This window comes from Tachyglossus aculeatus, chromosome 23 (genome assembly GCF_015852505.1).
Source record: "Tachyglossus aculeatus isolate mTacAcu1 chromosome 23, mTacAcu1.pri, whole genome shotgun sequence".
In the NCBI taxonomy this organism is placed as follows: Eukaryota; Metazoa; Chordata; class Mammalia; order Monotremata; family Tachyglossidae; genus Tachyglossus; species Tachyglossus aculeatus.
The window spans coordinates 4,750,925-4,895,103 of NC_052088.1; the positions used below are offsets into that span (position 1 = coordinate 4,750,925).

The 144,179-nt window shown below is 48.7% G+C and overlaps 2 protein-coding genes across 4 annotated transcripts in view; both read left to right on the forward strand.

The window, feature by feature from the left end:
- Positions 1–1,305: 1,305 nt before the first annotated feature.
- Positions 1,306–65,939, forward strand: TMEM229B (transmembrane protein 229B). Of its 3 annotated transcripts, none has more exons than XM_038765932.1 (4): positions 1,306–1,449; positions 53,949–54,153; positions 55,469–55,533; positions 65,330–65,939. In XM_038765932.1, the coding sequence occupies exons 2-4, from the start codon at positions 54,027–54,029 to the stop codon at positions 65,858–65,860; spliced, it is 723 nt and encodes a 240-aa protein (XP_038621860.1). In that variant the 5' UTR covers positions 1,306–1,449; positions 53,949–54,026; the 3' UTR covers positions 65,861–65,939. The 3 variants fall into 3 exon arrangements, with proteins under 3 accessions (XP_038621860.1, XP_038621861.1, XP_038621862.1); XM_038765933.1 differs by having other exon boundaries at positions 55,475–55,533; XM_038765934.1 differs by lacking the exons at positions 1,306–1,449; positions 55,469–55,533 and having other exon boundaries at positions 54,076–54,153.
- Positions 65,940–124,465: 58,526 nt separating this feature from the next.
- PLEK2 (pleckstrin 2) overlaps positions 124,466–144,179 on the forward strand; it is a 36,239-nt gene continuing 16,525 nt past the window's right edge. The window contains exons 1-4 of the mRNA XM_038765930.1: positions 124,466–124,560; positions 137,633–137,797; positions 140,055–140,236; positions 141,853–141,944. Coding sequence (XP_038621858.1) covers positions 124,513–124,560; positions 137,633–137,797; positions 140,055–140,236; positions 141,853–141,944 — 487 coding nt within the window. The 5' untranslated portion in view covers positions 124,466–124,512. The remainder of the gene's footprint in view (positions 124,561–137,632; positions 137,798–140,054; positions 140,237–141,852; positions 141,945–144,179) is intronic.

Consider the following 144,179-nt stretch of genomic DNA (forward strand, 5'->3'; position numbering starts at 1 on the left):
GGCCAGAGCGTTTCTGGACAAAGATAATCCGGGCAGCAGCATGAAGTATGGATTGAAGTGGAGAGAGACACGAGGATGGGAGATCAGAGAGAAGGCTGATGCAGTAGTCCAGACGGGATAGGATGAGAGCTTGAATGAGCAGGGTAGCGGTTGGGATGGAGAGGAAAGGGCGGATCTTGGCAATGTTGCGGAGCTGAGACCGGCAGGTTTTGGTGACGGCTTGGATGTGAGGGGTGAATGAGAGAGCGGAGTCGAGGATGACACCAAGGTTGCGGGCTTGTGAGACGGGAAGGATGGTAGTGCCGTCAACAGAGATGGGAAAGTCAGGGAGAGGGCAAGGTTTGGGAGGGAAGACAAGGAGTTCAGTCTTCGACATGTTGAGCTTTAGGTGGCGGGCGGACATCCAGATGGAGATGTCCTGAAGGCAGGAGGAGATGCGAGCCTGGAGAGAGGGGGAGAGAGCAGGGGCAGAGATGTAGATCTGGGTGTCAGGCCGTAATAATAATAATAATAATAATAATAATAATAATGGCATTCATTAAGCGCTTACTATGTGCCAAGCACTGTTCTACGCGCTGGGGAGGTTCCAAGGTGATCATGTTGTCCCACGGGGAGGGGCTCACAGCCTTAATCCCCATTTTCCAGATGAGGTAACTGAGGCCCAGAGAAGTGAAGTGACTTGCCCAAAGTCACACAGCTGACAAGCGGCAGGGCCGTAGCGGCCCCGTCCGTCCCCGGCCCCCGACGCGGGCTCGGCTCCGCCCCCTGGCGGCCGTAGCGGGCCCATCCCCGCCCCCCGACGCGGGCTCGGCTCCGCCCCCTGGCGGCCGTACTACTACTACTAATAATAATGATGGCATTATTAAGCGCTTACTCTGTGCCAAGCACTGTTCTAAGCGCTGGGGAGGTTCCAAGGTGATCATGTTGTCCCACGTGCGGGGGGGGCTCACAGCCTTAATCCCCATTTTCCAGATGAGGGAACTGAGGCCCAGAGAAGTGAAGTGACTAGGGCCGTAGCGGCCCCGGCCCCGGCCCCCGACGCGTGCTCGGCTCCGCCCCCTGGCGGCCGTAGCGGGGGCCCATCCCGCCCCCTGAGGCGGGCTCGGCTCCGCCCCCTGGCGGCCGTGGCGGGCCCATCCCGCCCCCCGAGGCGGGCTCGGCTCCGCCCCCTGGCGGCCGTAGCGGGCCCATCCCGCCCCCCGAGGTGTGCTCGGCTCCGCCCCCTGGCGGCCGTGGCGGGCCCACCCCCGCCCCCCGAGGCGTGCTCGGCTCCGCCCCCTGGCGGCCGGAGGCCGGTCCTGGGCGGGGCCCGGCTGCTTAGCCCGGCGCCCGCCGGCGGGATCGGGATTGGGAGCGGGATTGGGATCTGGAGCGGGATCGGGATCGGGATCGGCGGTGTCCGGGGTCTTCCTCTGAGTCCGCCGCCTCCGTCTTCGGCGCCGCCGGCCGGTAGGTCCGGGGGGAGGGGGGGAGAGGCGGCCCCTCCGGGATGCGCACCGCCCGCCCCGAAGAAGGGGCGGCAGGGCCGCACATACAGTCTGTCCTATGTACTGAGCGCCCACTGGGCGCACACCCTCCATCCCCTCGGGGAGCGTTTTGGGCGCCGACACATCTCTGCGTCTGCAGGTGCACAGAGCCGGGGGCCACGGGAGAAGGAAGGCCCGGGGCCTGCGGAAACCCCCTGCCCTGGCATCATCATCATCAATCGCATTTATTGAGCGCTTACTATGTGCAGAGCACTGTACTAAGCGCTTGGGAAGCACGAATTGGCAACATGTTGGAATGCCCTCCAATCCTAACCATCATGATGGCATTTATTAAGCGCTTACTACGGAGCCTAATGGTCAGAGCATGTCAGAGGGGTCTGACCCTGCCTCTTCCACTAAGGGTGATGGCATTTGTTATTAGGCGCTTACTATGGGCCAGGCACTGTTCTGAGCGCCGGGGAGGTTCCAAGGTGATCAGGTTGTCCCACGGGGGGCTATAGTCATGATGGCATTTATTAAGCGCTTACTATGTGCCAAGCACTGTTCTAAGCGCTGGGGAGGTTACAAGGTGATCAGGTTGTCCCACTGGGGGCTATAGTCATGATGGCATTTATTAAGCGCTTACTATGTGCCAGGCACTGTTCTAAGCGCTGGGGAGGTTCCAAGGTGATCAGGTGGTCCCACGGGGGGCTATAGTAATGATGGCATTTAATAAGCGCTTACTATGTGCAAAGCACTGTTCTAAGCGCTGGGGAGGTTCCAAGGTGATCAGGTTGTCCCACGGGGGCTATAGTCATGATGGCATTTATTAAGTGCTTACTATGTGCCAGGCACTGTTCTAAGCGCTGGGGAGGTTCCAAGGTGATCAGGTGGTCCCACGGGGGGCTATAGTAATGATGGCATTTAATAAGCGCTTACTATGTGCAAAGCACTGTTCTAAGCGCTGGGGAGGTTCCAAGGTGATCAGGTTGTCCCCCGGGGGGACCACAGTCCTCATCCCCATTTAGCAGACGAGGGAACTGAGGCCCAGATAATCATTAGTGATGGCATTTATTAAGTGCTTACTGTGTGCCAAGCACTGTCCTAAGCGCTGGGGAGGTTGCTAGGTGATGAGGTTGTCCCACAGGGGGCTCATAGTCTTCATCCCCATTTAACAGATGAGGGAACTGAGGCCCAGATAATAATAGTAGTGATGGCATTTAAGCGCTTACTATGTGCCAAGCACTGTTCTAAGCGCTGGGGAGGTTCCAAGGTGATCAGGTTGTCCCCCGGGGGGATCACAGTCCTCATCCCCATTTAGTAGATGAGGGAACTGAGACCCAGATAATAATAGTAGTGATGGCATTTATTAAGCGCTTACTATGTGCCAAGAACTGTTCTAAGCGCTGGGGAGGTTCCAAGGTGATCAGGTTGTCCCACAGGGGGCTCATAGTCTTCATCCCCATTTAACAGATGAGGGAACTGAGGCCCAGATAATAATAGTAGTCATGGCATTTATTAAGCGCGTACTATTTGCAAAGCACTGTTCTAAGCGCTGGGGCGGTTACAAGGTGATGAGGTTGAAAATAATAGTAGTGATGGCATTTATTAAGCGCTTACTATGTGCCAAGCACAGTTCTAAGCGCCGGGGAGGTTACAAGGTGATCAGGTTGTCCCACGGGGTGGGCTCACAGTCTTCATCCCCATTTTACCGATGAGGGAACTGAGGCCCAGAGAATAATAATAATAATGACATTTATTAAGCGCTTACTGTGTGCAAAGCACTGTTCTAAGCGCCGGGGAGGTTACAAGGTGATCAGGTTGTCCCCCGGGGGGCTCACAGTCTTCATCCCCATTTTACAGATGAGGGAACTGAGGCCCAGAGAAGTGAAGTGACTCGCCCAAGGTCACCCAGCTGACAGTTGGCGGAGCCGGGATTCGAACCCGTGACCTCTGACTCCAAAGCCACACTGCTTTTTTAAGCAGCCAAGCTAGCTCTCTTCCTCCCTTCAAAGCCCTCCTGAGAGCTCACCACCTCCAGGAGGCCTTCCTGGACTGAGCCCCCTCCTTCCTCTCCCCCTCCCCATCCCCCCCGCCTCACCTCCTTCCGCTCCCCACGGCAACTCTATTTATGTTTGTGCATAAATACAAACATATTCCGCTTTGGAGAAGCAGCGTGGCTCGGTGGAAAGAGCCCGGGCTTTGGAGTCAGAGGTCACGGGTTCAAATTCCGGCTCCGCCACTTGTCAGCTGGGTGACTTTGGGCAAGTCATTTCACTTCTCTGGGCCTCAGTTCCCTCGTCTGGAAAATGGGGCTGAAGACTGTGAGCCCCCCGTGGGACAACTTGATTACCTTGTAACCTCCCCAGCGCTTAGAACGGTGCTTTGCACATAGTAAGCGCTTAATAAATGCCATTATTATTATTATTATTATTACAGATTTATGACTATTTTACTTGTACATATTCTATTTATTTTGTGTGGTTTATATGTTTTGTTGTCCGTCCATCTCCCACTTCTAGACTGTGAGCCCGCTGTTGGGTCAGGACCATCTCTAAATGTTGCCGACGTGTACTTCCCAAGCGCTTAGTACAGTGCTCTGCAGACAGTAAGCGCTCAATAAATACGGTTGAATGAATGAATGAATGTGGAGGAAGGGGCCTGGGGGCACGGACGACCTCCCCTCAGCCCAGAGGTCACCCTGACCCCTTCCCCAGAGGTCGGGCCTGGCCCGCTTTAGGCGTCCAGCTCATAGGCAGGGAGCTGGGGGCAGCCAACTGGATGGGAGCGGTGGCCCTGGGGGGGATCACAGTCCTCATCCCCATTTAACAGATGAGGGAACTGAGGCTCAGACAATAAGAGTAGTGATGGCATTTATTAAGCCCTTACTATGTGCCAAGCACTGTTCTAAGCGCTGGGGAGGTTCCAAGGTGATCAGGTTGTCCCCCGGGGGGATCACAGTAATGTGTACTTTTTGTTTCCCTTTTGTGAACCCCATCTTTTAGAGAAGCAGCGTGGCTCAGCGGGAAAGAGCCCGGGCTTTGGAGTCAGAGGTCATGGGTTCAAATCCCGGCTCCGCCAGTTAGCTGCGTGACTTTGGGCCAGTCACTTCACTTCTCTGGGCCTCAGTTTCCTCATCTGTGAAATGGGGATGAAGACTGTGAGCCCCCCTGTGGGACAACCTGATCATCTTGTAAGCGCTTAGTACAGTGCTCTACACACAGTAAGCGCTCGATAAATACAATTGATGATGATCTTGTAACCTCTCCAGCGCTTAGAACAGTGCTCTGCACATAGTAAGCACTTAATAAATGCCATTATTATTATTATTATTATTATCCCCATTTAACAGATGAGGGAACTGAGGCCCAGATAATAAGATCTGGCAGGCAGGACAGGACAGGACAGGCCAGGACGGGAAGACAACACAGTGCTTCCTCCAGGAGGCCTTCCCAGATTGAGCCCCTTCCTTCCTCTCCCCCTCGTCCCCCTCTCCATCCCCCCCGTCTTACCTCCTTCCCTTCCCCACAGCACCTGTATATATGTATATATGTTTGTACATATTTATTACTCTATTCATTTATTTATTTTACTTGTCCATATCTATTCTATTTATTTTATTTTGTTAGTATGTTTGGTTTTGTTCTCTGTAGTACAGTGCTCTGCACATAGTAAGCGCTCAATAAATACGGTTGAATGAATGAACCCTTTTAGACTGTGAGCCCACTGTTGGGTAGGGACTGTCTCTATATGTTGCCAATTTGTACTTCCCAAGCGCTTAGTACAGTGCTCTGCACACAGTAAGCGCTCAATAAATGCGATTGATGATGATGATGATGCTTTGCACATAGTAAGCACTTAATCAATGCCATTATTATTAATATTATCCTCACCTCCGCCGGGGTACCGGCGTCCACCCTGGAATCCAGCTGGGCAGTGGAGTCGGAAGCCTCCGGAGTCCACCCAGGGCTGACCTCTGGATCCCAACATTCCCGCCCCAGTTGCCGCCCGTCCTTCCACCCCGCGGGCATCACAACAAAAATATGTTTGTACATATTTATTACTCTATTTATTTTACTTGTACATATCTATTCTATTTATTTTATTTTGTTAGTATGTTTGGTTTTGTTCTCTGCCTGCCCCTTTTAGACTGGGAGCCCACTGTTGGGTAGGGACTGTCTCTATATGTTGCCAATTTGTACTTCCCAAGAGCTTAGTACAGTGCTCTGCACGTAGTAAGCGCTCAATAAATACGATTGATGATGATGATGATGATGACTGTCTCTATATGTTGCCAATTTGTACTTCCCAAGCACTTAGTACAGTGCTCTGCACATAGTAAGCGCTCAATAAATACGATTGATGATGATGATGATGACGTTCTGCCGGTATAGGACGGAGCGTGCGAGGCTCCTTGCGGCGGGCGGAGAGTGGCCAGATCCAGCGGGAGCCCATGGGGCCCTCAGTCTCCCCGTGAGTCGAATGACCCTCTGGGAGGTAATAATAATCTTGGTGTTTGTTCTAAGCGCCGCGGAGGATACGAGGTGATCGGGTTGTCGCCTGTGGGGCTCGCGGTCTTAACCCCCATTCTACAGATGAGGCCCAGAGAAGTGACTTGCCCAGAGCTGACAAGCGGCCCAGCCGGGATTTGAACCCGTGACCTCTGACTCCCGAGCCCGGGCTCTTCCCACTGAGCCACGCGGTGAGGGAAGTTGGCCGGCCGAGGATGGACGCGCCGCTTGGCTCGAGCCGGCGCCGATCCCGGGAAGGGAGACGGGGCTTCCGGCCGGACGGGCGAGGGAGCGGCGATCTGCTTGTCCGCACCCGCCGCTCGCCAGCACTCAATCAATCAATCAATCAATCAATCAGCCCGCGGTGGGAGAGTGGCTCGAACCAGGCAGCCACAGGACAACCCCCCGTGAGCCCCTCTGCCGCAGCCCAGGGTGGCCCACTCCCAGGCTCCGGTCGGGTCACCCACGTTGGGCCACGGAGGACCGGGGCCACGTAGAGCTGAGGATCAGGCCGCCGAAGCTGGGGTTTGGGTTCCGGGGCAGAGAGGGGACATCTGACATGTGTGCGTTTGCAGGTGCACAGAGCGGGGGGCCACGGGATAAGGAAGGCCCGGGGCCTGCGGAAACCCCCTGCCTTGGAATGCCCTCCAATAATAACCATCATGATGGCATTTATTAAGCGCTTACTACGAAGCCTAATGGTCAGAGCATGTAAAAGAGGTCTGACCCTGCCTCTTCCACTTATAATAAGGGTGATGGCATTTGTTATTAAGCGCTTACTATGTGCCAGGCACTGTTCTAAGCGCCGGGGAGGTTCCAAGGTGATCAGGTTGTCCCACGGGGGGCTATAGTCATGATGGCATTTATTAAGCGCTTACTATGTGCCAGGCACTGTTCTAAGCGCCGGGGAGGTTCCAAGGTGATCAGGTTGTCCCACGGGGGGCTATAGTCATGATGGCATTTATTAAGCACTTACTATGTGCCAAGCACTGTTCTAAGCGCCGGGGAGGTTCCGAGGTGATCAGGTTGTCCCACGGGGAGCTATAGTCATGATGGCATTTATTAAGCGCTTACTATGTGCCAGGCACTGTTCTAAGCGCCGGGGAGGTTCCGAGGTGATCAGGTTGTCCCACGGGGGGCTATAGTCATGATGGCATTTATTAAGCGCTTACTATGTGCCAGGCACTGTTCTAAGCACTGGGGAGGTTACAAGGTGATCAGGTTGTCCCATGGGGAGCTATAGTCATGATGGCATTTATTAAGCGCTTACTATGTGCCAGGCACTGTTCTAAGTGCTGGGGAGGTTCCAAGGTGATCAGGTTGTCCCCCGGGGGGATCACAGTCCTCATCCCCATTTAACAGGTGAGGGAACTTACGGATTTTTCCCGGGGCCCACAACTGAGATGCCAGCTCCTGGGCTCGGCTGTGGCAAGGGAAGGAGTCAAATCAGTCCCCCCTAAATCCAGGCTGCCGTCCTGTTCCGAGCGGAAACGGTACGTCAGGGTAGCTGCCACTGGGGTGAATGACTGTTATTATTAATTATCATAATTCTGGTGGCTGTGCTGTATTGCTGCTTTTTTTTTATTGGAGAGAAATGTGTCATTTGCCCGGAATGGTAGGCTTTGCATAAGGGGGTTGTCAGTGTTGGCTTTGAAAGTGCAATCCTCATCCCTTCTCTGCAGCCGATGAAGCCATTCCTTCTTGCTCCACCTCCTTGCTTCATGGCAGTTGGGGATCTGGTTTTCCTTGGCTTCCAGGGTGTCGTCCGGCCAGGCCCCCCGTCGGAGGGGGGATTCCGTCCCGCCTCGGAGATGAGAGACTCGGTTGCCCTCTTCGCCCTCGCTGGAGAGCCTCGGTTGGTGGTTGTTGGCGCAGCGTCCTAGCGTCGAAGGGGATCTGGCCGAGGGCTTATTTATCAGCAGATCCCATCTGCCGTGGATGTCCTGGAGAGAGAAGGACTTCCACTCGCCCACCCCAGCATGGGGGTGGGGGCCGGATTTTCGGATTTGTCCGCCCCCGGTGAGGTTGAATGGTTTTCATTCCCGTCGGGCTCCTCCGTGGGGTTGGCAAGCCCTCAGATGAGCTCGGTGGTAACACCTGACTGGATGTGGAGCACTTTGAGATCCTCCTGCAGGGTTGGAGCAGAAAGAACCGCGGGCTTTGCTAAGCGCCTACTCTGCACAAAGCACTCTTCTAGGCGCCGGCGTAGGGACAAGGCAGGAACACTTCCCTGGTCGTTTGGAAAGCGGTCTCCCATTCCACCGTGGCGTCCAAACAGCAGCTCTCACTGTCAGCGGTCCGGTCCCCGCTGTGGCCTTGCTTGTATTGTACTCTCCCAAACGCTCAGTACGGTGCTCTGCACCCAGTAAGCGCTCGGTGAACACGATTGACCCTCATTCTCTGAACGTGTGTCCGCTGCGAAGCGTTGATTCCGGGGGCCCAGGACGCAGGAGAAGCAGCGTGGGTCGGTGGAAAGAGCCCGGGCTTTGGAGTCAGAGGTCATGGGTTCAAATCCCGGCTCCGCCGCTTGTCAGCTGGGTGACTGGGGGCAAGTCACTTCACTTCTCTGTGCCTCAGTTACCTCATCTGGAAAATGGGGATGAAGACTGTGAGCCCCCCCCTGTGGGACAACCTGATCGCCTTGTAACCTCCCCAGCGCTTCGAACGGTGCTTTGCACGTAGTAAGCGCTTAATAAATGCCATTATTATTAGAGAGGAGGGCGTGCTCGGTTCTCGGCTGGTGGAAAGAGGAAGCGGGACTGAGCAGAGAGAAATAACTGGCTGGGGTGAGCAATGAAAGCGGTTTTCTCTCTTTATCTCCCTCCCTTCCTTCCTCCCTCTTCCCCGCCCCCTCTCCTCCGCCTTGATTTCCTGAACCCTCGTGTGCTGCTCTGCCTCTCCCCCCAGCTCACTTCTTCCCCGAGAAGGCGGCCCGTCCGGGAGAAGGAAGCCGGGCAAGTCGAAAAATCCAGTGGTTTGCCCGTGCGGCTGCAATGATACATCGATCGGCACGCTTTATAGTAATAGTAATGGCATTTATTAAGCGCTTACTGTGTACAAAGCACTGTTCTAAACACTGGGGAGGTTACAGGGTGATCAGGTCGTCCCACGGGGGGGCTCCCAGTCTTCATCCCCATTTTCCAGATGAGGTAACTGAGGCCCAGAGAAGTGAAGTGACTTGCCCAAAGTCACACAGCTGACAATTGGCCCCCCTCCCCATCCCCCCCGCCTTACCTCCTTCACCTCCCCACAGCACCTGTATAAATGTGTATATATTTGTACGTATTTATTACTCTATTTTATTTGTATATATTTATTCTATTTATTTTATTTTGTTAATACGTTTTGTTTTGTTCTCTGTCTCCCCCTTCTAGACTGTGAGCCCACTGTTGAGTAGGGACTATCTCTATATGTTGCCAACTTGTACTTCCCAAGCGCTTAGTACTGTGCTCTGCACACAGTAAGCGCTCAATAAATATGATTGATTATTTGTACATGTTTATTCTGTTTATTTTATTCTGTTAATACATTTTGTTTTGTTGGTCTGTCTCCCCCTTCTAGACTGTGAGCCCACTGTTGGGTAGGGACCGTCTCTATATGTTGCCAACTTGTACTTCCCAAGCGCTTAGTACAGTGCTCTGCACACAGTAAGCGCTCAATCAATATGATTGATTATTTGTACATGTTTATTCTGTTTATTTTATTCTGTTAATACATTTTGTTTTGTTCTCTGTCTCCCCCTTCTAGACTGTGAGCCCACTGTTGGGTAGGGACCGTCTCTTTATGTTGCCAACTTGTACTTCCCAAGCGCTTAGTACAGTGCTCTGCACACAGTAAGCACTCAATAAATACGATTGAATGAATGAATTGGCAGAGCCGGGATTTGAACCCATGACTCCAAAGCCCGGGCTCTTTCCACCGAGCCACGCTGCTTCTCCAGGGCTTCAGCTGGCAGAGAAACGGTAACTTGGTGTTACCACGAAGGAAGGAGAGGTGGGACGCGCAAAATCTCTCGAGTTCTTTGGGTATCGGAGGTTGCGATACTTCCCCTCGAGGGCCAGCGGACAGTCCGCACCACCCTAGCAATCGTCCTGTTTCCCTTACAGAAGGATTTTGATGAAGTAGAAGGAGTCCGGGCCTGGGGATCAGAGGACCTGGCTTCTAATCCCGGCTCTGCCACTTCCCTGCTGGGTGACCTGGGGCAAGTCGCTTCACTTCTCCCTGCCTCCGTTTCCTCATCTGTTAAAACGGGGATTCAGTACTTACCCTCCCCACCCCTTAGACTGTGAACCTCACATGGGGCAGGGGCGGCGTCTGAACCGATTATCCCGTTTCGACCCCAGCATTTAACGCAGTGCGACGTTAGCGTAGTTAAGCGGCTAACAGATACCTCGATTATCATTATTATTATTATTATTGCTGTTAGAGTGCGACGTTAACGTAGTTAAGCGGCCAACAGATACCTCGATTATCATCATTATTATTATTATTATTGCTGTTAGAGCTCCGCCTTTGCATTTGAAGATGGGATAATTGATGGGAATCCCATCTGTGCCTGAAGTTATGTCTGGAGGCTCCTGTATACAGTGGACAATCCATGGGAAAACTTGCCCGTTGCTGGCCGAGCTGATGCATTTCCCACTTGCAGTGTTTTCTCCTGTGTCTTTCCTGTCCCATTTTTCTCTGAGTCCCCGCTGAGAGGGCGGCGCCCCATTGACTGCCACCGAAGGGGCATCCTCTTCTTCGATCATCATCATCATCATCATCAATCGTATTTATTGAGCGCTTACTATGTGCAGAGCACTGTACTAAGTGTTTGGGAAGTACAAATTGGCAACATATAGAGACAGTCCCTACCCAACATTGGGCTCACAGTCTAAAAGGGGGAATCGGTTGGTAATAATAGCAATGTTGGTATTTGTTAAGCGCTTACTATGTGCCAAGCACCGTTCTAAGCGCTGGGGTAGATACAGGGTCATCGGATTGTCCCACGTGGGGCTCACAGTCTTATTTCCCATTTTACAGATGAGGGAACTGAGGCCCGGAGAAGTCAAGTGACTTACCCAAAGTGCCCAAGACCTTACTGTGCGTTTTCTCGGGAGGGTGCCCCAGAGTTAATAGCTACAGCCCCTGCCTTCAAGATGCTTACGGTCTAGCAGGGGAGACGGACACTAATTTAATCACAGTTAAGGGGAAGCAACAGAATAAAAGCCATGGATTGAGTCTGCCAACTCTGTTGCACTGTACTCCCCCAGAAAATTAGCACTGGGCTCAGTAAATATCACCGGTCCCCAGAGAACAAAGATGTGTACGTAAGCACTAGGGTTGGCAGAGAGGTGAGTACCTACTTAGATTATGAGTACCCCAAGGGACAGGGACTGTTTTCTTTCCCAGCACTTAGTGCACACAATAAGCGCTTAATAAATATAAAGAGAAGCCGGGTGGCCTAGCAGATAAAGCACACTTCTGAGAGAAGGGCCTGGTTCTAAAGCCAGCTCCGCCACTTGTCTGTTGTGTGACCTTGGGTAAGTCACTTCACTTCTCTGTGCCTCAGTTCCCTCTTCTGTAAAATGGGGATGAAGACTGTGAGCCCCAAGTGGGACAACCTGATTAGCTTGTATCTACTCCAGAGCTTAGAACAGTGCTTGGCACATACCGCTTAACAAATACCATCATTATTATTATTAGTAGTATTATTGCCAACTTGTACTTCCCAAGCACTTAGTACAGTGCTCTGCACACAGTAAGTGCTCAATAAATACGATTGATTGATTGATTGATTAGATGATGTTGGAGTGCTGAAGTGGCAGTAATGGGGAAAATAGGGCGGGAACACAATAGATTAATCAGGGAAGCTCTCCAAGGGGAGATGTCCGTGTCCCCTCTTGACTGGAAGCTTAGTAGGGGCAGGGAACGTGCCGCTGATTCTGTTGCTTTGTACTCTCCCAAGCGCTTAGTGCAGTGCTGCGCACATCGTAAGTGCTCAGTAAATACCCCTGATTGATTGATGTGATTTTAGAAGGGCTTTGGAGACAGGGAGAGGAGCGGTTTGTCAGATGAGGAGGGGGAAGGACTTCCAGGCGGGAGGGAGGGTGACCGCAAGAAGTCGACATGGACGCAGTGAGACTAGCGAAGAGGTTGGCTTGAGGGGATTCAACTTGAGCTTCAACTACAGCTTCCTCTCGAGCGTCTTTGTTGTGGTTGATTCTTTCCCACTCTCGGCTACTTGTCTGATATGATGCTAAAGAAACTGGACTCTCCCTTTCCGCCGCCCAGTTGCACTGAAGCTCAGCATTTAAGAAGAGCCGTAGTCTTTACGTATGAACTAAGAGTGAACCAAATGACAGCGCATCTTCGACGACTTCTCTCCCAACAGAACCCTTAGCCATTCCAGCAGCAAGAGAGACCTGTGCTGTGCCGGATAACTTCTGAGCGGGTTCATTCTTTCTCGTCTTAAACCCAAACCCCCTCCTCCCACTGATTTTCCCATCACTGTAGACAGCACCGCTGTCTAGAAGCAGCGTGGCTCAGTGGAAAGAGCACGGGTTTTGGAGTCAGAGGTCATGGATTCAAATCCCGGCTCTGCCAATTGTCAGCTGTGTGACTTTGGGCAAGTCACTTCACTTCTCTGTGCCTCAGTTACCTCATCTGTAAAATGGGGATTAAGACTGTGAGCCCCCCGTGAGACAACCTGATCAACTTGTAACCTCCCCAGTGCTTAGAACAGTGCTTTGCACACAGTAAGCGCTTAACAAATACCATCATCACCGCCTTTCTTCCTGTCTCACCATCCTTCCTCATTCAACCCACATATTCACTGTCACCGAATCCTGTCAACTTTCACAACATCGTGAAAATCCTTCCAGTCCTCTCCGTCCAAACTGCTGCCATGTTAATCCAGGCACTTATCCCGCCTTGATTACCATATCAGCCTCCCGGATGACCTCCCTGCCTCCTATCTCTCCCTACTCCAGTCCATACTTCAGTCTGCTTCCCGGATCATTTTTCTACAAAAACGTTCAGGCCATGTTTCCCCACTCCTCAAGAACCTCCACTGGTTTCCCATCCGTCTCTGCATCAAACAGAAACTCCTTATCGTTGGCTTTAAATAACTCAGTCACCTTGCCCCTTCTTACCTCACCTCTCTGCTCTCCTACTACAACCCACTGAAGTATACCGCACCTCAATCTCGTCTGTCTCCCCACATCCTGCTTCTGGCCTGGGACGCCCTCCCTTTTCATAGCCAACAGACGATTACTCTCCCCACCCTCAAAGCCGTATGGGAGGCCCATCTCTTCCAAGAGGCCTGCCCTGACTAAGCCCTCACTTCCTCTTCTCCCACTCCCTTCTTTGTCACCTTAATTTGCTCCCTTTATTCACCCCCCTCAGCACTTAGGTACATATCCATAACTCACTTACATTAATGTCCGTCTCCCCTTCTAGACCGTAAGCTCATTGTTGGCAGGGGGTCACGTCTACCAACCCCATCATATTGTTATAGCGTATTCTCCCAAGCTGTCGATACAGTGCTCTGAACACGGTAAGCATTCAAGAAAAACGATGAATTCGTCAACCGCCTCTCCTTTGGTCTGAAGGTAAAAAGCTTATTGCGTCAGGTTCTTCCAGGGACAAATTCTCACTTGTTCTGGGATTGCAACACGGTCTTGGATCTTTCAGTACGTGGCCCCGTGGATTTTAGGCTCGCTAGCCAAGAAAAGGGATTGTGGGCCACAAAGAAAGGATTCTCTTCTATGCTTTCTAGGGGGTGATTAACTCTCCAAAATAAAATGGATTTCCCAGGAGCCTTACCCTTTCGGAAATGCAATGTGCATGCTTACTGCTCGCCTGGGCTCTGTGGGGGTGCTGGGAGCCCCCATTACTGGCTGTATCTCCTTCTTGGAAGGATTTTAGGGGATCGGTTTGACGTCATCCACAATTCCTCCCAAGCTGCTTTTCGTTTGCTCCCCGGCTTCATCCCTCCCGCTTTTCAAAAAGCCACTTCAAAGCCAGGAGGAGGAGCGGGATCAGGTGGTAGAGACATTTTCCTCTCTCTCCTTTGCCAAAACAAACATAAATGTGGATCGCCCACTATACCACGTTAATCAATCAACGGTACTTATCGAGCATGTTAATCAATCAGAGTACTGTATTGAGCGCTTGGGAGAGTACAGTAGAACAGAGTTGGTAGAAACGTTCCCTGCCCACGACAAGCTACCCACCAAAAGAGTCTCTCCAGCTTGTGACTACCTTTGGTGATGATAGGATCCCCCCGATGAGACTTGTAAGCCTGTAATATTTTTTTATGTGCTTGTTCATTTTTTTTAATGGTATTTGTTAAGCGCTATGTGCCGCGCATTATTCCAAGCGCTTAATACATCCCTTGCCTCCAAAATTTCCAACTCCACCATTGCTTCACATATAAAAGGAAGACCTCCTGACCATCAGCTGTCTCCCTCTTGCCCATCTGAGCTCTTCTCCCAGTCCACCCCAGCTCCTACTCATCACTTCTCCCAAACAGACCTCCTCAACTGCCCCTCGCTCGCTCTGACGAGCTTCCACCTCCCTCCCCACCCTCTTGCCGGGAATTCCCTCTCTCCTTCCAGTCTCCACAAGCCCTCCTTCAGAGTGCTCTTAAAAAGCCAAGCCCTCCTCAGTCCTTCCCACTTCTTGGGACAATGCCATTCCACCTACCACTTCAGGAGGTATGGGTTTGCTTAGTAACTGTGGTATTTAAGGGCTTACTATGCGTCAGGCACTTGATCAGGTTGAACCCGTGGGACTCGCAGTCTTTATCCCCATTTTACAGATGAGGCCCAGAGAAGTGAAGCGACTTGCCCAAGGTCACCCAGCAGACAAGTGGTGGAGCCGAGATTAGAACCCAGATGCTTCTGATTCCCAGGCCAGTGCTCCGCTCGTTCATCCTCACTGCCCTCCCCGAATGGAGCAAATCCAGAGAAACGTGTATGAGCCAGCAAGTGATGACGTTCCTCGGGAGCTTAGGATCTCGGGACCCATTTGGGACTCGGGTCTGGGAAAGGAGACCGGAGATGACGGTTCCGTACCCTTGGCAGACCGTGACCTTAGGTGTCTCACTTCACCTTTCGGAGCTGTAGGCAGACGTCGAAACCGGGACAAACTGGACTGAACCCGCTCTCGGGAGGACCGTGGTGGAGGGTGAGGAAGATCAAAGTCGGGGAAAACCCTGGAATTTCCCAAATAAATGCATATGAAACCATATTGAACGGTCAGCCCAGCATAGTCGGCCTAATATTTGGTTTCCACCGGTGGCAAAGGATGAGTAGAAGAACCATGCGATGGTTTCCCGCCTTCTAACAAAGTCACGGTTAAGGATGGATTCTGTTCCCCCTCTAGAAACCCATCGTGGACTTCTCATCCGTGGCTTTCCACAACCCCTTCTCCGTCACTTCCTGTAGAAGTGAATTTTCTCGCCTACCAGCGCTTAGAACAGTGCTTGGCACATAGCGCTTCACCAAAACTGTCATTATTATTACCACCTGCCTGGTGGAAGGCTTTCAGTCCTCTGCCTTCGAGCTCCAATGGGTGGCCCTGACGCCGGCGGGGGAGGATAGGGTGGTGGGAATTACCCAGCCCTCATCATCCATGATGGGAAATATTGAGTGCCGACCGTGTGAAGAGCACTGTACTGAGCGCTTGGGAGGGTACTGTTTAATAGAGTCGGTAGATGTGATTCCTGCCCTCAAGGAGCTTACAGCGCAGATGGGGAGGCAAACATTAAAGTAAGTCACAGATGGGGGAAATGGGAGAGTATAAAGACATGTATTTTCCTACAATCCTCTGTGGATGAGGTGATTATCAAAGCGCTTAAGGGGCCAAGACCCTAGGCAACGCGGAAGAAGACAGTTGGGGAGATGAAGACTTAGGGAAAGGCCTCCCAGAGGAGCTGTGATTTTAGGACGGCTCCGAAGATGGGGACAGTGGTGGTCTGTGAGAACTAGCATGGCTTAGTGGAAAGAACACGGGCTTGGGAGCCAGAGGATGTGGGTTCTAATCCCGGCTCCACCGCTTATCAACTGGGTGACTTTGTGCCAGTCACTTAACTTCTCTGTACCTCAGTTACCTCATCTGTAAATTGGGGATTAAGACCAGGAGCCCTACGTGCGACAACCCGATTACCTTGAATCTATCTGGGACAACTTGATCACCTTGTGACCTCCCCAGCGCTTAGAACAGTGCTTTGCACATAGTAAGCGCTTAATAAATGCTATCATTATTCTTATTATTATAAATGCTGTCATTATTATTATTATTATTAACCCAGCGTTTAGAACAGTGCTTGGCACATAGCGCTTAACAAATGCCATTATTAGTATTTGAAGGGAGAGGGAGTACCAGAAAAGAGGGAGGACGTGGAAAGCGAGACAGATGAGATCGAGGTTCAGTGAGTAGTTTGACATTAGAGGAGCAAAATGTGTAGGCTGGGTTGTAGTGGGAGAGGAGGCAAGGTTAAGTAGGAGTTGCTGCTATTCCCTTCGGCGCTTCATCTTTCCAGACTGGTCTTTTCCAAAAGTGATGTCTTCAGAGGAAGTTACCCTCCTCCAACCCAGTCATTTTAGTTGCCTTGGGTTGGTCTAGGCACTGACTGAGGCTGGAAGGTTTTGTCCCAGTCCCAGATCCTCTTTAATTTTGAGGTCCTTTCCTCTCACTTTAGTCTTTTCCTCCCAGGCATACCACTGATAACTGATGGTTCGGCGCACCCCCCCCTTCCTTTTTTTTTTTTTGGAGTGTTTCTTCTAAACCCTTCTGCTAATCCTCCGGCTTCATTCTAATCCCGGCCCTTCCTCCTTCCTGGCTGCGAGGACTGGCCCTGAGGCTGTCCCATAATTTACCGAAGCTGGGATTGTGTCCTTGCTTGCCCATTTGGGAAGCGCTGCAGTAGACCGTCCTGTCTTTCTAGGAAAGTATTTATGGAGAGACAGCCTCGGTTCGTCGTTGCCTGACAGGTTCTTTAGCAGTAGCGTGGCCTATTGGGTAGAGCACGGGCCTGTTGGGTAGGGACCATCTCTATATGTTGCCAACTTGTACTTCCCAAGCGCTTAGTACAGTGCTGTGCATACAGTAAGTGCTCAATAAATACGATTGATTAGTACAGTGCTCTGCACACAGTAAGTGCTCAATAAATACGATTGATTAGTGCAGTGCTCTGCACACAGTAAGCGCTCAATAAATGCGATTGAATGAATGAATGAAAGGATCCGGGTTCTAGTCCCGGCTTCGCCACTTGTCGGCTGTGTGACCTTGGGCAAGTCACTTCACTTCTCTGTGCCTCAGCCACCTCATCCGTAAAATGGGGATTAAGATCGAGAGCCCCATGTGGGACACGCAGCGTGGCTCAGTGGAAAGAGCCTGGGCTTTGAAGTCAGAGGTCATGGGTTCAAATCCCGACTCTGCCACTTGTCAGCTGTGTGACTTTGGGCAAGTCACTTCACTTCTCTGGGCCTCAGTTACCTCCTCTGTAAAATGGGGATTAAGACTGTGAGCCCCACGTGGGATAACCTGATCACCTTGTAAATTCCCCAGCGCTTAGAACAGTGCTTTGCACATGGTAAGTGCTTAATAAATGCCATCATTATTATTATTATTACCTACTTAGCTTGTATCTACCCCAGCATTTAGTACAGTGCCTGGCACATAGTAAGCACTTAACAAATACCATAAAAAATAAATACGATTGATTGATTGATTCCCCCCGTCCCCCTCTCCATCCCCCCGTCTTACCTCCTTCCCTTCCCCACAGCACCTGTATATATGTATATATGTTTGTACAGATTTATTACTCTATTTATTTTACTTGTACATATCTATTCTATTTATTTTATTTTGTTAGTATGTTTGGTTTTGTTCTCTGTCTCCCCCTTCTAGACTCTGAGCCCACTGTTGGGTAGGGACTGTCTCTATATGTCGCCAACTTGTACTTCCCAAGTGCTTAGTACAGTGCTCTGCACACAATAAGCGCTCAATAAATACGATTGATTGATTGATAAAAAAAGTATAACCTCCATTCTTCTCTCTCCCTCTCTCTCTCTCTCTCTCTCTCTCTCTCTCTCTCTCTCTCTCTCTCTCTCCTTTTCTCTCTCTCTGCTCAGGATGAGGATAGAAAAGCAAGAGGCCTTGAAAGAGTGTGTTTTAATTCTTAGTTTTAATTCTGGCTCCACTACTCACCTGCTCTGGGACCTTGTCAGTTCATTTCTCCATGCTTCAGTTTCCTCATCTATAAAGTATGATTCAGTCAATACCTGTTCTTCCTCCTACATAGACTGTGAGCCCCATGTGCTTCTTGTATCTACCCCAGCACTTAGTATAGTGCTTGGCACATAAAAATCATAAGAATCCTGATATTTGGTAAGCACTTACTCTGTGCCGGACACTGTACTAAGCGCTGGGGTGGATACAAGCAAATTGGGTTGGATACAGTCCCTGTCCCACATTCCTAATAATAATAATAATAATAATGATGGTATTTGTTAAGCGCTTACTATGTGCAAAGCACTGTTCTAAGTGCTGGGGGGATATACGGTGATCAGGTTGTCCCATGTGGGGCTCACAGTCTTCATCCCCATTTTACAGATGAGGTAACTGAGGTACAGAGAAGTGAAGTGACTTGCCCAAGATCACACAGCTGACAAGTGGCGGAGCTGGGATTAGAACCCATTACCTTCTGATTCCCGGGCCCATGCTCTATTCTCTGTGCCACACTGTATCACTAGTAGTAGCTGTTGTAGTAGTGGTGGTAGTAGCAGCGTGGCTCAATGGAAAGAGCCCGGGCTTAGGAGTCAGAGGTCATGGGTTCAAATCCCGACTCGGCCAATTGTCAGCTGTGTGACCTCGGGCAAGTCACTTAACTTCTCTGGGCCTCAGTTACCTCATCTGTAAAATGGGGATTAAGATTGTGTGCCCCACGTGGGACAACCTGATCACCTTGTTTAGAACAGTGCTTTGCACATTGTAAGCGCTTAACTGATGCCATCATTATTAGTAGTAGTAGCACGTTATTTTGGGAAAAAGTCGGTTTAAAATCTCTGCCGATTCAGGAAGGGAATTTCAGGAGTTATAATAATAACTGTGGTATTTAAGTATTTACTATGTGCCGGGCACTGCACCAAGTGCTGGGGTGGATGCAAGTAAATTGGGTCAGACACAGTCCCTGTCCCATATAATACTACTACTAATAATGGCATTTATTAAGCACTTACTAAGTGCGAAGTACTGTTCTAAGCGCCGGGGAGGTTACAAGGTGATCAGGTTGTCCCTCGGGGGGGGCTCACAGTCTTAATCCCCATTTTACAGATTCATTCAATCGTATTTATTGAGCGCTTACTGTGTGCTGTGTACAGATGACACAGACTAGACTAGACTGTGAGCCCACTGTTGGGTAGGGACCGTCTCTATATGTTGCCAACTTGGACTTCCCAAGCACTTAGTACAGTGCTCTGCACACAGTAAGCGCTCAATAAATACGATTGATTGATTGATGAGGTAACTGAGGCACAGAGAAGTTAAGTGACTTGCCCAAAGTCACATAGTTGACAACAGGCAGAGCTGGGGTTTGGGGCTCGCAAGTCTCAATCCCCATTTTACAGATGAGGTAACTGAGGCACAGAGAAGGTAAGTGACTTACCCAAAGTCACACAGCTGACAACTGGCGGAGCTGGGGTTTGGGGCTCACAAGTCTCAATCCCCGTTTTACAGGTGAGGTAACCGAAGCACAGAGAAGTGAAGTGACTTACCCAAAGTCACACAGCTGACAACTGGCGGAGCTGGGGTTTGGGGCTCACAAGTCTCAATCCCTGTTTTACAGATGAGGTAACTGAGGCACAGAGAAGTGAAGTGACTTGTCCAGGGTCAAACTGCGGACAAGTGGAGGAACCAAGGGTAGAACCCGTGACCTTCTGACTGTCCGGCCTGTGCTCCGTCCACTAGGCCATGCTTCTTGGAGCAGATGATGATGATGATGATGATGGCATTTGTTAAGCGCTTACTATGTGCAAAGCACTGTTCTAAGCGCTGGGGGGGATACAGTGTGATCAAGTTGTCCCACGTGGGGCTCACAGCCTTAATCCCCATTTTTACAGATGAGGTCACTGAGGCTCAGAGAAGTGAAGTGATTTGCCCAAGGTCACACAGCAGACTTGTGGTGGAGCCGGGATTCGAACCCATGACCTCTGACTCCAAAGCCCGTGCTCTTTCCACTGAGCCACGGAGATGGCGGCTTCTCTGTGAAAGGGGGGAAACTCGACGAGTTTAAGTTGGAATCGTTTGAAGCCAGAGCTGAGGAAATTGGCGGGACAGTGGGTTGTCGAGAAAGGGAGGGCAGCCAAATTGGAAAGAGAACGGTTCCACAGAGGTGGTTTCAGATTTGGAGCTAATTCATTCATTTCATTCATTCAGTCGTACTTATTGAGCGCTTCCTGGGTGCAGAGGACTGGACTAAGCGCTTGGGAAGTACAAGTTGGCAACATCGAGAGACGGTCCCTACCCAGCAGTGGGCTCAAGGTCTAGAAGGGGGAGGCAGAGAACAAAACAAAACATATTAACAAAATGAAATAAATATGTACAAGTAAAATAAATAAATAAATAGAATAATAAATATGTACAAATAAATATACATATATGCAAGTGCTGTGGGGAAGGGAAGGAGGTAAGGCGGGGGGATGGAGAGGGGGTGTCAGGAGGTGGACAGCCCTCTCTCCTAGAGGCAGGAAACAACCTCCCTTCCCCTCCCCGTCCGAATCCTCCCCTCCCCATGAGAGACCTCTCCCTGGCCCCCTCGCCTAGTAATGATGATGATGATGGCATTTATTAAGCGCTTACTACGTGCAAAGCACTGTTCTAAGCGCTGGGGAGGCTACAAGGAGATCAGGTTGCCCCACGGGGGGCTCACAGTCTTAATCCTCATTTCACAGAGGAGGCAGCCGAGGCACGGAGAAGCCAAGCGTCTTGTCCAAAGTCACACAGCTGACAAGCGGCAGAGTTGGGATTTGAACCCCTGACCTATCATAATAATAATGATGATGGCATTTATTAAGCGCTCCCTATGAGCAAAGCACTGTTCTAAGTGCTGGGGAGGCTACAAGGAGATCTGGTTGTCCCACGTGGGGCTCACGGTCTTAATCCCCATTTTACAGATGAGGGAACTGAGGCACAGAGAAGTTAAGCGACTTGTCTGGTAGATCTCTGGAGGGCTTTCCTCAAGTCCGTCAACAAAGAACCAGCGTGGCCTGATGGATAGACCACAGGCCCGGGAGTCAGAAGGGCCTGGGTTCTAGTCCCTGCTCCGTCACTTATCTGCTGTGTGACCTTGGGCCAGTCACTTCTCTTCTTCTTCTCTTCTTCCCTTCTAGACTGTGAGCCCGCTGTTGGGTAGGGACCGTCTCTATGTGTTGCCAACTTGTACTTCCCAAGCGCTTAGTACAGTGCTCTGCACACGGTAAGCACTCAATAAATGCGATTGATTCTGTGGGCCTCGGTTACCTCATCTGTAAAATGGGGATTAAGACTCTGAGCCCCATGTGGGACAGGGACTGTGCCCAACCCAATTATCTTGTATCTACCCCAGCGCTTGGAGCAGTGCCCGGCACATCATAAGCACATGACAAATACCACAATTATTATTACTTCATACAGCGTTTGGCACGTAGTAAGCATTTAACAAGTACCACAATTACTACACTTACTATTATTATCGTTATTATTATGGCAACTTAAAAAAACAGAAAAACAGAGCCCCGCAAAAGGCTGGAAACCTACCTGTTTCAGGCCGAGCCTGCGACTGACCTTTAAATCGTCGTAAAATAATCTTTCAATTACCTTTCAATTCTGTATAATCATTATAATTACATGTTATGCCACATACATTATACTGTTATATATTATAAAGTACTTATTTATTCATATTGATGTCTGTCTCCCCCTCTAGACTGTAATCTCGTTATGGGCAGGGAACGTGTCGGCTGATTTTTTTGTGTTGCATTCTCCCAAGCGCTTAGTCCAGTGCTCTGCACGTAGTAAATACTCATTACTTGTGCATATCTATTCTATTTATTTTATTTTGTTAGTATGTTTGGTTTTGTTCTCTGTCTCCCCCTTTTAGACTGTGAGCCCACTGTTGGGTAGGGACTGTCTCTATATGTTGCCAATTTGTACTTCCCAAGCGCTTAGTACAGTGCTCTGCACATAGTAAGCGCTCAATAAATACGATTGGTGATCATGAAAACATGAGCCCATCTTCTAGACTGTGAGCCCGTTGTAGGGTAGGGACCGTCTCTATTTGTTGCCAACTTGTACTTCCCAAGCGCTTAGTACAGTGCTCTGCACACAGTAAGCGCTCAATAAATACAATTGAGTGAATGAATGAGTGAACAAATATGATTGATCGGGCTGACTTGGCGAGACTGTGGAGGTGGCGGGTGGGGGTGTGTGTGTGTCCCCCAAGAAGTTGCATTTTCTTGGACCTGTAGGAGAAAAGAGGGGTCCCCAAGAGTTGATCATGAGACAGAGGAATGTGCTTATCCATTTTCGAAACAGAGCTCCTTATCTTCCCATCCAGACCCTGTCCTCCCTGTGATTTTCCTGTCACTGTAGACAGCACCGCCATTCTTCCTTCACCCAAGCCTGGATTTTACTTGTACATATTTACTATTCTATTTATTTTATTTTGTTAATATGTGTTGTTTTGTTGTCTGTCTCTCCCTTCTAGACTGTGAGCCCGCTGTTGGGTAGGGACCGTCTCTATATGTTGCCAACTTGGACTTCCCAAGCGCTTAGTACAGTGCTCTGCACACAGTAAGTGCTCAATAAATATGATTGATTGATTGATTGATGTCCAAAACAGAGCTCCTTATCTTCCCATCCAGACCCTGTTCTCCCTGTGATTTTCCTGTCACCGTAGACAGCACCGCCATTCTTCCTTCGCCCAAGCCTGGATTTTACTTGTACATATTTACTACTCTATTTATTGTATTTTGTTAATATGTGTTGTTTTGTTGTCTGTCTCCCCCTTCTAGACTGTGAGCCCACTGTTGGGTAGGGACCGTCTCTTTATGTTGCCAACTTGGACTTTCCAAGAGCTTAGTACAGTGCTCTGCACACAGTAAGTGCTCAATAAATATGATTGATTGATTGATTGATGTCCAAAACAGAGCTCCTTATCTTCCCATCCAGACCCTGTTCTCCCTGTGATTTTCCTGTCACCGTAGACAGCACCGCCATTCTTCCTTCGCCCAAGCCTGGATTTTACTTGTACATATTTACTACTCTATTTATTGTATTTTGTTAATATGTGTTGTTTTGTTGTCTGTCTCCCCCTTCTAGACTGTGAGCCCACTGTTGGGTAGGGACCGTCTCTTTATGTTGCCAACTTGGACTTTCCAAGAGCTTAGTACAGTGCTCTGCACACAGTAAGTGCTCAATAAATATGATCGATTGATTGATTGATTGATTGATGTCGAAAACAGAGCTCCTTATCTTCCCATCCAGACCCTGTCCTCCCTGTGATTTTCCTGTCACTGTAGACAGCACCGCCATTCTTCCTTCACCCAAGCCTGGATTTTACTTGTACATATTTACTACTCTATTTATTTTATTTTGTTAATATGTGTTGTTTTGTTGTCTGTCTCTCCCTTCTAGACTGTGAGCCCGCTGTTGGGTAGGGACCGTCTCTATATGTTGCCAACTTGGACTTCCCAAGCGCTTAGTACAGTGCTCTGCACCCAGTAAGCACTCAATAAATATGATTGATTGATTGCTTGATTGATTGATATCCAAAACAGAGCTCCTTATCTGTTAGGGACTGTCTCTATATGTTGCCAACTTGTACTTCCCAAGTGCTTAGTACAGTGCTCTGCACACAGTAAGTGCTCAATAAGTATGATTGATTGATTGATTGATTTTCTGTCACTGTCCCACTACCAGAAGTTCAGTTGGTGACCAGAGTGGGTATCCCACTGTACCAGCTCAGGGAACCATGTGGCCAAGGATAATTCTTCACCGTGACCATGCTGATGGGCCTGTATCGGTGGGACTTTTGCCACCTTGTATGGTGCCAACTTGTACTTCCCAAGCGCTTAGTACAGTGCTCTGCACACAGTAAGCGCTCAATAAATACGATTGATTGATTGATTGACTTTTGGCCTGCGGTCACAAAATTCACAAAGTGACTACTGGCCTATATGATGATCAAGCTTCATTGAGACCCGTGCAGAAGCGGTGTGAACGGAAGCACCGTGGCCTGGTGGCCAGAGCGTGGGCCTCGGAGCCAGAAGGACCTGGGTTCTAATCCCAGCTCCGCTACTTTGTCTTCTGCGTGATCTTGGGCAAGTCACTTCATTTCTCTATACCTCAGTTACCCCAACTGTAAAATAGGGATTAACATGGTGAGCCCCACGTGGTACGGGGACTGTGTTCAACCTGAGTACCTTGTATCTACCCAAGTGCTTAGTAGAGTGTCTGGCACATAGTAAGCGCTTAACAAATACTATAAAAAAAATTGTAAGTCCTCACATTATTCAAGAGGTCTTGTGGAGGATTGGCAAGGGAATTGTAGAGAAGGACAGGAGAAACTACATTTCCCAGGAGCAAAGGGCTGATTTTAGACTGTGAGCCCACTGTTGGGTAGGGACTGTCTCTATATGTTGCCAACTTGTACTTCCCAAGCGCTTAGTACAGTGCTCTGCACACAGTAAGTGCTCAATAAATACGATTGATGATGATGATTACTTATAATAATGATAATAATAATAGTTGTGGTATTTGTTAAGCATTTAGTGTGTGCCAGGCACTGTACTAAGCACTGGGGTGGATATCAGCAAATCGGGTTGGACACGGTCCCCGTCCCTCGTGAGGCTCCCAGGCTCAATCCCCATTTTACAGATGAGGTGATGGAGGCACAGAGAAGTGAAGTGACTTGCCCAAGGTCACACAGCAGACAAGGCGGAGCCAGGATTAGAACCCACGACCTCCTGACTCTCAGGCCTGTGCTCTGTGTCCAAAGTAAGGGGTGGTCTTGGGCAGAGAGAGAGAGAGAGAGAGAGAGAGAGTGCTTTCTTTCTCTCCCCCTTTCTTTCCTGTTCCTGGTCAAGAGTTTTCTTCTAACTCTACAGAGCTGGATCCAAGAGAATTAGTCCATTTTCCTAATTAAACCAAGGGGGAGGTAGGCCAGGGAAATGTTGGAGTTTTCCTGGTGTCACTCTTAGTTTGTGGTTTAAAACCTCTTGCATTGTTGGCAATTCTACCTCCCGGTAAATATTATTTGTGAGCAGATTCGCGTAATCAGAGTTTTATAGTTCTTCAAAACACCCAGGCAATCAATCAATCAATCATATTTATTGAGCGCTTACTGTGTGCAGAGCACTGTACTAAGCGGAAGTACAAGTTGGCAACATATAGAGACAGTCCCTACCCCACAGTGGGCTCACAGTCTAAAAGGGGGAGACAGAGAACAAAACCAAACATTCTAACAAAATAAAATAAATAGAATAGATATGTACAGGTAAAATAAATAAATAAGTGAATAGAGTAATAAATATGTACAAACATATATACATATATAAAGGTGCTGTGGGGAAGAGGTTCTCTTTCAGATTCTGATTCAGGCAGAGTTCTCTTTCAGATTCTGGTCACATCCCACGTCTCTTTTGTTCTTTTTTGAATGCCCGGTTTGGCCCAGGGCTTCTCAGACTTTTCATTCTAGGGTTTTTTTGCCAGGTGGCTCCTTCTTGACAATGGTTAGGGAAGGATGGAGCTACTCAATATGTCTAATTGTCCTGTAAATTCCCCAGAGTCACGAATGGTGACTACCAATTCTACTGTGCTCTCTGCCCGCAGTAAGCACTAAATAAATATAATTGATTGATTCCTAACAGTGCACTGCACACAGTACTTACTCAACAAATGCCATTAATTGATTGAATTTATAGCTCATTCAATCGTATTTATTGAGCGCTTACTGTGTGCAGAGTACTGTACTAAGCTGTCTATACTAATAGTTCTAGCTGTCTGTGCAGGGTTTTAGAGATCTGCGCTTAGTACAGTGCCTGTCACAACGCAAGTGCTTAACAAGTACCCTTAAAAGAAACCGAACTTGGTCCAGAACTGTGGGGGTGTTACAAAGGAAGAAAAATACTCAGTCTTTGCCCTTGAAGCTTATAATAGGATGTGGAAGGCACAAAAAAAGCCAAAAAGAGAAGCCTAGAAACCTGAAGGGAGCACAATAGCCCGAACGCCGGAAGCATAAATAAATTGCAAAGAGAGATCCGTAGCAGTAGCTTTGTTACATCACTGATAAGGGAGTTCCCCATTTGACCTGTATATATGTGTATATGTTTGTACGTATTTATTACTCTATTTATTTATTTTACTTGTACATATCTATTCTATTTTATGTTGTTAGTATGTTTGGTTTTGTTCTCTGTCTCCCCCTTTTAGACTGTGAGCCCACTGTTGGGTAGGGACTGTCTCTATATGTTGCCAACTTGTACTTCCCAAGCGCTTAGTACAGTGCCCTGCACACAGTAAGCTCTCAATAAATACGATTGATGATGATGTATATATGTTTGTATGTATTTATTACTCTATTTATTTATTTTGCTTGTACATATCTATTCTATTTTATGTTAGTATGTTTGGTTTTGTTGTCTGTCTCCCCCTTTTAGACTGTGAGCCCACTGTTGGGTAGGGACTGTCTATATGTTGCCAACTTGTACTTCCCAAGCGCTTAGTACAGTGCTCTGCACACAGTAAGCGCTCAATAAATACGATTGATGATGATGATGTTGATGATGATGGTGACCCGCGAGTTGAGTTTTGTGGCAGGTGGATGTTTCCTAGCAGCCAGCGGCTCATCGGCCTGTGAAACGGGTCTCCGGGAACTCTGCCTGGAATCTAGACAGTCCGCGGAACCAGAATTTTTTCCTGCCTTTCCTCAATTTATGACGTGATGGCTGTCGAGCAGTACAATCAGTTGTTTCCTCCCTTTGCTGCCACCCTTTAATCTCACCCCCGATGAGGAAACTGAAGTCCAGAGAAATGAGGTGTCCCCGGTCAGGTGTCAAGCCAGTTCAGCCAGGATTAGAACTTCATCCATTCATTCATTCAATCCTATTTATTGAGCGCTTACTGTGTGCAGAGCACTGGACTGAGCGCTTGGGAAGTACAAGTTGGCAACATCTGGAGACGGTCCCTACCCAATGGTGGGCTCACGGTCTAGAAGGGGGAGACAGAGAACAAAACAAAACATATTAGCAAAATAATATGAATAGAATAAATATGTACAAATAAAATAAATAGAGTAATAAATACATACAAACACATATACATATATACAGGTGCTGTGGGGAGGGGAAGGAGGTAAGGCGGGGGGATGGAGAAGGGGAGGCCCCCCTGCTTTTCTCCCTTCCACTTCGGTCCTTTGGAAGGTGATCGCTTTTCGGCGCCCCCTCCCTCCCCTCTACCGGGGGTGTTATTTCTATTTTTCAAGCTTTTTGAACTTTCTGGAGCCTAAATCTTGCCTTTTTAAGCACGCTACAGCCCCCATCTTGATCCCTCTCTGGGTAGCATCGTCTGCCAGTTTTTCCCTCAGCGTCCTCCTGCCCAGCCATTAATGAAAATGGTGCCCAGACCCATTCATTCGTTCAGTTCATTCAGTCGTATTTATTGAGCACTGACTGTGTGCCGAGCACTGTACTAAGAGCTTGAGAGAGTACAATAAAACAATAAACATTCCCTGCCCACAACGAGCTTACAGTCCAGTTTACAGACCCAACCCAGGAGTGATCCCTTTGGCTTCCTCACTAAACCCACCTTGGCTCCCAGGGACCTAGCCATTTATCCATGAAAAAATCCTATTTATTGAGCGCTGACTGACCGAGCACTGTACTAAGCACTTGAGAGAGTACAATAAAACAATAAACATTCCCTGCCCACAACGAGCTTACAGTCCAGTTTACAGACCCAAACCAGGAGTGATCCCTTCGGCTTCCCCACTAAACCCACCTTGGCTCCCAGGGACCTAGCCATTTATCCATGAAACAATCCTATTTATTGAGTGCTGATTGTACCGAGCACTGTACTAAGTGCTTGAGAGAGTACAATGCAACAATAAACATTCCCTGCCCACAACAAGCTTACAGTCCAGTTTACAGACCCAACCCAGGAGTGATCCCTTTGGCTTCCTCACTAAACCCACCTTGGCTCCCAGGGACCTAGCCATTTATCCATGAAAAAATCCTATTTATTGAGCACTGACTGTACCGAGCACTGTACTAAGTACTTGAGAGAGTACAATACAACAATAAACATTCTCTGCCCACAACGAGCTTACAGTCTAGTTTACAGACCCAACCCAGCAGTGATCCCTTTGGCTTCCCAACTAAACCCACCTTGGCTCCCAGGGACCTAGCCATTTATCCATGAAGCAATCGTATTTATTGAGCGCTGACTGTGTGCCGAGCACTGTACTAAGCGCTTGGGAGAGTACAATACAACAATAAATGCTCCCTGCCCACAACAAGCTTACAGTCTAGTTTACAGACCCAACCCAGCAGTGATCCCTTCGACTTCTCACTAAACGCACCTTAGCTCCTAGGGACCCTCCCTACCTCCTTCCCCTCCCCACAGCACCTGTATGTATATTTGTACATATTTATTACTCTATATTACTTGTACATATTTACTATTTTGTTAATGATGTGCATCTAGCTTTAATTCTATTTGTTCTGATGATTTTAACACCTGTCCACATGTTTTGTTTGTTGTCCATCACCCTCTTCTAGACTGTGAGCCCGTCGTTGGGTAGGGACCGTCTCTATATGTTACCGACTTGGACTTCCCAAGCGCTCAGTACAGTGCTCTGTAAATAAATACGATTGAATGAATGAATGAATGGATTTATCCATGAAACAATCGTATTTATAGAGTGCTCACTGTGTGAAGAGCACTGGACTTGCCCCACAGACCTTCAGCCAGTTCCCCGGGGAAGCCAAGTTCCCAGCTGACTCTCCATCAGTCGGGTGAGGGAAATTTCACGAGTTGCTGTAGACACTGATTTTCCCGGAGTTTTCCTGAGAGATGAGCCACTTGGCCGGCCCGCCTGCTCTCCGCTGGTTTCATGTCTGAATCAGGAAGGCGCCCTTGGGTTCAGGGGGCAGGAGTCGTTTGTGATGCTCCCTGGCTACTGCCGGCCATGGCATGTTCCCTGTTGCCCTCCAGGGTGGGGATTGGAAGCGCTTAGTACAGTGCTCTGCACACAGTAAGCGCTCAGTATCATCATCATCATCAATTGTATTAATTGAGCGCTTACTGTGTGCAGAGCGCTGTACTAAGCGCTTGGGAAGAACAAGTTGGCAACGTATAGAGACAGTCCCTACCCAACAGTGGGCTCACAGTCTAGAAGGGGGAGACAGAGAACAAAACCAAACATACTAACAAAATAAAATAAATAGAATAGATATGTACAAGTAAAATAAATAAATAAATAGAGTAATAAATATGTACAAACATATAGACATATATACAGGCGCTGTGGGGAAGGGAAGGAGGTAAGATGGGGGAAGAAGAAGTTTCAGATCACTCCTGGGAAGATTGCCATAATTTCCATTTCTTTTGTGACCTGTAATACCAACCTTTGTTGTCTTTAGGTGCTGATTTGCACATGTACTTCTCCTCTGCTGCTGCTTTCCTCTGTCTGTAATAATAATAATAATAATGATAATAACGGCATTTAATAAGCGCTTACTTTGTGCAGAGCACTGTTCTAAGCACTGGGGAGGTTACAAGGTGATCAGGTTGTCCTACGGGGGGCTCACAGTGTTAATCCCCATTTTACAGATGAGGTCATTGATGCACAGAGAAGTGAAGTGACTTGCCCAAAGTCACCCAGCTGACAATTGGCGGAGCCGGGATACGAACCCATGACCTCTGACTCCAAAGCCCGGGTTCTTTCCATTGAGTCACGCTGCTTCTCTGTAATTTCTTTCAACATCTGCCTCCACCATTAGATGATAAGCTTCTTGAAGGTGGGGATTGTGTCTTCCGTATTTTTACCGAGAAAACTCTACGGATGCTCTGCCAGAACGATTGCAGATGGGAAGCGGGTCGTTCTGGGAGAGATGTGTCGGTGGGGTCTCTATGAGTCAGAAATGACTCAATGGCTTGAGACAAGACAAGACACCAGGCCTGCCGGAGAGGGTGTGGGGGGGCCTACACCCCAGCCATCATCCGCACTCCTTAGAGGCTTTATCCTCCTTCCAGCTGAACCAGACCCACCCTGGATTCGAACCTCTGACCTCACCGGCCAGTTTGGCTTCCCAAGAGGACCTTGCTAGAAGCAGCGTGGCTTCAGTCAATCAATCAATCAATCAGTCGTATTTATTGAGCACTTACTGTGTGCAGAGCACTGTACTAAGCACTTGGGAAGTACAAGTTGGCAACATATAGAGACAGGCCCTACCCAACCGTGGGCTCGCAGTCTAGAAGGGGGAGACAGAGAACAAAACCAAACATACTAATAAAATAAATAGAATCATCATCATCATCATCAATCGTATTTATTGAGCGCTTACTGTGTGCAGAGCACTGCACTAAGCGCTTGGGAAGTACAAGTTGGCAACATATAGAGACAGTCCCTACCCAACAGTGGGCTCACAGTCTAGAAGGGGGAGACAGAGAACAAAACCAAACATACTAACAACATAAAATAAATAGAATAGATATGTACAAGTAAAATAAATAGAGTAATAAATATGTACAAACATATATGCATGTATACAGGTGCTGTGGGGAAGGGAAGGAGGTAAGATGGGGGAATGGAGAGGGGGGTGAGGGGGAGAGGAAGGAAGGGGCTCAGTCCGGGAAGGCCTCCTGGAGGAGGTGAGCTCTCAGTAGGGCCTTGAAGGGAGGAAGAGAGCTAGCTTGGCGGATGGGCAGAGGGAGGGCATTCCAGGTCCGAGCAGTGTGGCTTAATGGTTGGGGCACGGGCCTAAGAGTCAGAAGGACCTGGGTCCCAATCCCGGCTCCGCCACCTGTTTGCTTGTGTGACCTCGGGCAAGTCACTTCACTTCTCTGGGCCTCAGTTACCTCATCTGTAAAATGGGGAGCCCCCCGTGGGACAACCTGATTACCCCAGCGTTTAGAACAGTGCTTGGCCAATAGTAAGTGCTAAACAAGTACCATAATTATTATTATTATTAAGGTTGTCCCTCTAGACCTTAACCTTGTTATAGTCAGGGAGTGTGTCTACCAACTCTATTGTAATAATAATAAATCATGATAATGATGGTATTTGTTAAGTGCTTACTATGTTCTAAGTGCTGGGGGGATACAAGGTGATCAGGTTGTCCCACAGGGGGCTCACAGTCTTAATCCCCATTTTACAGATGAGTTAACTGAGGCACAGAGAAGGTAAGTGACTTGCCCAAGGTCACACAGCTGACAAGTGGCGGAGCCGGGATATGAACCCATGACCTCTGACTCCCAAGCCCGTGCTCTTTCCACTGACCCACGCTGCTTCTCTATTGTAATAATAATAATAATGGCATTTATTAAGTGCTTACTATGTGCAAAGCACGGTTCTAAGCGCTGGGGAGGTTACAAGGTGATCAGGTTGTCCCACGGGGGGCTCACAGCCTTAATCCCCATTTTACAGATGAGGGAACTGAGGCCCAGAGAAGTGAAGCGAGTTGCCCAAAGTCACCCAGCTGACAATTGGTGGAGCCGGGATTTGAACCCATGACCTCTGACTCCAAAGCCCGGGCTCTTTCCACTGAGCCATGCTCCAAGCGCTTAGTACAGTGCTCTGCCCACAGTAATTGCCCAATAAATCCGATGGATTGATTGATTGATTGACTAGCCCTGGATCCTCCCTTTCTGTTTTTTTCCGTCTCTTGCTTGGCGCTGTCCTAATGAGCCTAGTGCCTGTTTTCTTTGTCAAAAGGAATGTTAATTATTTTCCTCAGACTAATTACCCTACGAAGGAGAGGCTGTTCTGCAATAACATACCCTTTAATTACTCTTGCCTAAGTGCCCTTCCCAGCCATATTGCAAACACGTCCATCGAGCCGCCACGAGGACGAGATTCGGGCTTTGGGGAGACTTGGCTACCTCGGCCTGGAGTCACCTTTGCCAAGAAGTCGCCCAAACCGTTGCGGTCTCTCCCCAGATCCCCCCGTGTTGCCGCTTTAAAGTGAGGAGTAATAATAATAATAATGATGGCATTTATTAAGCGCTTACTATGTGCAAAGCACTGTACTAAGCGCTGGGGAGGTTACAAGGTGATCAGGTTGTCCCGTGGGGGAGCTCACAGTCTTCATCCCCATTTTACAGATGAGGTAACTGAGGCCCAGAGAAGTGAAGTGACTTGCCCAAAGTCACACAGCTGACAATTGGCGGAGCCAGGATTTGAACCCATAGCCTCTGACTCCAAAGCCCGAGCTCTTTCCACTGAGCCACGCTGCTTCCCTTAGGAGTAGACGGGCTGGAGCCAAGAAAATTCAGATTAAAGGTCCACGCTTACGAGCGAAAGACCGTAAACAAGCCATTATTGGGTGAGACCAGCGGTCCATCTCTATATGTTGCCAACTCGTACTTCCCAAGCGCTTAGTCCAGTGCTCTGCACACAGTAAGTGCTCAATAAATACGATTGAATGAATGAATTTGGCCCAGGACTTTATCCGGCAGGGGCACGGGGCTGGTTGAGGTAACCGTGCGGCGGCTATACCTTCCTGTACTAATCACGTAGCAAATACCGTGATAATCATTAATATTTTGGGCAGGGAATGTGTTTGTTTGTTGTTATATTAATAACAATAATAATAATAATAATGATGGTATTTGTTAAGCGCTTACTATGTGCAAAGCACTGTTCTAAGCACTGGTGAGGTTACAAGGTGATCAGGTTGTCCCACTGGGGGCTCACAGTCGATCCCCATTTTACAGAGGTGGTAACTGAGGGACAGAGAAGTTAAGCGACATGCCCAAAGTCACACAGCTGACAGTTGGCGGAGCTGGGATTTGAACCCATGACCTCTGACTCCAAAGCCCATGCTCTTTCCACTGAGCCACGCTGCTTCTCATAGTGTACTCTCCCAGGCACTTAGTCCCCCTTCTAGACTGTGAGCCCACTGTTGGGTAGGGACCGTCTCTAGATGTTGCCAGCTTGTACTTCCCAAGCGCTTAGTACAGTGCTCTGCACACAGTAAGCGCTCAATAAATACGATTGATTGATTGATTAAGTACACTGCTGTGTACACAGTGAGCGCTTAATAAATATGATTGAACGAATACTGTTATTATTATTACAAGACCGTCCTGTCTTGTGACGCCGCGTTTACCTTAAGCTCTTGGGGTTTATGTGCTCCTTGTCTCACAACTGATCCTGTCTAGATTGCAGTGTTTCACGCCGATCTTTCGGCGACAGTTGACCCCAGTTTTCCGCTGAGATATCCCATTCATTCAATCGTATTTATTGAGCGCTTACTGCGTGCAGAGCACTGTACTAGGCGCTTGGGAAGTACAAGGTGGCAGCATATAGAGACGGTCCCTACCTAACAACAGGCTCACTTTGTCTGGAGCTCTGTTTTATCCTTCAAACGTCTCCGCCGTCCTCCTTGCCATAGGCCGTGAGTTCTAATCCCGGCTCCACCACGTGTCTGCTGTGTGACCTCGGCCAAGTCACTTCACTTCTCCGGGCCTCAGTTACCTCATCTGTAAAACAGAGATTAAGACTGTGAGCCCTAGGTGGGACAGGGACTGTGTCCAGTGCTCTGCACATAGTAAGCGCTTAGGAAATGCCATCATCATTATTATTATTATCTACGCCAGTGCTTAGAACAGTGCTTGGCATATAGTAAGCACTTAACACGTACCATAATTATTATTATTATTTGCCATCCGTTTCCTAGTTCCAGCTCACCACACACAGCCATTTGGGTGTCCTCCCTCCTAGGCTCTTCACGTGTCCCACCCAGTGCCGCTGGGTTGAGGTGATTTTAGCCGAGAGTCCGACGTCAGCGTTTGGCTTCTGTCTTGCCTGTTGATGTACAGTGTGGCTCGTTAAGTCACGCTGATGTAGCTGTAAACGGGAGAGACGCGAGGAAGTCTGTTGCCCCGATAGGGTCGGCAGGAACCAAGGCGTCGGAGCTGTTGGCGGAGCTGAGGCAGACCCCACCTCTCCGAACCAGGAAAGAACCAAAAGGGGAGACAAGGTGGCAGCTTCGCCAGCGGAGGAGGAGATTGCTGCTGCCTTCAGCCTCTTATCGGCTCCAAGGGGTGAGAAACAGCCTGGCCTAATGGATGTTGGAGTCAGAAAGTTCTGGGTTCTAATCCTGGCTCCGCCACATGTGTGCTGTGTGACCTTGGGCAAGTCAGGTAACTTGTCTGTGCCTCAGTTCCTTCATCTACAAAATGGGGGTGAAGACTGTGAGCCCCATTTGAGACGGGGACTTTGTCCAGCCTGATCCTTCTCCAGCCCAGCCCGCACCCTCCGCTCCTCTGCCGCTCACCTCCTCACCGGGCCTCGTTCTCGCCTGTCCCGCCGTCGACCCCCGGCCCACGTCCTCCCCCTGGCCTGGAATTCCCTCCCTCCACACCAAAGCCTCTCTTCCTCCCTTCAAAGCCCTATTGAGAGCTCACCTCCTCCGGGAGGCCTTCCCAGACTGAGCCCCCTCCTTCCCCTCCCCACAGCACCTGTATATATGCTTGTACAGATGTATTACTCTATTTATTTTACTTGTACATATTTACTATTCTATTGATTTTATTCTGTTAATATATTTTGTTTTGTGGTCTGTCTCCCCCTTCTAGACTGCGAGCCCGTTGTTGGGTAGGGACCGTCTCTGTATGTTGCCAACTTGTACTTCCCAAGCGCTTAGTACAGTGCTCTGCACACAGTAAGTGCTCAATAAATACGATTGAATGAATGAATTAATCTACCCCACTGCTTAGTACGGTGCTTGGCACATAGTAAGCGCTTAAAAAATGCCATAAAAGAAAAATGGTGGGGTGGGTCTGTCCCAGAACTCTGGTGTGGAAGCCAGTAACTTCTCTCCGTGGTTCGTGCTGACAGGATTGGGGGTAGTGACAATGTTATTCATTCATTTTTAGACTGTGAGCCCACTGTTGGGTAGGGACTGTCTCTATATGTTGCCAACTTGTACTTCCCAAGCGCTTAGTACAGTGCTCTGCACACAGTAAGCGCTCAATAAATACGATTGATTGATTCAATCGTATTTATTGAGCGCTTACTGTGTGCAGAGCACTAGACTAAATGTTACGAGACCAGGACAGGGTTTAGCTCTGCGCTATTGTTACAAAGTTTTAGTTGTGTGTGTATCACTTTCCTGGCAAGCTGATAGATACATCACCTTGGTTTTCTTTAGACTTCTAGGGCTGGCGATGGGGAATGAATTGGGCAGGACACCCTTCTCTCTGTCATGGCTAGCTGGGCCGCCGCCATCATCATCAGGGGAAGCAATGTAGTTTAGTGGATTGTCTGAGAGTCAGAAGGTCATGGGTTCTGATCTGCTGTGTGACCTTGGGCAAGTCACTTACCTCATCTTTAAAATGGGGATTAAGACTGCAAGCCCTATGTGGGACATGTGGCTCCCAGTCCCCTGCTTATTTTGTTAGTATGTTTGGTTTTGTTCTCTGTCTCCCCCTTTTAGACTGTGAGCCCACTGTTGGGTAGGGACTGTCTCTATATGTTGCCAACTTGGACTTCCCAAGCGCTTAGTACAGTGCTCTGCACACAGTAAGCGCTCAATAAATACGATTGATGATGATGATGATGATGATGATGACAGGGGCTGTTTCCAACCTATCTTGTGTTTAGAACAGTGCTTGGCACATAGTAAGTGCTTAACTATTACCATTATTAACAAGTACTGTTATTAATCATCAACAGTGGTATTTATTGAGTGCTTACCGTGTGCAGAGCACTGTACTAAGCACTTGGGAGGGTACGCTACCGCAGCGTTGGGAGACACATTCCCGCGCATAGCAGACAAATAATAATAATAATAATAATTGGCATTTGTTAAGCACTTACTATGTGCAAAGCACTGTTCTAAGCACTGGGGAGGATACAGGGTGATCAGGTTGTCCCACGTGGGGCTCACAGCCTTAATCCCCATTTTACAGATGAGGAGGGAACTGAGGCCCAGAGGAGTTAAGTGACCTGCCCAAGATCACACAGCTGACATGTGGCGGAGTCAGGATTCGAACCCATGACCTCTGACTCCAAAGCCCGGGCTCTTTCCACTAGGCCACACCGCTTCAGTTCTCCATTAGCCGATCCAAGAGTATCCTGGATTGGGGCCTTGCCGTAGGTGGGGAACGACTTGATAATAGTCGCGCTCCAACCTTTCACCTCTCTTTTTGAAGATGGCGACGGTAGGGAAGCAGCGTGGCCTAGTGGAAAGAGCCCGGGCTTGGGAGTCAGAGGTCATGGGTTCGAATCCCAGACTGAGCCTCCTCCTTCCTCTCCCCCTCCTCCCCCTCTCCATCCCCCCGCCTTACCTCCTTCCCTTCCCCACAGCACCTGTATATATGTTTGCACGTATTTATTACTCTATTTATTTTACTTGTACATATTTATTCTATTTATTTTATTCTGTTAGTATGTTTGGTTTTGTTCTCTGTCTCCCCCTTCTAGACTGTGAGCCCACTGTTGGGTAGGGACCGTCTCTATATGTTGCCAAATTGTACTTGATTCATTCATTCAATCGTATTTATTGAGCGCTTACTGTGTGCAGAGCACTGTACTAAGCGCTTGGGAAGTACAAGTTGGCAACATTATAGAAATGGTCCCTACCCAACAGTGGGCTCACAGTCTAGAAGCGGGCTCACAGTCTACGTGTTTTGTTGTCTGTCTTCCCTTTCTAGACTGTGAGCCCGTTGTTGGGTAGGGACCGTCTCTATATGTTGCCAAATTGTACTTCCCAAGCGCTTAGTACAGTGCTCTGCACACAGTAAGCGCTCAATAAATACGATTGAATGAATGAATCCTGGCTCCGCCACTTGCTGCTGTGTGACTTTGGGCAAGTCACTTCACTTCTCTGTGCCTCAGTTACCTCATCTGTAAAATGGGGATCAATCAATCAATCATATTTATTGAGCGCTTACTGTGTGCAGAGCACTGTACTAAGCGCTTGGGAAGTACAAGTTGGCGACATATAGAGACAGTCCCCACCCGACAGTGGGCTCACAGTCTAGAAGGGGGAGACAGAGAACAAAACCAAACATATTAACAAAATAAAATAAATAGAATAGATTAAAACTGTAAGCCCCCCATGGGACAACCTGATCACCTTGTAACCTCCCCAGCGCTTAGAACAGTGCTCTGCACATAGTAAGCGCTTAACAAATACCATCTTTATTATTATTATTATTATTCTCTGGGCCTCAGTTACCTCATCTATAAAATGGGGGTGAAGACTGTGAGCCCCACGTGGGACAATCTGATTATCTTGTATCGACACCAGCGCTTAGAACAGTGCTTGGCACATAGTAAGCGCTTAACAAAGGCCATCACCATCATCTCTGAGATCCTGTGGCATTTCCTCAGAATTCCTTCTGTCGAGGAAGAGTTTGCATAAGCTGGGCATTTAGTCCGTGCTTGTAGATCTCAGCGGGTACATGTCATCAAGCCTTGAGTGCTTTGCCAGTTTTTTCATGACTCTGCTGCGGTGACTTCCTCAATAATCACTGAGGTATTTGTTGAGAGTTGACAAACCGCTGGCGTAGGTAAAATACAATCAGATCCCGCACGGCGCACACAGTCTAAATAGGAGGGAGAACAGGTATTGAATCCCCATTTAGCAGATGAGAAAATTGAGGGACGGAGAAATTAAGTGTGACTTTGCCCAAGGTCACGCAGCGGACAGGTGGCGGGGCCGGGATTAGGATACAGGTCCTCCTACTCCCAGGCCTGGGCTCTACCCATTAGGCCATACTGCTTCTTGATGTAAAGTGCACTGTGTGTATGTTGGAAGGTTTTCTGTTGGAAGGGTGTCGAGGCGAATATTGAAATGTCGTTGCCGTCGCTTCAGGATCCCCTGTCGGCCTGTGGTCATTTTCCAACCCGTCATTCGTATTTATTGAGCGCTTACTGTGGGCAGAGCACTGTGCTAAGCCTGTGGGACAGGGATTATGCCCAATCTGATTAACCTGTATTTACTCCGAAGTTTAGAACAGCGCTTGGCACATAGTAAGCACGAGCTCGGAGCGTTCGTCAATCTGGCAGCCGGCTCCAGGCGCAGCTGCTGGGATGTGTAATAATAATAATAATAATGATAATAATAATGATGATGATGATGATAATAATAATAATAATAATAATTTTGGTATTTGCAAAGCGCTTACTATGTGCAAATTACTATGTACTAAGCGCTTGGGAGAGTACAGTACAACAGAATTGGTAGACTTTTCCTTGCCCACATCAAGCCTTACAGTCTAGGGTTTTCCAGGGCCACAGACCACAACGATCAGCGCTCCGAACATCTTAGAATGTCAGTTCAATGAATGAATGGTCCCATTTTAGACTGTGAGCCCACTGTTGGGTAGGGACTGTCTCTATATGTTGCCAACTTGTACTTCCCAAGCGCTTAGCACAGTGCTCTGCACACAGTAAGCGCTCAATAAATACTATTGATTGATTGATTGAATGGTCCCAACTAGTGAGAAGCTGGAAAGTGACGTGTGCTTCGGTATGGCAGCGTTAAGCGTGACTGGGATTACTGGAAGAATGACTTCTCAGGGATGCACGGATAGAGCTCGGGCCTGGGACCTGGGTTCTAATCCTGGCTCCGACACTTGTCCGTGGTGGGACCCTGGGCAAGCCACTTCACTTCTGGGTGCCTCAGTTACCTCGTCTGTATAATGGGGATTAAGACGGAGCCCCCATGTGGGACTGTATCCACCCTGATCAGCTTGTATCTACCCCTGCTTGACACATAGTAAGCGCTTAACAAATGCCATCTTCATGATGAGAAGCAGCGTGGCTCAGTGGAAAGAACACGGGCTTGGGAGTCGGAGATCATGGGTTCAAATCCCGGCTCCACCGCTTGCCAGCTGTGTGACTTTGGGCAAGTCACTTCACTTCTCTGTGCCTCAGTTACCTCATCTGTAAAACGGGGATTAAGATTGTGAGCCCCACGTGGGACAACCTGATCACCTTGTATCCTCCCCAGCGCTTAGAACAGTGCTTTGCACATAGTAAGCGCTTTACAAATACCAAAATTATTGTTATTATTACACATCTCAGCAGCTGTGCCTGGAGGCGGCTGCCAGATGGACCACTGACGAACGCTCCGAGCTCATGCGTACTATGTGCCAAGCGCTGTTCTAAACTTTGGAGTAAATACAGCTTAATTAGATTGGCCATAATTCCCGTCCCCCAGTCTTAAGTAGGAGGGAGAACAGGTATCAAATCCCCATTTCGCAGGTGAGGAAACTGTCACAGAGAAGTTAGGTGACTTGCCTAACAACAGGCAGTCTGATTCGAACCCAGATCCACCACATCATGCCCTTTTCGCTCGGTACGCTGCCTCTCAATGTACAAACATTGCATCAAGAAATAGCTTCCAAGTGGTCCAGGAGCTAAACGTTTAGCTCTCGACTGTAAGCTCACCGTAGGCAGGGACTGTGTCTACCAACTCTGTTGTATTGTACTCTCCTAAGAGCTTAGTCCAGTGCCCTGAACACAGAAAGCACTCAGTAAATAGCGTTGAGTGACTTATTATGCCAGTCCTTTGCCCCGTGGCTCTGTTTCCTTCTTCAGAGAGAAGACTGGGGACGGTACAGATCTGGGCTGCGTCTTTTCTGGAGCGACTGGGATCAGGCCGAGGGCAATGCCGTGCTGCCAGGGAGACGGGGAAGGGCAGAGAGAAGAGGGGAGAGTGGAGAGGGCCCCTGCTGGGCTGGGATTTTGTCCTCAGAGGACCGTGTGGAGTCACTAGAAGGAATGGCTGACCTCCTTGGCTATTGTGTCCTTGGCTTTTGTCTCCTTGTTTCCTCATCTCTAACTCTCAGCTGCTCTCTTTGTTTTGGAGAGTGTCTGCGGGGGTGTGTGAGACGGGGAATATGTATGGGGGTGGTCAGTGGAGGCTGACCGGGGCCAGCCGGAGGAAGCGTGTAAGCCCTTCTGGTGGCTATTGTTTCTTAAATCTCACACCATGAGTGGAGGTCTCAGGAGGAAGCACCGGGGAGTAGGGGTTGAGGTTGAGGAGGTCGTTATCCGACAATCGGAAGACCAGAGTGTGTTCCCGGTCCGGGACAGCCGATGATGCCGGGAGGGAAACCGCAGTTTTCGATTCAGGGCCGTCCAGCTTTGGCTTGGTTTTCTGCATTTCGCTCGACCGTGAAGGGACAGGGAGGTATAGAACACGGGCTTTTAGACTGTGAGCCCACTGTTGGGTAGGGACTGTCTCTATATGGTGCCAATTTGTACTTCCCAAGCGCTTAGTACAGTGCTGTGCACATAGTAAGTGCTCAATAAAAACGATTGATGATGATGAGTCAGAAGGTCTGGGGGTCCAATCCTGGCTCTGCCACGTGACTGTTATGTGACCTTGGGCAAGACACTTCACTTCTCTATGCCTCAGTTACCGCATCTGTAAAATGGGGATTGAGACTGTGAGCCCTATGTGGGACGGGGACTGTATCCAGCCTGATTTGCCTGTATCCACCCCAGCATTTAGAACAGTGCTTGGCACATAATAATAATAATGGCATTTGTTAAGCGCTTACTATGTATGTGCCAAGCACTGTTCTAAGCGCTGGGGAGGTTACAAGGTGATCAGGTTGTCCCACGGGGGGCTCACAGTCTTAATCCCCATTTTACAGATGAGGTAGCTCAGGCCCAGAGAAGTTAAGTGGCTTGCCCAAAGTCACACAGCTCACAACTGACAGAGCCGGGGTTTGAACCCACAACCTCTGACTCCCAAAGCCCGGGCTCTTTCCATTGAGCCAACCCAACACCATAATTATTATTATTATTAGGAAGTTTTGCTTTTTTATGGTATTTGTTAAGCACTTACTATGTGCCGGGCACTGCATTAATTGCTGCGGTAGGAGCAAAATAATCAGGTTGGACACAGTCCATTTCCCACATGGGGCTCTCAGTCTTAATCCCCATTTTATAGATGAGGAAACTGAGGGACAGAGAAGTGAAGTGACTTGCCTAAGATGACAGCTTCCGAGTTCTCAGGTAGTTTGGTCCGGGTCCCTATAATGAGACATCTCAGAGCATCCCCTGCCCACTCCAGAGGCCAGGAGTTTGGTGGCCTGGGATGGATCCCCACTGGGGAGTGGGGAGGATTGATGCCAACTGCAGGGCAACCAAAGTCTTCTCCCCTCCTGGAAGACCCAGGGTGGTCAGGCTTAGAGAGGAAAGCGACATCGCTTCAGGAGGGCCGTTGGCATGGGTCAGCAGGTTTCCCCATCCCTGCCACAATCAACCCGTTGCTCGCAGGCCACTGGCATGGTTTGCCCCGGGCATTGGTTGTCCCGGGCATTGGTTGCCCTGGACATTGGTTGCCCTTGGGTGTTTAGTACTGATGCTCAGGGCAAAGCACGCATTTCTTCAAAGCTGGAATCCACCTTCAGGGCTGAAGCATTAACCCGGCCGGTGACCTGATGCGTAGACAATGTTGAGACACTTCCTGTTCCTTCAGACCTGATGTGATCCCCGCCCGGGAAGGTCAGCTTCTGCCCGGGTGACCTGGATGCCGCGGGGCACGTACGTGACTGGTGACTGGTGCCAGGCCACAGGCAAGCGTGGAGCATGAGTGGGCAGATTCCCAAGGTCGGAGGCCTGTGCCTCAATATGGGAGCTGACCAGGAGCCTTAGTAGGGCTCAGCTCACTCCTGGGGGACAGACCTCTGATCCTTTGACCCCCCCTACAGCCATCCTACCCCATTTGGTCTCCATACCCAAATTACTTTCTCCTGACGCACAAATCGACACCCCCCTCGCCATTGAACTGAACTCCCTCGCTCCCTGTTCCTCTGCCGGTCTCTTACCACTAAACCCGCAACCCTCGATCCACCCCCGCAGTCCGCCTCCTCCGCTCCTGTGTCCGAGCTGAGAAGCGCCTTTGGAGGAATTCCAGGCATCTCTCTGACCTTGTCCACCTCAAATTCATTCTTATCTGTTGCAATTCAGTCCTCTCCACTGCTTGACAACAATACATCGCCTTCCTAAGGCATTTAACTCCCTTCTCCAACCTCCTTTCCCCTTCCCCCTTTAGGTGTGAGCTCCCTATAATCTCCCCTAATCCTCTCCAATCCACCCCTTCCTCCTCCACCCTCTTCGACTCTCCCCGTATTTCCCCGCAGATGAAATTCAAGATTAAATCTCTTGACTCCTCTCTAAATCTACCCCCTCCACCTCATCCCTTTTTAGAACACTCGCTCACTCCCTTCTTGACCGCCACCTTCAAATTTTCACTCTCCAACAGCTTTTTCCCAACTGCTTTCAAACATGCTTATGAATCCCCTATCCTAAAAAATCCCTCCCTTGACCCTTCGGCTCCCTTTGTTAATCATCCCATCTCCCTCCTACCATTTCTGTCCGAACTTCTTGAGAGGGTTGTTTCCACCTGCTGTCTCCACTTCGTATCCTCTAATTCTCTCCTAGATCCCCTCCAGTCTAGCTTCCGCCCCCTTCACTCCACAGAAACAGCCCTCTCTAAAGTAACCAGTGATGTTCTTCTTGCGAAATCCAACGGCCGCTACTCCATCCTGATGCTCGTAGACCTCTCAGCCGCCTTTGACACTGTCGACTGCCCCCTTCTCCTTGAAACTTTATCCACCCTTGGATTCACTGATGCTGCCCTGTGGGTTCTCCTCCTATCTCTCTGACCTCTCTTTCTCAGTCTCTTTTGGTGGCTCCTCTTCTGCCTCCCACCCTCTGACAGTAGGGTCCCATAAGGATCAGTTCTAGCTTCCCTTCTAATCTACCTTTATACCCCCTCTCTTGGAGAACCCTTTTGCTCCCATGGCTTCAATTATCATCTCTATGCAGAGGATTCCCAAATCTACCTCTTCAGCCCTGACCTCTCTCCTTCCCTGCAACCTCACATTTCATTCATTCAACCATATTTATTGAGCGCTTACTGTGTGCAGAGCACTGTACTAAGCGCTTGGAAAGTACAATTTGGCAACAGACGGAGACAATCCCTACCCAACAACGGGCTCACAGTCTAGAAGGGGGAGGCGGACAACAAAACAATAACATCAATAACATCAAAATTGATAAGTAGAATTTCCTCCTGCCTTCAGTAATAATAATAATAATAATAATAATGGTATTTATTAAGTGCTTACTATGTACAAAGCACTGTTCTAAGCGCTGGAGAGGTTACAAGGTGATCACGTTGTCCCACTGGGGGCTCACAGTCTTAATCCCCATTTTACAGATGAGGTAACTGAGGCACAGAGAAGTGAAGTGACTTGCCCAGAGTCACACAGCTGACAATTCACGGAGACGGGATTTGAACCCACGACCTCTGACTCCAAAGCCCAGGCACTTTCCACAGAGCCACGCTGCTTCTCGTGACATATCTACTTGATTGTCCCGCCGACACCTCAAATTAAGCATGTCCAAAACTAAACACCTTATCTTTCTACCCAAACCCTGTCTTCCCCCATTTTTTCCATCACCGCTATCTTTCCTGTCTCACAAGCCCCTAACCTTGACGCTCTCCTTGACTCGTCTTTCTCATTCCACCCACATATTCAGTCTGTCACCAGATGCTTTTGGTTCTCTCTTCACGATGTTGCTGAAGTCCGCCCTTTCCTGTCCATCCAAACTGCTACCATGCCGATCCAAACACTTATCCTATCCTGCCTTGACTACAACACGCGCCTCTTTGCTGATCTCCCGACCTCCTGTCTCTCCCCACTCCAATCCACACTTCGCTCTGCTTCATGTATCAACAGAAACATTCAGGCCACGTCTCCCCACTCCTCAAGAACCTCCAATGGCTGCCCATCCACCTCCGTATCAATCAATCAGTCAATCAATTGTATTTATTGAGCACTTACTGTGTGCAGAGCACTGTACTAAGCACTTGGGAAGTACAAGTTGCCAACATATAGAGACAGTCCCTACCCAACAGTGGGCTCACAGTCTAAAAGGGGGAGACAGAGAAAAAAACCAGACATACTAACAAAATAAAATAAATAGAATAGATATGTACAAGTTAAATAAATAAATAAATAAATAGAGTAATAAATATGTACAAACATATATACATATATACAGGTATACAGGTTTCCGTATCAAACGGAAACCCCTTACCATCGGCTTTAAAGCACTCAATCAGCTCACCCCATCCTACCGCACCTCACTACTCTCTTACTACAGCCCAGCCCGTACACTCCTCTAGCTCCAGTTTACTCACTGTGCCCCAATCTCGTCTATCTCGCTGCTTTCCCATTCATTCAGTGGTATTTATTGAGCGCTTACTGTGTGCAGAGCACTGTACTAAGCGTCCCACGTCCTCCCCCTAGCCTCGAACTCTCTCCCCCTCTGTATACGCCAGAACACCACTCTCTCCACCTTCAAAGTATTATTGAGGTCCCATCTCCTCCAAGAGGCCTTCCCCAATTAAGCCCTCTTTTCCCCAGCTCGCTCGCCCTTCTGCGTTGCGTACGCACTCGGATCTGTGACCTTTGGACCTCGGATATTCGCCCCCACCCCACGGCACTTACATACATATCTTTAAATTTTATATTATAAATTACTTATATTAATGTCTGTCTTCCCCTCTAGACCCTAAGCTCATTATGGGCAGGGAACGTGTCTGCTAATTCTGTTGTGCTCTCCCAGGCAGTTAGTACAATGCTCTGCGTATAGTGAGTGCTTAATAAATACCACTGATTGATTAACAGCTGGTGGGGTCCCATCCGCTACCCAGGCAGGGACAGGAGCCTTCTGGGAGAGGGCTAGGGCAGGGCTGCCGTAGCAGATGTAAGGGAATGGGGTAGGAAAAGGTCTAGCCACCTCCGATCCTTTCAACCCGAAGAAGACAGTCGTTCGGCTCCTTGGGGTTGAGGGCAGGAGCGGCGGGGGCACTGGTGTTTCATGTGGAAATTTAGCAGGGCTGCGGCAGGGTGGGGGGCTGGGAATCAATCCATGAAGGGCATTTATTGAGCACTTACTGAGTGCAGAGCACTTGGGAGAGCAACAGAGGTGGAAGGTACTTGCCCTGCCCATAGGGAGCTTACAGTCTAGAGGGAGAGCCAGACATTAATATAAATAAATCAATAAATTATGGAGATAACAATGATGGCATTTGTTAAGCGCTTACCATGTGCCAAGCACTGTTCTAAGCGCTGGGGGAGGGGATACAAGGTAATCGGATTGTCCCACATGGGGCTCACAGTCTTCATCCCCATTTTACAGATGAGGGAACTGAGGCCCAGAGAAGTGAAGTGACTTGCCCAAAGTCACACAGCTGACAAGTGGCGGAGCCGGGATTAGAACCCATGACTCCCAAGCCCGGGCTCTTTCCACTAGTCCATGCTGCTTCTCCGGTGATCTTGTATCTACTCTGGTGCTCAGATACGGACACAAACACTGAGAGTAGGGTGAGTCCCAAGTGCTTAAAGGGTATTCATTCATTCAGTTGTATTTATTGAGCGCTTACTATGTGCAGAGCACTGTTCTAAGCATTTGGGAGAGTCCACTCTGATAATACACAGACACATTCCCTGCCACCAGTGAGCTTACAGTGTAGAGGACTGTATTTCTTAAGTGCTTATGATGTGCCAGGCACTGTACTAAGCACTGGGGTGAATATAAACAAATTGGGTTGGACGTAGGTTACAGATCCAAGGGCACAGATGATGCGTAAGGGAGAGGGAATCAAGGAAGAGAGGGAATCAGGGAAAAGAGGGCTCAATTAGGGAAGGCCTCTTGGGAAGGGGCTCAAGGACCTGTTTAGGGCTAGGAACCTAATTAATTATGGTATTTGTTAAGTGCTGACTATGGGCCAAACACTGTTCTAAGCTAGATAAAAGGTTATCATTTCGGACACAGTCCCTGTTCTGCGTGGGATTCACAGTTTAGTTAGGAAGGAGTAGGATTTAATCCCTGTTTCCTAGGTGAGGAAACCGAGGCACAGAGAAGTGACGTGATTTGCCCAAGGTCACGCAGCAGACAAGTGATGGAGCCGGATTAGAACCCAGATCCTCCAACTCCTAGGCCCGTGCCTTTTCCACAAGTCCGTGCTGCTTCTCCACTGATCTTGTATCTACTCTGGCGCTCAGTACAGTGCTTGGCACAAAGCCTGCGCTCAACAAATACCACAGGAGCTTCTAGACTGTGAGCCCACTGTCGGGTAGGCACTGTCTCTATATGTTGCCAACTTGTACTTCCCAAGCGCTTAGTACAGTGCTCTGCACACAGTAAGTGCTCAATAAATATGATTGATTGATTGATTGATTGATTTCCTAGGAAGCCACCACCTCTTCCTCTCTGGGGAGGCGCCAGGGCTCAGGACAGGCGGTCGGGGAAGTCTGTGTCTCACGCGAAGAGGGATGTTTGGGATGGCCCAGCTGCTACCTAATGGACTCTCCGCACAGGAGATTATTGACGGACGGAGGGAGCCACTCTTACCGAAGAGCACGTGTCTCGCTCTCCGGGACTGCAGCCAGGGACCTAATTAGGGAGCATGGCAGCTGCCCAGCCTTTCAGCAACAGAACAGCTCCATGTCCCCTACTGAGGGCTGGGGGGACAGGGCTTCAGGCCCTGGGTCAGTGGGAGGGTGGGATGGGGCGGTGAGGAAGAGGGAGGTGTCAAGGTGGGGAAGCTTGTAGGTGAGCGACAGGCGGGCTGGAGCGGGAGGAGAAGGGACCGGCCGAGCCGGCCCTGTGAGACCAATTCCGAGACGAACGATGGAGCAGGTTTGTGCTAAGACGGGCAGGGCCCGGTGCCAGAGAACCTGCAGGGAAAGAGGAGCTGGCAGCAGCAAGAAGTCAGCGTGGAGAGCCTGACTCCGGCCTCGTCTCTTCCTGTCAACCTGTCATTCCTGGCTCCTCCGCTCCTCTCTCTCTCACTGTCCCTCCACACTAGGCTCCTCTAATGCCAACCTTCCCACTACCTCCATCTCGTCTATTTCTCTGCCGACCTCTTGTCCACAACCTGCCTCTAGCCTGAGACGCCCTCCCTCCTCAAACCCGACAGTTACTCTCACCCCTTCAAATCCATATTGAATGTGCATCTCCTCCAAGAGGCCTTCCCTGACAAAGCCCTCCTTTCCTCCTCTCCCACTTGCTCCCTTTATTCTTCCTCCCTCCCAGCCCCACAGCACTTATGTGCACGTCCATTATTTATTTGTAGTAATGTCTGCCTCCCCTTGCCGCCGTAGACTGTAATAATAATAACTGTGGTATTTAAGTGCTTACTCTGTGCCAGGCACTGTTCTAAGCACTGGGGTATACACAAGATAATTGGGTTCGACACAGTTCCATCCCACATAAGGCTTACAGTCTTAATCCCCCTTTCGCAGATGAGGGAACTGAAGCTCAGGCTCGGTGAAGTGACTTGCCCAAGGGCACATAGCAGACAAGTGGTGGAGCCGGGATTAGAACCCATGACTTGTAAGCAGGGACTGTGTCTCTTTATTGTTGTATTGCACTCCCAAGCACTTAGTACAGTGCTCTGTGCACAGTAAGTGCTCAATAAAATACGATTGAATGAATGAATCTCCAACCAGGCCTCCATGCCTCCTCTATAATGGGAGAGCTGAGGGGAATCCCGCTCCCTCTGGAATCAGAAGACTCTGATTGGTGCTGGGATGACGGGGGGTCTGGTGGAGGGGTGGATTTTGTTTTTAGGGATAAATCGGATGAGCAGAGGGAATTAATTTCCCAGACTGGCTTATATTAGATATTTAGAGGGGCAGAGAAGGGCGAGGGTGGGGGAGTTTCCTGCCAGCAGGTTGATTAAACCTCCTCAGGGTAATGATGCTTACTGCACGATTCCCGGATGTGCCTATGGACCGCAGATGCTCACGGTACAGTTATGGCCCGGCCCCTTCGATTTCCGGATTCGAACCTGAGCCTGGCGGCCCTTCGCCGGTCTCGCCTGGCCTACATCCCAGAAATCCAGGTGTCCCGAGGAGCCAGACTCAGCCTCTGGGCTGAGGGTCATGTCCCAGTTTGCCTATTCATTCATTCAGTCGTATTTATTGAGCGCTCACTGTGTGCAGAGCACTGTACTAAGCGCTTGGGAAGTACAAGTTGGCAACATGTAGAGATGGTCCCTACCCAACAGTGGGCTCACAGTCTAGAAGGGGGAGAATGACAACAAAACAAAACATCATCATCATCATCATAATACCGATGGTATTCGTTACACGCTTACTATATGCCAATCAATCAGTCAATCATATTTATTGAGTGCTTACTGTGTGCAGAGCACTGTACTAAGCGCTTGGGAAGTACAAGTTGGCAACATATAGAGACGGTCCCTACCCAACAGTGGGCTCACAGTCTAGAAGTCTAGAAGTCTGCCAAGCCCTGTTCTAAGCACTGGGGTAGATACAAGGTCATCAGGTTGCCCCATGTGAAGCTCATAGTCTTCATACCCATTTTACAGATGAGGTCACTCAGGCACAGAAAATGATGATGATGATGGTATTTATTAAGCGCATACTACATGCCAAGCACTGTTCTAAGCGCTGAGGTAGATACAAGGTCATCAGGTTGTCCCATGTGGGGCTCACAGTCCCCATCTTATTTTACGGATGAGGTAACTGAAGCCTAGTGAAGTGACTTGTCCCAAGTCACACACCTGATAAGTGGCGTAGCCGGGATTAGAACCCAAGCCCGGGCTCTTTCCACTAAGCCACAATGCTTCATCTGCATCATCATCATCATAATGATATTTGTTAAGGGCCTAGCCATGGCTTCATCCCCGTGGGCCCCTCCAGGCCAGGCCGGAGATTGTGATGGGGGAAAATGGAGAGACGGGTGGCTTGCCGGCCGAGACCCCCCCGCCCATCAACGGTCTCGGCACGCGTGGCTAGTGATGGGCAGGTGGGGTGGTCCACCAGGCCCAGGTAGTTACAGCGCTTGGAGAGGGAGCCTTCCCTGCCCTCCGGATGTGAACAAAATGGAGAGGACTCAAGGAAGACCAGTAAAGACCCCATTTAAAGGAAGAGGTTTGGACGTGACACACAAACACAGAGGGAATCCATGAATAACTTTGCAGTATAATGGGCACCCCTCCCCAAGAGTGGCAGTCTCACGGGGGACAGCGGGAGAGTTGATTAAATCAGCCTCCATGCTGGCCTCCTGGCTTCCTATCTCTCCCCACTCCAGTCCATACTTCACCTTGCTGGCTGGATCATTTTTCTACAAAAATGTTCAGGCTAGGTGTCCCTTCTCCTTAAGCACCTCCAGCGGTTGCCCATCCACCTCCTCATCGAACGGAAACTCTTCGTCATTGGCTTTAAATCAGTCAATCCCCTTGCCCCCTCCTACTTCACCGTGCTACTCTCCTTCTTCAACCCAGCCTGAAATGATCTCATCTCATCTCGTCGCCGACCTCTCGCCCACGTCCTGCCTCTGGCCTGAAATTCCCCCCCTCCTCATATCCGACAGGCAAAGCCTAACTGAAGGCGTATTTCCTCCAAGAAGCCTTCCCTGACTAAGCCCCCCTTTCCTCTTCTCCCACGTCACCCTGACTTGCTCCATTCATTCATCCCCACAGCACTTACGTACATACCTGTAATTTATTTATTTGTGTACATTCATGTTTATCTCCTCCTCTAGGCCGTAAGCTCATTGTCTTGTATATTATTGTACTCTTCCAAGTGCTTAGTACAGTGCTGTGCACACAGTAAGAGCTCAATAAATATAATTGACTTGTTTCCCGCCCCCACATCGGTGCTTTTTCACAAAAACCCTCAAAGACCAAGTCCCACTGGCATCCAGGGTCTAAGCAGGCAGTCTTAGCTGTGCCCCCGGGGCCCGGACTGCAGGTGAAGCAGGGGGAGCCTATGTTTTCTTCCTTGTCTCTGTCCCATCCCTATCCCCCCTAACCCAGCTGCAGGGGATTCTCTAGTTCAGTCCATCCAGCCATGTGGGGCTCACTGTGGGCAGGGAGTGTATCTGTTATAATAATAATAATTATTATTATTAGTGTTATTTCTCCTTTCTAGAATGTAACCCCGGTGTGGGCAGGGATTGTCTCTATTGCTGAGGTGTACTTTCCAAGCACTTAATACAGTGCTGTGCACACAGTAAGCGCTCAATAAATATGATTGAATTTGAATTGAATTTCATTCAGTCATATTTAGTGAGTGTTTACTGTGTGCAGAGCACTGTATTAAGCGCTTGAGAAGTACAACTTGGCAACATATACAGTCCCTACCCAACAGTGGGCTCACAGTTTAGAAGCGGGAGACAGACAACAAAACAAAACATGTGGACGGGTGTCTAGTCGTCAGAACAAATAGAATTAAAGCTAAATGCACATCATTAACAGAATAAATAGAATAGTAAATATGTTGGTATGGTACTTGTTAAGCACTTACTATGTGCCAGGCACTGTACTAAGCGCAGGGGTGGAGACAAGCAAATTAGGTTGGACACGATCCCTGTCCCTTGTGGGGCTCACAGTCTCAATCCCCATTTTACAGACGAGGGAACTGAGGCCCAAAGAAATGAAGTGATTTGCCCAAGGTCACACAGCAGACAGGTGGCAGAGCTGGGATATTGTTATATTGCACTCTCTCAAGTGCTTAGTACAGTGCTCTGCATACCGTAAGAGCTCGATAAATACGATTGATTGATTGAGTCCTGGCTATATAAGGTGTCCTGCAGCTGAGGATCCTGGCCCTGAGGGGGATTCTGCATCTGTGGGCTCTGGCCGCGTGGGGAATCCGGCTGCGTGGGGGAATCTCGCACCCGTGGACTCTGGACACGCTGGGGATCTTGCACCATGGGGTATGGCCGTGTGGGGAATCCTGCACCCGTGACGTCTGGCTGTGGGGGGGAATCTTGCATCTATGGCGAAGGAGATGCTGCATCCTTGGGGTCTGGGCATGTGGGGGTTCCTGCACCCCTGGGTTCTGCCTGCCTGGGGGAATCCTGCACCCGTGGGGACTGGGCACGTGGGGAATCCCACACCCGTGGGCTTCGGCCACGTGGGGGACCGGGCAGCCGTCCAGGACTGACGACTTGGGCCTGGTCCTCGTCCTCCCCCTCCTCCTCCTCGCCCTCCACCTCCCCTGACTTGTTAGCCACTCCGGCGGATCCACTTTCACTTCAGCGGTTGCTCCGGCGGGCCGGGGTCAGGTGGGCATGGAGGTCTGGGGTCGGGGTCCCCCCAGCTGCCAGGGATCCGGGGACCGCATCCACCGTCCCCAGGAAGCAAGCAGCCCCCCAGCCAGAGAGGTAGGAGCTGGCCCTGACCTCGGCCTGACCCAGACACACGGACACATGGCCGGACTTTGGCAGGGGATGGGGAGAGGTCGGGGTTGGACCGGGGGGCTCTAGGGACGAATGGGTGGACGGAGCCGGGCTGAGCGGGTTCCTCTCTGCAGCTCCTCCTCCTCCTCCTGCTCCTCTCCCTCCTCCTTTCACTCCTCTGCTCCTCTTCCTGCCCCCCTCTTGCTCCTGCTCCTCCTCCTCCTCCCACTCCCGCTCCTCCTCCACCTGGTCCGGTCCTCCTCCTCCTCCTTCTCTCCCCCCCTTCCTGTCCACTTGCCCTACTCTTGCTCTTCCCCATCCTGTTCCTCGGCCCCCCGGAACCCCATCTGCATCCTGCTGCCGGACTTTCCCTTCCTCCTCCTCTCTCCCCCTGCCACTTCGGGGACAGACTGACAGCTGGACGGACAAATCCCCCACCTCCACCCGCAATGTGGTGGGGCCTCCTGGGTTGCTTTGGAAGTCTGTCTCCACTCGTGGCTAGAACCCGTGGGTGCGGGATTCCCCCGTGCTCCCAGAGCCCACAGTTGCGGGATCCCCCATGCTCCCAGAGCCCACGGGTGTGGGATCCCCCTCACGGCCAGAGGTCACGGGTGTGGAATCCCCCTCACATCCAGAGCCCATGGGTGCATGCCCATCCCTCACTGCCAGGGGCCCACAGGTGTGGGATCCCATACATCGTCAGATCCCACGGGGGTGAGATCCCTCAGACGGCCAGGGCCTCAGGTGCAGGATCCCCCGGACGCACATCTGTTTTCTGGCTTCCCATCCCTTTTCTTCATCTCTCCCCCCGGGAGCCAGGGGGATCGGAGGCCTGGCTGGCGGCCCCAAGGGAATTCAGAGCGGTCCGAAGTCTCGAGCGGTAGCCCATCATCTTGGGCGGGCCCTCTCCTGCCCAGATGGCCGCCTCTCTCGCCTCCCTCGCTGACCTCCCTGCCTCCAACCGCTCCCCTCTCCAGTCCGTATTTTGTTCAGTATTTTTTTAATCGTACTTATTAAGCGCTTTCTATGTGCCAGGCACTCTACTAACCACTGGGGTAGATACAGCATAATCAGATGTGGCCCAGATGGGGGTGTCAGTCTAAATCAGAACAGGTATTTAAGCCTCATTTTACCAGGGAGGAAACTGAGGCCCAGGGGAGTTCAGTGATACGTCCAGGATCACATAGCAGGGAAGTAGTGGATCTGGGATTAGAACCCCAGACCGCTGACTCTAAGGCCTGTGCTTTTTCCACGAGGCCACGCTGCCTCATTCTGTAGCCCGGACTTTTTTTTTTTTTAAATGTTTTTGGGTGTGTGTCTCCACTCCTCAAAAACCTCCCGTGATTGCCCGTCCGTTTCTGCAGCAGAGAGTCCCGACCATCTGCTTTGAGGTACTCAGCTCTCCCCTCTCCTACCTCACTCTTCTCCTACTGCTGTACATCATTGTACCTCGAACTTGTGGGCTTCCAAGAGGGAGCTACCCCATGGCGGGGCCCATTTTGGGCCACTGTGCAGGGGGATTGGTGGTCTGTGGTCCGGGGAAGCTTTCAGGCCTGGAGCAGGATGCCTCTGGGGACAGCCTGCCAGGTGGGGAAGGAGGGAGACAGGAATTAGGTCCCAGGAGAGTGCTGTGATGCCAGCTTCCCAGAGGGAAGGCTCGTTCTGCAAAGAGTCGGGGAGAGCAGTTAGAGGGGAGCCAGGTTGGGTCGGTAACAAGCTACCAGAAGGCTGGATATCTGGGGAGGTGGATGGAGGCATGCCTTCGGCCTCACCACAGCTGGGAAGAGAGGGTCTCCCCCTGGGCTCTGGGTGAAGCTGAATACCTAGGGGTCTGTGGTGGGGGCTTGGAATCAATCAATCAATCAATAGTATTTATTGAGCGCTTACCGTGTGCAGAGCACCGTACTAAGCACTTGGGAAGTACAAGTTGGCAACATATAGAGAGGGTCCCTACCCAACAGTGGGCCAGGTGTCCCAAGTCAGTGCATTCGGGATTTCCCTCAGCCTCCCCCCAATATCATCAGGGGCTCGGGAGGCCAAGATGGGAGACGGTGGGCTGGTGTGAGGGGGGCATTCTTGGAGAAGAGCAGTAAGAAGCAGCAGGATCTGGGTTCTAATCTTGACTCCACCACTTGCCTGCTGTGTGACCTTGGGCAAATCCTTTTCCTTTTCTGGGCCTCAGTTTCCTCATCTGGAAAATGGGGATTCAGTACCTATTCTCCCTTCCCCTTAGGTTGTGAGCCCCATGAGGGACAAGGACTGTAGCTGACCCTCTTCTCTTGTACTTAGCCCCAGCCCTTAGTACAATGCGCGGCACGCAACAAGAGCGTAACACAGAACCCAAAGTTTATTATCGTTAGGGGAGGGGAAGTGGATTTGGCTTGGGAGCTCTGGGATATTAGAGTTGGGGGCATGGGTGGGCGTGAACAGGGAGGGGTCGCCTCAACCCTTTAAGTGCTCTGATACACAGGCGGGGACGATCCAAACACTAATCAGCGTCTCTGCTTCTGCCCGCAGGGACCCATGGAACACGCACGCACACTCACTCCCACGCGTGTGCCCGCAGCACCGAGGATCTCGTAGGCGCTCAGGCTGATGCCTACCCGCAGGCGTGAGGATGGCAGCGGGCCCCGGCACTGTGCCAGGAAGGAGGCCGGCCTGGGCCTCTTCTGGACCTCGAGCCTGATGTCTGAACTCCGCAGAGCATCCACGGGTGTGACAAGTGAGTCTGGGGCCTCCAAGCTCTGACCTCTGCCCCCAGCCCCACCTCCCTGCCCAGGTTTAGCAGCCATCGGCCGTTGCCCTGGAGTCCGGCCTCGTTCTGGACGAGCCCCAGGAAGGCTTTATTTATTTTATTTCTACATATTTATTCTATTTATTTTATTTTGTTAATATGTTTTGTTTGGTTCTCCGTCTCCCCCTTCCAGACTGTGAGCCCACTGTTGGGTAGGGACCCTCTCTAATGTTGCCAACTTGTACTTCCCAAGTGCTTAGTACAGTGCTCTGCACACAATAGGCACTCAATAAATACGATTGAATGAATGAATGAATGAAAGGGGCCAGGAGACCAGCCGGTCAGGTTGGAGCTGGCTCAGGGGTGGCCGCAGAAATATTGGGCCAAATCAGATTCCTCCTGGACTGAGCCTCCAGAGCCGGCGCGTGAAACGGGATCTCTTTCTTGGGGTGAGGCAGCCTGTTCTGGTTCCGCGGCACTGGAATAGCAGCTGTGGCAGCCTGGGACTTCTTTGGACCTCGGTGCTTTAGTTTCTCCATCTGCGAAGTGGGGAGAGTCATGCCAATCCATCTCATCAGGGGCCGTTCGTGACAGCCCCAGATAATGTAGGCCGGTGGGTGGGCCCTGGAAGACATCCCCTGCTGCCTGAGAGTCTTTACAGAGGGGAACTGGGAGGGATCGCTTAGTACAGTGCTCTGCACACTGCAAGCACTCAGTAAAGGTTGATTGCTTGCGAGAAGGACCCCTGGAGCTCCGAGAGAAAAGTCTAGCATGATTTGGAGAAATGATCTCCTGGTTCTGCTCACCGTTTCCCCGCTGCCCCTCCCCTATCCAAGAGTAATTCTGTCGGGGTAGGAGGAGGCAGCGAATTTATTGAGCACTTACTCCAGATAGAGCACTGTACTAAGCGCTTCAAAGAGTATGATAGAGTTAGTAGGCTTGATCCGTGCCCTCAGGGACCTTGCAGTCTAGCTCTGGCCCTCGTTTTCGGTGGAACTTCTTCCCGTCCAGAGAGGTAGCCTTTTCAAGCCCCTGAGCCCTGCCCACCCTGGAAAGCTGAGAGCCTGCTGGTGCCTAGGGCCCTGCCACTCGTCTGCTGTGTGACATTGGGCAAGCCACTTAAATTCTCTGGCCTCAGTTTCCTCAACTGTAAAATGGCTCGCCTTGGACGAGTGTCCTCGCTGCTGAGGGCCAGGAACAAACTCGGAAAGAGAATCCCCACGGGGGAAGAGAGGAAGGATAAAAAGTGGTCTCGGTGGTTCCTCTGGGGCCTGTTTTCAGGAACTGGGGTTTTGTCCCCCAGGTGCAGTGGACTTTATATCATCCCGGGGGCCGACTGATGTTAGAAGAGACCCAACTCCTGCCCAGGTATCTCCCTGCCCTGGGAAAACGAGGTTCGCACGGGCATAGGAAGGCACGTTCCGGTTCTGATTTCCTCCCAGCCCTAGCTCCGACACCGCCTTGAGGACCGAGGGACCTTGGGCTGGTGGTGGTGGTGGTAGGGAGGCAACTTCAGGGTGGCTGGAGTGGTTCCTGATGGCCAGATCCAGAGCCTGTGGCCACAGCTCGGTTCTCGAGCAGAGACGGTGCTCCTCGCGTGGCTGACCAGCTCCCAGCCCGCTCCAGGAAGGCGGAGGAGGAGAGGGGCCGACATCCAGGCTTCGGGGAATGCAGGGAAGGAGTTGGGCATCTCTCCCACTCCCTAGGTGTTCCCAAAGGCTCGCGGGAGCACAGCTTCTGCCCTGCGGGAACCTCACGTGGACACCTGCCTACCCCGGAACCTGAGAAGCAGGGGAAGAAAAAGCGGGAGAGTTTGGTGGAGGGAAGGCCTGCCTGTTGTGCGACCTTGGGCAAGTCACTGAACGTCTTTGGGCCTCATTTGTAAAATGGGGATTCAGTACCTGCTCTCCCTCTTACTTAGACCATGATCCCTGTGTGACTCAGGGATTGTGTCCGACCTCAGCACTTAGTACAGTGCTTGATTTGTAGTAAGTGCTGAACAGATACCCTAAAAATGATAACTGCTTGGGGAGGGAGACTTCCCGCTGCTTTTTAAGCTGGGGGTGGGCCGATCCTGCTCTCTTCCCTCTCTCCACAACCCCTCCTCCAGTCCTCCCCGAAGCCCCCAACTACCTATCTGCCTGGCAGGCTGTTCATTCCATGTTTGGCCTCCCTCCCCGATTCTGGGCTTCTCCTCCTTCCATCCCTCAGTGTTTTATGCTATTTCGTCTTAATAGTCAGGGTGGTATCTGTTGAACACGGACTGTGAGCCAAGCACTGTGTTAAGTTCCGGGGTAGATACGAGTTAATCAGGATGGGCGGTCCCCGTCCCACAAGGGGCTTGCGGTCCAAGGTGAGCCATTTTACAGATCAGGAAACCGAGGCCAGAAAACTTAAGCGACTTGCCCAGTGTCACAGAGTAGGCGAGTGGCAGAGCTGGGATTAAAATGGAGTTTAAATCAATCAATCAATCAATCAATCAATCGTAGTGAGCGCTTACTGTGTGCAGAGCACTGTACTAAGCGCTTGGGAAGTACAAATTGGCAACATATAGAGACGGTCCCTACCCAACAGTGGGCTCATAGTCTAGAAGGGGGAGACAGAGAACAAAACCAAACATACTAACAAAATAAAATCAATACAATAGCTATGTACAAGTAAGATAAATAAATAAATAGAGTAATAAATCCGTACAAACATATATGCATATATACAGGTGCTGTGGAGAGGGGAAGGAGGTAAGGCGGGGGGGATGGGGAGGGGGGCCAATTGTCAGCTGTGTGACTTTGGGCAAGTCACTTTCATTCATTCATTCATTCATTCATTCATTCATTCAATCATATTTATTGAGCGCTTACTGTGTGCAGAGCACTGTACTAAGCGCTTGGGAAGTACAAATTGGCAACATATAGAGACGGTCCCTACCCAACAACGGGCTCACAGTCCATATGGGACAAGGACAGTGTCCGATCTGATCATATTGTATTTACACCAGTGCTTAACACAGCACTTGGTACCGAGTAAGCGTTTAATGAATTCCACGTATTATTTTTCAGGAGAAATGCTGAGCTTGCCCAAGGTTTTTCATCTCAGAGACTGTCCCAGAGCCATGGGTCCGGGGTTCTCATGCCCAGGCTGTTAAGGGGGTACCCCTGCTGCGTGACCAGCTGGGCAATAAGCAGATATCCCCCTCGTGACCTTGAACAGTAGGGCGGCTTAGCTTTCCCACCGACAGAACGGGACTGTTTCCTTGGCTGGCTTTTTAACGAGGATGATGAGCTGGTGTTATGAGGATAAGTCCCCCTCTCCATCCCCCCATCTCACCTCCTTCCCTTCCCCACAGCACCTGTATATATGTATATATGTTTGTACATATTTATTACTCTATTTATTTATTCATTTATTTTACTTGTACATATCTATTCTATTTATTTTATTTTGTTAGTGTGTTTGGTTTTGTTCTCTGTCTCCCCCTTTTAGACTGTGAGCCCACTGCTGGGTAGGGACTGTCTCTATTTGTTACCAACTTGTATTTCCCAAGCGCTTAGTACAGTGCTCTGCACACAGTAAGCGCTCAATAAATACAATTGATGATGATGATGATGATGATAAGGAAGTTACCGTCCAGATATGTATGTAAGCACCTAGGAGTAACTGAATTTTTCAGGGGATTTGGGAGGGGGGGCAGGAGACGTGGTCTGGTGGTAAACCCCGTGAGTACGGTGTCATTGCCTCTTAGTGAAGCAATCAACCCATCAGTGATATTTTTTGAGCACTTACTGTGTGCAGAGCACTGTACCAAGGGCTTGGGAGAGTTTAATGTGTGTGACTTTGGGCAAGTCACTTAACTTCTCTGTGCCTCAGTTACCTCATCTGTAAAATGGGGATGAAGACTGTGAACCCCCCGTGGGACAACCTGATCAACTTGTAACCTCCCCAGCGCTTAGAACAGTGCTTTGCACATAGTAAGCACCTAATAAATGCCGTTATTACTATTAGAGAAGCAGCGTGGCTCAATGGAAAGAGCACATACTTTGGAGTCAGAGGTCATGGGTTCAACTCGCGGCTCCGCCACTTGTCAGCTGTGTGACTTTGGGCAAGTCACTTAACTTCTCTGGCCCTCAGTTACCTCATCTGGAAAATGGGGATTAAGACTGTGAGCCCCCCCATGGGACAACCTGATCACCTTGTAACCTCCCCAGCACTTAGAACAGTGCTTTGCACATAGTAAGCACTTAATAAATGCCATTATTATTATTACTATTATTATTATATAACAGAATTGGTAGACACAGTCCCTGCCCACAAAGAAGCAGCATGGCCTAGTGTCAAGAGCCCGGGCTTAGGAATCAGAGGATGTGGGTTCTAATCCCGGCTCTGCCACTTGTCTGCTGTGAGACCTTGGGCAAGTCACTTCACTTCTCTGTGCCTCAGTTACCTCCTCTGTAAAATGGGGACTAAGACCATGAGTCCCTCGTGGGGCAGGGAATGTAGCCAACCTGATTACCTTGTTTCTGCCCCAGCACTTTGGGGTTCCTCGGAGCCGGATCGGGGGGTCCAGATGAGGAGGTTTCCGGCTGCTCCTGAGGCAGACGGGGCTCGGCGGACGCACCCCGGGGGACGCGACGGGGGGCGTGAGGAGGTCCTTGCTCTCGGGGCCCCGAGGAGACGTCTTGCTGCTGATCTAGACTGTGAGCCCACTGTTGGGTAGGGACCGTCTCTATATGTTGCCAACTTGTACTTCCCAAGCGCTTAGTACAGTGCTCTGCACACGGTAAGCGCTCAATAAATACGATTGGATGAATGAATCGAGGAAATGGTGGCTCCCGTCTCTGAGGATGGCAGCGGCCATGGCTAAAAGCATCGTCCGTTGGAGTGATGGAAATTCCAATTTTACATTCTCCTTGATTGCATTGTCAGCCTCCAGCCTATAGCTTTAAATAAAGAGCCCCCTCCTTCCTCTCCCCCTCCTCCCCCTCTCCATCCCCCCCCGCCTTACCTACTTCCCCTCCCCACAGCACATGTATGTATGGATAGATGTTTGTACAGATTTATTACTCTATTTATTTATTTATTTTACTTGTACATATTTATTCTATTTATTTTATTTTGTTAATATGTTTTGTTTTGTTGTCTGTCTTCCCCCTTCTAGACTGTGAGCCCGCTGTTGGGTAGGGACTGTCTCTATATGTTGCCAACTTGTACTTCCCAAGCGCTTAGTCCAGTGCTCTGCACACAGTAAGCGCTCAATAAATACGACTGATTGATTGATTGATTGTCTCCCCCTTCTAGACCGTGAGCCCGCTGTTGGGTAGGGACCGTCTCTAGATGTTGCCAACTTGTACTTCCCAAGCGCTTAGTCCAGTGCTCTGCACACTGTAAGCGCTCAATAAATACAATTGATGATGATGATGATGTTGGGTACGGACCGTCTCTAGATGTTGCCAACTTGTTCTTCCCAAGCGCTTAGTCCAGTGCTCTGCACACAGTAAGCTCTCGATAAATATAAGATTGAATGAATGAATGAATAGTAAGAGCTTAACAAATACCATAGGGACTGTCTCTATATGTTGCCAACTTGGACTTCCCAAGCGCTTAGTACAGTATTCTGCACACAGTAAGTGCTCAATAAATATGATTGATGATGATGATAATTACGGTTATTATCATTGTCATTATCAAGGAACTTACCATCTAGATATGTACATTAAGTGCTGTGGGGCTGAGGGCCGGGGGAAGCAGAAAGGAGCGAGTCTTGTTTTTTCTCGCTTGAGGAGTCCCTTCACTTTGATTCCTGCCCCTGCCAGGCTGGGATGTAGAAATGGAGGACAATTGGTCCTTCTTGATTATCTGCCAGGGTATCCGGGGGCTTCCCCGAGAGCTCCTTAAAACTCCCACAGCTCTGGCTAATCCCAAACACCAGCTCATTATCCTCGTTAAGAAGCCAGCCGAGCAAACAGTCCCGTTCTGTCGGTGGGAAAGCTAAGCCACCCAGAGGTCGGGGGAGTAGTCCAAGGTCACGAGGGGGAACGTGGCCTTTCCAATTCTGGGTTCCTCACTCCCAGGCTCCTTCCATCACTTTTTGGCTGCCCTTCTAGATTCTGACTGTACCTTCTCTCCCCACACCGGATGCAGCCCGCGTCTCTCCGGCGTTTCTTTGGATCCGTGTCCGTTGCTCCCTCAGGCTCTGGATCCAGAGGTCGTGGATTCTGATCCCACCTCCGCCCCTTGTCAGCTGGGTGACTCTGGGCAAGTCCCTTCCCTTCTCTTTTAGACTGTGGGCCCACTGTTGGGTAGGGACTATCTCTATATGTTGCCAACTTGTACTTCCCAAGCGCTTAGTACAGTGCTCTGCACACAGTAAGCGCTCAATAAATACAATTGATTGATTGATTGATTGATTCTCTGGGCCTCAGTGACCTCATCTGTAAAATGGGGATGAAGACTGTGAGCCCCCCGTGGGACAACCTGATCACCTTGTACCTACCCCAGCACTTAGAACAGTCCTAGGCACATAGTAAGCGCTTAACAAATAGCATCATTACTACCCCTGACTCTCCCCGCGACCTACTCCGGGGAGCAAGCGTCTGTCTGCTTCTGGGTGGGAAATCATCAATCGTATTTATTGAGCGCTTACTGTGTGCAGAGCACTGTACTAAGCGCTTTGTGCCCGCGCCCAGCCGCAGCTAAATCCTGCAAGGCTGCCTCGTGGCCTCCGCCTGTTTCCTTCTTCCCCATTTTCGGAGGAAGCCGGCAGGAATACTCCATTCATTCATTCATTCGATTGTATTTATTGAGCACTTACTGTGTACTAAGCGCTTGGGAGAGCACAATAGAACAACAAAGAGACACATTCCCTTCCCACAATATTCAGTCCTCCTCCCTGGTTTCCACCTCCCCAGCTGGAATACAGAGTCTCTTGTTCTCCCACATCAGCCCTCTCTTCCCAAGCCCCGCCGGGAAGGTGGCCGGAGAGCCACTACTATTATTTGAGAAGCAGCATGGCGTGGTGGCCAGAGCACGGGCCTGGGAATCAGAAGGTCATGGGTTCTCATCCGGGCTTGGCCACTCATCTGCTCTGTGACCTTGGGCAAGTCACTTCACTTCTCTGTGCCTCAGTTACCTCATCTGTAAAATGGGGAGCGAGACCAACCCCACGTGGAACAGGGACTGCGTCCAACCCGATTTGCTTGTGTACACCCCAGTGCTTAGCACAGTACCTGGCACACAGGGAGTGCCTAACAAATACCGTAATTCTTTAGGGGAAACCCTGCCCCTCGCGATCAGTGCCCTCAGAGCTTCCAGGAATGCTCCGGGAAGCCGGAAAACCAAGCCGCCCCAGTCAGCCACGTTTTGTTTGTTTTTATGGTATTTGTTAAGCGTTTACTATATTCCAGGCCCTGGGGCAGACACAAGGTAATCAGGTCTTAATCCCCATGGGACTCACAGTCTTAATCCCCATTTTACAGATGAGGTAACTGAAGCCCAGAGAAGTTAAATGACTTGCCCGAGGTCATACAGCAAGAAGTGGCGGAGCCGGGACTAGAACCCAGGTGGTTCTGCTCTATCCACTAGGCCATCATCATCATCATCAATCGTATTTATTGAGCGCTTACTATGTGCAGAGCACTGTACTAAGCGCTTGGGAAGTACAAATTGGCTCCAGGCTGAGGGAGCATGGTAAGGGATTGTGCTTCCACTAGGATCCTGTGATTGTCACAGGCCTGTTCACGGAGGGGAACTGTGGAGGCTCTTTACTGTTGTCTTGGGCTGAGGGTGGTACCTTTGGCACCTACAGCTGTGCCGTCTGTGCTGTTTCCCAGGATCGCTGAGCCCGGCCACCCGGATCATTTTGGTCGGTTCTCCAGGGAGAGATGCCACCTTGTTGTTGCCTAGGGTTTCCTGTTGCCACGGGATTCTCCGGCGATCGTCGGGAAGCCCGTCTGAAGTTCGGGGTCCGGTCCCTCTCGGCCAGTACCCCCTGGGGCTTTGCCCAAGGGCCACAGAGGTGACGGAACTGAGGTCGAGTCACCTTGTAGAGGCTCAGTAGATCCACCTGCCCGTCTAGGCTTCCATCCAGCGGAGAACCCCCTGCCGTGTTGTTGCCGGAGTGGGTCCCTCTCTGGCTGTCTGTGAGTGAGTTTTCCACTCACCTGCTGGGTTCTGTTCCCCGGGACTTTGGGCCGAGGGAGAGGAAAAAGTCACATCAGTCAATCAATCAATCAATCAGTCGTTTTTATTGAGCGCTTACTGTGTGCAGAGCACTGTACTAAGCGCTTGGGAAGTACAAGTTGGCAACATATAGAGACGGTCCCTACCCAGCAGTGGGCTCACAGTCTAGAAGGGGGAGACAGAAACAAAACAAAACGTATTAACAAAATAAAATAAATAGAATAGATACGTACAAGTAAAATACGTAAATAGAGTAATAAATACGTACAAACATATATACATATGTACAGGTGCTGTGGGGAAGGGAAGGAGGTAGGGCGGGGGGGGGGGATGGAGAGGGGGAGAGGAAGGAGGGGGCTCAGTGTGGGAAAGCCTCCTGGAGGAGGTGAGCTCTCAGTAGGGCCTTAAAGGGAGGAAGAGAGCTAGCTTGGCGGATGGGCAGAGGGAGGGCATTCCAGGCCCGGGGGATGACGTGGGCCGGGGGTCGACAGCGGGACAGGCGAGAACGAGGCCCGGTGAGGAGATTAGCAGCAGAGGAGCGGAGGGAGCGGGCTGGGCTGGAGAAGGAGAGAAGGGAGGTGAGGGAGGAGGGGGCGAGGGGATGGATGGACAGCCTTGAAGCCCAGGGTGAGGAGTTTCTGCCTGATGCGTAGGTTGATTGGCAGCCACTGGAGATTTTTGAGGAGGGGAGAAACATGCCCAGAGCGTTTCTGGACAAAGACAATCCGGGCAGCGGCGTGAAGTATGGATTGAAGTGGGGAGAGACAAGAGGATGGGAGATCGGAGAGGAGGCTGATATAGTAGTCCAGACAGGATAGGATGAGAGCTTGAACAAGCAGGGTAGCGGTTTGGATGGAGAGGAAAGGGCGGATCTTGGCAATGTTGTGGAGCTGAGACCGGCAGGTTTTGGTGACGGCTTGGATGTGAGGGGTGAACGAGAGAGCGGAGTCGAGGATGACACTGAGGTTGCGGGCTTGTGAGATGGGAAGGATGGTAGTGCCGTCAACAGTGATGGGAAAGTCAGGGAGAGGGCAAGGTTTGGGAGGGAAGACAAGGAGTTCAGTCTTGGACATGTTGAGTTTTAGGTGGCGGGCAGACATCCAGATGGAGATGTCCTGAAGGCAGGAGGAGATGCGAGCCTGGAGGGAGGGGGAGAGAGCAGGGGCAGAGATGTAGATCTGGGTGTCATCAGCGTAGAGATGATAGTTGAAGCCGTGGGAGCGAATGAGGTCACCAAGGGAGTGAGTGTAGATTGAGAACAGAAGGGGACCAAGCACTGAACCTTGGGGAACCCCCACAGTAAGAGGATGGGAGGGGGAGGAGGAGCCTGCAAAAGAGACTGAGAATGAACGACCGGAGAGATAAGAGGAGAACCAGGAGAAGATGGAGTCTGTGAAGCCAAGGTTGGATAGCGTGTTGAAGAGAAGGGGTTGGTCCACAGTGTCGAAGGCAGCTGAGAGGTCGAGGAGGATTAGGATAGAGTATGAGCCATTGGATTTAGCAAGCAGGAGGTCATTGGTGACCTTTGAGAGGGCAGTTTCCGTGGAATGTAGGGGATGGAAGCCAGACTGCAGGGGGTCGAGGAGAGAGTTGGCATTTAGGAATTCGAGGCAGCGCGTGTAGATGACTCGTTCAAGGAGTTTGGAAAAGAATGGTAGGAGGGAGATGGGGCAATCACTAGAAGGTGAGGTGGGGTCAAGAGAGGGTTTTTTTAGGATGGGAGAGACGTGGGCATGTTTGAAGGCAGAGGGGAAGGAACCAGTGGAGAGTGAGTGATTGAAGATGGTAGTTAAGGAGGGGAGGAGGGATGGAGTGAGAGATTTCATGAGATGAGAGGGAATGGGGTCAGAAGCACAGGTGGCCAGAGTAGCACTTGAGAGGAGGGAGGAGAGCTCCTCTGAGGATACTGCTGGGAAGGACGGGAGAGTAGCAGAGAGTGTTGAGAGCCGGGGGGGTTGGAGAAGGGGGGGAGTGACTTTGGGGAGGTCGGACCTGATGGATTCAATTTTATTAATGAAGTAGGAGGCCAGATCGTTGGGGGTGAGGGAAGCAGGATGGGGAGGAACCGGGGGTCTGAGAAGGGAGTTGAATGTATGGAAGAGCTGACGGGGATGATGGGCATGGGTGTCAATAAGGGAGGAGAGATAGTTTTGTCTGGCAGAGGAGAGGGCCGAGTTAAGGCAGGAAAGGATAAACTTGAAGTGAACGAGGCCCGTCGACCCCAGCCAAACTCCACTGAGACACAGACGCTTGATCGGTGATGCTCAGCATGCCGTCCGTGCCCAGGGGATTCTGGGGGAGACGTTGGCGTGGGTGCAGAGGGGTAGGGGTGGCGGCTTGACCAGGCCCAGCCGGTTCTAGATGCCAGACAGTGCACGGGTGGATGACTCAGTCTCCAAATAATCCCAAACCTCTTCTTAGCCAGGGGCTTCCAAGTCCTTCCAGGCCCTTCCCTATGACTTGGAAAATAGGCTGATGGGAATGGTGCCCCTCTTTTTTTAGTTTTGCTCTCTTCCGCCGCAGAGCAGAGAAAGCAGGATCAGAGGGAAAAGAAGTGAGGGGGGGACGGAGGGCCGGGAAAAGGCGCCGTCGGGTGACTCCAACCTCCAACTATTGAGAGTTGGCCAGAATAATAATGATAATAATGATGGTATTTGTTATGTACATACTCCGTGCCAGGCACTCGGCGCTGGGGTAGACACAAGGTAACGAGGTTGGACACAATCCCTGTCCCACACGGGGCTCACAGTCTTAATCCCCATTTTGCAGATGAGGTAACCGAGGCCCAGAGAAGTGAAATGACTTGCCCGAGGTCACACGGCGGAACGGGGCGGAGCCGGGATTAGAACCCGTGACCGTCTGACTCTCTGGCCCCTGCTCTATCCGTCACGCCACACTGCTTCTCGAAGCAGAAAGCGGGAAGGTAGGGAGGTGGCGGGAAGCCCGGGCAACTCGTGTGACCTTCTCCATTCCGCCTCCTTCACACCAACAGGGTCCCGGGCGGGGCCCCGGGGTCGGCATGGCTTCGGCGGAGCCCCTGACCGCTCTCTCCCGCTGGTACCTCTACGCCATCCACGGCTACTTCTGCGAAGTGATGTTCACGGCGGCCTGGGAGTTCGTGGTGAACTGTAACTGGAAGTTCCCGGGCGTCACCAGCGTCTGGGCCCTGTTCATCTACGGCACGTCCATCCTCATCGTGGAGAAGATGTACCTGCGCCTGAGGAGCCGCTGCCCCCTCTTAGTGCGCTGCCTCATCTACACGCTGTGGACCTACCTGTGGGAGTTCACCACGGGCTACATCCTCCGCCAGTTCAACGCCTGCCCGTGGGACTACTCTCAGTTCGACTTCGACTTCATGGGCCTCATCACCCTGGAGTACGCGGTGCCCTGGTTCTGCGGGGCCCTCATCATGGAGCGCTTCATCATCCGCAACACGCTGCGCCTCCGCTTCGACCAGCGCGCCGAGCCGGGCGGCCCCGGGGCCCCGCTGGCCCTGGCCAACGGCCACGTCAAGACAGACTGAGCGGGCCCCGTCCGGGGCCGTGGAGGCTGCCAGGGACTGGGGGGGCCCCCTCCCACCCATTCCTCCTCCCACCCCTCCCCTTCCCGCCCCTCCCCACGGCCCGGGGCCGGGGTTGGCTGGTTTAGTCGGGCGATATTCAGGTGCTTGCTTGCAACCAATACCTCCCGGGGGCCGAGAAGGGGATGCGCTGGGGCTGAGAGTCCAACAGTGATGCGGTGCCCGCCATGGGGGATCAGCCCCTGCCCGTCCCCTGGCCCCTCCGATGATTCCCCGGTGTTGGCTAGGGCACTCTGGTGCTGGATTCTCCCCCAGCCCTTCCCCACGGGGGATGACCGTCCCTTTGGTTTTCGAAGGGCCTTTTCCACTGTTTGAGTTTACCCCGACCTCCTCCTCCACCTCTTCCTTCTCTTCCTGCTGCCCTCCCCAGGCACCAGCCTAGGGGCTGATTGACGAGAAACTTGGCCCGTTCTCCCCCTCCCTGTTCCTCAGGCCGGCACCCGGCCCCGCGGCAGCCTGGACCCGTCCAGAGCCCGTGGACCCCAGTGAGAATCGAAGGAAAAGACCTCAGGGGCTCGCGGCCCCCGAGCGGACCCCCTCGGGGTCTTTGGCTCCCACCGTCACGAGCCCCCCCGTACCAGCCAGCCCTCGCCCACGGCCCGCTGGGAGCCTGATGCCGTGGTTGGCAGGGGTGAGCCCAGATGGGGATGCTTGAGCCCAGGGTGAGGGCCAGGAAAAGGAGACTGGAGAGGCCCGTTTCCCAGAACCTTGGCGGCCCCTTGAATCCTCCGGGAAAACTCCTTTAGGGGTCGGGCCGAGGAAGCGACCGGGCCTCTCGAGAGAGCGAACTGGGGGAGTGAACCAGTCGAGAGCCTTCGGTGGGACGTGGGGAAGGGATGAAGGGGGGGAACGGCTGCCAATCAGAGCAGAAGGGTAGGATTAAAGGAAAGGGCAGCCAGTCGGAGGCTTGGAGCATCCTGCTCGCCTCCTTCCCATCCCAGGAAAAGAAAGGAGAGAAGGACCCAAAGATACCTACAGTTGCCTACAGACCCTTTCCAGCCTGGTTCTTTCAGGGTGGTCCCTCCCAGGAGGGCTGCGATACTCAGCCCTGGACTTCGCTACGACCCCCGCCGGCTCCCAGCTCCCATGTTGCCTTTTCAGGGGTGTCACCCTTCTGGGCTCGCTCCACAGTATTAAACCCTTCCTTCTCCCGTTAGGGTGAGTCCTCATCCCCCTCAGTGCTTCCTGCCCCGCCTCTCTGAGCCATCCGTGCTGGCAATGGATGTGTCGGCCTCCTCCTCTCCCCGTCCCCAAGCGCCCCACCAGCATGAGGATCAATCGGCGCCCTGTGGTACCCAGGTAGAGGCTAGCGTCCCCCTCCCTTTTTTTATAGCTCATTAAAGGATGATGACAACACCTTCTGCGGAGAGAAAGCATCTTCCTTTTCAGCCCCAGAAGTCTCAAGCCCCAGAGCGAGGCGTGGGCGGGGAAATCCAGCGTGGTGATGAAGTTGGGGGTGAAGATTCAGTGGGCTGGGGGTGGTCCCTTGGAGGCTGGTGGGGCTGATTCTTTCCATTTTTATCCCTGAGTGGTTTCAACGCTGCCCTTCCACCCCCAACAGCCCCCTCAGCTCCTGCCCTCAATCAATCGGTGGTATTTATTAGGCTGTTTACTGTATGCCAGGCATTATACTCAGCGCTTGGGAGAGTGCAGTACAGTGGATTGCTGGACATAATCCTTGCTTTCAAGGAGCTTACAGCCCTCAATCAAACTGGTTTATTTTGATCATTTACTGTGTACCGAGCACATGGGAGAATGCAATACAACAGAGCCGGTAGACACAATCCACGCCCTTAAGGAGGTCCAAACCCTCTGTCGATCAATCCTTGATATCTGTTCAGCACTTCCTATATGTGTAACACCGTATTAAGCGCTTGGGAGATGACAGTACAGGTGGTAGACACGACCCCCGCCCCCAAACCCTGTCCTGCTGATGTTTCTTCTGACTCACCGAAAGCCAGATGGGGCGGGGAATCGGTCCTTTCCAATTGAGACCGGCTTCCGGCATTCCCTCCCCTCGAGGTCCCGGTCGAGTGGGAGATGGCTTGCTGGCCACACCAGCCATGGGGATGTCACATCCTTCCCGCCGGCCACTGGAGCGGGGCCCCGGCTGGCCCCTCCAAACTGCTGCACTAGCACCGAGACCCTCGTGGCATCCCCTCAAATGACCTCCCTGTGGACTCACACCCTCTAGTAATAATAATAATTATAGACCACGTTAAGCGCTTACTATGTGCCAAGCACTGTTCTAAGCGCTGGGGGAGATGCAAGGTCATCAGATTGTCCCACTTGGGGCTCACGGTCTTCATCCCCACTTTACAGATGAGGGAACTGAGGCACAGAGAAGTGAAGCGACGTGCCCGAAGTCACACGGCCGACAAGTGCCCGAGCCGGGATGAGAACCCATTCCCTCCTCACTCCCAAGGCTGTGTTCTGTCCACTTTCGCCATGCTGCTTCCCCAACTGGACTGCAAGCTCGTTGTGGGCAGGGAATGCGTCTGTTTATTGTGGTATTGTACTCTCCCAAGCCCTTAGTTCAGTGCTCTGCGCGCAGTAAGCGCTCCATAAATACGATTGAATGACTGACCCGGCCAGCACTGGCCTCCCTCCTCTCCCTAATTCATTCCTGACCTGTTCCCTGTTCCAAATCAATCGATCAATCAATCACTCAATCGTATTTATTGAGCGCTTACTGTGTGCAGAGCACTGTACTAAGCGCTTGGGAAGTACAAGTTAGCAAGACTCCGAAGAGCTCAGACGGAGACTCAGTTGCCAAGGTAAAAGTAGGCAAGGAATCTGGACCTCCCTCCTGGGGGCTGGTCAGCCCTTGAGGGTCCGGGGTTGACAGGCTGCAACTATTGAGTGCTTACTATGTGCAGAACGTTATGCTAAGCACTTGAGAGAGTGCAAGAGAATTAGCATTCACGTTCCCTGCCCAAAACGAGTTTATACAGTCTAGAGGGGGAGACAGACATTGATATCATCATCATCATCATCAATCGTATTTATTGAGCGCTTACTATGTGCAGAGCACTGTACTAAGCACTTGTGAAGTACAAATTGGCAACATATAGAGACAGTCCCTACGCAACAGTGGGCTCACAGTCTAAAAGTGGGAGACAGAGAACAAAACCAAACATACTAACAAAATAAAATAAATAGAATAGATATGTACAAGTAAAATAAATAAATAAATAGAGTAATAAATATGTACAAACATATATACATATATACAGGTGCTGTGGGGAAGGGAAGGAGGTAAGATGGGGGGATGGAGAAGGGGACAAGGGGGAGAGGAAGGAAGGGGCTCAGTCTGATATGAATAAACGAGGAATTTATAATATATAATTTAAAGATATGTAGACAAGTGCTGTGCGACTAGGGGTGGGGTGAATGTCAAATGTCCAGAGGTCACAGATCGAAATGCGCGGACGACGCAGAAGGGAAAGTGAGCGGGGGGGAAAGAGGGCTTAATTGGGAAAGGCCTCTTGGAGAAGATGTGACCTTAGTAATAATAATAATAATGACGGTATTTGTTAAGCGCTTACTATGTGCAAAGCCCTGTTCTAAGCGCTGAATGCTTTGAAGGTAATACTAATGATGGTATTTGTTAAGCGCTTACTCTGTGCCAAGCACTGTTCTAAACGCTGAGCACTGTTCTAAACGCTGAATGCTTTGAAGGTAATAATAATGATGGTGTTTGTTAAGCGCTTACTATGTGCCAAGCACTGTTCTAAGCACTGGGGTAGATACAGTAATCAGGTTGTCCCACGTGAGGCTCACAGTCTTAATCCCCATTACACAGATGAGGTAACTGAGGCCCAGAGAAGTGAAGTGGCTTGCCCAAGGCCATGCAGCAGAGGGGTAGCGGAGCTGTGATTTGAACCCACGTCCTCTGACTCCCAAGCCCTTGCTCTTTCCAGGTCTGGCATATGATGATGATGGCATTTATTAAGCGCTTACTATGTGCAAAGCACTGTTCTAAGCGCTGGGGAGGTTACAAGGTGATCGGGTTGTCCCACGGGGGGCTCACAGTCTTCATCCCCATTTTACAGATGAGGTAACTGAGGCATAGAGAATTGAAGTGACTTGCCCAAAGTCACACAGCTGACAATTGGCAGAGCCAGGATTTGAACCCATGATCTCTGACTCCAAAGCCCGGGCTCTTGCCACTGAGCCACGCTGCTTCTCTATATGGCATATATGGAGTGGGAGAGATTTTCTGACGTCCATCCCCACAATCGCCCTCCCTCCCCGGACAGCAGCCGGCCCTGCTGCACCTTAGACGCTAATCTCCGCTCCAGGCGGGGCTGCAGTTCAGGGCTAAATAATAAATGATAATAATGATGATGGCATTTGTTAAGCGCGTACTATGTGCAAAGCACTGTTCTAAGCGCTGAGCAGCATTCATCCATCCATGTGCTTACTTCTCCAGGAAGCTTAGAGGCCTCTGGAGGCCCGTCCATGGCCTTCCTTTCCAAAGCCATGCGGACCCACTATTCCCGGTGTTTCTCAGCAATAATTGCCCGGTGACACCCCTTTTCCCCCCAGCCATAGTCCAGGGCTGTGTTAGAGCCGCTTACCCTGCCTTTCCTGGGAGGATGGAGCCCGGCGGCCCCAAGCCTGGCTCTCTCTCCCGGGCTCCTCTTCTTCCGCTTCCCATCCTCCAGCTCCCTGGAGTGGATGACCAGGCTCCGGCCTGTGGTGTCCTTGATCCCTGGGGGGGATCTGGCCCAGGTGGGAGCGGTGGAATTGTGCCCTAGGAAGAATACCTAGAGAAGCAGCGTGGCTCAGTGGAAAGAGCCCCGGCTTTGGAGTCAGAGGTCATGGGTTCAAATCCCGGCTCTGCCACGTGTCAGCTGGGTGATTTTGGGCAAGTCACTTCACTTCTCTGGGCCTCATCTGGAAAATGGGGATTAAGACTGTGAGCCCCCCATGGGACAACCTCATCACCTTGTAACCTCCCCAGCGCTTAGAACAGTGCTTTGCACATAGTAAGCGCTTAATAAATGCTATTATTATTATTATTATTAATACCTCTGTCCAGCTCCTTATCCCAAGCTAGACTGGGGGACCCTCCTTTTTTTTTTCAAATGGCATTTATTAAGCGCTTACTATGTGCAAAGCCCTGTTCTAAGCGCTGGGGAGGTTACAAGGTGATCAGGTTGTCCCACGGGGGGCTCACCGTCTTCATCCCCGTTTTACAGGTGAGGGAACTGAGGCACAGAGAAGTGAAATGACTTGCCCAAAGTCACGCAGCTAAGTGGCGGAGCTGGAATTTGAACCCACGACCTGTGACTACAAAGCCCGGGCTCTTTCCACTGAGCCACGCTGCTTCTCAAGAGTACGCCCCTCTCCTCCCCACATGGAAACCCCTTCCCACACAATGGTGCTGCTTTTCCAGGTCCCCTGCCCCCTTCCATGTCTTCTTCAGGACATCTCGGTTACAGCATTCCCCATTCGATCACTCGGTGGATCCGTGGGCTTACCGTAGGCAGAGCACTGTGCTGAGTGCTTCGGGGAATACGGTGACTAAATAGACTCCCTCCCGGCCCGCAAGGGGCTTACGACTTAGCCAGCGTGACAGACGCTGAAATCAACTGCAGATACGGGAAGCTGTGGAGTATTTCTAGACTGTGAGCCCGTTGGTGGGTAGGGATTGTCTCTATTTATTGCTGAATTGTACTTTCCAAGCGCTTAGTACAGTGCTCTGCACCCAGTAAGCGCTCAATAAATATGAATGAATGAATAAGGATATGCAGGGAACGGCACCCGGCGTGGCTTCTGTTTGGGTGGGCTCTGCTTACCCTGGTGAGACCCAACTACCACACACAGTCAAGAGAAATGACTCAAGCTCCTCCTCCTCATCATCATCAATGGTATTTATTGAACGCTTACTGTGTGAAGAGCACTGTACTAAGTGCTAGGGGAGAGTAATTGTGGTACTTGTTAATTAATGATGGCATTTATTAAGCGCTTACTATGTGCAAAGCACTGTTCTAAGTGCTGGGGGGTTACAAGGTGATCAGGTTGTCCCACGGGGGGCTCACAGTCAACCCCCATTTTACAGATGAGGGAACTGAGGCCCAGAGAAGTTAAGTGACTTGCCCAAGGTCACACAGCTGACAATTGGCAGAGCCGGGATTTGAACCCATGACCACTGACTCCAAAGCCCGTGCTGGTTAAGCACGTACTTGTTAAGCGCTTTCTATGTGCCAGACACTGTACTGAGCACTGGGGTAGATAGAAGGTCATCAGGTTGGACACGGTCCCTGTCCCACATGGAGCTCACAATCGTAACCCCCATTTTACGGATGCGGTAACTGAGGGACAGAGAGGTGAAGTGACTTGTCCGAGGTCACACAACGGACAGGTGGCAGAGCTGGGATTCGAACCCAGGTCCTGCTGACTCCCAGGCTGACTCTCTGTTGCTGTCGGAAATAGTAGTAATAGTAATATTTGTGGTATTTGCTAAGGGTTCACTACATGCCAGGCACTGTACTAAACGCTGGGGTAATTACAAGTCTATCAGGTTGGACAGTCCCTGTCCCACATGGGGCTGACAGTTCAATCCCCATTTTACAGGTGAGGTAACTGAGGCCCAGAGAAGTGAAGTGACTTGCCCAAGGTCACATAGCAGACATTAGAAGAAGCGGCGTGGCTCAGTGGAAAGAGCACGGGCTTGGGAGTTAGAGGTCAGGGGTTCAAATCCCGACTCTGCCGCTTGTCAGCTGTGTGACTCTGGACAAGTCGCTTAACTTCTCTGTGCCTCAGTTCCCTCACCTGTAAAATGAGGATTAAGACTGTGAGCCCCACGTGGGACAACCTGATCACCTTGTAGCCTCCCCAGCGCTTAGAACAGTGCTTTGCACGTAGTAAGCGCTTAATAAATGCCATCATCATTATTATTATTATTATAGGTCAGGGGCTCAAATCCCAACTCTGCCGCTTGTCAGCTGTGTGACTTTGAACAAGTCGCTTAACTTCTCTGTGCCTCAGTTACCTCATCTGTAAAATGAGGATTACGACTGTGAGCCCCCCGTGGGACAACCTGATCTCCTTGTAGCCTCCCCAGCACTTAGAGCAGGGCTTTGCACATAGTAAGTGCTTAATAAATGCCATCATCATTATTATTATTATAGGTCAGGGGTTCAAATCCCAACTCTACCGCTTGTCAGCTGTGTGACTTTGGACAAGTCGCTTAACTTCTCTGTGCCTCCGCTCCCTCATCTGTAAAATGAGGATTAAGACCGTGAGCCCTACGTGGGACAACCTGATCTCCTTGTAGCCTCCCCAGCACTTAGAACAGGGCTTTGCACATAGTAAGCGCTTACCAAATGCCATCATTATTATTATTAAGTGGCGGAGCCCGGATTAGAACCCATCGTCTAGTACAACAGCGCTGCCGTCGTGTAATACAACAGAGGTGGCAGGCCTGTTCCCTGCCCATAAGGAGCTTAGAAGGGGGTCGTAGGAGAGGGTGGGCAGGGCCGCTGGGCTAAAGGAAGGGCACCAAGTGCCATCATCATCATCATCATCATCAATCATATTTATTGAGCGCTTACTGTGTGCAGAGCACTGTACTAAGTGCTTGGGAAGTACAAATTGGCAACATATACAGTCCCTACCCAACAGTGGGCTCACAGTCTAAAAGGGGGAGACAAAACCAAACATACCAACAAAATAGAATAAATAGAATAGATATGTACAAGTAAAATAAATAGAGTAATAAATATGTACAAACATTTATACATATATACAGTCCGATGACCCTCTCCATTTCCTCACCATCAGGGCCCAAGCTTTCCGTGGACTCTGACTGTGTGCCAGGAAATCCCAGCGCAGGCCAAAGACCGGGCAATGGGGACCCAAGCCACACAACAAGCTGGGATTAGTGGACAGAAAAGCCGTGCCCATCCCTGCAGCCATCTGGTCAGCCCCTCCCTCCACCTGCTTTCCCGCGGAAGAGGCCTAGTCGGATCGGTGGTCTACAGAGCGCCGCGGACGGCTCACCGAGGGTGGGAGGGAAGCCACTCTTTTTCGGGAAACGTGTTTTGGAGCCGGTCGCCTGGCCGGCGTTCTCCCTGCCTGCCAGTTCAGACCCAGTGGGGTTGTAAATGATGCGTAAATATGTACAAATAAAATAGAGTAATCTGTACAAACATATACAGGTGCTGTGTGGAGGGGAAGGAAGTAGGGCGGGGGGGGGTTGGGGAGGAGGAGAGGAAAAAGGGGGCTCATTTTGGGAAAGCCTCTTGGAGGAGGTGAGCTCTCAGGAGGGCATTGAAGGGAGGAAGAGAGCTAGCTGGGCGGATGTGTGGAGGGAGGGCATTCCAGGCCCGGGGGAGGACGTGGGCCAAGGGTCGACGGCGGGACAGGAGAGAACGAGGTACAGTGAGCACTTAGTATATACAGAGGCTAACCTGTCCTGAAGCAACTCCATCCGAAACGGTGGTTTTAGTGTGGTGGGTTGTAGTGCAAAACAAACACACACATACCCCCCCGCCCCTCGCCCTGGCTGATAGCTTCCATTCTAAGCCCGACACTCAGCACCCCAACGGGCCCCGTGTCCACTCACAGATCTGGTACACACATATGCATACTCAGTGGTCCTGCAGCATCTGTTCTCACTCTGCTCTTCGGACAGGATGTTGTAATTAGGGCTCTTCAGTCTGGCAACATGTGTGCGTCTGTTCAGAACGTGACGTAGTTGTACAACTGGGCAGGGCACTCACCAAGAATGTAACCAAGCTCCCAGACTGAGCCCCCTCCTTCCTCTCCCCCTTCTCTTCCTCCCCATCCCCCCCGCCTTACCTCCTTCCCCTCCCCACAGCACCTGTATATATGTATATATACATATAGGCCTCCCTTCAAGGCCCTACTGAGAGCTCACCTCCTCCAGGAGGCCTTCCCAGACTGAGCCCCTTCCTTCCTCTCCCCCTCGTCCCCCCTCCATCCCCCCCATCTTACCTCCTTCCCTTCCCCACAGCACCTGTATATATGTATATATGTTTGTACATATTTATTACTCTATTTATTTATTTTACTTGTACATATCTATTCTATTTTTTATTTTGTTAGTATGTTTGGTTTTGTTCTCTGTCTCCCCCTTTTAGACTGTGAGCCCACTGCTGGGTAGGGACTGTCTCTATATGTTACCAACTTGTACTTCCCAAGCGCTTAGTACAGTGCTCTGCACACAGTAAGCGCTCAATAAATACGACTGATGATGATGGTGCCTGCCGGAAGAAATGCAAGTGGCCCTCTTCCCCTACATGTGTCTGGGGCAGCCATCATCCTTGTTCTCCCGTTGGCCTACAACTCTGGAGCCAGTAGAGTTAGGCAAGGCTCCAGCTCAGGGTCCCACATGCCCAGAACACCCTCAGAATAATCATAATAGTAATAATAATAATAATAATGGCATTTGTTAAGCGCTTACTATGTGCAAAGCACTGTTCTAAGCGCTGGGGGGGATACAAGGTGATCAGGTTGTCCTATGTGGGGCTCACGGTCTTAATCCCCATTTTACAGATGAGGTAACTGAGGCCCAGAGAGGTTAAGTGACCTGCCCAAACTCAGCTGACAAGTGGCGGATCCGGGATTAGAACCCGTGATCTCTGGCTCCCAAGCCCGTGCTCTTTCCACTGAGCCACGAATAGTGGTATTTGTTAAATGCTTACTATGTACCGGGCACTGTACTAAGCGCTGGGGTGGATGCAACCAAATCGGGTGGGACCAAGTCCCTGTCCCATGTGGGGCTCACAGACATGAGTCCCTGTCCCATGTGGGGCTCTCCATTTTACAGGTGAGGTAACTGAGGCCCAGGGAAGTGAAGTCACTCACCCAAGGTCACACAGCAGACAAGTGGCAGAGCAGGGATTAGAACCCAGGACCTTCCAACTCCCAGGCCCGGGCTCCATCCACTTCTCCAAACACCCTGCAACACGGGCTTCGGTCTCTGAGTTCAGTGTAGATCCAGAAGCTGCTGCCCCGCGGGGGCTTTCTCTCTTCACCCACGTTTCCACCCGCGGTTCCGTCCTGCCCACGGAGGGAGAGAATGCCCAGACTGGGCTGCGTGGGGCTCTCCGGGCCCAGTGGGCATCATCATCATCAATCGTATTTATTGAGCGCTTACTATGTGCAGGGCACTGTACTAAGCACTTGGGAAGCACAAATTGGCAACATATAGAGACAGTCCCTACCCAACAGTGGGCTCACAGTCTAAAAGACTGTGGGCAGGTGTCCTGCCCTCTTTCTCATTCTTGTACAGTGTCTTGACATCCTGCTGGTGCCGACCCAAATGAATAAATTACAAATGAGGTTGCAGTGCTGCTTTCTGAAGGGCTCTGAGGAACTCAAGCACGTGAGGGTGGTAACCCTTTCGGAAAGGGGACGGGGGTGCCGCCATCTTGGTGGGCATAAAGGCCGGCTGGTCCAACACCATCCAGCTCGAAACCCAAACCCAACTCACATCTACGCCTTGGGGACTCGACACACCTCAGCTCTTCATTAGCTACGCTTCTCTTAGATCTGGTCCCCTGCTTCTCACCCTCTCTCTTGCCCCGGTTGCCAACTTGTACTTCCCAAGCGCTTAGTACAGTGCTCTGCACACAGTAAGCGCTCAATAAATACGATTGATGATGATGATGATGATGACGGAAACCCTTCCTACTCTCCAAGAATCGGCCTTCCTGCAGGTGGTGGCTGGGAATCCATCAATCGTATTTATTGAGCACTTACTGCGTGCAGGGCACTGAACTTAATGTTTGGGAGAGTACAATTTAACAGAGTTTCTTTCCCACGAGGCGCTTACAGTGTAGAGGGGGAGACGGACGTCAATATAAATAAGTAAATTATAGATGGGTACGTAAGTGCTGTGGGGCTGAGGGAGGGGAGAAAATCAAAGTGCCAGGGAGATGCAGAAGGGAGTGGGAGAAGAGGAAATGAGGGCCTCATCAGGGAAGACCTCTCGGTGGAGACGTGCCGATAGTAAGACTTGGAATCTCTTCCTCCCTTCAAGGCCCTACTGAGAGCTCACCTCCTCCAGGAGGCCTTCCCAGACTGAGCCCCTTCCCTCCTCTCCCCCTCGTCCCCCTCTTCATCCCCCCATCTTAACTCCTTCCCTTCCCCACAGCACCTGTATATATGTATATATGTTTGTACATATTTATTACTCTATTTATTTATTTATTTATTTTACTTGTACATATCTATTCTATTTATTTTATTTTGTTAGTATGTTTGGTTTTGTTCTCTGTCTCCCCCTTTTAGACTGTGAGCCCACTGTTGGGCAGGGACTGTCTCTATATGCTGCCAGTTTGTACTTCCCAAGTGCTTAGTACAGTGCTCTGCACACAGTAAGCGCTCAATCAATACGATTGATGATGATGATGAATCAAATGGGAATAAAATGGAGCAGGGTCAGCAGTAGCTTGTTCTTACCCTTGCTTCCCCTCCCTCCCAACCTACCTTTTGGATGCCTTGGAATATCCCTGGTGTTTCTGCCATCTGCCCTCTGGTTAGGCGCTCTGAGGCAGCGACACTTGGATGAGTGAATGGGAAGGGAAGGAGATGAAGAAATGGGCAGGGGAAGGAGGAGGATGGTGGCTGAAGCCAGGAAAAGTCGAAACTGGGCCTTGGTCTACTTTTGGAAATGGAGGCGTTTGCTCCCGGCTCCCTTGTTGGTGCGGTGGAGGAGTCAGGGGAACCAGCTTGTGGGCGGTGGGGTGGATCGTATGGGTCCCTTAAGAGGGTTCAGGGATCTGTCTCAGCATTTGATCTGTTGGCTTTTTGGCTGCCAGGACCCCCGATTCGCCGGTCTGCTCCAAGTCAGGGCTCGGCTCGCCTGGATCGTCCAGCACGGCGGTATCCGGGGTTCCCGACCTTCTGTCCCCCCAAAAACACCCCAAGCCCCGAGCCTTGAGCCTGCTTCTCTGCCCACTGCATCCAGACCGGAATAGGGGGGACCCATCCTCTCTGCTGGGGCCTTGGACTCCGAGTTCCAGAAAGTCGATCCCAACCGATCAACCCTCACTCCCAGAGCCCCTGGGGGAATTTGGGAATTTTCCCACTGGGGCGCTCCCCCTGGATGGGAGCCTCGGCCAGCCTCATCAAGATTCCTGGAGCATCTCGTGCAATCAAGCCTGGGGGGGCCCAGTTCACTGGTGCAGAGACGGTGACCGTCTAAAATCAACATCGCCGCTGCTTGGTTCTTCCTTCTGAGTTGGAAGCGAAGGGCTGGAGCCTTCCTCCGCTACTTCTCAGCTGTGTGACCTTGGGCAAGTCACTTTTTCACTTCTCTGGGCCTCAGTTCCCTCATCTTTAAAATGGGGATTAAGACTGTGAGCCCCACGTGGGACAACCTGATCACCTTGTATCTACCCCAGCGATTAGAACAGTGCTTGGCACATAGTAAGCGCTTAACAAATACCATCATCATCATGGTGTAGTGGATAGAACAGGGGCCTGGGAGTTGGAAGGTCATGGGTTCTGATCCCGGCTCCGCCACCTGTCAGCTGCGTGACCTTGGGCAAGTCCCTTCACTTCTCTGCGCCTCAGTTACCTCATCTGTAAAATGGGGATTGAGACTGTGAGCCCAACGTGGGACAGGGTACTGTGTCCAACCTGATTGGCTTGAATCCACCCCAGCGCTTAGTACAGTGCGTGGCACACAGTAAGCACTTAACAAATACCACAGTTATTATCGCTACTATTACCAACTCTACTGTAATGTCCTCTCCCAAGTGCTTAGTTCAGGGCTCTGCATTCCGTATGTGCTTGATAAATACATTGATTGATTGATAGTAAGCAGTCAATAAGTACCACTGATTCGTCTACTGATCAGTCCTCACTTCCCTGGCCTATCATTCATTCATTCATTCATTCAATCGTATTTATCATCATCATCATCAATCGTATTTATTGAGCGCTTACTGTGTTCAGAGCACTGTCCTAAGCGCTTGGGAAGTACAAATTGGCAACATATAGAGACGGTCCCTACCCAACAGTGGGCTCACAGTCTAAAAGGGGGAGACAGAGAACAAAACCAAACATACTAACAAAATAAAATAAATAGAATAGATATGTACAAGTAAAATAAATAAATAAATAGAGTAATAAATATGTACAAACATATATACATATATACAGGTATATACATATATACAGGTATATACATATATACAATAAATATATATTTACAATAAATATATATTTATTGTAAGTACAATAAATATATATTTACAATAAATATATATTTATTGAGCGCTTACTGTGTGCAGAGCACTGTACTAAGCGCTTGGGAAGTACAAGTTGGGAACATATAGAGACAGTCCCTACCCAACAGTGGGCTCACAGTCTAGAAGGGGGAGACAGTCAACAAAACAAAACGTATTAACAAAATAAAATAAATAGAATAAATATGTACAATATTGTATGTAAATATGTATATCTTCCCATTAGCTTTTTTTTAAGCTCTTACTATGTGCAAAGCACTGTTCTAAGCGCTGGGGGGGGGACACAAGGTGATCAGGTTGTCCCACGGGGGGCTCACAGTCTTAATCCCCATTTGACAGATGAGGGAACTGAGGCCCAGAGAAGCTCACAGTCTTAATCCCCATTTGACAGATGAGGTAACTGAGGCCCAGAGAAGTGAAGTGACTTGCCCAAAAATCACACAGCTGACAATTGGCGGAGCTGGGATTTGAACCCATGACCTCTGACTCCAAAGCCCGGGCTCTTTCCACTGAGCCACGCTGCCTCTCAATTAGCTTAATTAGGGGGCAGACTTTTTACGCCCCCCTCAGAGAGGTTTGCACCGACAAATATGTTTGTACATATTTATTACTCTATTTATTTATTTTACTTGTACATATCTATTCTATTTATTTTATTTTGTTAGTATGTTTGGTTTTGTTGTCTGTCTCCCCCTTTTAGACTGTGAGCCCACTGTTGGGTAGGGACTGTCCCTATATGTTGCCAATTTGTACTACCCAAGCGCTTAGTACAGTGCTCTGCACATAGTAAGCGCTCAATAAATACGATTGATGATGATGATGATGACAAGCTGGATGAACAGACTCTTCACTCCACCAGTATCAGGGAACAGAAGAAGCATCTGTTTCTCTCCACCCCCGCCTATCAAGAGAAGCGTTCATTCATTCAATCATATTTGTTGAGCTTTTACTGTGTGCAGAGCACTGTACTAAGCGCTTGGAAAGTCCAATTCAGCAACAGAGACAATCCCTGCCCACACCAGGCCTACAGTCTAGAAGCAGTTTGGCCTAGTGGAAAGAGCAGAGAGTCAGAGGACCTGGGTTCTAATCCCAACTCCACCAATTGCTTGCTGTGTGACATTGGGCAAATCACTTCCCTTCTCTGTTCCTCAGCTTCCTCAACTGTACAGTGGGGATTCAATACCTTTTCTCCCTCCTATTTAGATCGAGAAGCAGCGTGGCTTCTTTAGATTTCGATCTTTAGATTGAGAAGCAGCGTGGCTCAGTGGAAAGAGCATGGGCTTTGGAGTCAAAGGTCATGGGTTCGAATCCTGGCTCCACCACATGTCTGCTGTGTGACCTTGGGCAAGTCACTTAACTTCTCTGAGCCTCAGTTCCCTCATCTGTCAAATGGGGATGAAGACTGTGAGCCCCACGTGGGACAACCTGATCACCTTGTATCCCCTCAGCGCTTAGAACAGTGCTTTGCACGTAGTAAGCGCTTAACAAATGCCATCAGTATTATTATTATTATTATCGTGAGCCCCATGCACGATAAGCTGATGACCTGATCACCTTGTATCTACCCCAGTGCTTAGAACAGTGCTTGGCACATAGTAAGCACTTAACAAATGCCATTATTATTATTATTATTATTATTATTATTATTATCGTGAACCCCATGCACGAAAAAATGATGACCTGATAACCTTGTATCTACCCCAGCGCTTAGAACAGTGCTTGGCACATAGTAAGCGCTTAACAAATACCACCACCATCATGGTGTAGTGGATAGAACAGGGGCTTGGGAGTCAGAAGGTCAAGGGTTCTGATCCCGGCTCCGCCACTTGCCTGCTGTGTGACCTTGGGCAAGTCCCTTCACTTCTCTGTGCCTCAGTTCCCTCATCTGTAACATAGGGATTGAGACTGTGAGCCCCACGTGGGACGGGGACTGTGTCCAACCCGATTGGCTTGAATCCACCCCAGCGCTTAGTACAGTGCCTGGCACATAGTCAGCGCTTAACAAATACCACAATTATTATTACTATTACCAACTCTACTGTATTGTACTCTCCCAAGGGCTTAGTTTCTGACATAATTAACTGGCACCCACCCCAGTGCTTAGAACAGTATTTGACACATAGTAAGCGGTTAACAAATACCATTACAAAAACACCCCGAGAACTCCGGGAGCTTGGCTCATTCATAAGCACGCCTTTCTGTGGTACAAAAAGCTCTCAAGTCAACCCCTTTGCTTCCCAGAAAATAGAGCTTTTCCTCTCCTTCTCTGCAGGTCCCTTGCCAACCTTCAAGAAGGGCCTTAGGATGTTTTGAAAACATACAGCTCTCGCTAAAGACTGACCATAATACAGCATCATTGAATGCAGGACTCGGTGACAGACTAAATCCGGGGGTTGAAAGAGCAAGAGAGAAGCAGCATGGCTCAGTGGAAAGAGCCCGGGCTTTGGAGTCAGAGGTCAATCAATCAATCAATCGTATTTATTGAGCGCTTACTGTGTGCAGAGCACTGTACTAAGCTCTTGGGAAGTACAAGTTGGCAGCATATAGAGACGGTCCCTACCCAACAGTGGGCTCACAGTCTAGAAGGGGGAGACAGAGAACAAAGCAAAACATATTAACAAAATAAAATAAATAGAATAGATATGTACAAGTAAAACAAATAGAGTAATAAATACGTGCAAACATATATACATATATACAGGTACTGTGGGGAAGGGGAGGAGATAAGGCGGGGGGATGAAGAAAGGGATTTGAGGAGGTCATGGGTTCAAATCCTGGCTCCGCCAATTGTCAGCTGTGTGACTTTGGGCAAGTCACTTCACGTCTCTGGGCCTCAGTTACCTCATCTGTAGATGGGGATCATCATCATCATCAATCGTATTTATTGAGCGCTTACTGTGTGCAGAGCACTGTACTAAGCGCTTGGGAAGTACAAATTGGCAACATATAGAGACAGTCCCTACCCAACAGTGGGCTCACAGTCTAAAAGGGGGAGACAAAACCAAACATACTAACAAAATAAAATAGAATAGATATGTACAAGTAAAATAAATAAATAGAGTAATTAATATGTACAAACATAATCACCTTGTAACCTCCGCAGTGCTTAGAACTGTGCTTTGCACATAGCAAGCACTTAATAAGTGCCATTATTAAGGGAGTCAAAGATAATACCAAGGTTACAGGCTTGAGAGATGGGAGGGTGGTGATGCCGCCAACAGTGAGGGGAAAGTTAGGTGGAAGAGAAAAGCTGTGAGGGAAGATGAGGACTCCTCACTCTCAGGACTCTGCCTTTCCGGACACCCCCCTCCCCTGGAGCCCCCCAAGAGTGTTTCCATAGAGAGAACATCTCCATCTCTGAGGCATGTATGTCACAGACAGGAATCCGGCCTGAAGCACTAGGGAGAGTGCTCGCTTTGGGAGAAGATGAGAGTTTGAAGGTTCATGGAATAGCCCCCCTCCTTTGTCCTGTGTAACTGGGCTGCACAATTGCTCTCCTCACTGTTCTTTGTTCACTGCCCGTCCGCTGTCCATCACAGCTCCACAGGCCTGGGAGCGGGGAGTTGGGGGCTCGCCTGCCACCAGCATCAAGAGGGATGGTGAGTTGGAGGACTGGGAAAGAGGTTCCAGCCAAAGAAGCATTTTTCAAGAAATGGAAAACCCGTTGGACCAAATCAGGACCCTGGGGGCGGGCTGGTTGGGTCGGGTATTAGCAGAGCAAAAGGAGATTGTGCACCACATTTATGCTCTGAAAAAAACAGGATCGATTCTTTTGAAACGTGGTATTGGAGAAGACTTTTGCCAATACCATGGGCTGCCCTAAAAACAAACAAATGAATTTTGGAGCAAATTAAACCAAAGGGGTCTTTGGAAAGCCAAATTACTCGACTTAGATTAGCATATTTTGGACATAATCGGGGGGACTAATTCTCTGGAGAAGACACTATTGCTTGGAAAAGTCCAGGAGAAATGTGGAAGAGGCAGACTGGCAGCTAGATGGATAGAGACCTTATGGTCCAATGATAACGGAAGAACCATTAGAAAGGTTGTGGATTACGGCAGAGAACAAGTCGTTCTGGAGAAAGTATATCCGTGGAGTTGCTATGAATCATCATCAATAGTATTTATTGAGCGCTTACTATGTGCAGAGCACTGTACTAAGCGCTTGGGAAGTACAAATTGGCAACATATAGAGACAGTCCCTACCCAACAGTGGGAATCGGAAATGACTCGACGGTACTTAATAATAATAATTTATTCTCTGTTCTGAATTCTTCTGGGTAAGGCCACCAAGGTCCTTGGCATCATTCCCTTAGCTTTCCACTTTCGGGCGGCGTACCTATGAGGCAAAACTGCCCATCTGTCATGCTCTTGACTTCAATTTTAGTACCAGAGGAGAATGAAACATCTCTCCCTGTCACAAACTGTAGCATGGTCACTTTGTACCTTGCTTTTATTTTCCAAAGCTCTTTCACAGTCCTTAACTCATTTTTGTCTTCCCTACTTCTCTCTGTGATAGGGAAAGACCAGTATTATCATCCCTTGTTTTACAGATGAGAAACCAAGGCCCAGAGAGGTTAAGTGACTTGGCCATTTTCACACAGCAGACCGGTGGCAGAGCTGGGACTAGAATCGGGTCTTCTGACTGCCTGACTTGTGTCCTTTCCATTCGATCCTGCTCCGTCTTTATCCGGAATCCCTGGACCTTCCTACCGACTCCCCAGGATCCACTCAAACCTGCTCTTAGTCCAGGCAGGAGGAATCTATTCAGAAGAGCGCCTCTTTTTTCTTTTTAAATGGCATTTGTTAATCAATCAATCAATCAATCAATCAATCGTATTTATTGAGCGCTTACTATGTGCAGAGCACTGTACTAAGCGCTTGGGAAGTACAAATTGGCAACATATAGAGACAGTCCCTACCCAACAGTGGGCTCACAGTCTAAAAGGTGGGCTCACAGTCTAAAAGACTAAAATTTGTTAAGCGCTTACCATGTGCCGGACACTGTTCTAAGCACTGGGGTAGATACAAGGTAATCAGGCTGGACACAGTCCGTGACCCACAGGGGGCTCACAGTCTTAATCCACTTTCTTACAGATGAGGGAACTGAGGCACAGAGAAGTTAAGTGACTTGCCCAACATTAAACAAATGGCAGAGTCCTTCTGACTCTCAGGGCTGGGAACTCTTCAACAGGCCACGCTGTATCTCGGTCCTACTTATTCATTCATTCAATCATGTTTATTGGGCGCTTATTTTGTGCAGAGCACTGTACTAAGCGCTTGGGAAGTACAAACCGGAACATATAGCGCTTAGAACAGTGCTCTGCACATAGTAAGCACTCAACAAATGCCATTATTATTATTATATAAGGACGGTCCCTACCCAACATGAGCCCCATGTCTAATCTGCTTCTAGCTCACCCTCTAGACAGTAAGCTCGTTGTGGGCAGGGAAATGTCTATCACTTCTGTTGCATTGTACTCCGCCAAGCTCTATGTGCAAGGCTCTGCACACAGTAAGCACTCAATAAATCCCACTGAAGATGGTGCTTAGACTGTGAGCTCTCTGTGTGTGTGACCTGATTATCTGTACTTACCCCAGTGTTTAGTACAGTGCTTGGTACATAGTAAGTGCTGGAACAAATCTACCAACTCCGTTATATCGTACTTTCCCAAGTGCTTAGTACGGTGCTCTGCCCCCGGTAAGTGCTCAATAAATACCAGTAAATACCACTATTCTTATTAGAACAAGACTATATATCCCAGGAAGCAAAGCCTACATTCCCCAACAGTCACTGGGGCGTTCTGGGAAGAGCTTGCCTTCACCGCCAAGGATGGAAAATCATCTGTCTGTCTGTCTCCCCCAGTAGATTGTAAACTACTTAAGGGCAGAGATCGCGTCTTCCCACTCCTTTGTACTCTCCCAAGTGTTTAGTACAGTGCTCAACACACAGTAAGCACTCGATAAATAGCAGTGCTCGATCGATTGATGCCATTACATAGCATTGCATAACCAGCAAAACACCCTATTCATTCATTCAATTATATTTATCGAGTGCTTACTGTGTGCAGAGCACTTGAGAAAGTACAATATAACAATAAACAGACAAATTCCCTGCCGGCAACGAGCTTAAATACATCTGTTTCTCCTGGCCCGGCAAAGGGAGTGAAGGTGTATCTGAGAACCATCAATAGATCATATTTTATTGAGCACTTGATGATGATGATGGCATTTGTTAAGCGCTTACTATGTGCAAAGCACTGTTCTAAGCGCTGGGGGAGGTTACAAGGTGATCAAGTTGTCCCACAGGGGGCTCACAGTTTTAATCCCCATTTCACAGATGAGGTAACTGAGGCCCAGAGAAGTGAAGTGACTTGCCCAAAGTCACACAGCTGACAGTTGGCAGAGCCGGGATTTGAACCCATGATCTCTGACTCCAAAGCCCGGGCTCTTTCCACTGAGCCACGCTGCTTCTTCTTACTGTGTGCAGAGCACTGCACTAAGCGCTTGGGAGACTATGATACAAAAGAGTTGATAGACTCTGCCCACAAAGAGTTTACAGTCTAAAGGGGGAAATCGTTCGACTAAATGCCTTCCGTAATCCTGCGGAGCTGGAATTTAATTGCTTGCTGGTGTTCAGGGCTATGCTCAGACCACACCTTAATATACCATTCCACCTTAAAACTCTTCTTCCCCAGTCTACCTGCGCGTAAAGCAACAACAGAAGCATTTTCCTGAAGGAACTGAAGCTTCAAGCCCCCAAAACCTCATGAACCTCCTGCAGCGGGAGATGGTTTCGAGGATGAAGCGAAGGTGCTGGAGGTGTTTGCATTGGCCCGTGCCTCCGCTTGGATTATGGCATCACCAGAGAGCCAACTCGGAGGACGGTGAAAGAGCCAAAACAAACTTCCGTACTGGAATCATTCAAACTGGAATTCGTTCTTTCACCGGTGCCCCTTTCCAACTCACTTCTATCCTTGAGCACAAGCCATGTTCTCTGCTCCCCGGGAGGCTTGTCTTGTCTTATGCTGTTGCGTCATTTCTGCCCCGTAGCGGCCCCATGGACACAACTCTCCCAGAATGCCTCCATCTGCAATCATTTTGGTAGTGTATCCGTTGACTTTTCTAGGTAAAAATTTGGAAGTGGTTTACCATTGCCTTCTTCGACACGGTAAACTTAGATTTCATTCATTTATTGAGCACTTTCTGTATGCACAGCACTGTACTAAGCACTTGAAAAGTCCAGTTCAGCAACAAATAGAGGCAATCCCTGTCCACAGAAGCCTAGAAGGGGGGAGACAGATATCAAAACAGACAGGCATCTAGTTTCCGCCCTTGACTCTCTCCTGTAATAATGATAATGATGGTATTTGTTAAGCGCCTACTATGTGCCAAGCACTGTTCTAAGTGCTGGGGTAGAAACAAAATAATCAGGTTGTCCCACGTGGGGCTCACAGTCTTAATCCCCATTTTCCAGATGAGGTAACGGAGGCACAGAGAAGTGAAGTGACTTGCACAAAGTCACACAGCTGAAAAGTGAAAGAACCAGGATTAGAACCCATGACCTCTGACTCCCAAGCCCGGGCTCTTTCCACTAAGCCACCAGCATAGGTGAGTTTTGCCTTTTAGCAGACTCCCTTCCACTCGCTAGACATACCCGGGCTAGGAATGGACTCGGTATACCTCTGCTTCGCTCTCCCTTCCATAACCGAGACTGGTAGAGTACTGGAAACTCTTCATGTGCGACTCTGAGAGGGGCCCAGGGATTTACAGTCTAATTATTACACACTGAGAAGCAGTGTGGCCTAGTGGTTAGACCATAGGCCTGGAAGTCAAAGGAACTGGATTCTAATCCTTGCTCCGCCACTTGCCTGCTGTGTGACGTGGGGTAAGTACGTCACTTCTCTGTGCCTCAGTTACCTCATCTGGAAAATAGGGATTAAGACCGGGAGCCCTATGTGGGACAGGGACCGGGTCCAACATGATTAACTTGACTGTGAGCCCACTGTTGGGTAGGAACTGTCTCTATATGTTGCCAATTTGTACTTCCCAAGCGCTTAGTACAGTGCTCTGCACACAGTAAGTGCTCAATAAATACGATTGATGATGATGATCTTCTATGAGAAACAGTGTGGAAGGAGCCCAGGCTTTGGAGTCAGAGGTCAGGGGTTCAAATCCCAGCTCCGCCAACTGTCAGCTGTGTGACTTTGGGCCAGTCACTTCACTTCTCTGGGCCTCATCTGTAAAACGGGGATGAAGACCGTGAGCCCCCCCGTGGGACAACTTGATCACCTTGTAACCTCCCCAGCGCTTAGAACAGTGCTTTGTACATAGTAAGTGCTTAATAAATGCCATCATCATGGCATTTTTAGACTTTTAGACTGTGAGCCCACTGTTGGGTAGGGACTGTCTCTATATGTTGCCAACTTGTACTTCCCAAGCGCTTAGTACAGTGCTCTGCACACAGTAAGCGCTCAATAAATATGATAGATGATGATGATGATCATCATCATCTACCCCAGCGCTTACTACAGTGCCTAGCACTTAGGAAGCGCTTAGCAAATACCTTAAAAAAATCGGAAGGCAGACATAAAATACGTAACAGACCTCCTTCTGCCACTGTTATGCTGGCATCCCAGGAATTTTTGTTGCAAGCCTTGACGGCGGCTGTTGTTAAAGGTGGGAATTCACATTCTTTCTGTCAGCAAGAGGAATGAGTTACCCACTAAGTGCAGGATAGACGGCTGCTTTATGTTATCAGAGAAGAAAAACTGTCCCCAGACACTGCCAGCAGCTGAACTCAAGATGGAATCAGGTCCCGAAACCTGGAGGAAACGAGGCCATACTCAAAAAAAGGGTGTTGTGAGCCGATGGGAATTTTAGTCAAGCAAAACATTACAGCATCCGGACCAGACACCACTACCGAAGCTCAGCGCCATCAGATACGGCATAGCTGGGACAACGCCAAGTGTTGGGAGGCCCGGAGAAATGTCCGGACCTGGGGAGAGTGTCTGGGGGCTGCTGGATTTTGAGGCTTATTGCCCGGCTGATTAAATGCCTCTAGTATTTCCTGGTCCACCCCCGTCATTCCATTGTACTCGCCCAAGCGTTTAATGCACACAGTAAGCGCTCAATAAATACCACTGTTGGACTGAATTCCAGGTGGGACAGGAACTGTGTCTGTCCTGATTAACTTGTATTTACACCAGCATTTAGAATAGTGCTTAACATAGGGCAAGTAACACATGTAATAATAATTACAGAAATAATAGTAATTGGCAGGTGTGAGGGAGTTGATCTTGGGAGGAGTGTGAGCTGAGAAGACGGAGAGCTCACCTCCTCCAGGAGGCCTTCCCAGACTGATCCCACCTTTTCCTCTCCTCCTCCCTTCCCATCACCCCCCAACCCTCCCCGCTTCCCCTCCCCATGGCACTTGTATATCATTTGTACATATTTATTACTCCATTAATTTTATTAATGATGTGTATATAGCTATAATTCTATTTATTCTGACGGTATTGACACCTATCTACTTTTTTGTTCTGTTGTCTGTCTCCCCCTTCTAGAGCGTGAGCCCACTGTTAGGTAGGGACCGTCTCTATACGTTGCCGATTTGTACTTCCCAAGTGCACACAGTAAGCGCTCAATAAATACGATTAATTGAATGAATGAATGACAGGTGAAGAGAGTAAGATGTAAGATATATAATAGCTCCACGAGGATTGCTGGTGGAGAGCTTCAAATCCAATTGTGAGGAGTTTTTGCTTGATATAGAGGGAAATGGGTAGCCGCTGGTGTTTTGGGAGACATAGAGAGATATATGAGAGGAAATAAATGTCTCCCTTTCCACTTGGCAAATCCGCTCTCTCTAGATTAATCTTCGAAACCAAATTCCGAGATCTGTCCCATAGGGTTCTTTGCAAATCATCCCTTAACTTTCCTCCAGTGTCCAAAGAGGTCACGGGGGGATTTTCCGTTGCCTCTGTTTCATCATTCTTCAGGTCTCCATTCCAGACCTATTAGGTATTCTGGTGGTGTAAACTTGTGGTGGGTGGGGAACGTATCTGCCAACTTTGGGCAAATCACTTCCCTGTGCCTCAGTTACTCATCTGTAAAATGGGGGTTAAGACTGTGAGCCCCACGTGGGGCAATCTGATGACCTTATATCTACCCCAGTGCTTAGGACAGTGCTTGGCACATAGTAAGTGCTTAATAAATACTATTAAAAAAAATTTACTTTGCATTGTACTCTCCCAAGCTGTCAGTACAGAGCTCCGCTCATCGTCAGCACTCAAATTCCAGTGATGTTGATGTTATTAATAATAGCAATAATGATATTTGTTAGGTGCTTACGATGTGCTGAGCACTGTACTAAGATCTGAGAATGATACAAGTCAATCAGGTCATAGACAGTCTCTTTCCCACATGAGGTTCATAACTACGTGGGAGAGAATGGGTATTCAATAATAATAATAATAATAATGGCATTTATTAAGTGCTTACTATGTGCAAAGCACTGTTCTAAGCGCTGGGGGGGTTACAAGGTAATCAGGTTGTCCCACGGGGGGCTCACAGTCTTCATCCCCATTTTACAGATGAGGTAACAGACACAGAGAATTTAAGTGACTTGCCCAAGATCGCACAGCTGACAAGTGGCAGAGGCGGGATTTGAACCCATGACCTCTGACTCCAAAGCCCGGGCTCACTCCACTGAGCCATGCTGCTTCTCCACAGAGGAAACTGAGGCCCAGAGAAGTGAATAATAATAATAATAATGGTGGTATTTGTTAAGTGCTTATTATGTGCCAGGCACTGTTCTAGTGCTGAGGTAGAAACAATAATAATAATAATAATGGAATGTATTAAGCACTTACTATGTGCAAAGCACTGTTCTAAGCAAACGACATAATCAGGTTGTCCCACGTGGGGCTCACAGTCTTCATCCCCATTTTACAGATGAGGTAACAGACACAAAGAAGTGAATAGACTTGCCCAAGATCACACAGCTGACAAGTGGCAGAGGCGGTATTAGAACCCACGACCTCTGACTCCCAAGCCCGGGCTCTTTCCACTAAGACACTTGTCCAAGGTCATACAGCGGGCAAGTGGCAAAGTGAAGATTAGAACTCGGGTCTTGACATCCAGGCCTCCGTTCTTTCCACTAAGCCATGCAGCAGCAGCAGCAGCAGCAGCAGCAGCAGCAGCAGCAGCAGTAGTATTCCAGTTTTCACCCTTTGGAAAAGGCATCCCAACAGCTCTTTCCTGCCCCCGTCTCTCCTTTCAACCCAGGCAGCCACAAAGTGGGCGACCAGAGTTTTCTGGGACAAGAAGAACATGGCAGACCCTGGCCCTTGGCTCTAGGTTGAAGCAAAACCTAAGAAAAGTGTGTGTCCCCTACCCTGCGTTCCCCGAGGACGGTGGGGCTGACCAGACAGGAGACCTCCCGGGAGGGGACTTTCTTGGAGGTACGGCACCCTCCCCAAAAACCCCTTTGGTTCTGGACCCCTCGGCTGCTTTGGATGGTGATGGCCCAGAAGAAGAGAGGAGAAGAGAGAGGAGGAAATTGGGAAGGTAAGAATGGGTGAGGGAAGTGAAGAAGCAAGGAGAAGACAGGAGAGAGGAGGAGATGGGAAGGAAAGAATGGGTGAGGGACGAGAAGAAAAGAAGAGAGGACAGGAGGAGGAGAGAGAGGAGGAGATGGGCAGGAAAGAATGGGTGAGGGAAGAGAAGAAAAGAATAATAATAATAATAATGGCATTTATTAAGCGCTTATTATGTGCAAAGCACTGTTCTAAGCGCTGGGGAGGTTACAAGGTGATCAGGTTGCCCCACAGGGGGCTCACAGTATTCATCCCCATTTGACAGATGAGGGAACTGAGGCCCAGAGAAGTGAAGTGACTTGCCCAAAGTCACACAGCTGACAATTGGCAGAGCTGGGGTGTAAACCCATGACCTCTGACTCCAAAGCCCGGGCTCTTCTCCACTGAGCCACGAGAGAGGAGGAGATGGGAAGAAAAGAATGGGTGAGGGAAGAGAAGAAGAGGAGAGGAGAGAGGATGAAATGGGAAGGCTAGAATGGGTGAGGGAAGAGAAGAAAGGAGGAGAGGGGAGGAGATGGGAAGGAAAGAATGGGTGAGGGAGGAGAAGAGAGAGGAGGAGATGGGAAGAAAAGAATGGGTGAGGGAAGAGAAGAAGAGGAGAGACGAGGAAATGGGAAGGTAAGAATGAGTGAGGGAAGAGAAAAAGAAAGGAGGAGAGAGGAGAAGATGGGAAGGAAAGAATGGGAGAGAGAGGAGGAGATGGGAAGAAAAGAATGGGTGAGGGAAGAGAAGAAGAGGAGAGGAACACGGCCCAGTGCAGTAGCCCAGCCTAGGCAGCAGCCAGAGAAAAGCGAGTCTCAGCAAAGCCTCAAACTGGGATCCATTTTCAGAGCTAAAGCTGCCCAGCCAATGCCAACTTCCAGATCGCCGTCCTCTTCCCCGCCAACCCCCGCACCTCCCTACCTTGGGTCCGGCGTCCTGCTGTCGGGCCAAAAGGATGTTGTACCAGACCAGGCCAGCATTCCCACACCAAGCCCCAGCGGTGGCTGCTCCCATCCTCATTTGCCCACCCCCTGGCACAAGGTTTATTTTTATTTTTTGCTGATGGCTAAGGCGGCCTCCCCTTGGCTGAGTCCGTGCATTTCAAGGTGGCCAGATCCGGGGCTGACAGGCAGAGGAGCACATGGCTGCCCATAGCCCAAACGGCAGAGAAAATTTCCTCCATCCCAGTGGTTGCCCCTGTCCTGGGGTTTATGCGAAAAAATTTTTAACTCAAGTCGGAATCCTGGAATGAACAAGAACACAGTCTAGCTCTGACTCGGGGGGTAAACATAAATAGTTTTAGTTAAGTGAACTAGACTGTAAAATCCTTGTGGTCAGGGATCATGTCTACCATGGTAATTAAGACTGTGAACCCACCGTGGACAACCTGATCACCTTGTAACCTCCCCAGTGCTTAGAACAGTGCTTTGCACATAGTAAGTGCTTAATGAATGCCATCATTATTGTTATTATTATTACCAACTCTCTTGTTTTCTCCTCATAATTTAGTATGGCGTCATGCACGTGCTCAGCAAATATCATTCGTGGATGAGAAAATAATAATAATCATTAGAACTCAGGTCCTCCGACTCCCACGCCTGTGCTCTACCCAATAGGCCACACTACTTCTCACTTGCTCACCTATCTCCCTCACTGCAACCTGTACCCCAGTGGGAGAACATAACTGGCAGAGATGAAGGTGTAGGAGGGATACTGGGTGAGTCACTAGCACTATAATCAATTCTTCTGTTCACGTTCTCAGCCCTGAAGTCCTGGGACCAAAACTCATCCATTGTTTTTTGATGGGAGACTCTCATCATCATCATCATCATCATCATAATGGCATTTATTAAGCGCTTACTATGTGCAAAGCACTGTTCCAAGCGCTGGGGAGGTTACAAGGTGATCAGGTTGTCCCACGGGGGGCTCACAGTCTTAATCCCCATTTTACAGATGAGGTAACTGAGGCACAGCGAAGTGAGGTGACTTGCCCAAAGTCACACAACTGACAAATGACGGAGCCGGGATTTGAACCCCTGACCTCTGCCTCCAAAGCCCGTGATCTTTCCACTGGGCCATGCTGCTTCCCATCATCATCACGTGTATATTTGTGTGTCGGGGTGTGTGTACCATTGAAGACTGCAGGCTGCAGGGACAACATAGTCCCAGTCCTTGAGAACCTAGCCAAAGACTGGAAGAGGTGACACAGGCTTTCCCATCACTGTAGACAGCACCACCATCCTTCCTTTCTCACAAACGCAGAACCTTGGTGTCATACTTGACTTCTCTCTCTCATTCAACCCATTCAGTCCATCTGCTGGCAAATAGCCTCGCTTGAAATCCATCTTTTCCTCTCCATCGAAACTGCTACCAAATGAATCCTATCAATTATCCTATCCTACCTTGATCACTTTATCAGGATCCTTGCTCACCTTCCCGCCTTCTGTCTCTCCCCACTCCAGACAATACTTCACTCTGCCGCCCAGATCATTTTTCTTCCAAAATGTTCAGTCCACGTGTCCCCAGTCGTCAAGAACCTCCTGTGGTCGCCCATTCACCTCCGGATCAGACAGAAACTCCTCACCATTGACTTTAAAACAACAATCACCTTGTCCCCACTTATCTCACCTCACCACGCTCCTACTACAGCCCTGCCTGGGCACTTCATTCCTCTAATAATAATAATAATAACATTTATTAAGCGTTTACTATGTGCAAAGCACTGTTCTAAGCGCTGGGGAGGTTACAAAGTGATCAGGTTGTCCCACGGGGGGCTCACAGTCTTCATCCCCATTTTACAGATGAGGGAACTGAGGCCCAGAGAAGTGATGTGAGTTGCCCAAAGTCACACAGCTGACAGTTGGCGGAGCCGGGATTTGAACCCGTGAACTCTGACTCCAAAGCCCGGGCTCTTTCCACTGAGCCACGCTGCTTCTCTAATGTCAACCTCATCAATCGTATTTATTGAGCGCTTACTGTGTGCAGAGCACTGTACTAAGCGCTTGACTTACTAAGAGTGACTCACTAAGAGGGAGTCAACCTACTCACTCTATCTCAATCACGTCTATCTTACCATCAACTTTACACCCACATCCCGCCTCTGGCCCCTAATGCTCTCCCTCCTCATATCTGAAAATGACTCTCCCCTCCTTCAAAGCCTTATAGGGCTTGGGAGTCAGAGGACGTGGGTTCTAATCCCGCTCCGCCACCTTGTCTGCTGTGTGACCCTGGGCAAATCACTTAACTCCTCTGGGCCTCAGTTACCTCGTCTGTAAAATGAGGATTAAAAGTGTGAGCCCCATGTGGGACAACCTGATTTCCCTGTATTCACCCCAGTGCTTAGAATAGTGCTTGGCACATAGTAAGCGCTTAACAAATACCATCATTATTATGATAGAAGGCTAATCTCTTAATAATAATAATGATGGCATTTGTTAAGTGCTTACTATGTGCGAAGCACTGCTCTAAGCACTGAGAGGCCTTCATTGACTAAGCTGTCATTTCCTCTTTTCCCACTCCTTTCTGTGTCAGCCTGACTTTCTATTTATATATGTATATATGTTTGTACATATTTATTACTCTATTTATTTATTTTACTTGTACATATCTATTCTATTCATTTTATTTTCTTAGTATGTTTGGTTTTGTTCTCTGTCTCCCCCTTTTAGACTGTGAGCCCACTGTTGGGTAGGGACTGTCTCTATATGTTGCCAACTTGTACTTCCCAAGCGCTTAGTACAGTGCTCTGCACACAGTAAGCGCTCAATAAATACGATTGATTGATTGATTTACTATTCTATTTATTTTATTTTGTTAATATATTTTGTTTTGTTGTCTGTCTCCCCCTTCTGGACTGTGAGCCTGCTGTTGGGTAGGGACCGTCTCTATATGTTGCCAACTTGTACTTCCCAAGCGCTTAGTACAGTGCTCTGCACACAGTAAGTGCTCAATAAATACGATTGATTGATTTACTATTCTATTTATTTTATTTTGTTAATATATTTTGTTTTGTTGTCTGTCTCCCCCTTCTAGACTGTGAGCCCGCTGTTGGGTAGGGACCGTCTCTATATGTTGCCAACTTGTACTTCCCAAGCGCTTAGTACAGTGCTCTGCACACAGTAAGCGCTCAATAAATACGATTGAATGAATGAATGAATTCACCACCACCGCCCCCAGCCCGACAGCACTTATGTACCTAACTGACATTTATTTATTTATATTAATGTCTGTCATTGCCTCTAGACTCTAAGCTCATTGTGGGCAGGGAATGTGTCTGCTATGCAGTTGTGTTGTAGTCTCCCAAGGCTCAGTACAGCGTTCTGCACAGAGTAAGCGCTCAATAAATATGATCGATTGATTGACTAACAAAGGAACAGTTTCTCCATCTACAGGGTCATCTTGAAACTAAGGACAGCAGCATTACTACTTGAAGACACAGTACTGTACAGGCCTACCCACCCAATCAATCGTTTATTGAAGACCTACTGTGTGCAGAACACTGTACTAAGCGCTTGGGAGAGTATAGTATAATAATCCGAAAGGACCTTTCAGTCAAGAGGGGCAGACAGATATTTCTTATGTCACATGGTTTGTTTTTTTTTAATATTATTTAAGTGCTATGTGCCACACACTTTACTGAGCCTTGGATAATTGGGTTGGGCACGGTTCCTGTTCCACATAGCGCTCCCAATCTTAATCTCCATTTTACTGATGAGGAAACTGAGGCACAGAATCTTAATCTCCATTTTACTGATGAGGAAACTGAGGCACAGAGAAGTTAAGTGACTTGCCCAAGGTCACACAATAGACAAGGGGGAAGCAGCGTGGCCCAGTGGAAAGAGCACAGGCTTGGGAGTCGGAGGACCCGGGTTCTAATTCCGACTCCATCACTTGTCTGCTGTGTGACCGAAGTCACTTCACCTCTCCGTGCCTCAGTTTTGTCATCTGCAAAATGGGGATTAAATCCTTCTCCCACCTGCTTAGAATGTGGGACAGGGACTGTGGGACAGGAACTGTGTCCAACCTGATTATCTTGTTTAGAACAATGCATGGCATATAGTAAGCACTTAACAAGTACCATTAGAAAAATAAAGGTGGACCCAAGATTAGAACCCGGTCCTTCTGACTCCCACGCTGTTTCTCGTGGTTCTCAAACTGGGGCCCAAGGAGACTTGATTCGGCACAAGAGCAGATGTTCCCTGGTCAGTTCAATTAATCAGCATTCACTGAGCACCAGCTGTGTGCGAGCACTGAACTAAGCATTTGGGAGAGCATTCATTCATTCAATATTTATTGAGCGCTTACTGTGTGCAGAACACTGTACTAAGCGCTTGGGAAGTCCAAGTTGGCAACATATAGAGACGGTCCCTACCCAACAGCGGGCTCACAGTCTAGAAGGGGGAGACAGAGAACAAAACATATTAACAAAATAAAATAGAATAAACATGTACAAATAAAATAAATAAATAAATAGAAAATAAATCAGGTGTTCACATTTACAAAACGGGCTGTTTATTTGGCTTTGTGAAAAATGCGAGCAGCCTCGTAACCTTGAATCCCCGGGCCCGGCCCCCCGTTTTGGAGCAGAGAGACCCCCCGGTTTGTGCATCGCAAGTCAGTCTCTGGGGGATTGCGAGCCAGTGGGTTTCTACGTGGGGTTTCAGGGCGACTGAGCGCGGAGGATGAGTGGAGAGCACCACAGTAGACCTGATCCCTGCCCTCAAGGAGCTTACAATCTAGCAGGGAGTGGCAAATTCTCAAAGAAATTAAAGATAAGAGGAAACAGTAGGGTCTGAAAATCAGTACCTAAGTACTTAGGAGATGGGATCTAGGTGCGGCAAGTTCCTAAGTTCTTAGGTGATGGAGAAGCGATGAGATGGCAGTTGTTGGAGTGGAATCGGCTGGGGAGATGAAAGATTAATCAGGGAAGACCTCCTGGAGGAAATGTGAGATGTGAATTTGGAAAGGCCTTGAAGATGGGGAGAGCAGTGGGCTCCTAGATATCAAGGGGAAGGGACTGTACCTGTTTATTGCTAAATTGTACTCTCCCAAGCGCTTAGTACACTGCTCTGCACACAGTAAGAGCTCAATAAATACGATCGATTAACTGATTTAGTACTCTATTTATTTTACTTGTACATATTTACTATTCTACTAATTTTGTTAATGATGTGCATCTAGCTTTATTTCTATTTATTCTGATGACTCAACACCTGTCCACATGCTTTGTTTTGTTGTCTGTCTCCCCCTTCTAGACTGTGAGCCCACGGTTGGGTAGGGACCGTCTCTATATGGTGCCAACTTGTACTTCCCAAGCGCTTAGTACAGTGCTCTGCACACAGTAAGCACTCAGTGAATATGACTGACTGAATGAATGAATAGGCTGGGGAGATGGAAGATTAATCAGGGAAGACCTCCTGGAGGAAATATGAGATGTGATTTTGGAAAGACCTTGAAGATGGGGAGAGCAGTGGGCTCCTAGATATTAAGGGGGAGGGACTGTACCTGTTAATTGCTAAACTGTAATAATAATAATAATAATAATGGCATTTATTAAGCGCTGTTCCAAGCACTGGGGAGTTTGCAATGTGATCAGGTTGTCCCACGGAGGGCTCACAGTCTTAATCCCCATTTTACAGATGAGGCAACTGAGGCCCAGAGAAGTTAAATGACTTGCCCAAGGTCACACAGCTGACAAGCGGCGGAGCCGGGATTTGAACCAATGACCTCTGACTCCAAAGCCCGGGCTCTTTCCACTGAGCCATGCTGCTGGGGAGATGAGAGATTAATCAGGGAAGACCTCCTGGAGGAAATGTGAGGTGTGATTTTGGAAAGGCCTTGAAGATGGGGAGAGCAGTGGGCTCCTAGATATCAAGGGGGAGGGACTGTACATGTTTATTGCTAAATTGTACTCTCTCAAACGCTGTGCTCTGTGCTCTGCACACAGTAAGAGCTCAATAAATACGATTGACTGACTGACTGACTGACTTCTAGGCAGAAGGGAGGGTTTGAGCAAGGGATTGATGGCAAATGAGATGAGAACGAAGCCCAGTGAGTGGAAAAAGGGATTGTCTCTATTGCTGTATTGTACCTTCCAAGCGCTTAGTACAGTGCTCTGCACACAGTAAGCCTCAGTAAACATGATTGAATGAATAAACGGAACAGAGCGTGCAGTCTTCTAGACTGTGAGCCCGCTGTTGGGTAGGGACCGTCTCTATGTGTTGCCAACTTGTACTTCCCAAGCGCTTAGTACACAGTAAGCGCTGCACACAGTAAACGCTCAATAAATACGATTGAATGAATGAATGAATGAATGAACACAGTAAGTGCTCAATAAATACGATTGAATGAATGAATGAATGAATGAATGAACACACAGTAAGTGCTCAATAAATACGATTGAATGAATGAATGAATGAAAAGCTGATGGTAGGGAGTTGATGGTTGGAGAATTGGTGGTCTTTTTTTAAATATAGTTTTCATTTGTTAAGTGCTTACTATGTGCCAGGCACTGTTCTAAGCTCTGGAGTAGATAAGATATTCAGGTTGGACACAGTCCCTGTCCCACATGGGGCTCACGGTCTTAATCCCCATTTTACAGATGAGGTAACCGAGGCACAGATAAGTTGTGACTTGACTGGGGTCACACAGCTGACAAGTGGAAAGAGCCCGGGCTTTGGAGTCAGAAGTCATGGGTGCAAATCCTGGTTCCCCCACTTGGCAGCTGTGTGACCTTGGGCAAGTCACTTCACTTCTTTGTGCCTCAGTTCCCTCATCTGTAAAATGGGGATGGAGACCGTGAGCCCCTTTTGTCTCTCCGGCCTGCTGTCTTTCCACTAGGCCATGCTGCTTCTCTAAAGACTCAAACGAACTGGTAGAAAGTGAAGGACTTTTGTACTGTGCTGACATAGCCTGGAGAAAGGAAAAGTCAATCCGTCATATTTATTTAACGCTTATTTATTTATTTAGTATTTATAAATACTATTATATTGGTATTATTGGTATAATATATATAATACTATTATATTAGAGAAGCGGCATGGCTCAGTGGAAAGAGCATGGGCTTTGGAGTCAGAGGTCATGGGTTTGAATCCCGGCTCTTGGCAAGTCACTTAACTTCTCGGAGCCTCAGTTGCCTCATCTGTAAAATGGGGATTAATAATAATAATAATGGCATTTGTTAAGTGCTTACTATGTGCAAAGTACTATTCTAAGCACTGGGGGGATACAAGGTGATCATGTTGTCCCACATGGGGCTCGCAGTCTTAATCCCCATTTTCCAGATGAGGGAACTGAGGCACAGAGAAGTTAAGTGGCTTGCCCAAGGTCACACAGCTGACATGTGGCAGAGCCGGGATTCGAACCCTTGACCTCTGACTCCCAAGCCCGGGCTCTTTCCACTGAGCCACGCTGCTTCTACAACCTGATCACCTTGTATCCCCCCCCAGCGCTTAGAACAGTGCTTTGCACATAGTAAGCACTTAACAAATGCCATCATTATTATTATTATTATGATTAATGGTGTGCCAAGCAATTGGACCCTTAATTCACTCCTCCCTCAGCCCCAGAGCACTTATTTACACAGCCATAATTTATTTATTCATATTAATGTCTGTTTCCTCCTCTAAACTGCAAGCTATAAACTGCAATTTATACAACAATAAACAGACACATTCCCCACTCACAACAACCTCCCGGTCATTTTCCGGAGCCGAGTTTCTGAGGTGAAGGGTAAAAGAGACACACAATCTTGACCGCTGCATCAGGTGAAGTGTTCCTGTTGCGAAAATGGGGTGTGAGCCCCAACACCTAGTCACCCTGCCACCTGTCCCACGTCTCAGGCTGGTCACGGGGTTCTCCTCCTCTTGCGGCCTAACGTGTTCATCATCATCATCATCAATCGTATTTATTGAGCGCTTACTATGTGCAGAGCACTGTACTAAGCGCTTGGGAAGTACAAATTGGCAACATATAGAGACAGTCCCCACCCAACAGTGGGCTCACGGTCTAAAAGGGGGAGACAGAGAACAAAACCAAACATACTAACAAAATAAAATAAATAGGATAGATATGTACAACTAAAATAAATAAATAGAGTAATAAATATGTACAAACATATATACATATATACAGGTGCTGTGGGGAAGGGAAGGAGGTAAGATGGGGGGATGGAGAGGGGGACGAGGGGGAGAGGAAGGAAGGGGCTCAGTCTGGGAAGGCCTCCTGGAGGAGGTGAGCTCTCAGCAGGGCCTTGAAGGGAGGAAGAGAGCTATGAACATCTAGAGAAGGCTTGGATTTAGGGTTGAGCCCAAGGTTTCCCTACACGTCACGTTCAGTCTTGCAAATCCTATTCAGATAATTTTGCTCAGAAATTCTGCAGTGGTTCTGGTGGCACGTTTTTAACGGTATTTGCTCAGCGCTTACTATGTGCCAAGCACCACTGTAAATGCTGGGGTAGATACAAGTTTATCAAATTGGACACAGTCCCTGTCCCACATGACACTCACCGTCTAAACTGGAGGAAGGAGGATTTAATCCCCATTTTACACATGAAGTTGAGTGGCCTGCCCAAGGTCATACAGCAAGCAATTGGTAGGGATGGGATTAGAACCCAGGTCCTCTGGCTCTCGGGCCTGTGCTCTTTCCACTGGGCCACACTGTTTCATAATCGCTAGTTATCCCCACCATACTGTGCCACGCCTTCTCTCACCACACTAAGGAAACAGAAAATATCAGATCTGACCGTAGCAAAATGCAGGGCATTTCCTCATAAACACAAATTCCCACATCTCCCTAGCTTTAATCTTTCCATCTCTAATCTTCCGGAGCTCCGAGACGAGGTCAGTGCACGGATCGAATGGGAAACCAGTGAACTTCATTTACTTAGGTTTTTGAAATATCTGAACAAGTTCCACATCTAGGACTTCAAAAATACTGAATTCAATCCATCATTAGGACTTAAAAAATACTGAATTCAATCAATCAATAGGACTTAAAAAATACTGAATTCAATCAACCAATCATTTAATGAGAGCTTACTCTTTGGGGAATATAGTACTAAGCACTTGGGAGAGCAATAATAATAACAGCTATTGTGCTTCATAATAATAATAATAATAATAATGCTGGCATTTGTTAAGCGCTTACTATGTGCAAAGCACTGTTCTAAGCTCTGGGGGGGATACAAAGTGATCAGGTTGTCCCATGTGGGGCTCAGAGTCTTAATCCCCATTTTACAGATGAGGTAACTGAGGCCCAGAGAAGTTAAGTAACTTGCCCAAGGTCACACAGCAGACTTGTGGCGGAGCTTGTACTTGTACTTGTTAAACACGTGTACTTGTTAAACACTTACTCGACAGAGTTGGTGGGCACATTCCCTGCCCACAAGGAGCTTGCAGTTTAGAGGAGGAAACAGACATTAATATGAATAAATAAATTATGGATGTGTACATAAGTGCTCTGGTGCTGAGGGAGGAGTGAATTAAGGGTGCAAATCCACCTGCAAGGGTGACGGAGAGGGAGTGGGAGAAGAGGAAATGAAGGCTTAGTCAGGGAAGGCCTCAGAAAAGATGTGTTTCAGGGAAGCAGCCCAGCCGAATGGATAAAGCACAGGCCTGGCGGCCGGAGTACCTGGGTTCCAATCCCGGCCTGCTCTGTGACTTTGGGCAAGTCACTCTACTTCTCTGTGCCTCAGTCTTCTCAACTGCAAAATGGGGATTCAATACCTGTTCTCCCTCCTAGACTGTAAACCCTATGTGGGACAGGAACCGTGTCCCACCTGATTACCTCGTTTCCACCCCCAGTACTTAGAACAATGCTTGACACATAGTAAGCACTTGGCAAATACCATTAAAACAAACAAATAATAAGGCCTTGAACGTGAGGAAAGTGGTGGTCTGTTGGATACGAAGCGGGAGGGAGGTCCAGGCCAGTGGCAGGATGTGTGCGAGGGATCGGTGGCAAAACAGACGAGATCGAGGCAGAGAGAGTGGGTTGGTGTTAGAGGAGCAAAGTGTGCGGGCTCGGTGGTAATAATGATGGCATTTATTAAGCGCTTACTATGTGCAAAGCACTGTTCTGAACACTGGGGAGTTTACAAGGTGATCAGGTTGTCCCATGGGGGGCTCACAGTCTTAATCCCCATTTTACAGATGAGGGAACTGAGGCCCAGAGAAGTGAAGTGACTTGCCCAAAATCACACAGCTGATAATTGGCGGAGCCGGGATTTGAACCCATGAACTCTGACTCCAAAGTCCAGGCTCTTTCCAGTGAGCCACGCTGAGCAGGGAGGTGAGTTAGGAGCGGGGTAGGTGATTTAAGGAGTTTAAAGAAGAAACAGTGTGGCTCAGTGAAAAAAAACACGGGCTTTGGAGTCGGAGGTCATGGTTTCAAATCCAGGCTCTGCCAAGTGTCACCTGGGTGACTTTGGGCAAGTCACTTCACTTCTCCGGGCCTCAGTTCCCTCATCTGTAAAATGGGGATGAAGACTGTGGGCCCCCTGTGGGACAATCTGATCACCTTTCAATCATTCATTCATTCAATCGTATTTATTGAGCACTTACTGTGTGCAGAGCACTGTACTAAGCACTTGGGAAGTACAAGTTGGCAACATATAGGGATGGTCCCTACCCAACAGCGGGTTCACAGTCTAGAAGGGGGAGACAGACAACCAAACAATACATATTAACAAAATACAATAAATAGAATAAATATGTACAAGTAAAATAGAGTGATAAATATGTACAAACATATATACATAAACCTTGTAACCTCCCCAGTGCTTAGAACAGTGCTTTGCACATAGTAAGCGCTTAACAAATGCCATCATCATTATTATTATTATTATTAAAGCCAATAGTCAGGAGTTTTCTGTTGGATTCAGAGGTGGATGGGTAGCCACTGGAGGTCTGAAGGATTTACCTCATATAAGGCCCTTCCCTGCTCAAGTCCAGCCCCTCTTCCCACCCACCTCACCCCTTTCTCTTTTGCTCTCCTCTCCCTAGCACCCCATCCTCCCCCCAGCCCAAATTCTCAACGGGGCAGAAGCTGTGAGCCCACTGTTGGGTAGGGACCGTCTCTATATGTTGCCAACTTGTACTTCCCAAGCGCTTAGTACAGTGCTCTGCACACAGTAAGCGCTCAATAAATACAACTGAATGAATGAATGAACCCCCTGGAGCCAGGAGTCGGTTTTCCTTCTCCCTCGCACTTTATACAGCACTTTATACCCCTGGACTTTATACGGTGGTTGGCACATAGTAAGCGCTTAACAAAAACCATTTAAAAAAAAAATCACACCATCATGACAAATGTAAAAATAAACATCTTAATAATAGTAAGGGAGATAGTTTGGATAAATAATAATAATAATGGCATTTGTTAAACACTTACTATGTGCCAAGCACTGTTCTAAGCGCTGGAGTAGATACAAGGTAATCAGGTTGTCCCATGTGGGGTTCACGGTCTTAATCCCCATTTTACAGATGAGGGAACTGCACAGACGATGCAGAAGGGAGAGCGAGCCAAGGAAAAGAGGGTTTAATCGCTCGACCATGGCTAGTCTGCCGCTCGCTCTGTCCTGCCTCTGCCCTGGAACGTCCCTCCCTCTTCATAGAGGACAGATTGGCCTAGTGGATAGAGCACCAGCCTGGGAGTCAGAAGGTCATGAGTTCTAATCCCGGCTCCGCCCCTTGTCTGCTGGGTGGCCTCGGTCAAATCACTTCACTTCTCTGTGCCTCAGTGACCTCATCTGTAAAATGGGGATTGAGACTGTGAGCCCCACGCGGGACAGGGACTGCGTCCAACCCAATTTGCTTGTAGCCACCCCAGCACTTAGTACAGTGCCTGGCACCCATAGTAAGCGCTTCACAAATACCAGAATTATTATTATTATTATAGCCGACAATGACTCTCCCCTCCTTCAAAGCCTTATTGAGGCCTTCCGTGTCTACCCTCTTCTCCCTCTTCTCAGCTCTCTCCTCTCCTTTCTTTCTTTCTTTCAATCCACTGGAAACCACCATGGCCTAGAGGAAAGATCATGGGAGTCAGAGGACCTGGATTCTAACCCCAGCTTTGCAAAATGCGTGCTGTGTGACCTTGGGCAAATCACTTCATTTCTCTGTTCCTCGGTTCTCCTTCCTACTTAGACTGGAGCCCCATGTGAGACAGGGGCTGTGTCCAAACTAATTCATCTGTATCTCCCCTAGCTTTTAGAACAGGGTTAGACACACAGTAAGCGCTTAACAAATACCATCAAAAGCAAAATAAAACGGAGTACCCCCTGAGTGGAAAGCACTGTCTTTTCTCTCCCAACAGATAAATCGTATTTATTGAACGCTTACCGTATGCACTAAGCTCTTGGGAGAGCACATTATAACAGAGTTGGTAGACTTATTCCTTGACCACAGCATATTCACCATATCCCCTCACTTCTCTTCCCTTCTCATCTGGTTCTCCTCCTCTCTGGCCTTGCCTCTCTTCTCCCTCCCCTCATTCCCTCCTCTTCTTTCCCAGGACTGGGGCCTGAAGCCCCAAAGAGAAAACTGGATCCCCGCATTTGTCCTGGATTAAAGTCTGGAAATTATTTCAAAACCGTCTCTCCTTGAGGAGCGACTGCCTTCTACTGGATGGAAGCCTTTCTCCCACCACAGCTACTTGGCAGTGTTGGTGTAACTACATTTTGTTTCTCCCTCGTCGTAATAATAATATAATTTTATTGTGGTATTTGTTAAGCACTTTTAATGCTACGGTAATGATACTTCTTTTAATGGTATTTGAGAAGCTGCGCTTAGAACAGTGCACACAGTAAGCGCTTAATAAACGTCATCATCATCATCATCATCATTCAGTACCTATTTGTAATTTATTTATATTAATGTCCGTCTCCTCCCTCGCTCCCCCCGCAACACCCCGTCTAGACTGGAAGCTCATTATGGGCAGGGAAAGTGTCTGTTATATTGTACCCTCCCAAGCGCTTGGTACATTGCTCTTTACACAGGTAGCTCTCAATAAATGCAGCGTGGCTCAGTGGAAAAGAGCCCGGGCTTTGGAGTCAGAGGTCGTGGGTTCAAATCCCAGCTCTGCCAATTGTCAGCCGTGTGACTTTGGGTAAGTCACTTCACTTCGCTGGGCCTCAGTTACCTCACCTGTAAAATGGGGATTGAGACTGTGAGCCCCACGTGGGACAGGGACTATGTCCAACCCGATTTGCTTGTATCCACCCCAGCGCTTAGTACATACCACAATAATAATTATTATTATTATTATTAACAAATGGCAGTTATTACTATTATTATTCATTCAATCAATCAATCAATTGTATTTACTGAGCGCTTACTGTGTGCAGAGCACTGTACTAAGTGCTTGGGAAGTACAAGTTGGCAACATATTCCCTGGCCACAACAAGCTTATGGTCTGGAGGGGGAGATAGATATTATTGATGGCATTTATTAAGTGCTTACTATGTGCAAAGCACTGTTCGATGCGCTGGGGAGGTTCCAAGGTGATCAGGTTGTCCCACAGGGGGCTCACAGTCTTCATCCCCATTTTCCAGATGAGTTAACTGAGGCCCAGAGAAGTGAAGTGACGTGCCCAAAGTCACACAGCTGACAATTGGCGGAGCCGGGGTTTGAACCCATGACCTCTGACTCCAAAGCGCAGGCTCTTTCCACTGAACCACGCTGCTTTATATTAATATAAATAAATAAACCATTTATACATAATTTATAAAAAAATAACAGGCTGTTAATAAATAAACCATGTATAAATAATTCATAAATAAATAACAAGCTGTTTATAAATAAACCATTTATAAATAATTTATAAATAAATAACAAGCTGTTTATAACGAATTTGTAAATTCATAAATGCGTAAATTATGGGTAAATGTAAATGCGTAAATTATGGGTAGTTACATAACTGCTGCGGTGTTCGCCCTGCTCGTGATTTTGGTTTCTCTCAGTCTGCATCTTTCCAATCTGAAGAGTCTTAACTCTTTCTGCATGGTTTCATGTGGATCAACCCGTCATCCAATTTCTGGAGTACCTACCGTGTACTGGAGTGTCCAAATAGAGTTAGCAGACATGATCCTTGCCCTTAAGGAGTTTCAGTCTAGCAGGGAGACAAACATTAAAATAAATTACAGGTAGGAGAAGATAATCAAGTTGGAAGACACAGATGTAAGTGCTGTGGCATGGGAGGAGGGCATGAGAGCAGACTGCAATAATAATGAAGAGTTATGGTATTTGTTAAGTGCTTACTACGTACCAGGCGCTGTTCCAAGTTCTGGGGTGGTTACAACAGAAGCAGCATGGCTCAGTGGAAAAAGCCTGGGCTTTGGAGTCAGAGATCATGGGTTCAAATCCCGGCTCCGCCAATTGTCAGCTGTTTGGCTTTGGACACTTCACTTCTCTGGGCCTCATTTCCCTCATCTGTAAAATGGGGATTAAGACTGTGAGCCGTGGGACAACCTGATCACCTTGAATACCGTCATCAAAATAAATAATGGGATACACAAACCTATAAATGTACCTGCGAAAGTTCTGGGGTTAGTCGTAAATGAGTAAGTGGAAGAAATGCCTGATGGGTTTATTAAACTTGGAATAATAAGATTAATTCTCCTCCTTAGGGACTCTCATTGTGGGCAAGGAATGTGGCTGTGTCTGCTAGGGAAGCAGCGTGGCTCAGTGGAAAGAGCCCGGGCTTTGGAGTCAGAGGTCAGGGGTTCAAATCCCGGCTCTGCCACTTGTCAGCTCTGTGACTTTGGGCAAGTCACTTCACTTCTCTGGGCCTCAGTTGCTTCATCTATAAAATGGGGATTAAGACTGTGAGCCCACCGTGGGACAACCTGACCACCTTGTAACCTCCCCAGCGCTTAGAACAGTGCTTTGCACATAGTAAGTGCTTAATAAATGCGATCATTAAATTAAATTAATTATATTGCTATATTGTATTCTCCCCAGCGCTTAGAACAGTGCTTTGCACATAGTAAGTGCTTAATAAATGCCATCATTATTATTATACAAGATATTTGGGTTGGACATAGTCGCAGTCCCACACAGGGCTCACAGTCTTAATCCTCATTTTACAGATGAAGAACTGAGGCACAGAGAAGTTAACTGACTTGCCCAAGGTCACACAGCAGACAGATGGCAGAGTGGGATTAGAACCCATGACCTTCTGTGGTCTATCTACTAGGCCACGCTGCCTCCGGCTCTTTGTGGGCAGGTAACATCTCTACCATCTCTATTGGATTGTACTTTCCCAAGTGCTTAGTACACCGCTCTGCACACAGTAGATGCTCAATAAATATTCATTCATTCAATCGTATTTATTAAATCATATTTATTGAGCGCTTACTGTGTGCAGAGCACTGTACTTAGCGCTTATTGATTGAGAGTGTGAATACTCAAGTGCTTAGGTGGCACAGAAGTGCTGAAGTGACAGTAGCAGGGATTTAAGGTGTAAGATTTTCCATTCCCTTGTCATCTTGGCTGCCCTCCTCAGTGTTTTCTCCGTCTCTATTGTAATAATCACGGAATTTGTTCAGCGCTGGAGTAGATTCAAGATAACCAGGTTCCACATTCATTCATTCAATTGTATTTATTGAGCGCTTACTGTGTGCAGAGCATCGTACTAAGCGCTTGGAAAGGACAATTCGGCAACAGAGTCGATCCCTACCCAACAACGGGCTCACTGTCAAGTCTCTGCGTGTCCCCATGATATGCGCAGATTAAATAGGAGGGAGTGTGAGGGAGAACACGTATTGAATCCCCATTTTGCAGATGTGGGAACTGAAGCACAGAGATGTGACTTGCCCAAGGTCACACAGCAGATAAGAGGAGGAGCTGGGATTGGAACCCAGGTCCTCTGATTCCCAGGCCCTTCCGTGGTCTTTCCATTACGCCATGCTGCTATGTCTTCCTTAAGATGCAGTGCCCCAAACCACCCATAATATTTTCTAGACTGTACTTTTGTTATGGGCAGGGAACATGTCTGCTAATTCCGTCGTATAGTATCCCCCAGTGCTTAGCACAGTACTCTGTGCATAATAAGTGCTCAGTAAATATGATTGATAGTATTCCAGCTACAGGACTTTGATGAACAGTAACTTTAAGTTCACCGTGGGCAGGGAATGTGTCTGTTCATTGTTATATTGTACTCTCCCAAGTGCTCAGTGCAGTGCTCTGTACACAGTAAGCACTCAATAAACACAATTAACTGACTGATTTTCTGATTCTTTCCTGATAATGTCCAGCATTTTGTTGCCATTTGGGGTTACTGCCACCCATTAATTGTAGTAGCGATATTATTTATTGAGTTCTCACTTGGTCCTGAAAGTTAAGGAAGTATCAAAGAAGGGATACTTTCCCTGCCCACAAGAATCTTACACTGTAGCAGGGAGACAAACAGAAAATACAGAATACAGTCATCAAAATAATGGGCTATACAAACCTATAAATATACATGCAAAAGTTTTGGGGTTAGTCGTAAATGAGTAAGTGGTAGAAATGCCTGATGGGTTTATTAAATTTGGAATAGTAAGATTAATTCTCCTCCCTAATGACTTTCGTTGTGGGCAGGGAATGTGTCTGCTATATTGTTATTCTTCCAAGCACTTAGTTCAGTGCTCTGCACACGGTAAGTGCTCAATAAATACGATTGAGTGACTGATTCTGATTTCCACTGTCTGCACCAACTATTCCAGACTTTTAACTCCCCAGTACCTCTGCTTTTTCTTACACCTGTGGACGCAGCCAACTATTTGGTCTTTTAGACTGTGAACCCACTGTTGGGTAGGGACCGTCTCTATATGTTGCCAACTTGTACTTCCCAAGGGCTTAGTACAGTGCTCTGCACACAGTAAGCACTCAATAAATATGATGGATTGATTGGGTTGACAAAATGGAAACCATCAGGCGTGAAGGCCCCCAAAACTTCCCCTCAACTCTCCAGTTCCCTCTTTACCCTGTCTTCCACTCTCTCACCATTCCCAGCCATCTTTCAAGAGATTTCCTGCCTGCTTTCTCAATCTACCTCCTCTGTGTGTATCTCCGAATCCACTGCTTCAAACTTTATAAAATCTCCCCGCTGATTCTCCTCCAATTTCCTCCTTGATCCTCTACAATCCAGCTTCTACCCACTCCACTCCTTTGAAACTGTCCTCTCCAAGGTCTGCAGTGACCTCCTCCCTACCAAATCTAATAGACGCTACTCCAACTTAATCCCTCATCACCTCTAAACTGGCTGCCTTTGACACTCTGGATGATCCCCTTCTCCAGGAAACACTATCTAACCTTGGTTTCTCTGTCTCAGTCTCCTCCTGGCTCCTCCTCTGCTTCCCACCCGTTAACTCTGGATAACAATAATGACGGTATTTGTTAAGCACTTACTATGTGCAAAGCACTGCTCTAAGCGCTGTTTATCCCCCAAGGTTCAGTTCTGGGGCCCCTTCTAATTTCCATCTCTCCCCCGTTCTACATCCTCTCTCACAGCTTCAATTACCACCTCTACTCAGATCCTCCAGACTGTAAGTACACTTAGTACAGTGCTAAGTGCTTAGTACAGTGCTCTGCACACAGTAAGTGCTCAATAAATACCATTGAATGAATGAATGAGGTCTTCCCTCCCCGCAGCACTTGTATATATATTTGTGCAGATTTATTACTCTATTTATTTTACTTGTACATATTTACTATTCTATTTATTTTGTTAATGATGTGCATGTAGCTTTAATTGTATTTGTTCTGACGATTTTGACACCCGTCTCCATGTTTTGTTTTGTTGTCTGTCTCCCCCTTCCAGGCCGTTATTGGGTAGAAACCGTCTCTATATGTTGCCGACTTGTACGTCCCAAGCGCTTAGTACAGTGCTCTTCAAACAGTGAGTGCTCAATAAATACGATTGAATGAATGAATGAATGAATGTAAACTCGTCCTCTAGACTGTAAGCTCTTGATGGGTAGGGAACGTTACTGCTAAATCTGTTGTACTGTACTTTCCCAAGCGCTTAGTACAGTGCTCAATAAATGCCTTTGATTGCTGACTCCACAAATCTACCTCATCACTCCTTCATCTGTAATCTCACATCTCGTATCTCCAGGACATCTCTACATATTTATCTTGCTGGCAGCTCAAGTTCAACATGTCCAAAACTGTCTTACCGCCCAAATACTTTCCTCCCTCAATTTTCTCATTACTGTTGACACACCACCACCCTCCCCATCTACCAAGCACACTGGTATGTCCCTGGTACCCCTGTTTCTTCTCTTTCAATTCCTATATTCAGTCAGTCACCAAATCCTTTCAGTCCTTTACTGATAACAACTCCAGAATTGGTCCTTTCCTCTCCATCCGAACTACAACCACAATGGTCCGAGCCTTTGTCATATTCCAATTTGACTATGTATCATAATAATAATAATAATTTTGGTATTTGTTAAGCGCTTACTATGTGCATAGCACTGTTCTAAGCGCTGGGGAGGATACAGAGTGATCAGGTTGTCCCATGTGGGGCTCACAATCTTAATCATCATCATCATCATCAATCGTATTTATTGAGCGCTTACTGTGTGCAGAGCACTGTACTAAGCGCTTGGGAAGTACAAGTTGGCAACATATAGAGACAGTCCCTACCCAACAGTGGGCTCACAGTCTAAAAGGGGAATAATAATGGCATTTATTAAGCACTTACTATGTGCAAAGCACTGTTCTAGGTGCTGGGGAGGTTACAAGGTGATCATGTTGTCCCATGGGGGGCTTACAGTCTTAATCCCCATTTTACAGCTGAGGTAACTGAGGCACAGAGAAGTGACGTGACTTGCCCAAAGTCACACAGCTGATAAGCGGCGGAGCTGCCGTGACCTCCGACTCCCAAGCCCATATTCTTTCCACTGAGCCACGTTGCTTCTCTGAAGTGTATTAGCCTCCTCCCTGACCTTCCTACCTCCAGCCTTTTCTCTCCCCATTCCCCTCTCCTCTGCTGCCCTAACCATTTTTCTGAAAGAGTGTTTTGTGCTCCGCTCACCCCTCCTCAAAAAACGGTTGCCCATCCCTTTCCACCTTAAGCAGAAATAAATATAAAGCATTTGATTAGGTCTCTCCTCACTGCTTTTCCACTAGGCTCCGGTTCCCACACTTTCCTCCTGTTAAGCTAACCTGCACACATGCCTCATTCTCATCTCAGGGTGACCTCTAGCTCCTGCTCTTCCTTCTACCTACGGCTCCCTTTCCGTTCAGGGCTGGAAGACCATTGTTTTCCCCATAATAATAATAATAATGGCATTTATTAAGTGCTTACTATGTGCAAAGCACTGTTCTAAGCGCTGGGGAGGTTACAAGGTGATCAGATTGTCCCACAGGGCTCACAGTCTTAATCCCCATTTTACAGATGAGGTAACTGAGGCCCAGAGAAGTGAAGTGACTTGCCCAAAGTCACACAGCTGACAATTGGCAGAACCAGGATTTGAACCCATGACCTCTGACTCCAGAGCCCTTGCTCTTTCTGAGCTCACCTCCTCCAGTAGGCCTTCCCAGACTGAGCCCCTTCCTTCCTCTCCCCCTCATCCCCCTCTCCATCCCCCCATCTTACCTCCTTCCCTTCCCCACAGCACCTGTATATATGTATATATGTTTGTACATATTTATTACTCTATTTATTTTACTTGTACATATCTATTCTATTTATTTTATTTTGTTAGTATGTTTGGTTTTGTTCTCTGTCTCCCCGTTTTAGACTGTGAGCCCACTGTTGGGTAGGGACCGTCTCTATATGTTGCCAACTTGTACTTCCCAAGCGCTTAGTACAGTGCTGTGCACACAGTAAGCGCTCAATAAATATGATTGATTGATTGATTTCCATTGAGCCACGCTGCTTCTCTTCATCTTCAAAGCCCTTCTAAAATCCTGCATCCTATAGGAGCAGGGTGGTCTATTGGACAGATCACAGGTCTAGGAGTCGGAAGGACCTGGGTTCTAATCTCAGCTCCACCACTTATCTGCTGTGTGTCCTCGGGCAAGTCACTTCACTTCTCTGGGCCTCATTTACCTCACCTGTAAAATGGAAATTAAGACTGTGAGCCCCATGTGGGACATGGGCTGTGTCCAACCCGATTCAAGCGCTTAGTACAGTGCTCTGCACACAGTAAGCGCTCAATAAATCAATCAATCAATCAATCAATCAATCGTATTTATTGAGCGCTTACTATGTGCAGAGCACTGTACTAAGCGCTTGGGAAGTACAAATTGGCATCACATAGAGACAGTCCCTACCCAACAGTGGGCTCACAGTCTAAAAGGGGGAGACAGAGAACAGAACCAAACATACCAACAAAATAAAATAAGTAGGATAGAAATGTACAAGTAAAATAAATAAATAAATAAATAAATAGAGTAATAAATATGTACAACCATATATACATATATACAGGTGCTGTGGGGAAGGGAAGGAGGTAAGACGGGGGGATGGAGAGGGGGACGAGGGGAGAGGAAAGAAGGGGCTCAGTCTGGGAAGGCCTCCTGGAGGAGGTGAGCTCTCAGCAGGGCCTTGAAGGGAGGAAGAGAGCTAGCTTGGCGGAGGGGCAGAGGGAGGGCATTCCAGGCCCGGGGGAGGACGTGGGCCGGGGGTCGATGGCGGGACAGGCGAGAGCGAGGTACGGTGAGGAGATTAGGGGTGGAGGAGCGGAGGGTTCGGGCTGGGCAGTAGAAGGAGAGAAGGGAGGTGAGGTAGGAGGGGGCGAGGTGATGGAGAGCCTTGAAGCCCAGGGTGAGGAGTTTCTGCTTGATGCGCAGATTGATCGGTAGCCATTGGAGGTTTTTGAGGAGGGGAGTAATATGTCCAGAGCGTTTCTGGACAAAGATAATCCGGGCAGCAGCATGAAGTATGGATTGAAGTGGAGAGAGACACGAGGATGGGAGATCAGAGAGAAGGCTAGTGCAGTAGTCCAGACGGGATAGGATGAGAGCTTGAATGAGCAGGGTAGCGGTTTGGATGGAGAGGAAAGGGCGGATCTTGGCAATGTTGCGGAGCTGAGACCGGCAGGTTTTGGTGACGGCTTGGATGTGAGGGGTGAATGAGAGAGCGGAGTCGAGGATGACACCGAGGTTGCGGGCTTGTGAGACGGGAAGGATGGTAGTGCCGTCAACAGAGATGGGAAAGTTAGGGAGAGGACAAGGTTTGGGAGGGAAGACAAGGAGCTCAGTCTTCGACATGTTGAGCTTTAGGTGGCGGGCGGACATCCAGATGGAGATGTCCTGAAGGCAGGAGGAGATGCGAGCCTGGAGGGAGGGGGAGAGAACAGGGGCAGAGATGTAGATCTGGGTGTCATCAGCGTAGAGATGATAGTTGAAGCCATGGGAGCGAATGAGGCCACCAAGGGAGTGAGTGTAGATTGAGAACAGAAGGGGACCAAGCACTGAACCTTGGGGAACCCTCACAGTAAGAGGATGGGAGGGGGAGGAGGAGCCTGCAAAAGAGACTGAGAAAGAACGACCGGAGAGATAAGAGGAGAACCAGGAGAGGACGGAGTCAGTGAAGCCAAGGTCAGATAACGTGTTGAGGAGAAGGGGGTGGTCCACAGTGTCAAAGGCAGCTGATAAATAAATACGATTGAATGAATGAACCCGATTAATTTGTACCTACCCCAGAGTTTAGTATATTACTAGTGCATAGTAAGTGCTAAACAAATACCCTAAGAAAAAAAAGAGGCCTTTCCTAATTAATCTTTCATCTCCCCTCCCTCTTTCCTCAATTTCTGCCACGTCAGTAGTTCTGCATCACCTAAGCACTCAACCCTTCCCAACACTTATCTTCCAACGTTGTCTTAAATTATTCAACCTCTTCCTCTAATTTAATTACCTCTTCTCTCCCCTGCTAGATTATAAGATTTCTGAGAGCAGGAATTGTGTCTCCTAACTGCACAAAGTAAATGTTCAATTAATATTATCGATTGATGCTTAGTACAGGGCTGTACCCAGACTAAATCTTCAAAATTTACTAATGATTGATTGATTGATCAAGGTTTCCTCGACTAGAGCGGCCCCAATAACCCTTCCAAAAGCTGAAGAAGGAGGTACATGTGACGTCACATTTTATCCTGGGAACACAGCCAAACATGCTTCCATTTTCTGGAAGCAAGTGAATTTTGGCGACCTGAAAATGTTTCCCCAGGGGAATTTCTGAACCCGCGTCTTCCTCCGGATCCCTTGCGCACCTCGCTCCAAAAATAAAGAGAGAACATAAAAGTGTCCGGTTCCGTCCCTCGATCTCATCTATCTCGCCACCAACCCTCTAGCCCACACCCTGCCTCTGGCCTGGAATGCCTCATATCCAACAAAGAATTACTCTCTTCCCTGTCAAAGCCTTTTTGAAGGTACATCTCTTCCAAGAGGCTTTCCCCAACTAAACCCTTCTTTCCTCTTCTCCCTCTCCCTTCTGTATTGCCCTGACTTGTTCCCTTGACTCAGTCCCCCTCCCAACCACACAGCACTTATGTACACATCTGTAATTTACTTATTTATATTCATTCATTCATTCAATCGTATTTATTGAGCGCTTACTGTGTGCAGAGCACTGTACTAAGTGCTTGGGAAGTACAAGTTGACAACATATGGAGACGGTCCCTATTCTTAATGTCTTTCTCCACCTCTAGACTGTAAGCTCATTGTCGGCAGGGAACATGTCTGTTTATTTGTTAATATGTTTTGTTCTGTTCTCTGTGTCTCCCTTCTAGACTGTGAGCCCACTGTCGGGTAGGGACCGTCTCTATATGTTGCCAACTTGTACTTCCCAAGCGCTTAGTACAGTGCTCTGCACACAGTAAGCGCTAAATAAGTACAATTGAATGATTTATTACTCTATTTTACTTGTACACATTCTATTTATTTTATTTTGTTAATATGTTTTGTTTTGTTCTCTGTCTTTTGTTCTCTGTACATATTTATTACTCTATTTATTTATTTATTTTACTTGTACCTATCTATTCTATTTATTTTATTTTGTTAGTATGTTTGGTTTTGTTCTCTGTCTTTTGTTCTCTGTTTGTACATATTTATTACTCTATTTATTTATTTTACTTGTACCTATCTATTCTATTTATTTTATTTTGTTAGTATATTTGGTTTTGTTCTCTGTCTCCCCCTTCTAGACTGTGAGCCCACTCTTGGGTAGGGACTGTCTCTATATGTTGCCAGCTTGTACTTCCCAAGCGCTTAGTACAGTGCTCTGCACACAGTAAGCGCTCAATAAATACGATTGATTGATTGATTCTCTGTCTCCCCCTTCTACGCTGTGAGCCCACTGTTGGGTAGGGACCGTCTTTAGATGTTGCCAACTTGTACTTCCCAAGCGCTTAGTACAGTGCTCTGCACACAGTAAGCACTAAATAAACACGATTGAATGAATGAATGATTTATTACTCTATTTGTTTTACTAGTACATATTCTATTTATTTTATTTTGTTAATATATTTTGTTTTGTTCTCTGTCTCCCCCTTCTAGACTGTGAGCCCACTGTTGGGTAGGGACCGTCTCTAGATGTTGCCAACTTGTACTTCCCAAGCACTTTAGTACAGTGCTCTGCACACAGTAAGCGCTTAATAAATACGATTGAATGAATGAATGAGTTATTACTCTATTTTACTTGTACATATTCTATTTATTTTATTTTGTTAATATATTTTGTTTTGTTCTCTGTCTCCCCCTTCTAGCCTGTGAGCCCACTGTTGGGTAGGGACCGTCTCTAGATGTTGCCAACTTGTACTTCCCAAGCGCTTTAGTACAGTGCTCTGCACACAGTAAGCGCTTAATAAATACGATTGAATGAATGAATGAATGAATTGTTGTATGGTACTCTTCCCCACGCTTAGTACAGTGCTAGCACACGGTAAGCATTCACTAAATACAACCGAAGGACCGGCTGGTCGTATCAAATGGAGGAATGGACCAGCAGAACACAGGACTGTTGGCTACAAAGCAGGATGCGTGGTCACCCTATCCTCAGGTCGCTCCTGTATCATCATCAATTGTATTTATTATCATCAATCGTATTTATTGAGCGCTTACTCTGTGCAGAGCACTGTACTAAGCGCTTGGGAAGTACAAATTGGCAACATATATCTATTGTATCTGCTGCTGAAGGTCAAAGTCTTGCTATCTTTCTTTTCTTCTACTAAGAAAGGTGGGGAATCAAAGGAGGTGAGAGGGAGAAGGTGTGTCTCTTGTTGACATGGCAAACGGGGCTCAGCCCAGAGCTGACTCACTGCATCCTGTTCCCTGACCCCAGGGAAGGACAGGCGTGTCTGGGGCATGCAGCGCTGAGTCCCTCGGAGTCAGGATTCCGAGAGGGAAAACCGCTCCTGGCTTTGGATTTTCCCTCTAGACTGCAAGATTGCTATGGGCCGGGAACTCCTGCAGTGAGTTTGTCTAGATCTTTGCAGCGGCGTTCCTCATCTTCATTGCAGTTTGGCATTGTGGGAGCATAAGCGCTTACGCTGGGAGCAAAGTGTTTTTGTTTCAGGGAGAAGGAGCGCTGTGAGGCGGTCACTTATGGGCAGATCTGGGCGGCCTGATATTTAATAATAATAATAATAATGATGGTATTTATTAAGCGTGTACTATGTGCCAAATTGTACTTCCCAAGTGCCTAGTACAGTGCTCTGCACACAGTAAGTGCTCAATAAATACAATTGAATGAATAAATGAATGTGCAAAGCACTGGGGAGGTTACAAGGTGATCAGGTTGTCCCTCGGGGGGATCACAGTCTTAACCCCCATTTTACAGATGAGGTAACTGAGGCCCAGAGAAGTGAAGTGACTTGCCCAAAGTCACACAGCTGACAAGTGGCGGAGGCAGGATTTGAACCCATGACCTCTGACTCCAAAGCCGGTGCTCTTTCCACTGAGCCACGCTGCTTCTCTGATGGCAAATCCAACCCCTAGAAGGATGCGTTCTGAAGAGGGAAGACCTCTCCAAAAGAACCACCCTTCCTGGCTCACAAGCCCATCCCTCTGGCTTTATCCTTGACTCCTCTCACTCGTTCAACCCACGTATTCAATCCGTCACTAAATCCTGTCGATTCCACCTTCGCAGCATTGCCAAAATCCGCCCTTTCCTCCTCCATCCAAACTGCTACCATGTTAACCCAAGCACTTATCCTATCCCGCCTTAATCAGTGCATTAATCTCCCTGCTGACCACCCAGCCTCCTGTCGCTCACCACTATAGTCCATACTTCACTCTGCTGCCTGGATCTTTTTTCTACAAAAACATTCAGGCCACGATTCCCCACTCCTCAAGAATGAATGAATGAATGAATGAATGAATGAATGAATGAATGAATTGTTGTATGGTACTCTTCCCCACGCTTAGTACAGTGCTAGCACACGGTAAGCATTCACTAAATACAACTGAAGGACTGACTGGTTGTATCAAACAGAGGTTCCTCAAGAACCTCCAGTGATTGCCCATCCACCTCTCCAAACAGAAACTCCTCACCATCAGCTTTAAAGCACTCAGTCACCTCACCCCCTCCTACCTCACCTTCCTACTCTCCTACTATAACTCAGCCTTCTCACTGTAACTCAATCTTGTCCATCCCACCGCCGACCGCTCGCTCACCTCCTGCCTCTGGCCTGGAATGTCCTCCCTCCTCGTATCTGACAGACAATTACTCTCTCCCTGTTCAAAGCCTTATTGAAGACGCCCTCACTGTTCCCCCCTCTGACCCCCGGTCCCGTCCTTTCCCGGATGGAGGCCTCTGACCGGGCAGGACTGGTGCCGGCTTCAGAGGGCGATGGGGCCATTGATCGTCCACTTGTGAGGCCGAGGGAATAGAGTCTTGGCCCCCGTGACTGGTTTGGGCTGGACCCCATTTTGGTCGGAGACCCAAGAGCCCCTGAACTGGACGGGAGAGAGCTGAATGTCTGAGAGTCTAGAAAAGACCCCAAGTCCTGTTTCATTCATTCATTCAATCATTTTTATTGAATGCTTACTGTGTGCAGAGCACTGTACCAAGTGCTTGGGAAGTCCAAGTTGGCAACATATAGAGACGGTCCCTACCCAACAGCGGGTTCACAGTCTAGAAGGGGGAGACAGACAACAAAACAAATTTACAAAATAAAATCAATAGAATAGTTTCATCCCCAAGACTCCACCACCCCCAAGTTGCGCCAAAGCGGGCGGTGAGGGTGGCCGAGGTGGGATCACCAGGCCTGCGTCACCGACCAGGAATGGCTCGGCTTCTGAGAGCGGGCCGGCCGGCCCCGTTGGCAGCCCTGCTAGCGTCATCGATGCTGAGGGATAATGCCACAGACAGGCCAGACAACGGGGAAGTGAGACAGACTTTTTTTTTATGGCGCAGCCCCATTCCTCCAGGGTTTCCCCTCAGCTGTGGCTCCCCCAAATCAGTGATGTAACCACCGGCAGATGGCCCGGATGGTGTCTGTGGTGACTCACATCCCCAACCTGTGACTCAGGCGACGGGGACCCCTCCAGAGCCACCCTGGGCTAACTGTGGAGAGAAAGGGGTTGCCCTCCAGCTTGGGCAGCGAGGCCTGAAACCAGTTAAGGGGACTGGCCCAGTTGGGTCTGGTCACATCATCATCAATCGTATTTATTGAGCGCTTACTGTGTGCAGAGCACTGTACTAAGCGCTTGGGAAGTACAAGTTGGCAACATATAGAGACAGTCCCTACCCAGCAGTGGGCTCACAGTCTAAAAGGGGGAGACAGAGAACAAAACCAAACATACTAACAAAATAAAATAAATAGAATAGATATGTACAAGTAAAATAGAGTAATAAATGTGTACAAACATATATACATATATACAGGTCACAGGACCTGGTACCGTGCCCCGGGCACTGCTCCAACCTGGGGTCATCAGTCCATCAGTCGGTGGTATTTATTGAGCGCTTTACTTAGTATGTGCGGACCACTGTACCAAATGCTTGGGAGAGTAGACTATAACAGTATAACAGATATATTCCCTGTCCGCATCGAGCTTACGGTCTAGAGGGGGAGACAGGCATTAGTATAAATAAATTACAGATATGCACTTAAGAGCTAAGGAGCTGGGAGCGGGGGTTTTATGAGCCCGTCGCCAGGGAATTGTCTTCCCTTTAGTATCGGGAGCTCAGTGTAAGAGCCCTTTGCCGGGGAATTTTCCTCCCCTTTAGTATGAGGTGCTCAATAAGCAGCATGGCGTAGTGGACAGAGCAAGGGCCTCGGAGTCCAGAGGTCACGGGTTCTAATCCCCACTCCGCCGCATGTCTGCTGTGTGACCTTGGACAAGTCACTTTACTTCTCTGGGCCTCAGTTACCTCATCGGTAAAATGAGGATTGAGACTGTGAGCTCCACATGGGACAGGAACTGTGTCCAACCTGATTCACCCCAGCGCTTAGTGCAGAGCCTGGGACAGAGTAAGCGCTTAACAAATACCACAATTATTATTATTATTATTAACCCTTCGCCAGGGATTTGACACCCCTTAATATCAGCATGGCTCAGTGGAAAGAGCCTGGGCTTTGGAGTCAGAGTTCATGGTTTTCAAATCCCGGCTCTGCCAATTGTCAGCTGTGTGACTTTGGGCAAGTCACTTCACTTCTCTGTGTCTCAGTTCCCTCATCTGTAAAATGGGGATTAAGACTGTGAGCCCCCCATGGGACAACCTGATCACCTTGTAACCTCCCCAGTGCTTAGAACAGTGCTTTGCACATAGTAAGTGCTTAATAAATGCCATCATTATTATTAGAGAAGCAGCATGGCTCAGTGGAAAGAGCACGGGCTTTGGAGTCAGAGGTCATGGGTTCGAATCCCGGCTCCACCAATTGTCAGCTGTGTGACTTTGGGCAAGTCACTTCACTTCTCTGGGCCTCAGTTACCTCATCTGTAAAATGGGGATCAAGACTGTGAGCCCCCTGTGGGACAACCTGATCACCTTGTAACCTCCCCAGCGCTTAGAACAGTGCTTTGCGCATAGTAAGTGCCTAATAAATGCCATCATTATTATTATTATCAGGCACTCAAGGACAAGTTCAAAGTGGAAGCAAACAACCACTGCATACGGTGGGAAAATATTCCATGCTTAGTCTAACTAAAAAGAGGGGTAGATGTGTACACACATACACACACACACACAAAAAACCCAAACAACTACCCAAACAACTGGTTTTCCCCAAAGTCGTGCAGATGGTCTCCCCTTGGAGGAATTTCAAGGAGTCCGGCCTCCCGCAGCATGTTGTCCTGGTTCAAGTCTTAGGTGGCTTGGCCACGGCTGCAGTTGGCATCTCAGTGCGTATTTCAGATGGTTTTGCCTTGGCCCCCAAGGAACAATTTTTTCCCCCTTTTATCAGTTGTTTGGGGTTGAGGGGCTTTTAGCAGAAAGTTCTAATTTGCTGCTTTGAGTGTCTACGCTCTTCAGCTCATTACCCGAAGAAGTCAGTGGGGGAACGGGCTTACCCTATGCCTATCTTCTTTGGGAAAGCAGCATGGCCTAGTGGATACAGCATAGTCCTGAGCATCAGAAGGACCTGCGTCCTAATCCCGGCTCTGCCATTTGTCTGCTGTGTGACCTTAGGCAAGTCACTTCACTTCCCTGGGCCTCAGTTATCTCGTCTGTAAAATGGGGATTAAGACTGTGAGCCCCACGTGGGACAGAGACTGTGTCCAACCTGAGAAACTTGTAACTACCCTGTGCTGAGTATAGTGCCTGGCACATAGTAAGGGCTTAACAAATACCACTGTTATAATAATAATAATAAATACAATTGAATACAATATAATAATAATAAATACAATGGAATACAATATAATAATAATAAATACAATTGAATACAATATAATAATAATGAATACAATTGAATTAATGAATAGGAGGAGATAGACAGGGTCAACTGATTGCTCAACATAGCACCTAACTAGATGCTTCAGAGCACTGTAGTGAGCTTTTTGAATAGTACAATACAAATTAGGTCCTTCGCCAGCCCAGCCCGCATCCTCCGCTCCTCTACCGCTCACCTCCTCACTGTACCTTGTTCTCGCCCATCCCGTCGTCGACTCCCGGCCCACGTCCTCCCCCTGGCCTGGAATGCCCTCCTTCCCCACATCCGCCAAGCTAGCTCTCTTCCTCCCTTCAAAGCCCTACTGAGAGCTCACCTCCTCCATGAGGCCTTCCTAGACTGAGCCCCCTTTTTCCTCTCCTCCTCCCCATTCCCCCCGCCCTACCTCCTTCCCCTCCCCGCAGCACCTGTATTTATGTTTGCATAGATTTATCACTCTATTTATTTTACTTGTACATATTTACCATTCTATTTATTTTGTTAATGATGTGCATCAAGCTTTAATTCTATTTGTTCTGACGACCTGACACTTGTCCACATGTTTTGTTTTGTTGTCTGTCTCCCCTTTCTAGACTGTGAGCCCGTTATTGGGTAGGGACCGTCTCTATATGGTGCCAACTTGTACTTCCCAAGCGCTGGGTACAGTTCTCTGCACACAGTAAGCACTCAATAAATACGATTAAATGAATGAATAAATAAATAAGTATGATTGAATGAATGAATAAATAATCCCTGTCCTCAAGGAGTTTACAGTCTAGTGGGGGAGACAAATGTTACAATAATTTACAATAGGAGGGAGGCAGAAAGGACAGATGTGTATTTGATTTAGTGCTTAAGTGATGGGGTGTGTCAGATATGTACATAGGTAAGTTCTGTGGAAAGGTGAGACGACTGAGGTGGCACCAAAGTGTTGAAGTGGCAATTGGGGGTGGTATCTGATGGGGCCCCTTTAAATTTGGGATTGATTAATCAATCAATTGAATTTATTGGGTGCTTACTATGTATAAAGCACTGTACCAAGCATTTGGGAGAATACAGTACAACAGAAATAGACAAGGTCCTTGCCCATATTGAGCTTACAATCTAGAGGGGGAGACAGGCATGAGTAACAGGTAATACTGAATATGTAATTTAAAGATAAGTGCTGGGGGGTTGGGGTGGGGAGAATATTCATTCAATCGTATTTATTGAGCGCTTACTGTGTGCAGAGCACTGTACTAAGTGCTTATATGAATAAGAATATGAAGCGTCCAAAGTTTACAGATTGAGGTGTACAGATAATAATAATAATAATAATGGCATTTATTAAGCGCTTACTATGTGCCAAGCACCATTCTAAGCGCTGGGGAAGTTACAAGGTGATCAGGTTGTCCCACCGGGGGCTCACAGTCTCAATCCCCATTTTCCAGATGTAGTAACTGAGGCCCAGAGAAGTGAAGTGACTTGCCCAAAGTCACACAGCTGACAATTGGCAGAGCCAGAATTTGAACCCATGGCCTCGGACTCCAGAGCCTGGGCTCCTTCCACTGAGCCACGCTAACTTAATGTACAGTGCTTTTCCGATCGTGTTGTAAGCCCGTAAATACTTATAAATCTACCTGAAACAAGCACTTAGTACAGTGCTCTGCACACAGTAAGTGCTCAATAAATATGATGGATTGAATGACTGACAATCAACAGTCTGAAGATGTCAGAAGGCATCATAACTCAGGTGCAGGAGGATGGGAGACGGACACATAGGAAGAGAAAGGGAGGAGCCAGAGACTGGAGTTGCAGGAAAATGAGAAGACAGGAGGGACGGCAGTTTGGAAAGCAGTAGATTGTTATTATTATTATTATTATTATTATTAATTGTGATGGCATTTATTAAGTGCTTACTATATGCAAAGCACTGTTCTAAGCACTGGGGAGCTTACAAGACGATCAGGTTGTCCCACGGTGGGGCTCACAGTCTTAATCCCCATTTTCCAAATGAGGGAACTGAGGCCCAGAGAAGTTAAGTGACTTGCTCAAAGTCACACAGCTGACAAGGGGCGGAGCCGGGATTTGAACCCATGACCTCTGACTCCAAAGCCTGGGCTCTTTCCACTGAGCCACGCTGCTTCTCCCCGAGGGATGGAGAGAGGGCTGGAGCATTGTGTGGTAGGACCTGAGTGAAGGAGGCATGAAGTGTGGAAGGTATAAACTTTTTCTTTTTAAATAATAATATTTGTTAATCAATCATGGATATTTACTGAGCGTTTACTATGTGCAGAGCACCGTCCTAAGCACTTGGGAGAGAACAATGTGCCTTGATCTCGCCTGTCTCGCCACCGACCCCTAACCCACGTCCTACCTCTGGCCTGGAATGACCTCCCTCCTCATATCTGCAAATCACTCTTTCCCCCTTCAAAGCAGCGTGGCTCAAAGGAAAGAGCCCGGGCTTTGGAGCCAGAGGTCATGGGTTCAAATCCCGGCTCCGCCAACTGTCAGCTGTGTGACTTTGGGCAAGTCACCTAACTTCTCTGGGCCTCAGTTCCCTCATCTGTAAAATGGGGATTAAAACTGTGATTTCCCCCCATGGGACAACCTGATCACCTTGTAACCTCCCCAGCGCTTAGAACACTGCTTTGCACATAATAAGCACTTAACAAATACCATCATTATTATTACTGAAGGCTCACCTCCTCCATGAGGCCTTCCCAAACTAAGCCCCCTTTTCCTCAGCTCCTCCTCCCTTCCGTGTCACCTCAATCCTCTCCCTTCGCTCTTCCCCCCCAGGCCCGCCACACTTATGTATATATGTATAATTCAATTTACTTATATTGTTGCCTGTTTATTTGTTGTGATGTCTGTCTCCCCGTCTCTAGACTGTAAGCCTGTTGTGGGCAGGGATTGTCTCTCTTTAATAATAATAATGGCATTTATTAAGCGCTTACTATGTGCAAAGCACTGTTCTAAGTGCTGGGGAGGTTACAAGGTGATCAGGTTGTCCCACTGGGGGCTCACAGTCTTAAACCCCATTTTACAGATGAGGGAACTGAGGCACAGAGAATAATAATAATAATGGCATATATTAAGCACTTACTATGTGCAAAGCACTGTTCTAAGTGCTGGGGAGGTTACAAGGTGATCAGGTTGTCCCACTGGGGCTCACAGTCTTAATCCGCATTTTACAGTTGAGGGAACTGAGGCACAGAGAATAATAATAATAATACTAATAGCATTTATTAAGCACTGACTATGTGCAAAGCACTGTTCTAAGTGCTGGGGGGTTACAAGGTGATCAGGTTGTCCCACGGGGGGCTCACAGTCTTAATACGCATTTTACAGATGAGGGAACTGAGGCACAGAGAAGTTAAGTGACTTGCCCAAAGTCACAAAGCTGACAGTTGGCGGAGCTGGGATTTGAACCCATGACCTCTGACTCCAAAGCCCGGGCTCTTGACACTGAGCCACGCTTTTTCTGTATTGTACTTTCCAAGTGCTTAGTACAGTGCTCTGGACACAGTAAGAGCTCAAATAAATATGACTGAATGAACAAACAACAGAATTTGCCGACACATTCGCTGCCCATAATGATCTTACAGCACTTACTCCACGCCAGGCACTGTACTAAGCTCTGGGGTGGATACAAGCTAATCAGGTTGGACACAGTCCCTATCCCACATGGGGTCCCCAGCCTTAATCTCCTTTTCGCAGATGAGGGAACCAAGTTGTGGAGAAGAAGTGACTTGCTCAAGATCACACGGCAGCCAAGCGGCGGAGGCGGTTCAGGAGGTTGGGAGGGAGGAAGAGAGAGGCCTGGGGTGGGGAAGGAGGGCAGGACAGGAAGGAGAGAAAGCCAGAGTGAGGGAGTGGGGAGGTGCTTGCATACCTGAGAAAGGTGCGGCGACAGAGTCCATTCTCAGAGGCGGCAAGAAGCGCAGGAACCACAGCTGCAGACGCCGCAAGTTGTTCCTGGATGCAATGGAGGGTGAAGGTGGCGTGCTCAAAGAAGGCTTCCTGGTGAAGAGGGTGAGTGAGGAATGCTGCCTGCCCTCATGCCTGTGAACCTTTCTCCCAGGGCTGACATCATTTCTGAGCAAGGACTGCCCCTGGCCCCTGCCCGGCAGCCCCTCGGTCTGGGCCCTCGGTTAAAACTCGCTCTGAGTCCCTCGGGGTCCGGCCCTCAGCCAGGATGGGAGTGGGGTCAAGGGTCAGAGACTGGAACTAAGGGCAGGGACCGGGACTGGGACCCGGGAACTACCTTCCAAAGCTGGTGGGACACCTGGATCCCATCTGCACACAGGAAGTGCCCAATAAATACCACTGATTGATTGATTAGTTGGTCGCTCCATTTCAGAGAAGTGGAATGGCCTAGGGAAGACAGCACAGGACTGGGCGGCAGGAGACCTGGGTTCTAATCCCAGCTCCATTAGTGGCCTGCTCTGGATGACCCCACCATTAGCCCTCCTACTCAGTGGGACCAGTATCCCTGTTCCTCTCAAGGCCCTGACTCCTTCCCAGGTGCCACAGGCAGTGAATTCTTCCATGACTCAGCCCTCTTACACTCCTGCTCCAGTGGAGCTGGCTTCCAGACTCATTCCCAGTAGCTTCCAAACTCCCCAGGAAGGGCTCCCCCCGAGGCAGATCTGTTCCTGGAATACTGGAGTTCCAAGAGGTGGGATTCCCTGACGTGGATGGGGACCTGCCTGGAAATGGAGTAGACGGTCCCAGAGGAATCTCCAGGGCCAGAAGAAGGGAGAGAGAAAGGGAAGAAGGAAGGAAGCGGGGGTCGGAGTCAGCTGCCTCTAACCCAGTCCAGACAAGCAAGCAGAACTCCAGGTTGTAATCCAGGGCCCCTCCCAGGCTTTCTGAATTTAAAGGAGACTGAGAGGGAAGAAGATGGGGCTGCTCGTGGACAAGTGGGCACTGAAGCTACCTCGAGAGAGAGGGGAGTCAGGAGCGTGGAGAAAGGTACAGGGAAAAGGGAGAGGGAAGAAGGAATGCAGAGGGAGGAAAAGGGAAGGCATGCAGAATTCATTCTTTCCATTGTATTTATTGAGCACTTACTGTGTGCAGAGCGCTGTATCAAGCGCTTGGGAGAGTACAATACCACAATAAACAGACACATTCCTTGCTCACAGCAAGCTTACAGTCTAGTGGGGGAGACAGACATTGACATAAATATGTTACGGACATGTACATAAGTGATGTGGGGCTGGGATGGGGGGATGAATGAAAGGAGCAGAAGGGAGAGGGAGAAGAGGAAAGGAGGGCTTAAATCAGGGAAGGCCTCTTCATCATCATCATCAATCGTATTTATTAAGCGCTTACTATGTGCAGAGCACTGTACTAAGCGCTTGGGAAGTACAAATTGGCAACATATAGAGACAGTCCCTACCCAACAGTGGGCTCACAGTCTAAAAGGGGGAGACAGAGAACAAACCAAACATACTAACAAAATAAAATAAATAGAATAGATATGTACAAATAAAATAAATAAATAAATAAATAGAGTAATAAATATGTACAAACATATATACATATATACAGGTGCTGTGGGGAAGGGAATGAGGTAAGATGGGGGGGATGGAGAGAGGGACGAGGGGGAGAGGAAGGAAGGGGCTCAATCTGGGAAGGCCTCTTGGAGGAGATGTGCCTTCAGTAAGGCTTTGAAGAGGGAGAGAGTAATTGCCTGTCGGATTTGAGGAGGGAGAGCATTCCAGGCCAGAGGCGGGGGTGTAAGAGGTCGGCAGCGAGATAGATGAGATGGAGATACGGTGAGAAGGTTAGAATGAGAGAAGCAAAGTGTGTGGACTGGGTTCATTCATTCAATCATATTTATTGAGTGCTTATTGTGTGCAGAGCACTGTACTAAGCGCTTGGGTTGTAGTAAGGGAGTAGTAAAGTGAGGTAGGAAGGGGTAAGGGGATTGAGTGCTTTAAAGAATAGACTGCTGCTCCCAGCTGGTCTAAATGGCCCCGTGATTCTCTAGTGTGAATTAGATTGGGTCTAATTCCCACCTGTGAATTCTTTCCCAGTGCTCAGTACAATGCTCTACATGCAGTCAGCACTTAATAAACAATATGGCTACTAGAGAAGCAGCGTGGCTCAGTGGAAAGAGCCCGGGCTTTGGAGTCGGAGGTCATGGGTTCAAATCCCAGCTCCGCCAATTGTCAGCTGTGTGACTTTGGGCAAGTCACTTCCCTTCTCTGGGCCTCAGTTCCCTCATCTGGAAAATGGGGATTAAGACTGTGAGCCCCCCGTGGGACAACCTGATCACCTTGTAACCTCCCCAGCGCTTAGAACAGTGCTTTGCACATAGTAAGCGCTTAATAAATGCCATTATTGTGATTATTATAGTAGTCCTTCAGGACTCAGCCCAAAGTCAGCATCAATACATACCGAGATTGACGGTGGGAGATGGGGAGGAGCCGTGGCTGTAGAGACTAATCCCACATCCCGTCAAGACCCTCGCCCGGGACCGTGGTCACCAGATGAAGCGGGGTCTCACCTACCCTAGAATGGTTGTTCTGGCCCAGTTCATTCAGTCATTCAATTGTATTTATTGAGCACTTAACGGTGTGCAGAGTACTGTATTATTCATTCATTCATTCAATCGTATTTATTGAGCACTTACTGTGTGCAGAGCACTACTATTCATTCATTCCATTGTATTTATTGAGCACTTACTGTGTGCAAAGCACTGTACTAAGTGCTTGGAAAGTACAAGCTGGCAACGTATAGAGACGGTCCCTACCCAACAGCGGGCTCATGGTCTAGAAGGGGGAGACAGACAACAAAACAAAACATATTAACGAAATAAATAGAATAAATATGTACAAGTAAAATAAATAGTAAGTATAAATATAAGTACTAAGTGCTTGGAAACTACAATTCAGTAATTAAGAGAGACAATCCCTGCCCACGCAGGGCTTACAGTCTAGAAGGGGGAAGACAGACATAAAACAAATAAACAGGCATCAATATAAATAAAGAAATTATAGATACGTACACATCAGAAGAAGTATACAGGCACCAATATAAATAAATAGAATTATACATATATACATAAATGCATAAGTGCTGTGTGGTAGGGAGGGGGGGAAGAGCAAAGGGAGTGAGTTGAGGTGATGCGGACGGGATGGGGAGCTGAGGGCTTAGTCTGGGAAGGCCTCTTGGAGGAGGTGAGCCTTCAGTAGGGCTTTGAAAGGGGGGAAGAGTGATCTTTTGGTGGATTTGAGGAGGGAGGGAATTCCAGGACAGAGTTGAACCCTGGGAGACCTGCTTTGGGCCTCCGTGGCAGGTCAGGGGTCAGCCTTCCATCCTCTGGCTTCGGAAAGGGACTCGCCATTAACTTGTCCTCTGTCTTAATAATAATTGTGGTATTTGTTAAGCACTGACTTTGTGCCACAGTACTAAACGCTGGGGAAGATATAAGAGAAGCAGCATGGCTTAGTGGGAAGAGCACAGGCTTGAGAGTCAGAGGCCGTATGTTCTAATCCTGGCCCCGCCACTGAGCTGTGTGATTTGGGCAAGTCACTTCACTTCTGTGTGCCTCAGTGCCCTCATCTGTAAAATGGGGATTAAGACTGTGAGCCCCACGGGGAACAACCTGATCACCTTGTATCTCCCCCAGTGCTTAGAACGGAGCTTGGTACACACTAAGTGCTTAACAAATACTATTATTATTATATCTCCCCCAGCACTTAAAACACTGCTTGGCATATAATAAGTGCTTAACAAATACCATCATTATTATTATTAAGACAGGAGGAGACCTACTTAGCTTATAATAATAATAATAATAATAGTGATGGTACTTTCATTCATTCAATCGTATTTATTGAGTGCTTACTGTGTGCAGAGCACTGTACTAAGCGCTTGGGAAGAACAAGTTGGCAACACATAGAGACGGTCCCTACCCAACAGTGGGCTCACAGTCTAGAAGGGGGAGACAGACAACAAAACAAAACATATTAACAAAATAAAATAAATAGAATAAATATGTACAAGTTAAAGGGCATTTGTTCATTCATTCAATCGTATTTATTGAGCACTCACTGTGTGCAGAGCACTGGACTAAACGCTTGGGAAGTACAAGATGGCACCCTATAGAGAAGTGCATGCCATATGCCAGGTTGTGGGCAGGGATTGTCTCTGTTGCTGAATTGTACTTTCCAAGCACTTAGTACAGTGCTCTGCACACAGTAAGCGCTCAATAAATATGATTGAATGAATGAATGAGTGGGAATAATAATTATAGCATCTGTTAAGTGCCTAGTATGAGCCAAGCACTGTCTTAGCTCTGGGGTGGAGACAAGCAAATCGGGTTGGGTGCAGTCCCTGTCTCACAGTCTCAATCCCCTTTTTACAGATGAGGTAACTGAGGCACAGAGAAGCAAAGTGACTGCCCGAGGTCACCAGTGGAGTAGCCAGGTCCCAGGCCCATGCTCTATCCACTGTGCCATACTGCTTCTCCACAGGTCACCGACCTGATGAGCGCTTAAGGCAGCTGGGGAGGAAATCTGTAGGATCCCCTGAAAAGACAGCGGTGGGACTTGGCGCTCAAAATGTTGCCTGGGTCTTCCCCAGCGTTTGGCTCCTTGGCCAGTACAGTGCTCTGCACACAGTAAGCGCTCAATAAATACGATTGAATGAATGAATGAATGAAAGGACGAATGGCCAGAAGGTGGAAAATCTGAGCAACAGGCAGAGAGCAAGGGACTTAAATGAAAAGGGAAAGGAAGCAGCCAGGCGGAAAGAGCACAGTCCCGGGAGCCAGAGGACCTGGGTTCTAATCCCGGCTCTGCCACCTGCCTGCTGTGTGAGCTTGGGCAAGTCACTTCACTTCTCTGGGCCTCAGTCACCTCATCTGTAAAATGGGGATCGAGAGTGTGAACCTCATGTGGGACAGGGACTGTGTCCAACCTGATTAAATTGTATCCACCTCGGTGCTTAGAACAGTGCTTGGCTCATAGTAGGCGCTTAACAGATACTATAATTATTATAATTATTATTCCCCCTCCCCATTAGACTGTGAGCCCTCTGAGAAACAGAGACTGTGTCTGGCCCTGATTATCATGTAGCTGTGCCAGCACTGGGCACATAGTAATCAATCGATCATTTTTGTTGCCAACTTGTACTTCCCAGCACTTAGTACAGTGCTCTGCCCACAGTAAGTGCTCAATAAGTAGGATTGAATGAATGAATGAATGAATTGAGCACTTACTTTGGGCCGACCAGTGAACTGAGCGTTTGGGAATCAAGCAAAAACTCACTCTCGGCTTCAAGGCTGTCCATCTCCTCGCCCCCTCCTACCTCACCTCCCTTCTCTCCTTCTCCAGCCCAGCCCGCACCCTCCGCTCCTCTGCCGCTAATCTCCTCACCGTGCCTCGTTCTCGCCTGTCCCACCATCGACCCCCGGCCCACGTCATCCCTCTGGCCCGGAATTCCCTCCTTCTGCACATCCGCCAAGCTAGCTCTCTTCCTCCCTTCAAAGCCCTACTGAGAGCTCACCTCCTCCAGGAGGCCTTCCCTGACTGACTCCCCCCTTTTTCCTCTCCTCCTCCCCATCCCTACCTCCTTCCCCTCCCCACAGCACTTGTATATATTTGCACAGATTTATTACTCTATTTATTTTACTTGTACATATTTACTATTCTATTTATTTTGTTAATGGTGTGCCTATAGCTATAATTCTATTTGTTCCGACAGTTTGGACGCCTGTCTACATATTTTGTTGTCTGCTGAATAATAATAATAATAATAATAATAATGGCATTTATTAAGCGCTTACTGTGTGCAAGGCACTGTTCTAAGCACTGGGGAGGTTACAAGGTGATCAGGTTGTCCCACGTGGGGCTCACAGTCTCAATCCCCATTTTCCAGATGAGGGAACTGAGGCACAGAGAAGTGAAGTGACTTGCCCAAAGTCACGCAGCTGACAATTGGCAGAGCTGGGATTCGAACCCATGACCTCTGACTCCAAAGCCCGGGCTCTTTCCGCTGAGCCACGCTGCTTCTCTGTCTCCCCCTTCTAGACTGTGAGCCCGTTGTTGGGTAGGGACCGTCTCTATATGTTGCCGACTTGTACTTCCCAAGCGCTCAGTGCAGTGCCCTGCACACAGTAAGCGCTCAATAAATACGATTGAATGAATGAGAATACAATATAGCAATTTAACAGACAGATTCACTGCCCACAACGAGCTTGCAGTCTAGTAAGCAGCTAACGTGTTGAGGTTGAGGGCTTGTGCTAACTGATACAGTTAGATCAGACTCGTTTCCTCTCCCACATAGGGCTCATGACCAGAGCAGGAGAGAGACCAGGTATTTAATCATCATTTTACAAATGAGGAAACTGAGGCACAGAGATCAGTGACTTGCCCTCTGTCAAACACCAAGCAAAGAGCGGAGGTCTTCTGACTCCGAGGCCCGTGCTCCTTCCACTAGGCCACGCTGGTATTTTTTTAAAGCATTTTGTTAAGCGCTTTCTATGTCCCAGGCACTATACTAAGCGCTGGGGAAGATACAAGCTAATCAGGTTGGACTCAGTCCCTGCCCGACCTGGGACTCACAGTCTTCTCCCCATTTTACAGATGAGGTAATTGAGGTGCAGAGGAGTGAAGTGACTTGCCCCAAAGTCACCCAGCAGACAAGTGGCGGGGCCGGGATTAGAACCCGTGGTTAGAACCCGCTACACCGTGCTGCTTCTGAACAGAGTTGGTAAAGAGATTCCCTGCCCACAGTGAGTTTACAGTCCAGCGGACCTGTAGGGAACGTCATCCACCGTCTCAGAGAGAGTCATTCCTAGATGACTCCGCCTGCAAATGATGGTGAACGGCTTCCCTGACTCATCCGGGAGACTGTGAGCCCACTGTTGGGTAGGGACCGTCTCTATATGTTGCCAACTTGTACTTCCCAAGCGCTTAGTACACAGTAAGCGCTCAATAAATACGATTTGATTGATTGATTGATTCCAAACTGTTGATCAGACACTGCACCCGGGCAGCCGTGTCTCCAGCCATTATTTGTTTTGGCTGCACGGAGCAAAATGTTGAGAAGCAACGTGGCCTAGTGGATATTCATTCATTCAGTCAGTCAGTTGTATTTATTGAGCGCTTACTTTGTGCAAAGCACTGTACTAAGCGCTTGGGAAGTCCAAGCTGGCAACATATAGAGACGGTCCCTACCCAACAGTGGGCTCACAGTCTAGGGACCTGAGTTTTAGTGAGGGTGAGGGTCTAATGAGGGTGGAGACAGGGGCAGAGCCCACATTCCTCTTCCCCTGGAGAGATGGGGAACCATCCCGTCCTGCCGTCTGCCTCTCGGAGTCCATCCTGGAGGGGTGGGCCGGCCAGGACAGCGCTCTGCACATAGCGAGCAGTTCGTTCAGGTTTATTACTCCATTTATTTTACTTGCACATATTTACTATTCTATTTATTTTGTTAATGATGTGCATCTAGCTTTCTTTCTATTTGTCCTGACGACTTGACACCTGTCCATATGTTTCGATTTGTTGTCTGTCTCCCCCTTCTAGACCGTGAGCCCGTTGTTGGGGAGGGACCGTCTCTAAATGTTGCCGACTTGTACTTCCCAAGCGCTTAGTACAGTGCTCTGCGCACAGTAAGCGCTGAATATTTTAATTGAATGAATGAACAGTGCTTCACACACAGTAAGCGCTTAACAAATATCATCATCATTATTATCATTATTATTGACATCAGTCTACTTGTTTTGTTGTTGTCCGTCTCCCCCTTCTAGACTGTGAGCTCGCTGTTGGGTAGGGACCGTCTCTATATGTTGCCGACTTGTACTTCCCAAGCGCTTAGTACAGTGCTCTGTGTACAGTAAGCGCTCAACATTTTGATTGAATGAATGAATGAACAGTGCTTTGCACACAGTAAGCGCTTAACAAATGCCATTATTATTATTATTATTATTATTATTATTGACATCAGTCTACTTGTTTTGTTGTTGTCCGTCTCCCCCTTCTAGACTGTGAGCCTGTTGTTGGGGAGGGACCATCTCTAAATGTTACCGACTTGTACTTCCCAAGCGCTTAGTACAGTGCTCTGTGCACAGTAAGCGCTCAATATTTTGATTGAATGAATGAATGAACAGTGCTTCACACACAGTAAGGGCTTAACAAATGCCATCATTATTATTATTATTATTATTGACATCAGTCTACTTGTTTTGTTGTTGTCCGTCTTCCCCTTCTAGACCGTGAGCCCGCTGTTGGGGAGGGACCGTCTCTATATGTTGCCAACCTGTACTTCCCAAGCGCTTAATACAGTGCTCTGCGCACAGTAAGCGCTCAATAAATACGATTGAATGAATGAATTAACAGCGTAAAGCGACACGACATAATGGATAGAGCACAGGCCTGGAAGCCAGAAGGTTACGGGTTCTAATCCCAGCTCCTCCACTTATCTCATGTGTTACTTTGGACAAGACACTTCTCTGGGCTTCAGTTACCTCATCTGTGAAATGGGGATTCATTCAATCGTGTTTACTGAACGCTTACTGTGTGCAGAGCACTGTACTAAGCGCTTGGGAAGTACAAGTCGGCAACAGAGACAGTCCCTACCCAACAACGGGCTCACAGTCTACAAGGGGAGATTCAGACTGTGAGCACTCCGGGCGGCAGGGATTTTGTCCAAACCGATTTGCTTGTATCCGCCCCAGTGCTTAGTACAGTGCCTGGCACATACTAAGCACTTAATAAATATAATACTACTAATAAAAATAGTCCCACCTCCTCCACTTGTTTGCTATGTGAACTTGGGCAAGTCACTTCTCTGGCCACAGTTACCTCATCTAATGAGTCCCATATGGGGACACGGACTGTGTCCAACCTGATTACCTTGTATCTACCCCAGTGCTTAGAACAGTGCCTGGCACATAGTAAGTGTTTAACAAAGACCATAAAAAGCAACAAAAACCACAGACTCCCTTTATTCGTAGCGGCACACTGACGAACGGTGCAACTGGAGCCAAGGAATTGGAAAGCTAAATCGAGAAGGTGGAGAAATCCTCCCCGGGAGGCCGTCAAACAGAGTGTGGTGGCTGGGTAGTGTTAAATTCCAGACTAAATTATAAATCCTTGGAGTTTTCAACCTCCTTTATGGCTCAAAGACCCAGAATTCAGTTTCCAACATCTGTCCTGGATTCAACATAAAATAGCAAGGTGGGATCACAAACAATGAACAAATAGAAATAATAATGGCATTTGTTAAGTGCTTCCTATATGCCAGGCACTGTAATAATAATAATAATAATGTTGGTATTTGTTAAGCGCTTACTATGTGCAAAGCACTGTTCTAAGCACTGGGGGGAACACAAGGACATGAGGTTGTCCCATGTGGGGCTCACAGTCTCAATCCCCATTTTACAGATGAGGGAACTGAGGCACAGAGAAGCGAAGCGCCTCACCCAAGGTCAAGCAGCAGACATGGGGAGGAGCCGGGATTAGAACCAATTACAGATTTGCAGAGAAATTAAGTCATTTACTCATCATCATCATCAGTCGCATTTATTGAGCGCTTACTGTGTGCAGAGCGGTGTACTAAGCACTTGGGAAGTACAAGTTGGCAACATATAGAGACAGTCCCTACCCAACAGTGGGCTCACAGTCTAAAAGGGGGAGACAAAACCAAACATACTAACAAAATAAAATAAATAGAATAGATATGTACAACTAAAATAAATAAATAAATAGAGTAATAAATATGTACAACCATATATACATATATACAGGTACTGTGGGGAAGGGAAGGAGGTAAGATGGGGGGGATGGAGAGGGGGACGAGGGGGAGAGGAAGGAAAGGGCTCAGTCTGGGAAGGCCTCCTGGAGGAGGTGAGGTCTCAGTAGGGCCTTGAAGGGAGGAAGGGAGCTAGCTTGGTGGATGATACTCAGTCACACAGCAGGCAGTTGGTGGATTTGGGACACGTGCCTACGTGTTTTGTTTTGTTGTCTGTCTCCACCTTCTAGACCGTGAGCCCGTTACTGGGTAGGAACCATCTCTATATGTTGCTGACTTGTCCTTCCCAAGCGCTTAGTACAGTGCTCTGCACACAGTAAGTGCTTAATAAGTGCAATTGAATGAACCTCTGACCTCTAACTCCCAGTCCCGGGCTCTATCCACAAGGCCACGCTGCTTCTCCTGCCATTGAAGCCGTACTCATCTCAAGCCTGGTGGGTCATAGGAGGAGAATGGATGGGAGATCAGAGAAGCAGCGTGGCTCAGTGGAAAGAGCCCGGGCTTGGGAGTCAGAGGTCGTGGGTTCTAATCCCGGCTCCGCCACTTATCAGTTGCGTGACTTTGGGTAAGTCACTTAACTTCCCTGTGCCTCAGTTACCTCATCTGGAAAATGGGGATTAAGACTGTGAGCCCTATGTGGGACAACCTGATCACCTTGTATCTACCCAGTGCTTAGAACAGTGCTTGGCACATAGTAAACGCTTAACAAATACCAAAATTATTATTAGATCAATCAATCAATCAATCGTATTTATTGAGCACTTACTGTGTGCAGAGCACTGTACTAAGCACTTGGGAAGTACAAGCTGGCAACATATAGAGACAGTCCCTACCCAACGGTGGGCTCACAGTCTCAAAGGGGGAGACAGAAAACAAAACCAAACATACTAACAAAATAAAATAAATAGAATAGATATGTACAAGTAAACTAAATAAATAAATAGAGTAATAAATATGTACAAACATTTATACATATACACAGGTGCTGTGGGGATAGCGGGATATATTAGATAGCGGGATACTCAACGGCTGCGCATGTGGAGCTGAAATTGGGAATCCAAGAGCAAGGAGGACAGAAAAAAAATTTTAAGGATACTTTTTAAAAAAAGTAAACTGGTATTTATTAAGTACTTAGTGTGTGCTGGGCACTGGGCTAAGCACTGGGGTAGATGCAAGCTAATGGGGTTGGACACAATTCACGTCCCTTACATGTCTGCTGTGTGACCTTGGGCAAGTCACTTAACTTCTCTGAGCCTCAGTTCCCTCATCTGTAAAACGGGGATTAAGACTGTGAGTCCCACGTGGGACAACCTGATCACCTTGTATCCCCCCCAGTGCTTAGAACAGTGCTTTGCACATAGTAAGCGCTTAACAAATGCCATCATTATTATTATTACGGGGCTTACAGGCTTAATCCCCATTTTACAGATGAGGGAACTGAAGCCCAGAGAAGTGAAGTGGCTTTCCCAAGATCACATAGCAGACATGTGGCGGAGCCGGGATTAGGGCTCAGATCCTAAGGTTCCCAGGCCCTTGCTGTATCCAGATAAACCAGCATGGCGCACTGCACCAAGAAAGGAATGGTTTTCCTCAGGGAGAAGCTCTGTGTGGATCAAGACATAAATAGCTCCGGTGCTTATAGCAATTCCGGTAGCACAACACGGAACAGGGACTTGTGGTGTGGTCTGGATGGTCCTCATGTGGGATGGGTCCTGTGTTGGTCTTTGCACATAGTAAGCGCTTAACAAATGCCATTATTATTATTATTATTATTATTATTTTCAGACACACATGCCCCCACAGGTGAATTTCACCATTAGTGGAATTTTCTTCAAGCACCGGAGGGCAACTATATAAAGGGGCCCAAGTGCTCAGAAGAGCTCTGCACCCGGGAGGTGTCCAGTACTGAACTTGGCACGCAGAAAGTGCCTCATACAGAGCTTGTATAGACACCCACTCATGTCTCAGGGTCACACCTGGAGAGTTTCCAGTCCTCTACCAGTCTTGACTGTGGAAGGGAGAGTCAAGCAGAGGCCCATCCACTTCATTCCTAGCTTGGGCAGCGGCTAGCGAGGGGAAGACCATCTGCTGCAAGTCAAAACTTGGCAGCAGTGGCCTAGGAGAGAGTCGAGGGTGGAGACTCAGGTTCACTGCACGGAAGGAAGCAATGGTAAACCGCTTCTGGATTTTTACCAAGAAAACTCTGTGGATCCACTACCAGAACGGTCGCAGATGGAGAGCGGGGCGTTCTGGGACAGATGTGTCCATGGCGTCGCTATGGGTCGGACACGACTCGACAGCATGACAACAATAGGCATCCTCTAGGTGCTCATTAAATACTAGCGACAGACGCAGACGGGCCTTATGGAAAAAGCAACTTACCCTAGCTCCTCAACTTGCTTGCTGTGTGACCATAGGCAAGTCACTTTATTTCTCCGGGCCTCCTTTTCCTTATCTGTAAAACAGGGATTAGATATCTGTTCTCCTGCACGGAAGGAAAAAGGCAATGGTAAGCCTCTTCCTTATTTTTACCAAGAAAACTCTCTGAATACACTACCGGAACATTTCATTCATTCATTCATTCATTCCCCCGTTTAGACTGTGAGCCCACTGTTGGGTAGGGACTGTCTCTATATGTTGCCAATTTGTACTTCCCAAGCGCTTAGTACAGTGCTCTGCACACAGTAAGCGCTCAATAAATACGATTGATGATGATGATGATTCAATCGTATTTATTAAGCACTTACTGTGTGCAGAGCACTGTACTAAGCGCTTGGGAAGTACATTTGCAGATGGAGGTGGGGGCGTCCTGGGAGAGACGCATCCGTGGAGTCGCTGTGGGTCGGAGACGACTCCGCAGTCTAAGACAAGACAAGACCTGTTCTCCATCCCCCTTGGAATGTGAGTCCATGAGATGACTCGACAACATAGACAAGTACTGGGAGAAAGAAATAAAAGACGCTCAGCAGATGAGCTTAATTTTGTCTGCCTTTCCGGCAGGCACTGCACTAAGCGCTGAGGTAGTTACAAGCTAGTGAGGTTGAACACAGATCCTGTCCCACGTGGTTCTCACACTCTTAATCCCCATTTTACAGTTGAGTGACTGAGGTACAGAGAATAGGATTTTCCTCCTATTGTGGACTTGGGGGAGAGGCAAGGGCTCCTTGCGGCTAAGGTCAGCGGGGTCGCCAGAGGGGAGGATAAAGTCATCATCATCAATCGTATTTATTGAGCGCTTACTATGTGCAGAGCACTGTAGTAAGCGCTTGAAAGTAGTTCTACTGAGCCCATGTGGTGTCTGATCTTTGAAATGACGGACTTTCCTCTCTCCCTTAAGGGTCACCTGGTCCACAACTGGAAGGTGAGATGGTTCGTCCTGAAGCAGAACTCGTTGCTGTACTACAAGCTGGAGGGAGGGAGGAAAGAGGTGCTTCTCAAAGGACAGATCCTTCTGGACGGCTGCACTATCACCTGCCCCTGCCTGGACTATGAGAACAGACCGGTAGGCGAGGGAAGGGGTGGCGGGGCAGCTGGGGTGGGGGGCCCGCAGGAGACCCACCCCCTCTCCTGCTGCGTGCTACTCACACCCACCCCCTGAGGAGTGCAGAGAGACCCCTGTACTAAAGAATGTGCCTGGTGCGGTCTGAATAATAATAATTATGGTATTCATTAAGCGCCTACTGTGTGCCGGGACCTGTACTAAGCACCGGGGGGGATATAATAATAATAATAATAATAATAATAATAATAATGGTATTTGTTAAGCGCTTACTATGTGCCAAGCACTGTTCTAAGAGCTGGGGAAGTTACAAGGTAATCAGGTTGTCCCCTGGGGGGCTCACAGCCTTCGTCCCCATTTGACAGAAGAGGGAACTGAGGCCCAGAGAAGTGAAGTGACTTGCCCAAAGCAAGTCGGCTGGGACACAGTCCCCGTCCCACCTGGGGCTCCCAGTCTCCATCCCGATACTGAGGCCCAGAGAGGTGAAGCGGCTTGCCCGAGGTCACACAGCAGACGAGTGGCGGAGCCGGGATTAGAACCCACGATCCATGCCGTTCTGATTCCCAGGCCCGTGCTCTATCCACTAGGCCGTGCTGCCTCTCTGAGGCCTCCAGATTTTGGATCTGGGGCTTGGACACAGTGTTTTCTGGCAGTGTAGGTAGCTCTCAGCATGTCCGCTCTAGCCCGTTCCTCTTTCCCCACTCTCGTGCTGTGGAGGAGGAAGTCCAGCTGGGGAATGACTCACACCACAGACCACCCCCCCCCATAACTACCCCCAGAGGTCTGGAAAGAGCATTCCTTTCCACCTGGTCCCTGGGGCTCTCAGTTCCCTATTTCACCTCCTCCTCTGCCTCCCACCCCCCATCCCTTTCCCTCCCCTTAACACATCACCTCAAACTTCCCCAGAGTAACCACTGCGGGAGTCTCCCATTTCCCACGAGAAACCACTGACTGAATCCACCACGCTGGCACGTCCTTTGGTGTTGCTCTCCAGCGAACGTGAGTGGAGAAAAACCCTCGATTCCACATATTAGGAAGAAAAAGAGAGCTGCTAGACGATAATAATTGTGTTGCTAAGCGCCTACTGTGGGCCAAGCGCTGGGGCAGTTACAAGACAATCAGACTGTGAACTCATCGTGGGCAGGAACGTGTCGGTTGTTATGCTGTACCCTCCCAAGCACCATACCAAGTGCTTGGAAAAGTACAATATACCAATAAACAGACACATTCCCTGCCCGCAACGAGCTTACAGTCTAGTGAGAAGCAGTGTGGCTTGGTGAAAAGAGCCCGGGCTTTGGAGTCAGAGGTCATGGGTTCAAATCCTTCTCCAACAACTGTCAGCTGTGTGACTTTGGGCAAGTCACTTTACTTCTCTGGGCCTCAGTTCCCTCAGCTGTAAAATGGGGATGAGGACTGTGAGCCCCCCATGGGACAACCTGATCACCTTGTTAACTTCCCCAGTGCTTAGAACAGTGCTTTGCACATAGTAAGCGCTTAATAAATGCTATTATTATTATTATTATTATTAGTGAGGGGGAGACAGACATCATATAAATAAATAAATTACCGCTATGGACATAAGTGCTGTGGGGCTGGGAGCAGAGAAGAACAAAGAGAGCGAGTCAGGGTGATGCAGAAGGGAATGGGAGAAGAGGAAAGGGGCGACTTAGGGAAGGCCTCTTAAAAATAATAATAATAATAATGGCATTTGTTAAGGGCTTACTATGTGCAAAGCACTGTTCTAAGCGCTGGGGTGGATACCAGGTGCTCAGATTGTCCCACACGGGGCTCACAATCTTAATCCCCATTCTCCAGAAGAGGTAACTGAGGCACAGAGAAGTGAAGTCACACAGCTGAGAAGCTGTGGAGCCGGAATCAGAACCCATGACCCCTGATTCCCAATCCTGTGCTCTTTCCGTGGAGCCACGCTGCTTCTCGTGGAGCAGAGATATGCCTCGTGGAGCAAGGGATATCTTCTCGGAGGAGATATGCTTCAATAAGGTGGGGTTCACGGGTCTCAATCTCCAGTTTGAGGTAACTGAGGCCCAGAGAAGTGAAGTGATTTACCCAAACCGGCTCTGCTCCTGTGACAGCTGGGGATTAGGGGGTCTTGGGGGGTGGGGAGCAGAGCCCTCACTGTTTTGACCCCTGGAGAGTTTCTCCTCAGCCCAAGCAACACCCAGGCTGGCTCCGAGCCTCTGTGGGATCCCGAGGTGACGGCCCGTCTCTCCCGGTGAACAAAGCCTACCTCTCCCCACAGCTCGTCATTAAGCTGAGGACCAAGACGTCCACGGACTATTTCCTGGAGGCCTGTTCTCGAGAAGAGCGGGACGCCTGGGCCTTTGAAATCACCGGGGCCATTCACGCCGGCCAGCCCGGCAAGATCCGGCAACTCCACGTCCTGAAAAACTCCTTCAAGCTTCCCGCCAACATCAGCCTGAAGTGAGTGAGGAACCTTCCCTCCATAAGGGCAGTGAGTTCTGTCTTCACAGGTTGGCATGCCAGGGAAGGCTGGCATCCGGCCACACGTCATCCCCCGGGCCTGGAATGCCCTCCCTCTGCCCATCCGCCAAGCTAGCTCTCTTCCTCCCTTCAAGGCCCTGCTGAGAGCTCACCTCCTCCAGGAGACCTTCCCAGACTGAGCCCCTTCCTTCCTCTCCCCCTCGCCCCCCTCTCCATCCCCCCATCTTACCTCCTTCCCTTCCCCACAGCACCTGTATATATGTATATACGTTTGTACATATTTTTTACTCTATTTATTTATTTATTTTATTTGTACATATCTATTCTATTTATTTTATTTTGTTAGTATGTTTGGTTTTGTTCTCTGTCTCCCCCTTTTAGACTGTGAGCCCACTGTCGGGTAGGGACTGTCTCTATTTGTTGCCAATTTGTACTTCCCAAGCGCTTAGTACAGTGCTCTGCACATAGTAAGCGCTCAATAAATACTTTTGATGATGATGATGATGATGTGAACTAGGCCGGGCCCCTCTGCCCCCTTTTAGACTGTGAGCCCACTGTTGGGTAGGGACTATCTCTATATGTTGCCAACTTGTACTTCCCAAGCGCTTAGTACAGTGCTCTGCACACAGTAAGCGCTCAATAAATACGATTGATTGATTGATTGATTGATTGTTTGCCCTGGCCTGGATCAGCACAGATGTCTTTCCGCCCCATTTCTGCTCTGATAACAATAATAATGGTACCAGTTAAGTGCTTTCTATGTGCCTAGCACTGTTCAAAGCCCTGCGGTAAATGCAAGTTAATCAGATTGGACACGGTCCATGTCCCACGTGGGGCTCACGCTGTCATCCCCATTTTACGGATGAGGTGACTGAGGCTCAGAGAAGTGAAGTGACTCGCCCAAGGTCACACAGTAGACGTGCGGTGGAGCTGGGATTACAACCCAGGTCCTTCTGACTGTCAGGCCCGCGCTCTATCCGCTAAGCCGCGTTGCTTTGCGAGCTAACCTTCAGTTGGTGGCATCCACTGAGCGCTTATACTGTGTGCAGAGCACTGTACTGAATGCCTGGGCTAACACAGACCCATGCTTCCTCCCTTTTTCCCGCCTCGCTCCCTAACTGCAGCCCTACCAGTAGGCATCAAGCCTCTTCTGATGCCGCGGCTCCCGGGCCCAAGTCCTCCAAGCCGGGGAGCCTGTCGTCTCTTCCCCTGAACTCTGGTAGAACGGAAACGAAGAAATGTATATATGTATATATGTTTGTACATATTTATTACTCTATTTATTTTACTTGTACATATCTATTCTATTTATTTTATTTTCTTAGGATGTTTGGTTTTGTTCTCTGTCTCCCCCTTTTAGACTGTGAGCCCACTGTTGGGTAGGGACTGTCTCTAGATGTTGCCAATTTGTACTTCCCAAGCGCTTAGTACAGTGCTCTGCACATAGTAAGCGCTCAATAAATACGATTGATGATGATGAAAGGGAAGGAAGGAAGGCTGTGGGAAGTGGCGAAATGAGAATCCTCCCCTCTTCCTCTTGCCCCACCTCAGGTCTTCCTTGTAGTGACTCTAATTCCTTTCTGTTTGGTTCCCAGCCTCATAGCGAAACAAATGCACGATGGCAACAGCCGTATCCGGCCGGCCCCCAACATGGAGCAAGGCAGCACCTATAAGAAAACTTTCACAGGTACGCCGGCATGGTTTTGGGGGGCTGGAGGACCGAGGGGGGCTGGGAAGCAGCAATCCACCGTGACCGAAGTTCAGGAGAGCGGACTGGGAACTTCCAGGGGGACGTTCCTGGGAGGCTGAGTCTCCAATGGGCGATGGATGCTTGTGGCTGCCTTGGAGAATAATAATAATTATAATAATATTTATTATTTATTTATTATAAGTTGCCAACTTGTACTTCCCAAGCGCTTAGTACAGTGCTCTGCACACAGTAAGTGCTCAATAAATATGATTGATTGATTAAGCTCTTACTGTGTGCCCAACACTGTGGAAGGTACAAGATTCTTGAGACCGTAAGCTCGTCCTCTAGACTGTAAGCTCCTGGTAGGCAAGGAACGTGTCTACCCACTGTGTTGTACTCTCCCAAATGCTTAGGACAGTGCTCTGCACGTGGTAAGTGCTCCAGAAATATCGTTGATTAATTGATTGATTACCAAGTAGGGAGGCTCTAATGGATAGAGCCTGGGAATCAGAAGGGCGTGCGTTCTAATAATAATAATAATAATAATGTTGGTATTTAAGCACTTACTATGTGCAAAGCACTGTTCTAAGCGCTGGGGGGGGAATACAAGGAGATGAGGTTGTTCCACATGGGGCTCACAGTCTTAATCCCCATTTTCCAGATGAGGGAACTGAGGCCCAGAGAAGTGAAGTGACTTGCCCAAGGTCACACAGCAGACATGTGGGGGAGGTGGGATTCAAACCCATGACCATAATCCCATAATCTCATGACCCATAAACTCCGCTCTACCACTTGTCTGCTGTGTGACCTTGGGCAAGTCACTTCTCTGGGACTCAGTTACCTCGTCTGTAAAATGGGGATTAAAGCTGTGATCCCCATGTGGGACATGGACTGTGTCTGACCTGATTACCTTGTATCCACCCTGGTGCTTAGAACAGCGCCTGGCACATAGTGAGCGCTTAACAGTTACCGTAAAAAAAGAATAAAGGGTGGACTCCGCAATCCATGTCTCACAGGCTCAGAGGGAGGGAGAGCATGCGTTTAATCCCCATTTGACAGGTGAGAAAACCCAGGGCCAGAGAAGTTAAATGACTTGCCCAAGGTCACCTAGCAGGCTAATGGTGGAGCTGGAATTAGAACTCAGGTCTTATGACTGGCAGGCCCCAGCTCTTTCCCCTAGGCCTCTCTGCTTCTAGGAATTGATTACTCATGTGCTGTCCCGGACAACTAATGTAGGTGATTTACCTGTGGAATTGAAGCACTTATTATGTGCCAAGCTCTGGGACAGATACAAGATAGACGAGACTAGATTTGTAAATCACACATAATATTGTAAATTTCTGGCGGGCAAGAATCGTGTCCACCAAATCTATTAGTACAGTATTCTGCACAGAGTACACCCTCAACAGATACCATTGATTGATTGATTGATTGATCAGACTCATCGTCAATTGTATTTATTGAGTGCTTACTATGTGCAGAGCACTGTACTAAGCGCTTGGGAAGTACAAATTGGCAACCTATAGAGACAGTCCCTACCCAACATTGGGCTCAGACTCAGTCCCAGTCCGACGTGGGACTCATACTCTAAGGGAGAGGGAGAACCGGTGTTTCATCCTTATTTTACAGATGAGGAAACTGAGGCACAGAGAAGGTAAGCGACTTTCCCAAGGTCATCCAGCGCAGCTGAGATTAGACTCAGGGTCTCTTGACACCTAGGCGCCTTTCGACTTGCTGGCAGGCTGTCCGTCTCCTTTATTATTTTGTTAATGATGTGCATCTGGCTTTATTTCTATTTATTCTGACGACTTGACACCTGTCCGCATGTTTTGTTTTGTTGTCTGTCTCCCCCTTCTAGACTGTGAGCCCATTGTTGGGTAGGGACCGTCTCTATATGTTGCCAACCTGTACTTCCCAAGCGCTTAGTACAGTGCTCTGCACACAGTAAGCGCTCAATAAATATGATTGAATGAATGAATGAATGTCTGTCTGATGGGAGGGGCAGACAGCTGTTTGTCCCTGAGAATGGTGGAGCTTTGAGCAATCAATCAATCGAAGGTACTTACTGAGCACTTATTGTGGGCAGGGCACTGTAATAAGTTCTTGGGAGAGTACGCACACTCTCCTATGCTGGCCCTATCAGCCTGGGATAATAATAACAAGTAAAAATAATAATAATAATAATAATAATAATAATAATAATGGTATTTGTTAAGCGCTTACTATGTGTGA

What these genes read in the sequence shown, in the direction of transcription:
- TMEM229B (XM_038765932.1), top strand. Translation starts at nt 54,027, where the DNA reads ATGCCTACCCGCAGGCGTGAGGATGGCAGCGGGCCCCGGCACTGTGCC. An exon ending in AGCATCCACGGGTGTGACAA is followed by an intron (nt 54,154 to 55,468) that starts GTGAGTCTGGGG and finishes TTTGTCCCCCAG; the next exon opens with GTGCAGTGGACTTTATATCA. An exon ending in GAGACCCAACTCCTGCCCAG is followed by an intron (nt 55,534 to 65,329) that starts GTATCTCCCTGC and finishes TCACACCAACAG; the next exon opens with GGTCCCGGGCGGGGCCCCGG.